The sequence below is a fragment of the Dryobates pubescens genome, chromosome 28, assembly GCF_014839835.1.
Source record: "Dryobates pubescens isolate bDryPub1 chromosome 28, bDryPub1.pri, whole genome shotgun sequence".
NCBI lineage: Eukaryota > Metazoa > Chordata > Aves > Piciformes > Picidae > Dryobates > Dryobates pubescens.
Genome location: NC_071639.1, coordinates 14712693 through 14856063, shown reverse-complemented (window position 1 = coordinate 14856063; position 143371 = coordinate 14712693). Strand labels below are relative to the sequence as shown.

General features: G+C 43.5%; 4 protein-coding genes across 7 annotated transcripts; 3 read left to right on the top strand and 1 right to left on the bottom strand.

Annotated features, from left to right (window-relative positions):
• The first annotated feature begins 7037 nt into the window (after positions 1 to 7037).
• FUT9 (fucosyltransferase 9) lies at positions 7038 to 39793 on the top strand. The gene is made up of 2 exons (XM_054174100.1): positions 7038 to 7191; positions 37335 to 39793. The coding sequence occupies exons 1-2, from the start codon at positions 7047 to 7049 to the stop codon at positions 38420 to 38422; spliced, it is 1233 nt and encodes a 410-aa protein (XP_054030075.1). The 5' UTR covers positions 7038 to 7046; the 3' UTR covers positions 38423 to 39793.
• A 24883-nt stretch (positions 39794 to 64676) lies between these two features.
• Positions 64677 to 81353, top strand: UFL1 (UFM1 specific ligase 1). 2 transcript variants are annotated; one of them, XM_009898115.2, is made up of 19 exons: positions 64677 to 64773; positions 65398 to 65543; positions 66500 to 66528; positions 67258 to 67355; positions 68344 to 68458; positions 69423 to 69553; positions 70260 to 70318; positions 71669 to 71815; positions 73296 to 73471; positions 74106 to 74285; positions 74631 to 74751; positions 75185 to 75307; positions 75634 to 75754; positions 76442 to 76605; positions 77601 to 77731; positions 77874 to 77954; positions 78833 to 78918; positions 79331 to 79511; positions 80147 to 81353. In XM_009898115.2, exons 1-19 carry the CDS (start codon positions 64697 to 64699, stop codon positions 80354 to 80356), a joined length of 2376 nt encoding a protein of 791 aa, XP_009896417.2. In that variant the 5' UTR covers positions 64677 to 64696; the 3' UTR covers positions 80357 to 81353. The 2 variants fall into 2 exon arrangements, with proteins under 2 accessions (XP_009896417.2, XP_054030066.1); XM_054174091.1 differs by lacking the exons at positions 64677 to 64773; positions 66500 to 66528 and having other exon boundaries at positions 65486 to 65543.
• Positions 81354 to 83533: 2180 nt separating this feature from the next.
• FHL5 (four and a half LIM domains 5) lies at positions 83534 to 97369 on the top strand. 2 transcript variants are annotated; one of them, XM_009898126.2, is made up of 6 exons: positions 83534 to 83866; positions 92402 to 92583; positions 93835 to 94009; positions 94663 to 94832; positions 95585 to 95771; positions 96913 to 97369. In XM_009898126.2, the coding sequence occupies exons 2-6, from the start codon at positions 92407 to 92409 to the stop codon at positions 97062 to 97064; spliced, it is 861 nt and encodes a 286-aa protein (XP_009896428.2). In that variant the 5' UTR covers positions 83534 to 83866; positions 92402 to 92406; the 3' UTR covers positions 97065 to 97369. The 2 variants fall into 2 exon arrangements, with proteins under 2 accessions (XP_009896428.2, XP_054030065.1); XM_054174090.1 differs by having other exon boundaries at positions 83534 to 84294.
• Positions 97370 to 116392: 19023 nt separating this feature from the next.
• Positions 116393 to 132841, bottom strand: GPR63 (G protein-coupled receptor 63). 2 transcript variants are annotated; one of them, XM_054174057.1, is made up of 4 exons: positions 132628 to 132841; positions 124851 to 124936; positions 122007 to 122084; positions 116393 to 121038 (listed from the first exon to the last, which is right to left on the bottom strand). In XM_054174057.1, exon 4 carries the CDS (start codon positions 120892 to 120894, stop codon positions 119647 to 119649), a length of 1248 nt encoding a protein of 415 aa, XP_054030032.1. In that variant the 5' UTR covers positions 120895 to 121038; positions 122007 to 122084; positions 124851 to 124936; positions 132628 to 132841; the 3' UTR covers positions 116393 to 119646. The 2 variants fall into 2 exon arrangements, with proteins under 2 accessions (XP_054030032.1, XP_054030033.1); XM_054174058.1 differs by lacking the exon at positions 124851 to 124936.
• Between the last annotated feature and the right edge of the window lie 10530 nt (positions 132842 to 143371).

Sequence of the window (143371 nt, the reverse complement as noted above, 5' to 3'; positions counted from 1 at the left end):
TCTATCTAACTGGTACAGCAGGACTGCTGCTTGCGCATTCACGGGAGAATCTAAAAGCAGCCCAGCAGAGAAATTATGAATTTGGGAGGCTATGGAAAGTGCGCTGTGGATAATAACCATACATACTGTCAAACAATCATGTTTCAATCACAATATTAGTCAGTGAAAAACATCTTTTTTCAAGGTCCTTTGCGGGGGGGGGGAATAATTTAAAACCCCACACAGAATTAGCTTAATTGACAGAGGAGTCTAAAATGCAGCTGTTTGGGAAAAAAAAATAGTTAAGGTTTGGGAAAAAAAAATAGTTAAGGCTAGCTTCAAAGAGAATTAAAATAGTTGTGTACATATAGACATATTCTGACCAAAATTCTCTGCTAAAAACTATTAAAATTGCAAATCAGAGTTTCTCAAAAGCTAGAAAATTACAGAAATAAGGTTTCCTGTGGAAGCCTGTGTACATATTATTCAAAGAGTTTTCCTGAAAGACCCTGCCTCGTGATCCTCCTCATTGTAAGATCAGTCAGGGATTCGGATATGCAGTATGGTGCAGTCTAACACTTCAAAAAGAATTAGGCAGTCGCTGTGGAAAGTAGTTTTCCTCTTTATGTAAAGATGGACAGAGACATGCAGGTGGCAGCATGGCAGCAATTTCTTGCATGATGGAGGAAGAGCCAGCAGCAGGATCAAAGAACCGCTCAGCACTGAAGAAGAGCGGTTTGGAGCTATTCTCAATTGATTTTATCTTCTGCTTATCTTTATTTATCTCCTCTGTTTCTTCCTTTCCTGCTCCTTTTCTAAGCTACTCCTTTCCCTTCTTATTTTCTCCTGCCTCTTCCCCCTTCCTTGTGTCCAGTCAGTTTTCAGAAAGGATAACATCAGAAGGATAAAGACCGTTTCTTTTCACAATGTCCACTACCCTGTTGTTGCTTAAACTCTTACTTGATTGTAGAGTAACTCTTTTTATCTTGAACAGTTTTGTATGTGCTGTCCTTCTCTTTTAATATTCCTCACCGGGTTTAAGGTGCTGAACCTTTCTTTGGCTTCCTGGATTTTTCTCCTTCAGTGCCAGATTTTTCACTTTCATTTTGAGGTCTTGCAAAACCTCAGTCCTGTGTTGCTTTCACTATGTTATTGTTGCCATACTTTGCATGTGAAATTTAAATGTGAGGATCATTAACCCTTGCATTTAATAAAAAGGGATAGGGAAGATAATCACATTACTTTAAAATTTCTCTTTTTAGTGGCTTTCCATGACATTGAGATATCTCTGAATTGCATTTAGAAGATTTTGCAGGACTCTCTGCTCCCCAACTAATAGGACCTTTCCCTTCCAGCTTCCCTGTTGACTTAACAGTGTCTCCAGAACTTTATTTCAAAACAAATTCCAGCAGGCGTGCATTTATTGTCAACTTCCAGTAACATTAAAAGTAAATGCAAAAAGCTGTGTGGATTTTAGGCAGGAATTCCCATATACAAGGTTATACCTTCAATTGGTTCAGCAGCTGTTTAGGTCCTTTTCCTCCCATGTACAGGTCCTGCTCAAATTATCATCTACCCATACACCTCACCATCTAACCATATGTCTTACCATCTAACCGTGTCTTGTAACCATGCAGCGTAAGTTCTCTGAGGATACGCAGTCTTGTACATACTGCTGAGGGAGCCCTTGAGAGCTCTGTTAGGCACAAGAATTGGGATCTGGGTTTGTACTTCTCTTTCTTCTGATTCCCACTCCTCAGTTTCTTACTCGTGCAGTCTTCTGCTGTTTCGCATCAGATGTTCACAGAGAGATTTTAATTCCAAAGAACCTTGTGAAGTGCAACAAAGCGATACATGCAGATTCTCCTTAAGTAATCAAAATAACGCCAAGATGAGTCTAAAGTTTAGGAAGTGCTCCATTAGCATTTGTTCTATTAACATTAACAGGGTTTTTCCTTATCCTCAGCTAAGGCTTTAAAAAAATTCAGTACTTCTGCAGCAACACTGAACTTTTTACATTGCCATTATGAAAGGAGGTGTATGTTGTACTGCCGCAAGTATTCGCATATCCTTAACGCAGCCCTTGTTACGGATACAGGCGTTAAGGAAAGTGAATTAAGTAACAGATATTACAAAAATACTTAGATTGTTAAATATTTTTAATCTAAAAGATCATGCTATATTTTCCTAAAGAATGTAGTGTTTCAGCATCAGTATCAGCGGGAGTTTTTCCTATAAAGTTAGGATTAGGAGCAATTTCCATTCTCGTGCTGAGTAATGCTGTAATGAAAACCAGGGTTGTGCCCAACATGTTAGTAAAGCCATGCTTCTCTCTCTCCTGAATCTGTAGTTTGTTAATGCATCACTTTTCCTCTACGTAATGAATAAGCCATTCAAATAAGCCATGCAGCAGAGCTCTATTGCTAACCATAATGATCAATACATGAATTTCCCTCAGGAGGAAATTCAGTCTGTATAAAGTACTTAATTGCTTAATTTTTGGCCTCAGTGAACAGTTCCACGTCAATTTTGTGCCTACAACACAGGGGGACACTCGAGTACCATTACTCTTCCTTAGCCATGGGGTTTTGATCTAGAGAATATGCTTTAAACACATGACATAAACCCACAAGAGGAGATAGCCCTGAGCTCTTAAGAGTCAATGCTTGGCACTGACCTTGAACAAGGGACAGTATGCAAGAGTTAATAGAACATACATTTGAGCATTGGCTTGGAATAAGCATTTAAACTATTTATATAAATAAGAATGGCATAATCACTAGGGACGAGTATTAGTATGTCACATCACACCCTATAGCCTGATGGCAAATATGGGATGGCAAGTGGGGGACCGAAACTTTCACCTGCTCTTGTTAGTGGCTGAGTTCTTTACAAAAAGGTATTGGCTTAATTATGTAAATCCTGGGAAGAGTTGGTGAGTGCACAAAGCTGTGTCTGCTCAACTTGGATTTAAGCATCTCTCACAAAGAAGGGAACTTCAAGCCGAATTCTTCACTTCAGCAACTCCTCCTCATTGCCTTAGAAGTTCTGTATGCTGAGTTTTGTGAGTACTGTTCTGAGATACCTTCCTGGTCATTAGTGTAATTCTCTAATCATTCTGTGGAAAATGTACTTTCCCAGCTTGTGACAGGGGACACTGCCAAGTAGAACTGGAGGGGTAGTTTGGCTGACTGCTGCACTCAGCCAAAATAGCCAGTGTGATTCCAGGCTTCTGATATGGGCATTCAAAACATTGTGAATCCATTTAAGCTATACTAAAGCCCACAAGCTACATTTCTGTATAGGTGATATTTTAAGAAGTTATTTTATTTTTTCTAAATTAAAGGCATTAGCGGATGCTATAAATGTGCTTAAGAATGGGGACTTAAACCACTTAGATATCAGTTAAATGTGCGTCCAAACTACTGTAAAGTAAAATTGGAGAACAACTCTTTTTTTCTCAGATTCAAATATTAGTAATATTTTGTGTTATTTCTAATTTTAATCACATCCAAAGCCTCAGCCTGAGTTCAGCTCTCACCCTACAGCACAGTTCCTGCCCAGATCTAGGATCCTTCTCCTCATCCCACAACCCTGTAAAGCACAATGGGCCACTGTGCCCATCAAGGTCATTAAGGCTGATTGCACAGCACCAGGTACTGGCATTAGTCAGTCCAGCTCTGCAATCAGGGCCAAGTTTAAGGCAAGCCATAACTAATGAGTGTCAAGAACAGAAAGCCAAAGGATGATAGATTTTTAAATGAGGCACTTAACCCCAAGCCAACAGTCGATTACAAGTAGAAAAACAGATGTAGGACTCTCATGATGGGTTCTGGGTCCTCCAGAATGAATGCAGAAGAGAAGTCCTCTCCCTGCAGACATTGGTGAGGTTCACTTTATGGGAATACCATCAGTGGCACAGCATGCTTTGGTACTGCATGTAAGTTTTAGCAAGGGCCTAAATGTTCTTGCTTTAAAAAATGACCTCACATAAATGCTCAGATGTGTTAATGCAGTATGCAAAAAAATAAATCCTCATGTTTTTATACATTACTTTGATAAATACCTACTTCTGGGATTGGGGATCTGTTTGGGGAGGGTGTTGTTTCATTTTTTCTCAATTTTTGTAGTTTTGTTCTGTTCCTTTTGACCATTACAATACCCTGCTTTAAAATTGTCTCTCTCTACAATTTTTTCACTTTTAAAATGGCTATTGACATCCATGTTTTCCATTATGTGAATGAAATATTTTCTCACTGTGCTCTCAGGAAATATTTTGAAGCCTCCAGGAAACCACAGAAGTGTATTTCCAGTCTAAGGTGGCACGCTCAGCAGCCAGCTTTTGCAAAGGCAATTTGTGTAGCAATGGTGTAATCACAAAAGCCTTACATTTTCTCTCCAATAGGAGAGATGCAATCTGATACCTAAGAATAAACCAGTTCACTACAATGACCCAAAAATATAAGGGTTAATGTTTGTATTCTTCGTAATCAAAATACTGCTATCATTAAAAAAAATCCTTGTACATATTCATAAAAAGCATGCAAGAATCTGAAGTGAGCCCTGTCATTTCCTGAAGAACTGACACATTTATACCAAAAAAATGTTGGGGGGGGGGGGGGGGGGGGGGGGGGGCGGAAATAATTCTGTGGCATATATGTGCTGCTTTGATGCAGACTGTTTTTGTAGTCAAAGCCATTCACCAGGAATGGAAAAAAGGGGAAAGGAAGGGAAGAGAGGAAAGCAACTAAAAAACAAAATCTATACCTATTATATCTAATACCTGCATTAAATATACTAAACTCCTGTATTAACCATGTTTAAAAAAAAAAATCTAATCTCCGTGCCCCACTCATAGCTAACTTCTTGCTCAAACATACCTTTATTCACACAGACCCCAAATCTCCCCCACCACCCTGTTTCCCTTCTCCTGCCTCACTGCCTCCATCTCTCTTCATAGCCCAGAGCCCTTTTTGGAAAAGGCAGAAAAAGGACAGAGAGGACAATGAGGGCAAGAGAAATAGCAGAAATCTGAAAGTTAAAGAGATGCTTAGATCTGATCCCGGGAGTGTGACCAAAGAAGGAAAAAACACTGAAGGATTAATTTGTTGTGAACTTTCTTGCAAGCCGCAATGGCTCAAAATGAAATTTGAAAATTGAGTCATCCTCCTTCTGGTTCTGCAGGTACCCAAAACTGAACCTAATAATTTTACAATTTCCCTTCTCCCCTTGCCAAACCTATCTGGTTGTTTGGTCAAGCCTATGGAGACCAGGGGACATCCTTTAACCAGGGACTGTAACCTGCCTTCTAGGACATATTTTTGCCCATCGCTGCAGGGAAGCAGAAGCAGGACCCTGACCTTCTCTCAACAATTTTGTTAAGAAGATGCACATCTAAATTTATGTGGGTTTATTTATCCCCAGGGAGCTCTTCCTGGTTCTTACTAGCTCTTACAGGAATAGTGATGCTCAGAAATATCTTCACACCAACAGTGAGCTCATAGTCGTTTCTCACCTGGTTATACATGAATCCATGTATAACCATGGATTCTCACCATGGTTACACAAATATTTGTATTGTCTTTAGTGAACAGGCCTTTCTGCAGGAATAAATCTCTTAGAAGACTAGACCAGTTCTCTAGGTGACTGCATCCCTTATAGCAAACCACTGGTGTGAAATGTAGAGCTACAGGGAAATGTACCCAATCCTTCTCCTCCTTGGCTTCACAAGTGGGAGCTGTTGATAGCCTGCACAGCTCTTCTTGGTACAAGACAGAGCAGAAGAGCATACCATGTTAATAATCCACAAGCTATTCAGAAATACCTAAGACAGAGACACTGACTTCAGCGAATTTGATGTCTGCACTTAGTGTTTCTTACATTGTTTACTTGGAGGGCTGATGAGACAGGCACAAATGAAGCTCTAAAACATCCATTTGACAGGTAAGGCTACTAATGACTCTTAAGAATCCTGCTGTGCTCTCCTCTTGCTGAATCTTCTCCCCAAACACACTGGCAGCAGTTTATCAGCATTATGTAACGCAGGCGGTGTTCAGAACAAGGACGAAGAGTTGACAGCCAGCTTGTGGTGTGCCTGTTTATTTCACTTACGTGATTTACCGGTCTCCCGTTCACACAGTGCACTTTGAGATGTTTGTTAGGGGATTTGGTGGTGGTGATGGTGGTGGTGTTTATTTATTCATTTATAATGTTACAGTTTGAAGTCTTAGTGTTTCGTTTTAATGTTAAAATAATTACTCTCGATCCTCAATAGGCATCCAGGAAGTTCTTGAGGTTTCAGGAGCAGGCTTGAAAGACTCCTTTTATGAACTACTCCAGTGTACGGTGCGTTTCTCTCATTTTATGTGTAGTCAAGAATTATCGTGCTTTACGTGTTTTCCTCACGCTTACCGCTGCTTTTCCTCACCGCAGCACGGTTTTCTTTCCTACTGCGGGGTGGTAAAAAGGGAAAGCAAAAAGGCAGAGGAGGATGGGCGCGCACCAACAGCCTGGGGATCGAGTGAACGGGGCTGGGAATCTCCTGCCCTTCCCAGGGGCACGGCGCCCTCCCCGGGGTGCGCCGCGGGGACGCGCCGCCAGGCAGACGCGCTCCCGCGCCCACAGGCGAGCCCCAGGGACTCTGGGACCACCCTGCGGCGGAGGGCGGGGGAGGACCACGGAGGGACCGCGGCACCACGGCCGTGGGAGAGGAAGGAGGTGTGGAGGGAGGGAGGAAGGAATGAAGGGAAGGAGGGAGGGATGGATGGATAACGGACGGTGAGGGATAGCCAGGTAAAAAAATGGAGGGATAAAGGATGGAGAGATGGGAGGATGTGATATGGAGGGTGAAAGATGAAGGGAGAAGGGATGGAGAACTGAGTAAAGGAGGGATGAGGAAATGAGGACTGCAGGAACAAGAGCCTGCGCCCCCCAGCTGCTCCCCCTCAGCCGCATGCCTCCGCGCCCCCCCCCCCCCCCCCCCTCCCCGCCCCCCTCTGCTGCTGCGCGTGCCCGCGCCCAGGGCTGCCTCTCCCTCGCATCCTCCTCCGGCGGCGGCAGCGCCGGGGATGGGCAGCGAGAACGCGCCCAGGAGCAGCTCGGGCCCCGCCGGTCCTCCCCGCTCCCGCGCCCGCTGCTGCTCCTGCCCCGCCGCCCCCCGCGCTCCGGGGGCAGCGCCGCCGCCGCGCTCCCCGCAGCCCCCGCCTCGGACGGGTGAGTCACCGAGCCCGGCCTCACAAGCACCTGCCGCGCATCCCCCCCCCCCCTTTCCTTCCCCCGCGCCTCCCATCCCGGAGCGGCCCCAGGGACGAGCTCGGGGGGAGTCGGAGCCCTCGGGGGAAAAGCATCGCGCTCCCGCTTGCCCCTGGGAGAACGTAGGATCCTGGCCCGGTCTCAGGGGGCCTGCGGAAAAGGGGCTGCCGTTCGCTGCTCCTCCCAGGCACCGCTGCCCATTCCCTTGGGGGGCTCGCACACGGACACCCCGGCCGGGACCGGGAGCCCGCTGACCGCCCCCTGCCACCCGCAGCACGCCCCCTACCCCATCTGGGGAGGCGTGGGGGAGGGGGCAGCTCCCTAACTTTGCAAGAGACCCTTTAAAGGTGGCGTGGAGCCGGCTCTGGCCCCTTCTGGGCCGCCGGGCGCAGTGGAGCGCGGCCCTCCCGCGGGGGACCGGGGGCGGTGGGCAGGACTCGGGGCTCGGCGGGCCTTTCCTGATACCCCAGCTTCTGACCCTCAAAGAGGTGATGGTCGCGGTGGGGAGGTCTGTGAGCGCTTTGCTTGGCTGCCCAGAGCCGGGCTTGCAGACGCTGGGAAGCTCTGGCATGAGAGGCTCCCGGTCGTTGAGCCCTGGCGCACACGGGTGGCTTTAGGTGCTGTTGTGGCTATATCCCGAGAGCTCCCTGTCGAGGGGTTGTTATGGCAGCAGTACTCCCCACTGCTTTATTTAGCATCTCTGGCTCTGAGCAGTGTTGAAGACCTAGAAACTGTCTTTTGTTTAAAAAAGGAGAAAGTACCAATATAAAATTCACACTGATTTCCTGATTTCACTGATGTTTCCATCCCTTTTCCAGAGGCTGGTGCTATGATAACACTTAAGACTTGAAGGAGTGTGTGTGGGGGGGGAATGTCCTTTCTTACACGCACGCACGCACGCACGCACACACACATCCCCAATTCCTGCTTTTTGCTACATTTTGTTAGAGTTTTTTCTTGGGTTTGCATTGTGGGGTTTTTCACGTGTTGCACTTACACTTTTTCCTAGTACTGTTTCTCACAGAGGACTACATAGTCCTGCATGATGCTGAGCAGAGGGCTGCAAGCGGTTCTGCATACAAGTGATGCAACATTTGTGGAAAGGGAAATCTTGTAATTCTGTAATTTGGCTTTTCTGTATGACTTACAGGATGATTGATGGGCTCTCTTCTTGCAATACAGAGAGGAGTTTGTGTGAGACTCATCAGAAATGCTTCATCACATCTTAACTGCCATGTCTGCTGGCAGTCTGAAACAATAAGTTTTAAAGTTAATATGGAAATAAGTTTCTCTGTCACCTGTAGTGGTCAGTGTGTTCTCAGTCAAACCACAGGTAGTTCTAAGGGAAACACTTTGATTCTGATTTCAGTTTAGTCAGTTATGGGTTTTGGAAATGGGTGTTGACAATGTGAAGCCTTTGATGAGGATGGATGTTAAGAACACATGGAATTGGTAGAAGGCTTATACTATTTTGCAGTTTTTACTCTGCACTTGTACTGCTTGGTGTCTTCAACCGGAGGTTGCTTAAGTAGAGTTTGGGCAATCAATGGTAATGACGGAAGGACTTTGTCCTGGAAGCATTCAGATTTTTATTTCCAGCAGAATGCTCGGAGACTGACATTGATATTGCAGGATGAAGTGCTACTGAACTGTGTTATCTCATTTCCAGTTGTACCTTTTGAGGTTTGGCTTATCAGTAGGAGAATAACACAAGTGTGTAACTGTTCTGTCAAGAATGAAAAAAATGCTGCCCCAGGATGATTCATGTGTTGAACTAGACCAGATTCAGGTTAAACAGATGAGCTTAAATAGTGTAATGTAAGTGTTCCATAACTAATTTTCATTGTTTATAATCAAAAAAGGCACTCTTACCATCTTCAAATTGGAATAGAGAGATGAATAGCTGCAAAATAAATATTTTTTAAGACAAAAAATAACTCTTGAATTAAACCTCAGCTATTTCTGAGCAAATACTTGCACATTTCTTGATAGAACTGTGGTCATGATTCTGATCCCAGCTAAATCAGTATGAGATTCTCCTCAGGCACTGCTGTGAGCAGAATCAAAGACATCTCTGCTAATCATTTTTGAGGAAGCGGAACATGAAAAGACCATTTGGGTTTTCTTCCCGTTGCTGTAGCTGGAAGGATTTATTTCATGTATCATATGGAATGTAGTCCTTTACCCTTCTGATCTGTGCTCAAGCCTATGTAGTTCTTACCTGCCCAAAGAGCTCAGCTGAGACAATTCTTGTGAGAAAGAAAAATGTATGTATAGCTAGGGGCAGTTTTAATGGGACTAACTAGTTCAGTTATAGTCTTGTTTACTGGGAAAAGGGTTTGATATTGAATGGTATTTTTGCATCTGATACCACTAAAAAGTCATTTTAGGTGGTGGGAATAGCATGTTTCTTAAAATGACATTATTTGGCTTATGATTGTGGTATGAAAGGACTCGCTGAAGTTAAGCTGGAGAGCAGATGTTTCCATCTTTAGCGAGTTAAAAATATCTTTAGTAATTTAAAAATAACGTTAAGTTGTAATGAAGAAAAGACAAATTTGGTAACTCTGAGAAGGATTAGAGCTGAAGATATCTGATATAAACCAACCAACAGATTGTACTTATTTAACATTACAGAGGGCTGAAATGGAACACGAAGCTGGAAGAACCCAGTCACCCTAAGAAAATACACAATATAAACCCCAAGAGACTACAGCAAAGAGTTCTAACTTTAAGAGTCTGAGTCCCTTCTGGGAATTGAATGGGAAAAGCCTCATTGGCTTCAGTGAGCATTAATAATTGGAGTGTAATGTAAGAGAAGGAGTGGGTAAAGCTAATTTAATGAAGTATCACAAGCATTCTGACAGCTAGTTACTGAAAACAGGTTGGAAATGTACAGGTTTTCTTCCTGGCTTCTCTGAAACTGAATTGGAGTCTTGCCATCAATTTCACTGGGGCCAAATTGTCATCCTGAGAACTATGTTTTAACTGTCTTTCGAAATGAGTTGCATTGTTATATTTAATCTGGTTTTATTCTATTAAAATGAGGTTACCTTTACCAAGCTTGAGTTATTAATTAGTTCTTATCAATCATTTCCCCTTTCCTTTTGCTTTTTTTAAAAAACTTTTTCAGAAATGGCAAGAAATACATAATTTTTCTGTAAGAGTGCATTCATAAGATGAATAATTCAATGCCTATACTGTCATTGTGCAATCAGATTTTTAATATGATGCTGTCAAAGCCATAAAAAAAGAAAATCAAATGTGACATCATAGAAGACAATGTATATAGCTGGCATGACAGCCCAGCATTTTAACTTCCCCACTGTAGTAGTTAATGAAGACAGGCTTTTCTTTCCTCTGAGGAAGCCCTCTAATACGACATATTTGTTCAGGGAGGAAAAAAAAAAAAATAAGAAGATATATTTTCTCAAAAAAAAAAGATGTACCTATTGTGTAGAAAAGTCCCTAATGTAAAGGAAATGAAATCATAAAGGAGACAATTTAAAGCCGCCACTGAGAAGCATAGAACTGAGATAATTTGTGTCTGCTGAGAAAAGCTGATGTCAGGTAGCTTTTCTACAATATGAAGAAAAGGACAATTCATTAACCTCTGTGTAAAAACAGAGATCATGTGCTTTCACCCTCAAATACATGATCATATCTGCAGCGTGTCTATGGCTGTCTTCCCCCTAAATCAAGTATATTTAACGCTGATCAAAAGTACCAGACTGGCAGAAATGGAAAATGAAACTCCATTTTTGTGCAGTGTTTGTGGAGTGCAGAGAGCAGCGGTGCACATGGTGACCCCAGCTGAACTGCCCCTTCAGCCAGCCTTGGCTGTCTGCTCCACATGAAGAAAGCGTTTGCCCACCGAGATCTTCCAGGTGGCTAAGGACCTCCTTGCTCCAAGTGATCAGTGCCCTGAGGAAATATATATGGAATGAGATTCAATTTATTTCACTTGTTTGTGTCTTGGTGGGGGTCTGGCCAGATCCTGTGAGGAGCTCGGTGTTCTCAGCTCCGTGCTTTCCAAAGTGCTGAGTCTGTTTCAGGATCCTCTAAGAAATGCAGCGGACTAACCAGTTCATTTCACACAGGCCACCAGCCAGCCTTCTAGTTGCAATTGATTTCCCGTCACTGCTGCATGCTGGCTGTGTTTGAGGCAGTGAACTAGAGGTGAAAGCCTCCAAAAATGTGATTACGATCCCCAGAGACATTTAGTCCTTTAAGGATATCTTTGTGGAAATATGTGCCTGTATTTCAGACACTGGAGCAGAGAGAATTAATACAACACCATACTTTTGTTTTAAGAAAAGCTTTCACCCTTCAACAACAACAACAACAACAAAAGTGGAGGGGCTGCTAATTGTGTGTTGTAATTGTGTGTTTTGTTTTGGAGCAGCTATAATCCATGAGCTAACAGCCTCATGCTTGTTGCTATTTCATTACCACATAGTGCTGCATTTTTAAGATCTGTAACTGCAGGAAAGGCTATTTTCTCATTTCGGTGTTAGAGACAGAGATCTATCAGGTTTAAATATTGCAGGATACAATGATGTAAAATACCTCCTTCAAAATTATTTCTTTCATTTAGGGAAGGAGTGTTCTTAATAATTTGAATGTTTGTTGTTTTGGGGTTTCTTTCTAATTTTTTTACAATTTTGTATTTGTCTGGCACCTGTGTTGCTGTTTTATTTACTTCGTGAAGCAATCCCGGGAATTATTTTCTGGACTTCAATTATATAACCACTTCCATCCCAAAGCATCTAGCTAACATTAAAACATTAATCATATTTTTCCACATTAAAATGCACAAACCAAAAATCTGAACAAACGACAGATGCAGACTTCCTGGGCATTAGCAGGAAATGGTATAAATTTCTGTCTAATGCTTACATTTGACTGTTGACTAGTGTGCTTTATGGGTAAGAGTGGTGCTCAAATATGCTTTAAGAACATAACTAAAAAGCATAAATATAGTCCACAGTTAGATGGAGACATTTAATACATGGTATCTTTCTTACTGATCCGTACCACTGTTCAAACTGGAGATTTCAGCTGATTGAAGCTGCTGGTACTTACCACAGAGCAATCACTAAGCATTGTTTACCTTTTTGTCTGCATTTCCCCCCAGTTCCTTCTGAAGCTTTTTGCCCCCTGTTTTTCATTCTAGATGGAGATGCTGGGTAGAAGTTAAAAATGTTTTTAAATAGGTTCTAAATATTTAAGCAGCATGATCTCTCTGTATATTCAAAGACTTTCTCCAGATGAGTCAATACATCTTTGGAAGTGAGGTTTAGCTGAGTGGAGAAAGAAAGTGCAATCAGATCTAACAAATACCATTTTGGAGTGTAGCAAACTTGCTAATTCCAGAACTTGCAATCATTCTAAGTGAATGCCTGCCCTAAACAACATCCACCTCAATCACCTACACCAAGAGACAACTCATGTCCTACACAAATTACTTGCACAGGTACTAGAGTTACAAGAGAGGGGCTCAGGGAAGGAATCAAACTTCATATCCTGCACGGTGTCTGAACCTCCCCTACAACTGCTTACCAGTCACCATTGATGTACAGCTTGTGAGAGGAACAAAGGAATGAGCAGCGGGCTCCCCAACAAAGCTTCCTGGGTGACAGACAAACTTTCCCATCAATGACCCTCACAGAGCCTGGATGCCGTGTCCATGCCTCCCTGACCTGCTAGACCTCCAGCACTGGCCGGCCTGCCTGCCTGTGGCAAGCTGACAGTATTGGAGCTTCTAACCCAGGAATATTTAAGCAGAAAGCAATACAAAGATTTAAAAATAATCTTTAAAATATTTCAGCATTTAGAATGCACATAGCTAGGTAAAGTGTGTTTTCCTTAAGGTCCCACTGAGATGAAGAGCCTTCTTTCCACAGGAGTCCTAGGGCAGGCAAGTGCAGGCAGCTGAGAGCATCTAAGTTGTTAAAGCAATCCTAGCAAAAAAAACCATAAGCAACATTAGTTACATCTCGTTTTTAGATCTTTCCAGACAAGAGAAGCCTAAGCCTGGCCTGGCAAGTGGTACCAAAAGCCAATGGGAAGAAATTCTAAACTGACTGCAGACTGGAGCAAAAGAGAACAGCACTGCTGCAAAGCTCAGGCCTGGGAATTCCTACAAAGCTGATAACAACCAGCATGATCTTGAAAGTGATTAATATAAACAGGAAGATGCTTGGCACGTGTACTTATAAACGATAGCAGGAACGAGTCAACGCAAGGCAGTAAAAGGCAAGGAGCAGCTGACCAAAACCTGTGAACTACAGCAGCAGGTAACCCAAGAAGATACTAGCACTCACCTTTTTTTCCCACGTTTTTATGATGTGATAACAAAATGTGGAGACAAACGCCAGTCTTAAAAGCACAACTTGAAACTGGGAGGGCCCCTTTTATTAAAATAGTTTGCTTCATCCCATGTCATCTTGACGCTTTCAAATAAGCCTACATTTAATTATCTTTCAAATCACCACATTCCTCTTAATCATATTATGAGACAAAGCAGACTATCTGCAGAGACAACTCACTTTCTCAGATAATGATTTTGAGGTCATATTAGGCACAGTGTTCACTGCTGAGGAACAAATTCTGTTCTCCTTAACATCTTAGATAAACTGAGAAAAAAGTGTTAGGAGTCTGGTGGGAGGTTAGTAATGAAGCACTGAGCTGCATGAAAATATCATTTTATTTATGGGAAATTCACAGTTTCATCAGTTTTCTATTCTGAAAAGAAGAAAACCTATCTTAAATGTTTCCATCAGTAACTCAGCTTGTAGGGCAATCTAGTTGTAACTAAATGTAGAACATTGGTTATGATAAAACCAAAATTATTTTGTATAATGAAAAATATCACTGCAGAGGAAAGCTAGGTCAGAATACAGACTTGAAAAATAAAATATACCTTTCTCTCTTTTTCAAAGCACTTTTTCTTCAAAATTGCACAATTCAAGAGATGTTTTGATGTAAAAACCTCAAATTATGTTCCATTCTCCTCTGAAAAAATTTCATGCAGCTCTAGGTGTACAGGGAAGAATATGATACTACACTGTTACCAGGAAGCCCTGCAGCTTTCTGTGTTAAGGTGTATGATGATGACAGATGATTTTGATGATCATAATCACTGTTCTGAACCATATCATTTTTATATAGGAATGTACGTATATATACATATAGAGAGACAGACAGAAGTACATACTCTAATTTGTCCTGGTCCACAGTAGCAGCTGAGCTCCTCAGGCACCCTGCTTGCTTAAACCTTCCTCCCTGAAAGTCAGTTTCCTCCCCATCCCTCAATAAATAATAATGGTGATGATAATGATAATAATAATAGGGCATTTTCCTGTGGCAGATTTAATAATTCATCTCTTTGTTTAAACTTTGTTAGATTTGCTTCTTTTTGTTTGCATTACCGTGCAGGTAATATTTGTTCCTTTCACTGGCTTGTTACAGAAAAGTCATTTTGATGTTTGTGCCCCATTTATGTAAGTTCTTTATGCTGTGTAATAGTTATGGATTATCTATGGTTTTCAGGTAAGCAACAAAAATTACTCCAGAATTATGCCTCGTTGAAGGCCAGAGCTGCACAGCTAGATACGGAAGCAGAGGCACTGGGTTCCCAGTCTCGGCTCCTCCTACTGTACAAAATTATTTTACACGGATTGTACCCAAAACAGGGAGAACACTTTTAATGCCATGAACAGGAGGTAATGCGTAATACCACAGGCTGTTGGCAGCAATGAGATAGGACTGGTAGAGGCTTGAGAGAACAGTCACTGCTCAGTCTAGACACTAAACTATGCTATCCACTGACCTCTATTTTTTTAAGCTTTCTGCAAAGTATTGCTTAAAAATATATTCCCTTTTGCTTTATTGCCACCTTTTTGTTTTCCCGCTGTGTTCTCTCTACTCATTACTGATCTTTCTTTAACTTATGTGACGCTTTTTTCTTGCCTTTATTTCCTGAGATTTGTTTTATTTCAGTTCTTAATTTCCATCTTTTCCTTTGCATCATTTCCCCAATTGTCACCTCTTACTTACTGAAAAGTTATTCATTTGACCCAGGGAAAAATAGAAAGATTTTTTAAGTTTTCACTAACATTTACCTGTGATGATTGAAGGCAAAATCCACACAGAGTCTTACAGCTGAATATACTAAGGCTTTTAGGCATCAGAAATGTGACTTAGCTGTATTTGTCTGTATTAGCAAGTCATGCAGCAGAACAGGAACAGATCAAAGCAGCTGAGGTCTTTAAGGTATGTGGTCAATGTGTTTTACCATGGACTAAATTTAGTTTATGTCCTGGACCAAATGTCATTACCCTGCATGTAGTTGAGGCTGTTCAAAGGACTAATGGATATTCTTTTGTCCCTACTGAAGGTTATAGTACATTTGGTACAGACTGTAGCGGATCTGACAATTTACTTCCCTCCAAAACAAATCTAATCCATGCACACCAAGACTGTTTTGCAATCCAAATCAGTGTATGGCAGCTGGGATTCACTGCAAACCACACTACTTCTCATGGTCAGATGGCAGTCTCCTAGGCTCTGAACAGCAAACTCCACCACCACTTTGCCCTGGAACTGCAGCTTTTGGCCTTAAAATTTGTGTTTGTGTATTTCCCCAGAAGAAGCTTAAGTCTCTTGAAGATTCAACAGCTCAAGGACAGTGTAGATCTTCCATTGTGCCAGCCCACAGACTCAGCACTGCAATGAAGTACTCATTCCTTGTGCAGCACCGTCAGGGACTAAAGGGACCTGGGGGTGCTGGTTGATGGTAGGCTGAACATGAGCCTGCAGTGTGCCCAGGCAGCCAGGAGGGCCAATGGCATCCTGGCCTGCATCAGGAACAGTGTGGCCAGCAGGACCAGGGAGGTCATTCTGCCCCTGTACACTGCACTGGTTAGGTCGCACCTCGAGTACTGTGTCCAGGTCTGGGCCCCTCAGTTTAGGAAGGAGGTTGACTTGCTGGAGCATGTCCAGAAAAGGGCAACAAGGTTGGTGAGGGGCTTGGAGCACAAGCCCTATGAGGAGAGGCTGAGGGAGCTGGGGTTGCTTAGTCTGGAGAAGAGGAGACTCAGGGGTGACCTTATTGCTCTCTACAACTACCTGAAGGGGGGTTGTAGTGAGGCGGAGGTTGGTCTCTTCTCCCAGGCAACCGGTACCAGAACAAGAGGACACAGTCTCAGGCTGCGTCAGGGGAGGTTTAGGCTGGAGGTTAGGAGGAAGTTTTACACAGAGAGAGCGATTGCCCACTGGAATGGGCTGCCTGAGGAGGTGGTGGGGTCGCCGTCGCTGGGGGTGTTCAGGGCGAGGCTTGACAGGATGCTTGGTTGTATGGTTTAGTTGATTAGGTGGTGTTGGATGATAGGTTGGACACGATGATCTCGAAGGTCTCTTCCAACCTGGTTAATTCTATTCTATTCTATTCTATTCTACTAGGCTAAAGAGTCATTCACCTCTTCTGTGCGGGCAAATAAATATTTAATACCCCCATTCGGAACATGCAGAGACATGGCTCACACAGATGTGGCCAGTGTGTTATCCCAGAGCACTCTCTGGGTGCAGTAGGTTGCAGTGCCACAGCCAGAGCAGCAGATCAGTAGAATTGAACCCCGACTGCCAAGATACTGGACAGCAAATGTAATCACAGTGTTACTAAGGGAGCACCAGCACCTCTCTTTTATTTTTAAAAGAAAGCTTTATTAAAAATCTTTTTTTTTCCCCCCTTCCTTCCAGTTTCTAAAAAGAACAAGTGTACAAAATCTGAGGTTTGGACAAATAGATGCACAACCTTCAAATCCTGAGCAGGGTGCTTAACTTGACAGGGTGACATTTCAGAGTGTCTTTGTCTTCTACCCTGAGTTAGACTTCCCATGCAAGACACAGGAGATAGCTGAATAAAAGTGGGACACAGAGAAATCAGCAAGCAGAAGGAGGGATAGCTTCAACAAAAATGTGGCGGGACAGTAATACGCATACAACCAACACCTTAAAGGCATCTACTTTCAGCTCTGGGGAAGTGTCTACTGTCCCCTGAAAGTAAGCATACAAACATATAGCATATAAGCTAGCTCTGCCTTTTCTCCAAAATAATTACAATGCTGCTAATTGATGCTCAAATATCCAGTAATTAGAGCTCTTAACATTTAGGTGGATGACCTTTTAAAAACATTGCCCACACTTCTGAGTCTGAGAAAAAAATTCACTCTCGGGCACTTTCAGGTCAAAAAGTGCACTAACTGCTGACTGAATGGTTATTTTGGGATGAAGTTAGTGACTTTCTCCTCTTGAAACTTTGCCAATTTGGATAATGGATTAAATAGCTAATGAAGGAAGAACTTAAACCTGACCCCCTTTATTCACAGGAGAGTAGGCTAACATTGGTCTGTGGAGTCAACTGCTTGGGGTAAATATTTAAAAGCAAACTGAAGAGTTCACAGAGGGGAAAATGAAAAACTGGCCTTGCCAAAGAGCAAGTACTTTCCAGTTGAGCGGAACCTCCTGGGAGACAGTCTAAAATCTAATACTCTCTATAGATCAGATGAAGTGGGGATCTCTGTTTCTTAGGGGAGAATTTAATTCGCTGCAGGGTCAGAAAGTCTTGCTCCCTGCCTTTGAGGTTTGGGCTTCAGGGTTGCATGTGATGTCTGTCCCAGCAAGCATGTTCTCAGTTAAGGTGTTTGTGATAGACCAGGATGGTCATTGTTTCCTACTAGAGTCACATCCTCACCTGCTGATCAGTTGTGTGTTAAAAGGTCTGGGAAAGCCAACTTTAAATATTTGTATTTCGAAATCCCAAAGATAGTAAAGGCAGTGAGTGAAGACAGAGATGTGCCTCTGATTGTGACGTATTTAACTAATATATAAGACAACCTAACCTTCCTTATGCCACCGAAACCAAAGTCAGCCTTCAAGGCTTCCTCTGTAGTTAGGTGGGAGACATCTCCAGAGGGCAGTTCATTGTACTTTCTGAATCTTTCTCTTAGTGCCTCCCTCTGTATAGGATAGAGGCTCTATAGGAGACAGCAGGTAGCTGATACTGAGAGTTTTAATTCTTGTGTCCTGCTTGTGAGCACTAGGAAAGTTAGAATGGCTGAAAAAAGGGGGGGAGAGAAATCTCCAAAGGAAGGTATCGTGTTTGACCCCATGCGATTTTATCACGAAGCTGGCCAAATTAATGAATAATGGAAAAAAGTTCCACTAGTTCTATTTATAGCCAAATGTAGCAGGAGGAGAAGTGTTTTTAATCCAAAATGAGCAGCCAAAGTAGCTCAAGGCAAGGGCTGTGTTTGGATACCAAATTAGGCAAAACAGTAATTTGTAAGTCATGACTTACTAGCAAAGACACATGCATTTTTCACCCCAGTTTGAGTCTTGTTGACATTCATACCAGCAGGGGAGCAATCTGTTTAACGTCTCTTCTACAGTTAAGACATTTTCAGTCTTCCTTTTTCTGTACCTTTTAAAATGATCACAGCATTAGGATATATCTGGCCTGAACCACCTGCTTGTATTGTTCAATAGTCAGCTTCATTATTTCCTACCTTTAAAGGGTCAACGCTCAAGCCTGTAACTGATCAGTCTTGCTTTCAGCTTGGGAAATTTGAAGCTGTGTTACTGCATTCAGTTCTGTTCTGTTTTGCTGCCCTTAGCTGTCACTGTGCAAAGCTTTTCCCATTCCCGAGAAACTAAGTGCCTCCTGTGAATAGTTCCCACACACAAGCTTTCTTTGTCTGAGGTCTCCTCACTCAGCAGAATCAGCAATATAACAAACATGTCAGTGTAATTTTTAGTAGGAAATGCTTGACTTTTAAAACAAGACTTGAAGCAGACACGAAAGAAAAAACACTTTTCATGACAACAGGAATTAGTGGAAAGGGACAGTGAGGGAGACCGGCTTTGTTCCAAAACATGAAAAAGCTACGTTTAAGGACATAATGGAGTGATTCGGCATCACTTGGAAGAATTAACGTAGCCTAACCTTTTTAAATTAATGAAACCTAAGTGTATAATAATGCCCTGTGAAAAATATATCAATGAACATTTGAAGTATTAATGGATGAATGTACAAATATTTTCAATTGGGGAAACAAGCACTGACACAATCGCTGTCTCGGTTTAAAAGTATGAACTGCTGCACACAAGGCCAATTATCTGCAATGAAGAATCATTAGAAAAAGGAAATGAGAAAACTTGTAAAAATTAGCATCTCAGCACTGGCTTTGCTGCTTGCTTAACAGAAAAGGGTGTTATCAGTTGTATTTCCTCTGAGTACAGGAAATCAGCTATTACAGTGCAGAATCCCTTGTGCCTATGAGAACATAGGTTGAAAACTGTGTGGGAAAAGCAGGCCTAATCAAAGCTAGTTACCCTACAGAAGCATTTCAGTATTTTCATATCCCAGTTAATGGTACATTTTACACATTTTTCTGTTTACATAATGCTGCTAATAGTATTCTGTGTAAGCACCGAAAGGAGAGAAACTGAGTTATGGCTAGTTTGCAGAGAACTCGAATTTGCTGCTTAAGCAAAGATACTCAAACCCAATAAAAGGGGTATGCCTGTAAATGCTAATAGTGCCTAATTAACAAAGAATAGCTGAATCTGTGACATACCTGGAAGGTTAAGTATTGTTTTGTGTGCCTGGAAAAAGGCGTGGGAGGCAAAAACTAAGAGGTATTCATCACTGAGGCACAGTGGAAGCTGTCAATAACAACCTGGCAAAGGTCACCACTTCCATCGTTTTATAACCAATGGCTGTGTAGTGTGGGGTGATTCATGTCAATCCTGGCTCCTGGGAGTGGAGGTCTCTAGTTAGGATAAGTAAAGTGGCTATCAAGTGACTGGCGATATTTCTCTCATTCTAAGACATGATTTTCCCCTTACATAAGCAAGCCTGGCATGGCTGTGTGTTCCCAAATACTGAAAACTTGAGAAGGACAAGGTCAAAACACATTCAAAGAGGTGGTCAGCACCAAAATGGGAATTTGCTTCCAGAGAGACAGGGAGCAAGTGCTGTAGTTCCCATGCATATCAGTGGAGGAAAATCTCATTTTTAGAAGAACCCCAAGCCCATGTCTGGAGAAGATATCCATTCTTCAAAACCTGCAGAACCTGGTGTCTGAGCCTGAATGTCAAACACCTACCACTTCCCAACAACATTTTTCTCCTAAATCTTGTGAGATATTTTTTCTGACAGGTATGTCTGTACTGCTTGCCTAATAATAGCAATTTTCTGTGTAATTGGGAGCATAAAAAGAGGTGGTTAAGCCTTTGAGGAAAATCAGCTAAGCATGCAAACACTGCTTGTAATTGGTACATAAATTTAGGTAATCTGGCTGCATATGTATTTCCTGCTTCATGATGATGTTTAGAGGCTTGATGCTTACTCCCCACTTTCCAGGCTTTACGTAGTGATCCTTGGATGCATTTCTTTGCATAGCTTTCATAAGGCTCTACAATCAAAACAAAACATATTATTTCATCCATCTGCCTTTTTACACAACCAACCAAAGAGCAGGACAGTATGGAACAATAGTCTGTAGATGATTCACACTTTTCTGACATACTGTACCAAATTTAGGCTTGAGCTCCACACGTTGAGCTTTGTCTAGGCTGTCTTCTGCATAAAATGGTTTTGAAGATAGATTTCAGTAGGCCACGCCAAACAGATCACTTTTTTGCTTCAAAATTCAAGTTCAAGGTCACTTTCTCCCATAATTGTCCTTCACTCTCAATAGAAAGCAAGCTTAAATAGTTCATATGCTCTGATTCTAAGCTTTTTACAGATTCTCATTCCATCAGATCTATATATTTAATCAGTCCCTGCTGAGTTCATCAAAGACCTCTCCCAACTACAGCTCATTTTTATTCTTATGTTAACTTTACTTAGTTCTAACTTTCTGGAATTCTTCTCCTTCCGTTTCAGTTTTCCATTTAATTAATTAGCTCATTCATTATACTCTGCCCTTACCTGTGAGTTCTTCCACTCTGCTTCACATCAAGTAGCTTCCATGCTCTTTCATATTTTCTTCTCACCCCTCAGACTGATCATACTGACCTCCTGCTTCTGTTATTACTGTTTCCAGTTTATCCACCCAATTCTGTTAAAACCCCAAATAGAAATGATAGCGAGTCCTAATCCACCAATGACTTGTCACATCCTCGGAAGTCATAATGACGGTAACATGATGTCTGAGGCTGTGACTGCAGGTCTGACTCTTTCTGGGCCATAGAGGTAAAAAACTTCCCACTGTGAAGCACGTGCAAGGAACAGCAATGCTTTCCTGAAGCTGAACCCAAAAAAGAATTGGCAGGCTCTCAGCCAGCAATCAAAAAATGTCCACCCCTTATTACTGAAACTGCAGCACAAGCATAACACATGAGATCTGCAGAGCAAGTCTCTGCTTTTTATTGATTTATTTTTAATAGGTAGCAGCAGTTACAGATTTAGTCTCCATTTTAATAACTCTTGTCAGTAATTACCCCATTTAGTTTGTACACAAGTTTTGAACTGAGACATTAATTGATGAGTAAATGTTCCACTGATCTTGATTATATCCATTGTCACCACATGTAATTATGAATATAGTCATATGCACAAATAGTTGCAGTGCCATTAAAATGTGTGAATTTTGGATAACCTAGGAAAGTCACAGAATGCCTGTTGTTGTATTTTACTGCTTGTCTCCGCTACCGTCACTTTAGGAGTTTGCACTCTGCAAGGATTCTCAGGAGTCTGCAGTTTGTAGCATATCATGGCCATACCTTGCTGTACTGAATTAAAAAAATACCTTCCTGGTACTTTACTGTGGCACACATATTAATTTTCAGAGTCAATAATGTAGCCACAGCCTCTCTGAGCAAGAAACTCATTTCAGTGTTGAGAAATGTGGGGGAGAAAGGAGTAAGATGTATGTTCAGGGATGATACTGCGACTCTTTACTCATAAACACATTAACAAAATAAACCACGAAATATGATATAACTGGTAGTGTTTGATTGACCTTTTTTGCAGCAAGAGGTCGTGAGTTGAGTCCATAGGGATAGCCCAGTTCCCAGCTGAACTAAGCAGAAGCGTGGAACCTCAGTTGAAAGACAAGTAGTTTCCCTGCTTGAAGCAAGGATACGGTAAATACTTAGAGGAATTAAGTAATTATCTTTGATATGTTTATAAAAAGTAACCACAAGCCCTCTTGTTCTTAGCCTTATTATGCCTCTTAACTTTTCCTAAAGTTCCCTTCAGATCATCACAGTAAGGCTTTTCACATCCATTTCCTGATCAAACACATTTTACCTAAATAGGAGGAATTGAAATTTCAACCAGATATTAAAAAGTGAGGGTGTGTAACTTTACAGGGGAGAATTCTGAAATAGAAACAATGCCTGATATGAGCAGGGGGGAAATCATGAATTGGCTTTTAAGTTGGGGAAAATATAATGGCAAGTTTCTCCCTGGAAAGGCTCCAACCCCCAGATTATAAACATTTTTAACAGAAAAGGTTTAGATGGTCATCAGTTCTGTTTTTTCAAGTATCTAGAAATGGAAAATGAAGCGGTGTCAGATGTTATACAGAAGTTACAAAAGCTGCTTTTGAAGGTACATACTATGAAACAAGTCCAGTACAGATAGACTTTTTTTTTTTTTTTTTTTTCTGGGACCGATACTGCTACAACTGATATGAATCAGCTAAGAAACAGGAGAAAACTGAAATAAACTTTTCACTCATCCAGCTAAGAATGCAGCAAAGTATGAAGGAATACCAGACAAGAGGATAGTCAGGTAAGGACAAGAACAGCAGTAGGTTTCCAGTAGCTTGCTTTTTTGAAGGTAGAGTACACTGCAATTTTGACTTTTCCTCCTAGATTTTTTCCCAAATACTCATTTTTACATTTTGCTTTTTGACAGCAAATTCTGTACCACTGAAATGGCAGTAAACTCTTTTTGGCACTTCTGTTCAGTCCTGTGGCCCACAGCAGTGCTCTGTAATTAAGCCATGGGACCCATCTCTTCCGCTGTGGTAAACGATAAGTGCCTCACTGTCACCAGTGGGACCAAGGTCATATTTCTTGCTTATCTTGGATTTACTTATAACTAACTAGTGAGATCACAGAAACTGCAGTCTTAGAGAGATACATTTACAATTGTCAAATTTTATTTCAGGGTATGGGAGGATGCAAAATGAAACAATCTGCCAGTTTACATCCCTGTGATGTTAACATTTTTAAACACAGGACAGAAAAAGGGAACAGGTGTTTTTCTCTAGTAGTGTAGGGTAGGTAAAAGGGTAATTTTTATGTTCTTTCAGAAGAGTAGGGATTTCAAATGTAGTTTTGACAAACTACAATTAATCTCTATTAAAAGATAAAGGGAGAAAAGACAATTTAAAAAATGTTAGTCTCCTGGAGGAGTCATCACATTTTTCCTCTGGACAGTGCTTGTGAAACTACGTTTGATCCATTACTTTCTTTTGCATTTTAAAGGTGATTGTAAGTTGCAAAGAAAAAAAAACATGAGAAGCTGTTTGCCATATGAAAAGGAAGACAAATAAGTCTGAGTTGTATTAACAAAGAAATACTGTTCCACTCATTGCTGCAAGGGGCAGCCTTCCTTTCTGAACTGTCTAACATCTGCTCAACCCCTTTCTTTTCAGTTTCACCAATATTCTAATCCTGAGCCTCGTGGCCTTTCCAGATGTTCTGGGATGGGCACGTGGTCCTGATTGCTGCAAAGCAGATCTCAGGCAGATGTGCTGTGCCTTTGGGGGCCTTTCTTGCTATTGGGAAAGCCACTGCCATTGCTCTGAAAAGCTCTCTGTTGTCTGAAATACAGATTAGGCAGCAGTAACATAACTAAAGTATTAAAATATCATAACAGATGAAGTAAGAATTTTATGAGAAAATTCTACTATTTATGGAGTCAGCCTGGGACTCAGAAATCAACTTCACCAAGAGGCAAGGACCAGCACATGCATGAGTACCACCTTCTTTTCCAAGTGCAAATTGGATTTTCTTAACCTTTTCTTCGGTGATATAAATATTTAGACAAACAGTCAGACAAACAATACCCGTTGTAGAACAAAACATTGCACAGGAGACAGGTCTTCCCCTGAGGAGAGGAATGAAAGAATAAACATGTAACAAGCATTACTCAGATTGCTTAATGCACTGCTGAAAGACACTCGAAATAGTCACTGCAGGTATGCCCTAAAGAGAGGTATGAAGTATAAAACATGTACTATATAACACGTTAAATAATCTACCAGGTTCCAAAATCTTGTCATAGAGGCAATTTTGCATTTGTCTTACTAAACACAGGTACAAGAAACATTCCCGATCTTTTTAAAAAGAATTTCCTTAGCAGCACCAGCAACTGGCACATTGTCAAAGGCAATCCTGATTGACAAACAGTAGAGAAATCCTGAGGAAGAGAGGTCAGGATACTGTGCTCCTCCTCCTCATAATCTGGCTGTTTCCTAGCAACCTTTTAGTATCATCTCAGTTATGTTTCTATTCCTATAAGGACCGAGGCACAAGCAGTTATCAACTGCAGCTTGTAGAAACAATCCATCTAGGAATGGAGAACAGCTACTGGAAGCCAAACTGAAGGAAACCAGAAGTTACTTCTGTGCTCAGCAGAAAGCTCTTGGAAATACTTGCTGCCAAAGAGATGAAGTGTCCATGTCTGGCTGGAAGTTCTTATCTATAGCTGGTTACTTGCAGTCTGCAGTTTATGAGCACTGTGTTGCTAGAATAGACTGTTTCAGCTAGAAAGGACCTACATGATCATCTAGTCCAACAGTCTGACCAGTTCAGGCCTGACCAAGTTAAGGCCATGTTATTAAGGGCATTATCCAGCTGCCTCTGAAACTATGACAGACTTGGAGCATCCATCATCTCTTCCACAGTCTGACCACCCTCTTGCTAAAGAAATGTTTCCTAATGTCCAGCCCAAACCATTCCCACGCATCCTATCACTGGATCCCAAACAGACCAGCAACTCTCCCTCTACTGCCCCTCCTCAGGAAGCTGTAGTGGTCTCATTGAGAGCATGATTTTGTACAAACTTTGAACAAGTGTTGAAATATTTCCAACATTATTTAGAAAGTTCAAACATACGTCTCCTAAAATCCACTGGATTTTGGTTTAATAGCTTATTCTTAAGGGAGCTGAATTATTTATTGATTTGTTAAGAAGAACAAAGATCTAAATGCAAGCACTGGAGTGTATGTAATTGAGGTGCAATTGGGGGGACATTAACCTACTCGCTAAATTCCAGTGCAGACACTTAAATTTGCCACAAGATTAAAAGAAATTCTTTTTCAGTTGGGTTCTTTCACTGACAGAAAATACATGAAAGGAATGAAGAGGCGTAACTTTTTCACGTTTTAAAAAATATAGTCTTCTAAAGTTTATTTTTTGAGATTACCCAATACTTGCTTACTTAAGTAGTCTTCAATGAGCACTTCTGTAGCTAATACTATTCAGTAATGGGGCTTTCCCATCATATCACATTAGAGCAGAAGTTCTAGGAGAGTGAAGGAATAGTGAAGGAATTTCAAGAACTGGGAAAAAATTATGAATCGATATGCTTTTTAGTCTGAGTTTTGGGAGAGCTCAGCACATTTTGCTGAAATACAGAAAAAAAATTACTGTAAATGATATGCTGTTAACCTTTAAAAGTAACTTTCCTTCAGTGGGAGTGGTGATCTACCAGCATCTTCTTATACTATCAGTTCCTCTGAGCAATTGAGGGTATTAAACTACCTCTTGAATATTTTCTCTCACGGGTAATGTGAGCATCTCTAGTCCCCAGAAGAATAAACCATATTGAATTGCCTCAGCCTGGAAGCACTGCCTACTTCAGTACTGTGTGAAAAACTGTTTGAGCTTTCTAAAAGACAAGTGTTCGCATCTGTTTGACTTCTGTGGGATACAATTAACTGGCCTCCCAGTTGGGCAGTTTGAGCAGTTCCTTTTCTTCAGATGAAACACTGTCAGAGGGTTGATATCCCTCTAAATAGCTTGTGAGCCCTACAATGATTCTTGCTTTGATGGTGCTTCCAGTGCTACCAGAATCCATCCAGAGCAGTGCTATGCATGATTAGCAGGGCTTCACACGTTGTGCACGGTCATTTACCTGGAACTATATAACTTTGCACTGAAAGGAAGTCACACCGTGGAGACATGGTGTGGGCTTAGCTATGAGTTCCTAGGGTTCATTCTTCTCTGTATTTTCATCTGCAACTCCCTCTGTGCTCAAGATAGAATTTGTTGTACATGATGCCCTGTACATCTCTTGAATTGTGTAAATTGCAATAAAAATTATAAAATTTCCTTGCTACAATAGAATGATTCTTGTCTATGTGAGGTCATACTTTTGAGCAAAAAGAACAAATTCAAGCTCAGGGGACAGTCTTATTAAAAGCTTCCCTGTTTCTAACATGTATTCATTCTCCCTCTGTCTGCCTCCTTTCTCTTTCCGTTTCCAATTCTATAACTTACTTCCTTTGTGCCCTTTATGTGTCCTCATTTGGGGTTACTTATATTTCCATATGTTGATTGCTCTGTCCTTTGCCTTTACTGATTTTATTTGTCCTTCTCCAGGGTATTTTGTGCAAAAAATGTATTATAGCAGTATCATTTAGACCTAGCCAGCTAATTTTGCCATAAAGTTGCCAGAAATATGTGGAAATGTTCTCGTGTATGTTCACAGAAATGCTCAGAATTTGTTGTTGTGGTTCTGGCTGTTGTTTTAAAATATCATCTCCTGTTTGTTCAAGGCAAACAAAATGAGAGTTAATCAGAAGCTTGGGATTCTCACAGTCTAGACTCAAATTCAAAGCACTCTTGTTATGTGTGTTTGTGGTGGACTGGTTGCATGTTGTAGAGCCTCTTCTTGTCTTTAATAAAAGGTAAAGATATATATTCCAGAAGTTATAGCTTTGTTTGACCAGTCAAAAACTGCAAGTGCAAAAACTCCTGTGGTCTTACATCTGGTTATAGAACTTGCCTGATAAGATTTTTAGTTAAGGCTGAGACAGGCACTATCAGCAGCATCCTTTATAATTAATTGGATATGGCTTTTGGTTGATTTGATTTATGTTTGCTTTGAAACCCAAATGGAGATATCCAGGACAGTTACTTGTCAAGATCCTCAACAAGACTGAAAGAAAGGTGTGGAGAGAGAAGCAGCTTTAAGACAGACATCAGATTTTGTCGTTGGTGGGTGATCACCTCGTCTAAGCTGCTGTTTTAGAGGGTACTGTTCCCAACTGCAATTAATGCCCCTCTGGTATGTTGCCAAAGGTGTCAGCTAAATCCTTCTGCATCTGGGCTTTCTTTTACACAGGGCAGCCTACACAGAGCATGTTTTCACTTTGCTATAGGCTGCTGTACTTCCAGTGAAATAATATCCTGGGTTTGTGCCACTGACTGGCACACTGCACGTCCTATTTATGCCAGCAGATTTATGCATTACTGACAGTAAGCACAGAGCATAGCCTCATATTTCTCCTTTTCATTTTAGAGGAGAAAATGTGTCTGATTAAAATACCTTCACAGAGTGACAGGGACAGCAGCATCACTACAAGGGAGGTTCTCCTTGTGTTTGAAAATTACCTGAGAGGTTTCAGATGGTCTTTTAATTAATTTATTATAACTTCTGAATATAGATTACAACACAAAATCAATTTTTTTTAGGCAAAATGCATGCCATTTCAGTTTTATTCAGTAATTCAACAGGCCTGCTGAGTTGGGATTGCTTGAGCATAGGACAAGGATTCAGGAAATGTTCAGGACAGAGTAGATGTCTGAGACAGCACTGAGATGGAGACATTAATCTGTTGGAACATACGTAGTGCTACAGGCCTGATCTTAGAGAACGTGGGTTTGCCATCGTTCCATCATCATTACCTGTACCTTTCAAAGATGATACCAGAGTTACTTTTGTGAAGACATCCACAGGCAGATCTTTACACCTCTTTTGAAGGCTCTGAAGGTGCCTGAACAGTGCCACAAGTATAATTATACATGCAAAGGAAATAGCAAAACTTTACATGTGCAAATTTATTTTAAAATTAGATTTTTTTGCAAGTACAGGAAAATAGATTGAGAATATGTTAGACTACCTGAAAAAAATTACCACTGAATGTAATCAGTTATGTGGAATATGAAGAAGTCAACCCAAGGTCAGCTTGAAAAGGAAATTATTTAAACAGCCATTGCACATGTCCAGATGGCATGACTGCAAGGTTAAAACCAAGAAAGGACAGAGCTCTTCAAAGTTGTGTGAGTTTGTTAGTGCACGTATAGCAGTATCATTTACAAACTGAATTTACTAATTTCCTAATTGCTGAAGGGAAAGAGCGGAGGTAAGAGGCTTAAGACACACGTAACTTATTTTTCTATTCCTATGAACGAAACTCCATTCCCTCCCCCTCCCCCCCCCACCCCCCCAATTTCATCATTTTCACAGATATCTCCAGCTTGCCAGGCTTTCCCTAACTCATTTCAGAGTGTAAAGAATAAGCAGGCTGCATGTCTGCTCCTGCCACTTCCTGCTAGCCTCTTCACAGAGGTATTCCAGGCAATTTCATTCTTGTATCTATTTAGCCTACATTTTGACAGAGATAAGAAAATACTCTTCTAAGATAGTTGGACTTGAGGATCTTAGAGGTCTTTTCTAACCAAAATGAGTCACTGCTTCTGTAAGAATTGAACATGTACAATTTATCCCTTTCTACCAGGTTTTCCTTCAGACTCTCTGTTCCCCGTGTTGTGTCCATCCATCATCTCACATCTGTACTCCAGACAATAATTTCTTCAGCCAGTGCATTTATCTGAGCAGTTGCTAAACATATTTCAAGTTTAGACCTAATTTCTAGCCCTTAATAATACACACCACACCTCAAGATTTTAAAGTGTATACAAAATAAAGTAGTTGTATTTTTAATTTTTGGCAATATTACAGGTTGGACTTGATGATCTTTGAGGTCTCTTTCCAACCTTGGTGATTCTGTGATTCTGTGATAGATGCAGATGAAGGTAAGCTGGAGTCACAATGATGTTGCCAGGGTCAACGCAGTAGGTATTACAGTCCAGAAAATATGACATATTTTGGTACTTTCTAGCCTTTCTCTGCTGGGAATCTCTCTTACTGCAGCCTGTTGGACAGCTCATACTGGTAGGGAAACCTCTTTGGACTATATAACTTCAATATGCATTGGTTTTGTCATATTCATTAAGACAGACTGCTGGGTTGTTTGTGTACACACAGCTAAATACCAAGCAAGACTCAAAGGCTTATATTGTCTCTGTACATCGAAGATCTCTGGTTCACAGTTCCAAGGAGCAGGCTGAAAATCCAACCTTTAAGTTCCTCCAGTGAATGAATCATGGGGTTCCAACCCTCCCTCATTAGAAAATATTAGAGGAAGCAACCTACCTAAAAGGGGTAAACGTAAAGAGATTGCCCTGTAAGACAGTAATAAAATAGGAGCATGCAGTAGTGGAGGGCTAGTGGATGCCAAGTTATTTGTAACTACAACAGAAACCACTGCCTGTGGTTTACATACAGGCATGTTGGAAGTGGAAATAGGAGACATTTGTATCAGTGAGAGAAAATAACCATTGGGTCAATTTATGAAGGAAAGCAGTAGATTTTCTGTCCATCATGCAACATTTTAAAATCAATATTGGTTTATTTCTAAAACATGTGCTGTATTCCACCATAAGTTATTGGACTTCTTGTAGATGTTACTGAGTGAGGCCCTACTGCCTGTGTCACATCACAGGTCAGACAAAATGACTGTAGTGTTCTCTTCTGGGCTTAAAATCTAAAAAGTGATCAATGACTCTTAGAGGACAGAGCCATGGAAAAGAGTCATGATCACTTACGGTTGAAAGGGAGACACCACATCATCTGATAGGGCTACTCAGTCAATAACAGCCTATGGAGGCTTCCAGTACTCACAAGGCAAAAAACGACCATATCCACCCAGCACAGACAAGCTTTTAGATTCTAATTCAGTATTTTATCACTTTCAGTCTTCTGCATAAAATTGAATGGATTCAGCTAAGATGTCATTCCATGGAAACAGCCACAAGTACTGGCATATATATTCCTGTAGCTTGCAATCACTGCTCTATTTTACCAGTTTTCTGATTTGGCCCTTTTCCTCTTAATGCCCTTTCTTAGGTTTTTTCACCCCCTCGACATTCCAGCCTTTGGGCTAATGCATCATTAAAAGCTTTGCATTTATTTATGACTTAAGGAAAAGATGTCTGCAGAAATAGGAAAAAGAATACTTAAGACTGAATGACAGAACTTGGAGCCTCTCACAGGCATTATTTTGTTTTGAGGTCGGAACTAAAGCACCTTTGGGATTCATTATTCTTTGCTTTCATAAATCTTTTTTTGTGTCTTGGGATGCAGAGAAGGACTTTAAAAAAAAAAAAAAGTAAAAGGATAAAACTAAGAATTGGTGTGTTGTTCAGAATGAAAGACTTGAAAGAAAACCATCTGACCTTCTATATTTTGTGTTATCTCAATTAATTTAGCTGTAAATTAGCCTTCAGTATTTGCATGCAGTCTGTCTAAAAGGTCAGTGGAATACTAATGAATTATTTTGTCTTCTTTAGCTAGTTTACATACAGTAGGCTGTGTAGCGAGAAGAGGCTAAAATTCATTTGAAAAATGCACTCTAAACCAATCTTTCTCCACAGAGCTATGAATAACAGGGAGTTTGGGGACAGTGCATGTTTTAAAATTGTGAGCGAGTTCTGGGTGCTACTTGCGAGGAACCTTCATTTCTTAAAAGAGCTGACAATTCAGACATTATTTACTGACATGCAGGGAAAATGTTGCAATCTCATTCTGTGGCATTGTATCAGCAGTGTGTAGATTAAACAGTTCTTAATAGTATGCTTTGCTGTAGTACAGGGTGGCAGGTCTTCTTGGAAGGATTAGGGAATATTGGACCAACCTGTGCTGTTACTATCTACACAGAGTGACATGCCTTTAAACTGACAAAGTAAGACAGAACTCATCTGTCTCGTCCCACACCAAAAGAATGCATAGAACTCTGTGAAAAGTTGGACAGAATTGTTCTGCCTTCATTTAGTCTTAGAACCTGCAAAACAGAAAAGGGGCATGAAAAAGCTGTATTAAAATGTTGTCTTTGTCCTGACAGATTATGAACTCATGCAGTGCAAATTCTGAAGGACTGTGTTAAAAGGATAAGCACAAGTGCATGATCTAAAGAATTATCCAATTTCTCCCATAAGTTTTGTGGGTAATTGTGATTTTACTTAGCATCTGTCATAATGATTGGGGGAGGGGAGGAGAAGACAAAAATATATGTATTTCTAGCTGTTGCTACCTAGGGAGAAACCTGAACCTTGTGAAACCTGATAAATGTGTAAAAAAGGAAGAGACCATCATCACAGATAAGATTACTCAGCAGAGAGGAAGTACTGTCAAAGTTGTGCAATCTAAACATATGTGTGGTCAATAATTTGAATGTTATGATACTCACTTCCAGAAAGTAGGGTCTGATGTGGTCATACATCTAAAAGGAATACCTAAAATACTAATTAGAACACATTCTGTCACTGTAAGTGCAAGAAGCATCAGCTTAGTCAATACTGTGGTGCTTTCAGTCCCCAAGTTTGGTTACAAAGACACTGGTGCTCAAAGCAGAAGATAACATCTGCATCTTCATTCAATATGCAGTGCTGCAGGCTGGTCATCTGTGTCACAGTGCTATGCCAACCAATACCAGGAAGGGTTATGTCTGCAGCTCACCGCTGCATCATATGGAAGCTTCCAGATCTAACAAGCAAGCTGCAGCAGCATCAGTTTAGCCAAGTGCTCAAGTAACTGACACACTGTACGGTCTCAGCTGCCACTTAGGCTTTCCTCATCTGGAGACCCCTGCATCCAAGTTTTGTCAGTGAAGTGTTCACCATAAAGTCCAACTATTGTTCTGCTGTTTCTTTACCATCATTCCATGTTGTGGGGTTCCAGGAGTGAGGTGCACTGAAGCCCATATGTAATTGCTCCTCAGTTGCTGTCTAAGCCAGAGCAGCTCACAGTGATGTGTACTTCCTTGCCACGTTTAGCTGTTCAGATCTCTGCCGTACAGTGCAGTGGAGATGTCAAACAAGCTAGCATTATTTAGAAATCTTTTCTGCTGCTTGATTGCCATAATGCTGCTCCCCTCATCGGAGTAATTTTGATTGGAAATCTGCAGTATGAGTCACAAAGCCCAAAGTTGATGCAGTTATGGTGCTAAAATGACACAAAGTTAGTCAAGCTGTGGGAATGACATTCAAATACTGGGTTTCATACTCTGTGTTTACAATGGAAATACACCTTCAGACTTACAATGCAGGGTGGCAAACACCTGCACCATTACTGCAGAGAAAGTGGGGCAGAGAGTAACGACAGCTTTCACAGTTGCCAAGCAAGAGGCAAGCGCTGATGACTGAGCATCACAAAAGCCCAGATTTGTGAGATACAAACCTGTATCCTTTTGCTCTTAGTAGAAAGTGCCTTCGTTACTCCTCCTCAACCTTCCATTTGGAATGATTCTGCTTGGAATCCATTAAAGTCAAAAGACAGAGGGCTAAGAATTGCTTTCACTCTATCATTTAGTTACCAGTCCTCCCTTTCTTTGCTTGATCTCAGTGATTTTTCTCCTTGGCAGCTACAGCAGGAATTACTTTGGTGTGCTGTGTTCAGTTTGGTATTAGTTGCTCACCATACAATTGTGTGGCTTTGTTGATAATGCTGATTATGATGGCATCATAGCCTGGCCTGTTTGGAGCATAGACATCTTGATAGCTTAATGGTTATATTTATACTGTGGCAAATCATTAGGGAAACTTCAGGAACAGTGATTCCAAACTGGTAAGGGAAAGGTAAAAATGTAAGTGCTGCAACCTGCCAAGTTCAAGGTCCCCCTGGATGGTCCCTCAAAATGTAGTTTTGTGCCCAGTGCATCAGAATCCAAGGTCACTGGAGAGAGAAGAGGAAATAGAGGGCACTTACTTCACCTTGTCCCATGAAAACAAGAAAGTGATTTTCAGCATAGTTTATAGTTGCTGTTAAATAAATCTGAGTTTGCCCTCCACTAGCAGAGAACAGCACATTATGCACTGCAGGAATTTGTAAAAGACATAAACCCCCTTTCCTCTGCATTTCTACCAATAATCACAATGGAAACATTTATATTGTTCTTAGAGTTTTTAAATCAAGGTATTCCAAAGCTAAATTCTGAGCCTCATTTGCCCACACACTATCCCTTTCACATCATTTCTCTTATATGTGCAGTTAAATAAAAAGAAGATGTAAAATCCCAATGGAAAAATAAATCTAGCTAGAGCAATCACACTATGAACACATCAGCTCTGCAAAACTCTGTCTTGCTTCATTGCACAGAATGACAATTTGAAGTATCTTTCCAGAAGTCTCTGGGGAGGTTACCACATTTTATTCTCTATTCAGTAAAAAAAAAAAAAAAAAAAAAAAAAAAGGGAGACCTTTTTGAGAACCTATTAGAAGTCTCCTAGTGAAATACTTACAGTTAAATTCAGTATTATCCACCAGTTTCAGAGGGTGAAATGTAATTTATTTCATTTTACTTTCATCAGCAAGTAAAGGTCACCCATCCAAACCCTGCTTTTCCAGATGCACACATTCCATTTGTTATCATCTTAAATAACACACAAGTGCACTCATATTCCAATATCCATCAGCTGCACACAAGTTCTGTTAAGCAGTTCTCTACTTTCTGTTTAAATGCTTGCACCATAGACATCGAATGAATGCTTACCTGGCGTTCAAATAAACATCTTCAAGCAGGAAGCGTTCCTATAAACCACAAGGAATCTTCTAAATATTTCATGAGTACCAGAACAAGTATTCTTCATGTGTAGTGACACCTGTAAAAATCCAATCTAACTCAGATTTTGGAAGTACTCCTCCTCTGATCTCTAAGCAGAGTCTTTTTCCTTTGCTGTATGTGGCAGGTTGAAATTACCCCCCCGACTAATCTGAGAGAATTACACCCCCCCAAATAAAATTGCCAGACTAGCTCCGAAGGTTTTGGGAGCAAATGAAGCTGTATTTACAAGCAAACTAAAACCTAGAAATATGTAATGCAACAAGTATGCACAAAATCTACAATATATGTACAGTACATATATATATTTACAATTTATAAACAACACAGAAACTCCTCAGACCCCCATAGCAGATGCTGCTGGAATGCTGGAGGACAGAGAAATCAACTTCAAATCAGTTTTCCTTCTAACAGTAACGACTGTTTGCGTGTGATTTCCATCAGTGCCCACTGAGTTCACCTGTCCAGAATATCTACCTAGCTTGCTGTCCTAACTGGGCCTAGTTCTCACAGCTCTGCTTGCCTCCATGTCCTCTGCTTCTCAATCTTGTTAAGTTCTCTGCGCCAGAAACACCCAGTCTGATCTCAGGAGTGATCCTCAGAGACAGTCTTGAGGTTAAATATTTCTTCTTGACTTATCCTAAGAACAAGTAATGATGAAGAGTTATCCCTGAACTTAAAAATTCTAAGATGAGAACAGTAACAAGTGGTTTTTATTCATTATTCACTGCCCATGACTACAAAAATCTTTGCTTCAGCTTAATTTTAAAATACTGTCATTTTCCTTTGGAAAATCTCAGTGCTCAGCTAGTGATGAAAGTTAGCACTGGGAGTTGTGATAATTTTGGACTCACTCTGGAAAAAACTTGAGGGTATAGCCAGAGAAATTGGTGCAAAAATATACCAGGGAAACAGGTACTGACATCATTGACCAAAAAGGTCACATCTTTCTCCATCTTGCAATGTTGCATAACCAGGGAAAAAAGCATGCCTACCCCTTCTGGAATGGCTGAGAAGTGTTGTAGTGAAGCCATGGTAAAACAGTTTCCATAAAATTCCGATTTATTCCTGAGTGAACTTGGTAGATTCACAAAAGAGATATATTTTTGTAAGCCTGTCCTGGTGTTCTTGGGGTTAACATTGCCGCTAGCCTGTTACTATCTCCTTGTTTCTGTTGCTGCTAAATGGAGTTGCTTGCTAATGGTATGCCAAGTTTTGCACTTAAAAAGGAGCCTTGATAAGCTTTGCATGGGGAAAAGGAGTCTCGTACTGACAAAATACTCTACTTTAAACTTGGAATGAAAACACCTAGAAAATCCTTACCATGCCACGACCCTCCGAAATGGTCTTTATAACAAAATTATCAAAGTTGGCACATGTCTTGGTAAACACATTTCTTTGACAAAGTTTTTCTTTCCAGTCTGGCATGCCAGAGATGGATGGGGGAGGGGATCCATAAAAAGGAAATTTGTGATTCTGGTGTTGAAGTAAAGCCGTGAAAGGGGAAGGGTGAGCTGAGGTTACTTGGCTGGATGTCTTTTAACAAATGCCTCCTTAGTGACACCTTTATAGTGAGGATTACAGCAGAGGATCGATGGCTATCTTGGGCATGGAACAGAAGGAAATAAATAAACTCTCTGCATTTTGGAGAATACTGTGCAAAAAAACCCCAAACAACAACAACAACAACAAATCCCATGGATTCTAGTGGGCACACCCCCACCCCCCCCAACTTATGTCCTAGCAGTACAAACAATCTAGCGCTCAAGAAAATAGTATTTGTCAAAAGGTGCTTCCCACTGTACTACTGCCTGACTGTACAGGACTTGGCTCCAAAAGCCGTGAAGGTAGAATTTGCTGTTTTCTTCCATGGGCTCCTCTGTCAGCTCTGTGAAGTGCAGAAGTTACTGCACCTGTGGTTAGCACTTCATCCAGAAAAATTACTGCTATTCCCTGTGCACATCTTAATAGTTATTACTGGAGTTAACACAAAATGGGATAGAAAAAAATAATTCTGGGACAAAACCCTGTCCAGCTCCTTGGGATACAGGTAAGTGGCATTTTTAAGAGTCTGCTCAGGTCTTCCGCTTCCTCAAAGGCCTTTCATTCCAGGTTTTAATGGCTCTTGCTTCTATAACCCTTTCCTACCATCTCATTAGCAGTAGCTTCAAAGTGAAGCATGCCAATGATGCCTACATAGCTAATGGATGTGTGAGTCTGTATAATGCCTGACACCAAAAGATGGAAAACTCAAAAAAACTGTACTGACTGTAGACTGCTGGTTTTGTGAAGGACAAAATCTGACAACTACGGTCCCAGATCGGGAGAGAGCAGACAGGTTCACAGGGCGGGAAGGCACTGTGAGGAAGCAGATCTGGAAGGGATAGAACAGGTGAACTCCCTATTTAGTGCTGTGAAATGCTGGTAATTGTAGTCTGAGTACCACAAACAGCAAGTTGGTCCTACCAAACTTCCTACACAAATGCAACACCATGAACATTCTAGAAGTTCAAGCAGAGAACAGAGTATGCTATGGCACAGAAACATAACCAAATATTTGAATACCTCCTTTAAACTTACTTTTATGTGGGAACTATGTGAGGCTGCATATGGGAACAGAGCAGCTTAGAACCTATGTTGGTGCTTTCCTTTCCTCACTATTTTGGAGTTCATCCCTGTGTTGCCATCAGGCGTGAGCTAGTGTTCTAACAGTTGTACTGATTACAGAATTAAAGTGCCAGTCCCTTCCTTTTTCATTTCTCTAATTCTATATCCTCCATACACAAATACAAATGGACCAAAGTGCTGCGTGTTGTCCCTTACACAGACACAAGGACAGAATCAAAGGGTAATTCTGTCTCTCTTGTGTGTCTTAAACTCTTGGATTTTCAAGATATATATTGATTTGTATCAGGCATGACATGTTAGGATCCTGCTTTAATTTACGTCAATTAGCTTTTAATGTGAAGAGCAGAAATACTGTCTCATTTTCATTAATAGCATGCAAGCTATTACCCTGTCCACCTACAGGGAATTTCTGCTGTTACAGCTCGGTGATATCAAAGTTCTACCCATTTTAAAATCTGATCTCTGATTGCTTTAACAAGGCATATATACATGTATGTAACTTAATATATGATGTTATTTTCTCTTCCTCTCTTTTTTTCTCAGAACAAATTATGACATCGACGTCTAAAGGAATTTTCCGGCCATTTTTTATTGTCTTCATTGTCCTTGGTTGCTTCATGGCCTTTATATTAATTTATATCAAACCAACAAATAGCTGGATCTCTGGTCCTATAGAATCAGCCAGTTCAGTTTTGAAAATGAAGAGTTTCTTTTCTTCCAAAACTGATAATCTTAATGAAACCACTGTTTTGATCTGGGTTTGGCCATTTGGTCAGACTTTTGATCTATCATCCTGCCAAACAATGTTCAACATCCATGGGTGCCATCTGACTATTGACCGCTCACTATATAACAGATCCCATGCTGTTCTCATTCATCACAGGGACATCAGCTGGGATCTGACTAATTTACCTCAGCAAGCCAGGCCACCATTCCAGAAGTGGATCTGGATGAACTTGGAGTCTCCAACTCACACTCCACAAAAGAGTGGCATTGAACACCTCTTTAACCTGACCCTGACTTACCGGCGTGATTCAGATATTCAGGTGCCTTATGGCTTCATGATGGTGGGAACAAGTTCCTTGACATTTGAAGTGCCAAGTAAGGAAAACTTGGTCTGTTGGGTTGTAAGTAACTGGAACCCTGAGCACGCTCGAGTCAAGTATTACAATGAGCTTAGCAAATACATTGAAATCCACACCTATGGGCAAGCCTTTGGAGACTATGTCAATGACAAAAACTTGATCCCAACTATCTCCACTTGCAAATTCTACCTTTCCTTTGAAAATTCCATCCACAAGGATTACATCACTGAGAAACTTTACAATGCTCTTCTGGCCGGATCAGTACCAGTTGTACTGGGCCCCTCCAGAGAAAACTATGAGAATTACATTCCAGCAGACTCTTTCATACATGTGGAAGACTTTCTCTCCCCTAGAGAGCTGGCAGAGTATCTTCTCATGCTAGACAGAAATAACAAGATGTATCTTAGCTATTTCAACTGGAAGAAGGATTTCTCAGTGCATCTTCCTAGGTTCTGGGAATCACATGCATGTCTTGCTTGCGATCATGTGAAAAGACACCAGGAATACAAATCCATTGGAAATTTAGAGAAATGGTTTTGGGATTAATTTGTGTGCGTGTGTGTGCACTTTTTAAAAGAAGCCAGAGGAAACTTCAGACCAAGTGGAGAGAAAAGGAAAAGAGATGGAAAAGGAAGGAAAAGACAGACGTATGTCATGGGTTATCAGCTGTCCTCTCTTGGTTCTCCTATTTATATTTTGTAAGAGATTTTAAAGTGTCAGCAGCAGCAGTCATCAATACTCAGTTTTAAATTATAATGTACATACTAATTATGTGCACTGAAGAATATTTGATAGTTTACTATAATTTTTAAACAAGATTTCCCACTATTTCTGTGAATTATGTTCCAGCCTTAATGTAGTAATGGTTAACATTTCTTTTTTTAACATTACATTTGCTGTTTCACCTATCTGGAAAATGAGGACACAACTTCTAAATGCCAGAGAGAACTTTAAGAAAGTAATGTGGTGTTCCAGTCTGAAATGTGTGTAATGTTACAAAGGACAGTAGAGGTTTTTATGGTTCATCTTGCTTCTTAAGAACATGGTAAAATTCAATGCCTAACATTATTCCAGCAGGATCAGTTGCACCCTTTTTAAGGGTACTGAACCTAGAAATGTAGTTTTTAAAAGGTGTTGCAATAACAGACAGTCTTTGTTTCTCAAAATGTTTCCTAACATTCTTCCATTGAGTTGTTTTAGGATTACATCTGTTCTTACCCTCTCAAGAATAAAGAAATCAGATATAGAGAAGATGAACAATTTTAATGATTACAGCCCGGATTCATGCAGGTTTTGGGTGTACTTAAGTCTCACCGTGCCTCAGGTGTTGTTTGCAGGGGCCAGGGCTGTAAGTGGTGTTAGCTGCTACAAAGATGAAGAGATCTGAACAGAAGCCTTTGATTACATCGGCCTCTTGCACTGAACCCAGCTGGCAATAACAGATGTTTAGAGGCAGCTTGCTGAGAAGTTTTTGCAGTTTCTCTCATATAATTTTTTGAATAGTTGTAGCTGGACAACTTGCCATGACTCATGAATCTGGAGAAAAATAAGACCAAACAGTGGGTTTTTGAAAATACATAGGCTGAGATTTAGTAAATAAGTTGCCAGGCTGACAATTTCAACCATTCAACTGTTCAGACTAATGAATTTGAGGGGTTTTAATGTATTTTATGTGACAGGTATGAACATGCACCCTTAAAAATAGCAGTTGCTATCAAAATCTCAGTATATAAATAGGATCTCAAGTAACAAATTAGTAAGTATTAGAACATGATGATTGTTTGAAATGCCCACTTTTAACATGCATAATTTGATTTTATTACTTTTTTCTTTCAGCTAAGACTTAAATATCTGATTGCAGTATACATTTGTATATGCAAGGTTGTTTCAATGACATAAGCATATGGATACAGGTCGGTATCAATCAGCTTATTCTTTCAGGTCAAAATGTTACAAATCACACCTACTGAGAGTTAAAAAATGGAAAAGATTAACTGGAAAAACTTCCTCTGATGTGATGCAGAACAGCTTGATGAAGAAAAGTAGCTGATCAAGTACTTAAGATTAAACTCACAGAGCGCAGCATTGCTGGAGTAAGAGAATAAGGGATAAGCAATGATAAACATTTAGCAAAAGATAAGGGGAGATTAGTCAGATTTTTTTTTTTTACCCCAGGCTGGAACAGAAGCACAGAACACTGTAAGAGTGATGCAGTTTAATTTCTAAAGCAGCAAACTCCAGGGAAAGGTTACAGAAACATTTGTGCTCTCCCTGTAGCTTCAAAAGCTGTGTTCTGATCTAGATGTTTATTTATTCTATTTATTGCTGTCTTTAAAAGCTAGTGTGCAATAAACTGTGAACCTCCTGATGTCACCAGCATTCCAGTATGAAACACAATGAGCTCACCTCGCCAGTTAACGCAATATCACGAAACCCAGTCTTCTACAAACCAAGCGCTGAGGTGGGGATAGTGTGAGCGCCGTGCTCGGTGTTTTGAAGGCAAGTGGCTATGGCCTACGGTCCCGTGGGACACCATACTTCTTGTTTGCAGGAGGGTTGTGGAATTCTCACTCACTGAGCATGTCACTGCTCCAGCTGGATCATCTGGTTCCCTTGGTGTTGGGATCTGGAAGCTCTTTGTATGCATCTCAGTGGAAGTACACTCATCCCTTGGTGCACAGGCTCTTACTTCATCCTGAATTTCAGAAAGGGGTAGATGTGCTGTGTCTAGTAAGACCTGATGTCAAGTCCAACTGGTTTCTTGGTGCCAAGATTCAGCCAATAAATCCTTACACCAATAACAGGCACAATAACAACGTATGACTTGTTACTGCCAGTATCAGTCAGTGTGCACACAGGGAAGTGTTGAAACAACTGTAAGTGATGTCATTACCTCTGTAAGCACTGGATCCAGTCAGCATGGCCAATCTTGGGCTGAATTTTAAGAAATGTGAAATTCTTTCAGTGGACTTCTTCTGATGGGAGGGAGAGTTCTGCTGTTCACTGGGGTTGTATAATTTGCATTCCAGGGACACTGCTAAAATCCTGTCAGGGATTGATAAAATGGAAGAGAAATCTAATCCAGACTGAAATGTCCCAAGATTCATGACCAACTCCTAAACAAGAGACATGACCCTAAGGCCTCACCAACATTCTTGAAGAGTGTGAGCTGGAACATAACTGAGCCAGCCATTTTATGAAGACCTTAAGGTAATCTACAGGTATCATGCCTTAAGCAGCTCTGGGATACAAAGATCTTTGTTAACAGAAGATGAACCATGTCCAGCCTGAGTGGTAAATCATGTGAAGTGATGGATACAAAACATCTGGGCTCCATGCATGCATAAAGGCATCCTACCTAGCCCTACACACCTAGCTCACAGCAGATTGATTGCCATCTCTTTATAATACTGAGCATTGTGATGTTTGTGCTCCTTCAGTGAGCTATCCTACATAAACAGCTAGCAGAAATAGAGTCAAAGAGTAAATCATTTTGAAGAAGAATGAGCAGAACCAATAAATTATAGAAAGGTAAATTGCCTGGACGTAGTTAGAGAACAAGGTATTATTTATGACTTGGTACCACTGGCAAAAAAAAAAAAAAAAAAAAAAAAAAAGTTGTACAAGGAAAGAAATGCATGATGGGAAATCACACCAATTCACCACTTCTTAGCATTTTCTCACCAGTCTTTTTTCAGGCATTGAGATTATTTGCCAGCCCACTATAATCCTGCATGTGCACTTGTCATAAGCTGACTTGGCAGTGACTGAAGCCAGAGAGCAGTCACCACTCTCTCCTACAATAGCTTCTTTTGGATATTTTTGGGCTCTCTGTCATGCGCTAAGCTATGAACATTGCTGCTTTATCAGTGTGGAAGAAGAAGACCCAAACCAGACAAAGTACTAACTATACAGATGCACTGCTACCCCACTGAATGTGAACAGACATCAGACAAAACTGGAGCAGACTCTCGTGAAGCAGTTTTCATTTCATTTCACAGACATTTAATGACCACAGCAGTGCTCACTCAGTATGAGATCACCATTCCTTAGTGAATCCCGGTTCCCAGGTTTTTTTGACTACCTCTTGTCTTCCAAAATGGTTGTACTCACCATGGACGAGCAGCCTGAGCAAAGCCCACAGCATGTGTGAGACACAGCAATATAGTTGTCTTTTAAGAAACAGATCAAATAAGAATAAAAAAAAAAAAGTAGCCAGAGAGAACAAGAATGTTGCAGAGCTCATGCAGGCTGAGCATGATATGGGAAGTTGGTGCCACTGAGCACAGTAAACACTTGCTTATTGCTTCTAGCTACTCATGTTTGTTTCTCAAACTGAGCCTTTTTAAATGAAATAACCAATCAGAAATATTTTTCTCCCATTTCTGATCACACAGCTTCAGTTAAATAGCCAATAACTGTTGCAGATTATTCAAGAATGGGACTCCTGTTGTCCTTACATCATGTCTAATAGACATCATCATTTCTGTTAGAGAAAATAACATTCAGGGGAAGAGTGAAGTCAGTCAGTAAGCTAATGTCAATCTTCATGTCTGCGTGCAACTTTATTTTCTGGACTTGACTCAAGGAAGACCTTAAGCGCATGCATATCACCATGAGGTTCAAGCTGGCACTTAAATTTAAGAGCATCTTGCCTGTTTTAATGCTTTTGGGCAGTTTGCTTTCATTGGTTTTGGGAACTGTGCCAGAAAGCACAGTCTGTAGCCAGCAGAGGCCAAGGTGTGTGGCCTCTCATGCATCCCCTGTGTCCACCCTGTGATTAGACCATGCTGAAAACTGTTTGGAATAATCATGGCTTAGTGTCTGTCCAATATATCTTGGCCCTCCTTTCCTGCTTCCACATACTCTGTGCCACCATCACCTCATGCCACGCACTCAGTGTGGCCTGCACCTCACAGCTTGCCTGTGCTGCTCAGGGCAAGTGACCCTGCCTGTGGTACAAGATGAGAGGAGCTGAGCTGTGCTGAGCTAGTGTTTGGAGGGCTGCTCTAGAAAGAAAGCATAAAACCTGGTCATGTGTGCATCCTTTGAATCTTGACTGGGTGTGTCCTAGAGAGGGTCAGTCTTGGCCATGCCTGATTTTCCTTTGGGAGGAAAATAGTTGGATCAGTCTAAATGAGACTGAGTGATCATCTGTGTGCAACATGGGAACAAGAGGGGTGTCTGTGCATTCTGACAAGGAGGCTTCTGACCTCTAACACTCAAGTGTTCCCTTGATAAAACTAGTACCTGATTGAGAAGAGACTCTAGGGGAAGCATTTGCTTATCTACCAGTTGTGGGCTTTTTCATTAATACTGCCTGACAGTTCTGGTTTGTTTTCTTGGTTTTAGCATAAGTGATTTTTAAATGTTAGAAATCAATCAATGTGATTCATACGAGACAGTTATTTCAGCTTCACCTTTTGCTTCTTGCTCAGGCAAATCTTCCACCAGGGTGAGCAGCTGATTCAGGGGATCCCCATGCCAGTTATAAAGGGTTGAGCCAAGGGTAGAATGGCTGCAGTAAAAACCTTCCTATTCACGGGTGTTTCCCTTCTAATATTTCAATAACTAGTTCTAGAGCTACAGCAAATTCTACCTTCAGAGAACCAGTGTAAAATTCATGCTGATTAGATATGTTCATAAAAGGTACAGGAGAAATTGATTAATTAACCCATGCAGTAGGAATTCTCATTCATGGCACAAATGCCAGAGTGACAGAGATGATAAACCATAATTAGGCCTAGAGACATTGCCCTGCAGTTTTCACTGCAGAAGGGATAAAAAGAATAAAGGGATAAAAGTCTCTTCATTACACTATTGGAAAGGTAATTAATTTGAAATCTTTCATGTCCCCATACCCTGTATCAAATTAACCGAACCCAGCAGCATGCGTGGTGAACAGTTCCGAGATGCACTTCTGCAGCAGAAGGCCTCTTACCTCCACGTTAATAGCCTGAATCATGAGGTTGGTGCAGACCACTGTCACTAGTAGGTGACTCAGTCACGTCAGTTAGGTTTCTCATTCCTGCTTTCAGTCAAGGAGGCACAGAACCAACACGAAACTCATCTGACATCTGTGCATTTCTTGGCACACTCACGGGTGTGATGGGTTAGGACACTCTGACTCCTGCAGCCTGTCCCATGCCTGGGTAGGATTGCACAGAAGATTTTGCTGTTCCAAGTAATAAGAATATTGCCAATTTTTTGAGTTGTGATGCCAGTCTTTACAAATGAAGTATTCGCACATGGGAGCGTTCTTCATTAACATTCCTAACCAGATAATTAGGAGGAAAATAATTTATTCATTGCAAATTGGCAGCAAATGCTATTGTTTGTTATTCTTTACATGAATTAGTCCAGTGGAAAACAGGCTTTGATTGAACTTTATCTCCCTGGCTTGATAAAGCCTGTTTGGATCCAGATATGTGGGCATGCAGATAGCAATATTAGAGATATATGGTAAACAAGCACATATATAAAATGGGATCAATTTCCTGCAGAGCCTTGAAGCTGTGTCTGAACACTTCAGCAGTCACCAGATGAAAAGTGTTCCTGTCAGTCCCTTTCTTTAGAACATAAGAAAAGCCAGTCTGATATATGCTGTTAGGCAGATAAATGGTTCCTTTGCTGTGTTGGTTTTAACACACACGCTGTAAGAGATGAAATTCAAAAGTTTGGACAGTTAACTCCCTTGGTGCAATGTAATGCTTTGAATATTTGATGGATAAACTGAAGAGAAGGCGGCGGAAAACTTTTCCCTTCATACAAGATCTTAACGTGCCAAGCTGTTCCCAGTGAAGGAACAGAAGAGTTAAACAAAACTGACTTTTTCTTAGGGTTTGCAAAATCTTCTGTTGATGGACTGTAATTTTGCACTATTTTGTAAGAAAAGAAAAAAGGAAAAAGAAAAAAGAACTGAAAACAGAAAAAACAGATGCCAAATGTATGGTTTGTACAATGCTATTTTTCTTATATAAGGTGTCATCCCATTGTGACTCTGTGTTATTGTAAACTGTGAAAAACGTGATGTACTGTTGTGACACACCCTGCCAAGGGCCATTGCTAACACAGGTTAGTCACCTGGACTTCTTTGTATGGAACATTCATAAATCTGAGATCATTTTTATACTTATTTTTTTGTAGACTATTTTTCCACATTTACAACACAACTGTTATTTTATATCAAACATTAATTTTGCTTTCAAATATTATTTGACTAGGTGGGTGGGTGTCTTAAATGTGCCAGAGATCCAAATCTGTAACAAACATAATTCAGAAACTCTTCTCTGCCAAACCGTAATGCCCCTGAACTTGCAGGTGCTGTGCTGAGCAAGGAGGCACGCGGCCCGTAAGCCAGAGTTGATACTCCACGGTCGTGGAGATGCTGTTAACGCTTGATAGGATAAATGCCTGGTACTTCTAAGCTGTATTTTCCTCCTGTCTTTCTCTGTGTTGCAGAACTGAAACTGAGTGCCATAGCTGAACATCACAGATATTCAGCCACTCACATTATGTGCCAGGGATTTGACCTCTGAAATTAATTGGTGAGAGTAGGAGAAAAAAAACTTAAGCTGCTTGTCCTCATTCAGACCTACTTTCTGTGGTGGATCACATGGAAAATGGGGTAGTTGCCACATGCAGGACTTACATAGTCTCAGTAAAGATGGGATCTGGTAGGAATCCTTGCTTCATATTCCCATCTAATGATATTTCTTCTACTGACAACTTAAACTTGTGTGTTTTACAAATACATTTGTGCTAAAAATAGCAACCATGGAAAATTGAATTGTAATAAAACCAATGAAAACCATTCTCGCCTGCAGGCACATTTTTAAGATGCCATGTTAAAAGGAGATCTTGCACAAGGTTGTATTTTTCTTTAAGAATTATTTTATATTTTTCCCCATGATCTAGGCATTTTATAACAGAGATTCTACCAAACTTTCTTTGCTCCCTTTGAACAATGTCATCACCCTGAGATGCATCTAAAAAATGTAGAGGTTCAACCACTGATGTTTTTCAGTATTTATTTTTTTAATTCAATGTTGTTGTCCAACTTTCTTCTGATTACCTGTAGCTGTGTTCGGAGTTTCCAACACGGTCTGCCTGCAGTCAGCAAATACCTGCTTTATAAAAACTACAGGTAACCATTTCAAGGACTTTAATCAACTACGTGAAATTAACATTTCAGAATTCTGATTCCAAGGTGGTTAACAAGCAGCTCACTGACTCTTATTTATTGAGTACTGGAATTCTCCCCAAAAGGATAAACACTGAATTCTGTAAATAACAGAGCTCTATAGAAGCCTAACAAATTATTGTAATAGGTATAATAAAGAAAGAACACTCCAAATGTGCTGTAGTCTTTGATCATTATTTAATACGTCTAATGTAATTCTTTTTCTTTCTGCAATAGTTCTCACCAAGAGCCTGACCCAAAGATGGTGACCAGGCATCCCCATAGCTTCTGGCTGAGGTGCCACAATCAGAACTCCAGTTCTTTTCAAGCTGTTCCACATGCAATTCTTGTGTAAGTTCAGGGTCAGCCTGAATTTATACGGACTGTCAGACTACAGCAGGCAACACAGTAGAGCCAGTGTGGCGCAGCAGCTGAGGTTACTTTGCCTTGGTTTTAAGCAATATAATTATGTAGCATCCTTTCAACAGTCATGTGATTATTCCACATTTACAACATGCTTGTACAGGAAAATGGCCTTTAGTAGATCTATGGAATCTTACCAAAAATATTATCTTTACAAGTTCTCAGAGGAGTGAGAGTAGTAATTTTCATGCTCAGGTTTCATTGCTTTATCAAATAAGCTACATCTGCAGAGCTCAACTGTATCTCAAATAGCAAATGGTTAACAAAATGGTGTCAGGTTTAATTTTAAATATATATTCAGAAAATTGAAACAGATGCCACTGTGGGGCAGTATTGCCAGTAGAGCAGAGCACTTGGCCCCAGTGATCCCAAAGTTTATCCAAGACAGAATCCTATGGCTATTGTTTGTATGCTTTGTATGAGCAGAGACAACTTTGCTTTCCTCCTGAGCTGGTAAAACTTTTCTAATATGGACACAATCTTTAAAAGGTTGTTTATGGCATTTACTCAAACCAAAACTGCTATCATCTTGAACTCATCTTTGGCATGTACAGACAGATGAGTTTTTTTTAATAGTCCATGGGAATGAAGTCCCTGCCACCTTTCATTCATCACCCCTCTCATTTCTGCTTTAGCACATTAAAAGGTCAGTCTAGGGCAGAACGTACAGCCGTTTATCTTTAAAATGAGCTTTTTTACTCAAATTACCATTTCTTCTTCCAAAGATAGGCTGGCTATGCCAGCCTACTGGACACAAAGCCTCTTGTGTTTGGAAAGCCAAGTCTCTGCCCTTGAACGTCAGAGGCAGCCAACCTCATCTGCTTCTGAAAGTGAAACCACGAACCCCAAACGGTCCCATACCGAAGGTCTGAGGGTTTGTGACGCTGCCGGCAGCAGAGACAATTGCAGGCGCTGCAACCGCTTGAGGGTTATCAACCTTCCTCATGCCCTGGTTAAGCAGTAAGCCTCACGAGCTTGCTACAGGCTGCTCTTTCAGCGCGAAAGACTTCCCTGAAGCAAACGTGTAGCCCGTGAGAATCTGACAGCAGCGCCTCAGCAAGGCTTCGGAAGGTAAGCTATGCCACTGCTGGGTCCATCACTGCATCCTGCCTCACCACACCACAAAATTCCTTGTGTACATTTTCACACCCACTAAATCAGCGACGTCTTGTCAAGGAGTATATTGTCGCAATGTAGATTTTAATTCCAATACGGTCTTTGGAGAGGATAAGAAGCCTTTAGGCAAAAGATCTGGCTGTAGCTTAAAATATCTCCTAGCAGATGTCCAATGAAGATGTAGAGAGGTGCAATGAATTTTGACATTCCCACTACACGTAAAGGAGTCACAAGTTTAAAAAAGTAAATGGAGTCTGAGAGCAACTCTGCTCGCGAGCTCACCTTCATCTTTAATCCTGCCTAAGATCCCATTAAAAAATAACACATTAATTAGCAGTTCAACAAGAATTGTTATTGACATTTATTTTGATGTACCACAAATCAGAAAAATGAAGGCCAAAGGTGCTTTCTTTGAAAGGAAAAAAAGTTACCAGGTTTCATTTTTTTCCAAGGTTACTTGTTTGAGTCTTTACTGAAAGGTCAAAATCACTCTCCAATTTTTGCCTTCAATCAAAACCCTAAGATTTCAGTAATAGCTAAAATAATAGTAAGATTCGTTTGGGAACATCAATATCCATTTCAACACTTTTTATGGGGTGTTTCTTTTCACCAAGGAGTCTATTTTTCAATGACAGGATTTTTGAATGAGGAAAATGTCAGCAGCTGCATTTTTGTTCACATACTCAGTGGGATGTGGTTAATCAAAAAGAAATCCTTCTTGCAGAAGATTTCAGAATAATTCCTCTACAGTCACAGACTTGCTGCTGTACCACAATCTTCTTGTTCCTGCAATAGGGGCAATCACCTAACAGCTGATTGCCACCTGTCAGACTCTCTCAAGTGAAGTTCACTTTGGTTTTTCAGACGTTCAGTCTTACTATTAGCACCATTACACTGATTGCCATTTGCTGGCATTGGCTCCACCTTATGTCCACTTGGCTTCCTCTGCTGTATCACGATCTCTTCTTCTACATCAGCTCTGAATTCTCATGCTTTCCCAGCATTTTGACTTGAGAAAAGTTTTAAAAATCTATTTCCAGCTGGAATGATTCGAGCTTCTGTACCTTGAGCTAGTGAGCCCTACCTCTTTTGCCACTGTCCCTTCATTGTCACTAAATTAGATTTAATTCGATAAGTGCACTGAAATTAAATGTAATAGGATATGTGGGCAATGAGGTGCTTTTTACTTCATTCTGCTTGTCAGTCCAGTATATTGTAACACAATCAACCAGATGTGTTAATTCTGTCCAGAGCGGTGGCTTTACCCCTGAGACCTTTAGTTCTAATATCAGCCTGAGCTATTTTGCAGGGACAACCACACACAAGACCCAGGTCCTGAGCTTGAAGGCAGCAAGCGACCCTGAGGGGAAGAGACCAAAATAGTTCAGGATAGTTACTGAGACACTTGTTACCTGAGATTCCCTGGCAGCCTGGCTTCTGCTTCTGCGGAGCCCCATACAGATTTACAGAGCTTTCCAGCACCCTGCACAAGCTGCCCAGCAGCAAAATAGTGCAGATCCATCTCCAAGCATTCCTTGGAGCTGGATAGCACTGCCTGACAAGCAGGATTGAACCTGTAGGCCACCCACCAGCCACAGGAGATCTAGGTCAGCAAGAGAGTGTGTTCAAAAGTGCAGCTTTCTTTGTCTCCTTTTCCCTTCTTTCATGCTGGTTGTCTGAAAAATTATCTTTCATTTGTTTGATATGAAAACGCATCCTCTTTCCCACTAGCTCTGAAAGTAATGGCACTTAATATTATCATTCAAAACCTTTTGTAAAAGTTACAGAACCAAAACCTTAATCTTTGTAGTGATTTTACATGTCTCTGATGCATTACATTTCAGTTTACATCCAAGATGAATGCTTTTCACAGATAACACATTATATGGCAAGACAGAGCTCATTACCTCTTGTAAGACTCAAATATGTATTTACAAATGAAAATGGTTCATGAGCTCTATCTTATCAGCAAAAATATGCAAGAATGTGCACTCCAATGATAATAATTCTGTGTTTCCAACTCCAAAGACCAAAGGGTTAGCGAAATAGATCTGATCTTTGATACTGCAAATCATAGGCTGAAATGGGCTTGAGACTTGAGCAAAGCATCTGCACAAGTGTTAGCAGAATGAAGGCCTTTGTTTTCAGAGAAACTGATGCCTTGAATCAATCTCAGCTTTCATCTCCCTGTGAAAGAGCTGGTGCAGAATTTATGAATGACACACTCCTCTCAAGCTGGCTAAGCTGTCTGTGCAGCAGGTATGTGTAATACCATAGCCACCTGCCTGCACTGCCCCAGTCCCTAAGCCAGTGCACTTCTGCAAGGGATCTGCTAAACATTTCCACTCAGGAAGTCTCTAGAATCCTCCCTGAACGTCAGTCAGAAGCAGGCCTTAGGCAGTGTTCTAAATGCCTTAATCGTGTAATGCAACCTGTGACGGAGCAACCTGGGGGCATCTCCCTGTGCTGGATTTTAATGTGCACCCTTGCAAAGCAGCTGGCTCTGCACATCATGGGTTTGCCCTGCCCTCATATTCTCACTTGTCAAGAGGAACTTCTTCCTGAATCTGAGTGACTGATGCCTATACAGCATCTGAGATGCTTGGCAATAGCAGCTTCAGTATACTACTCTGAAATTATTGATCCCTTTTCTATCTTCCTCCCCAAAGAGACCTTCTTATAAGAGCAGAGATGTCTCTGGGCTTACAAAGATTTCTTACTGGTCTCCCAATAGCTGGTTACTTGTTTGGGGGCATTCCCCACCTACCTACCTTTAACTGTTTCTCAATTCCTTATTCCCCTCTACATGAGAATTCACTTCAGCACCCTAATGTTACCTAAAAGACTTACAAAACTTTTGTTTTCCTGACTTACCATATTAGCATAATGTAATTGAAATTTGTGAAGTCAGGAAACATTAATTTCAAGGCAGTGTTGGCTGTGGTGCTCTTATACTTGCAGTAGCATCTCCATTGTATGATACTGCACCCCTCATGACAGACAAATAAGCTTTGTCTCCTCTGAAGCTAATTAATTCTGTGGTCTTGGTTTCACAATGCATTCTTGTTTTTCAGAGTTTCTCAAAACGTCCCTCTCCACCATAATGTTTTACCTAGACAAGATGCTGTTCTTTCTCACTCTATTTACTAAACATAACAATGCTTCTCCACAGCCATCTTGCAGTAAAATTCATCCCATCCCCTTGGAAGACATTTAGCTCTTTTAAGAGACTCTAGCAGTGAAGCCTAGTTTTATGAATTCAGGTCTTGTAGTTTGATTCTCTAGCATATAATTAGGCGTGATGTCTGATTAAAGCTTTTGTCACAACCAGGATGCTTATAATAGCTCTCGCATGTGGATTGCCTGATGTCTCTGCAGGATTGCATTCCTCAGTCAGGTTTTCTTTCAGAAGGGAGACCATACAGCATGTTTGTACTGTCCGGTTGCCCATTTTGATGTACATTGTGAATATATCTTTGCAACTGCTAATGCTCTGTGAAATTGTCTCATATGATGACAAGTTCTGCAAGTTGGGGAATTAATTCATTGGGTAAAGATACTTCAGGAATGTCACAGCTTTAGACCATAGTCCTGAGAACTATAGATGACACCAGCTGTGTGGCAGTGTAGCATGCATTGTATTTTTTGTTTGCAATTTTAAGTAATAAACATGAGATGTAGTAGATCTAAGCATTACCTACACAAGAAAATGCAGTGCTGATGTCTTTATGACCCCACTACTATTTTCTCATGTTCTGATTTTCACGACATACACTCACAAAGACCATCCATCCAAACCTCCACCGGCACAAAGTTCTTCTGTAAAGTCTAAGCAGGTTGTGACATTATCATCAAACCTCAGTAAGAGAAATCTGCATGACAGCACAGCTTCCACAAAAAGATGAGAGCTGGTAGGAAGAACAATGGCTCAGGTTATACTGAGCTGAATTTCAGTGTCCAAAGCTGTCTGAATCAGCCTCATGTCAGCACGGCAGCGCAGTGTGAACGAAAGGTGTGTTGAGAGTCGTCTTTAAGCCACACCTTTCTTCCTGTCTGTTCTGGCAGAAGCTGCAGTGCCATGGCAAAGCCTGACTATTTGACAGCATTCAGCTGTGCCCATACTACCCAAACATCAACGTGGTGCTGAGTGTAGGGCTGTGTTCACTTTCTTCCTGAAGGGACCTTAACGTGACTGCAGCTGTATCACCCTGCAAGCAAGGCTACTGCAAAAATTAAACCACCAATTCTGATTTGGAGTCAAAGCAGCCTGGTACTTAATGGATTAGAAGCTCTGTCATTTCCTGTGTCTTCTGGGACATTTATGAAATGCCCATTTTCCTGCGTGAGACTCAGTTAAATATTTTACTTCTATTCTGCTTTAACTTTTGGTACTATTGGAACGTTTCCCCAAGGATTTTGATGGATTTCTGGTAGGCTGCCTGTGTAATGCTTCCTCCTTCATCCTTTAGCTCTACAGCACTAATATGGATAGGCTGCTTGCAGTGAATGAAATGTGGGCATGATCACCATAAAACTTAAGCTAGAATTCAGAACTCCTTACTGGATATAATTAAGTGTCTGTTGCTACTGAGTAATTACTCCAACGCAAGACATTAAGCCAAGCTTTCTAAGAGGTCTTATAGCAGCAGCTAAATGATTAATGTCAGATTGCTAGATTTCACAGGCAAATCTGATAAATAAAGGAACATTTATGTATATGTAATGCTTAAATTCCTCACCTTTTGTTTTAGGATAAACGTGCTACACTACATAGTTCCAGGAAGAGTGCAGCATTCTGTAAGAAAATACAGATGGTCTTCAGACAGCTAACAAGATTTCACACTCATTTAATTTCTCCCTGCTGTGAAACCTAGAGAGAAAATAACACTAACAATGAACTCACTGTGGCTGAACCTCAAGGCTTGCTTCTGCCAAAATATTATCAAAATTCCGAATTGATGCTAGCAGTCTAATTCCACCCAGACTGACAGAGACGTACGGCACTCTGGAATGTGTCCCTCTTCTCTCCAGCAGTGTTTTTCTCACTTTTTGAAAATCCAGCATTTTTTAAGGGCAAAGCAGTTGATTTATGATGAACTCTAAATAGCCAGAAGCATGTAGTTGTATTGCCTCAGGAACGCAGCAGTCTGAATCTTGAGACCCAGAGTATGAGAATTCAATCCTTGGTGGTTTCTTCACTGTGGAAGAAAACAACCAAATCAGCAGGTTAGTCACAGACTCTCCCTTCCCCTTCCATCAGATGCACTGCATTAGAGAGGAGAGAGGTGTGAGGAGATGAAGCCTTGGCCATCAGTCTAACTTCTGTGCAGTGAGACATTATCTTGCCAAAAATCTGCATTCAGCACATCAATATCCTACAGAATTTGTGGAAGAGAAGAGATAACAGGCATGTTGTGCTGGTGGGAGTCCACTCAGGGATAATTATCTCTGACAGTTTTGCTTAGCTAAAGCACAAAGATTCAGTATTTCTTCCCTCATGATTTCTGCCTGCTGTAAGAGAATATCTGATGAATGGTGCAGGTATGAACACTGGAAAACAAACAGTGGACTATTCATCGAAATTTACATCAGGAAGTTAACTTTACCTTCACCTGACACTTAGAAGCACTTTGCCTTCTGCCTCCAGTGTCTGTGCTAACCTCCCCTCTGTGACTCTAATACCTTCACTATTTTTCTCCTGAAACATCCACAAAAAATGACAAATACAGGTACAGAAAAACACAGGTACATGGATGCATTACACATGCACACAAAGACAGGTAGATATTGATTCCACTTTGCTACCCCCAAACCCTGCCATATTCAAACAACTAAAATATTGAAAAATCACTTCAAAATTGTTTAAGCCAAGGTCACCCTTTATGATGCTGTTTTCACACAGCACAGTGCAGCACTGGACCTACATATGAGCACCTCAGAGTTAGGTGAAGATACTGGCTTAAGATTACTGCTGCTCAGGCTGGTACCTGCTGTACCTCTGCTCTCCAGCCTGAGGAGTTAGCCATTGTTCAAGATCTCAGTGAAGAGCTTGCAATGTGTCTCATTTCAGGATCTGCCAGATCTTTTTCAAACAGCCTTGATCTGCTTGCATTCAGAACAGACTGGAAGCAATCAAGGTCTGCCTCCAGAAACCACAGGGCCTCACTGGGCAGCTCTCTGCTCTGGGCAAGGCTTCCTGTGTCACTGCATTGTGGTGCCTTCAGTTTGGAGCTGGCTCACAGCATACGTGGAACAAGCATCCGTAAAAGCATACAGAGATATTGACAGCCCAACCCTGTGAGCCTGAATGCCAGGCTGCAGACTTTCACTGAGATTTCAAACCCTAGCTGGATCTCAAGTCCAAGGCTACAGCTGTCATGTGGAGCCTTACGGCAAATGCTGAACTTGTATTGCAGACAAGTCCCCCACAGAAACCAAATTGATGTCTGCTTTGTGTATGTTCTGTCCAAGTGCAGTGGCTCCCTCTGCATTGCCAGGCTGATGGCCACGTTTGCATTCATCCATAATTCTTGCCTGCAGGAGCATTCTTGCAGTGGTTTGCAGGAGGCATCTCAGGAGGCAGGGTAATTTCCAAAATGTGGCGCAGATTTATTTAGCATCTGCATGGGCCTTGTGGCTCTGGACTCTTGACACAGGCCAATGAACTGGGAAGACCATTACTGATCTGGTCATCTGTGTCAGCCTCTGTTCCACTGTGAGTCCTGTCCTCTTAACATATATTTCTCTTTCACCATGATACATCCAGACTGAGACTCAAGGGCTGCAGGCTCTTATAGCTTGCTAGAAATTAATTGTGGTTCTTATGCAGCTTCTATAGATAAAAATTTCTGCCTTGAAAACAGTCTGCTGCAGTATTAAAGGGCTGGATGTTATCACCATGCAAGTGTCAGTGCCTGTTCTGTAGGGCAGGCATCTTTCCCGTAACACATTCCCGCAGCAATCACATTTCAGTGACTACTGAAAACAACAGAAAATAGTTTTTCCTCTCGACCCAAAAAAGCAACCTCTGCTTTCCAATGCCAAGACAGAGTACCAGGCCACCACCCAGTATCTCACATATAAAGCAACTACCCTGTGCTGACAAGAAGCAAAACTACCTCTCCAATGAAGCAAATGGAGCAGATCTGAGGCCCAGGCAAAGCAGGCAGGCACCTTAGGCAGGATGCTGCCAAGCAGGATGAGCTGGTTATGGATCACTGCTCATAACTATTTCAGAGCCTTGAAAAGTCATCTTGCTTCGCTATTGTCACCCAAGAGTGGCTGAAAGGTGAAGGCCACTGCTTGGTGTTCTCACCTGCATAAAAGCTTCAAACCCTTTGTTCTGCCATTGCCTTCACTCATCTCAACTAGCACAGCAAGCTGATTTCCCCAGGATTTGTCCCTTAGCTCTTCATCTATCTCTATCCTCTATCTTCTGTTCCGCTGTGAGGAGTCCCCCAGGGTCAATGAAAAGCTGAGCTGCCTTTTTAGAGCAGCATATAAGTTTTGCCACCACTTGAAAACGTCTGTGCTGCCCCTGAGGAAACACAAGCACAGAGCCACGACTCCTGTCACGGCAGCACTGAACCCTGCCCTGCCCTGAGAGCACATCCTAGAGCTGTCTTCAAGCAGATTAGCTGGGTTTGGACATATGCTTAATTGCTGTCTTGAAGCAGGCTGGATTAAACCTCTGGTTCTGTGAAAACAGAAGTGGTTTTATTTTAATAATTCAAAAGAGGAAAAGGCCATGAAATTCCATCATCAGGATTTTCCCTTGTGCATCCAGGAAGCTAACTGGGTCATTCAGCGTGCAGAGACTGTTTTTCTTACATGCTTTGCCACACACAGCCATTATTGTTCTCGATTTAGATCATTCGCTGGAGGTTTAGTAATTTAATATTTTTCAATTAAAGTGGCACTTGAAATTAAAGGGGCACAAATACTGTTTGAATATGGTAAATATAGATCATGTCATTACATGGTAATTAATTTTCATGTGATATCTGTGTGATTGTGAGATGAATATGTGACTTTTCTGTGTTCTAAAGAGCACTGCAGCTTACTAGTTAATTGCTTTTAGATCTTCTTAGTGTAATTACACCATAATCCACAAAAGTCTGTATACATTCTGTCATTTCTTTGTGTTTACTAATAACAGCAGCAAACTGCTTTAGGTCAGATCTTGTCCCTTCCTCTTCAGTATCCTAAAATCTTGGCACAGGCACCTCTCTCTCTCTCTCTCTCTCTCTCTCTCTCTCTTTCTCTCTTTCTCTCTTTCTCTCTTTCTCTCTTTCTCTCTTTCTTTCCAGAGGAAAAGTGAGAGAACTGGAGGCTTTCTGAGGGGCTCCACATCTCGTATTCCATACACAGCGGGCTCTGGTTCTGATAGGATTTCTTGCTCTGCACTGTAATGAGATTCCAAGCTCATTGTTGGAATCTGAATGTTCTAATTTTGGATGCAGGATGAAGAGAGGAGCAGAACACCATCCAAATGCAATTCTTTGTCTGAGTTGCTTATATTCAAGTAGAAAAATACTTATCATGCCCTGTATTCTCCCAGGCTTCATATACCACCACTTCATGAAACTATATCCCTGACTCACAGAAGCAGTTAAGACAAAGAATCCAAATCATCAGGCAACATCTCCATATGGAAGAGAAAGATCTTCCACCTGCAGCTGCACAAGGAGTGAGGGAAGGGCAAGAATGAGCATTTGGTTGCTCTCTGATCTTGCTGGCATTCGAAGTGAGCAAGCTGCTGTTGCGGTTTGAGGATGGCAATGATGGGTATTAACCCACGTGCTACAGATGGAGAAAAGACAACATACAGCTGTAGCTGCTGTACATAGCACTTGTGCCCTGGGGTTTGAATTGTGGCTTACAGCTCTGGCTGTGTGTATTGTTCTTATTGTGAAAATGCAACCTTTTCAGGCATGGCATTTACATTTCTATTTGGTTACTGCATCTTGTACTTCACACTTTCACCCAGACATGTAACTTAAACTCCTCTCAGTTATCTACATCTTATCTAGGTCATTGTGTCATGGTTTGGTAATGCTCCTTAAAGATGGGATGAAAAAAAAGGGCTAAAAGAAAGCATAACTTGGCTCCTTTGTGTCCAAACCAATGGGAGCCTTTTGTTGTGGGTGTGTTTTGGTGTTTGTTTTTGGGTTTGGGTTTGTTTTTTAATTTAAATCAAAAGGGTGGGATTTAGGAAGTTCCAGATCAAAATTTCAAGGGCCATGAGATATTCTTCCTGTGAAAGCAAATGCCAAGGGAAGTGACTTCCAACAAGCTATGTGAGAGAAGTGATTTCCTCTACAGTCATGATTCATAAATCATCTTCAAGGCAAATCATTGTGACTTGTCTGTGATGGCAGTTTCAGCATCATAAACCATACATCATCCTAACACAAATGGCAGCTTGCAATGTCCTTGTTAATGGCACATTAGTACTAGATTTTTTCCTTAGATGATGAATTTTCAACATATCCAGTCTTATGGCAGACTTCAGCAAATCTTTGTTATTACGTTCACTCGCTAAAGTCAACAGTGTTTTTTAAAGCCTTTTAAAATGTTAATTTATGCACTGGAAGTAAGATATGATTCACCATCTGCCACAGAAGGTCATTAGCTATATTTGGATCCATTAATAAATTCATAGGCTGCAAACAACTAGAGGTGAGCTACCTCCTGCAGTAGAAGCTGGCCCAAATCTTTGCCTTGCTCCTCGGCCAAACTCCTGCAGCTTGTTCTGACTCAGATAAATCACACAGGGATGGAAGAGGTGAGTGAGTCACTGCCTGCAAAACAACCCTCCTGGCTGGATCACTGGTGGAGGGCAGGGCTGACAGAGACATGTCAAGGAGCACAGTGACACTTGACATCCACCCATGAGGTTCAGCAGGAACTCCAGGAGACCCACAGAGTCTGAGGGCCATTGTGTGTCTCTTCACTTCATGTTTGACGTCTCAGCTATAAGGCTCAGAGGCAGCAGCAGTTCCAGCCTTCAGCAAGGAACATATTTCACATGTCCTTCCCTACCATCAGCCCTTGCATCCTTGTCAGGAATTTCTGCCCCCTCCTCGGGTTTCATTCACACTAAAGGGATTTGCTTTTCAGGCTAGTGTTGGTCTGGGCAGCCAACGATATCTCAAGACTCCATTAGTGTGATTTAAGCATCAGATTTCTGGGTGCTTTTCCATGGCATTTCTGAAGTGTGAATTACAGAGGTAATCTGGAGATAAGAGAAGCTATAGAATCTGCTCAAAGTCTTATCTGTTCTCCAGGAGGAAACTAATAGAGATGAAACTCTGGTGGGAGAAAGCTGAAGAGGGATTTTGGGTGCTCCCAATCTGAATGCTCAAATCTCCATGTGAAAATAAAGTTTCTTCTATGTGATGCCTGAAACTTCTCATTGAAGCCGTAACAGTAGCTTAATTTTAAAGGGTTTTTTTCCCCTTTCTTGACCCCAAACGTTAGAAATATTTAGACCTTTTAAGCCAGGTCTGACCCAGCAGTCAAACCTGCAAACTGCAGTCCAGTTGCAGGAGTGCAGACTGTGCAGAGCCTGAGCTCTTTAATCCTTGCAGTGTCACATCCCAGGTCCTGTTGCTGTTCATTAAAGAGGAGCTGTTAATGTTGTTAGTTGGCAGCAAGAGTCGGCACTATTTGACAGGCATTATCCTGCCACAAGGGTCTTCAGAGCTTTTGGGACCCTTTCTCTGTGATTATGCTGTGCTACGTTTTTCCAGTTTGCAGGAGCTCGTTTGTCATTTCCATTGGGGATTACACAGAAGCCCAGCTCAGAGTCACTAGCTAGGAAGCGAAAGGGAAGCAGTCATTTCAGTTATGTTTGGTGCTCTGTATCTTTCAAACAGGAGGAAAAATCAATGATGTTCTCCAGCCAGCCTGACAGATCCCCTTAGCAGCATTTCGAATGTCTCTCTGTTACTTTCCCTGGCAAAGCTTGTTTTGCAAAGGGAAGAAGGAAAAGAAAAAAGGCATGACTCCTGATGCCTGCAAACGTCATTACTGAGGAGCAGGAGGAAGACAATGAAAAAGAAAAAAGGTTTAGTGGGATGATGGGGGAGGGAGGAAGATGATTTAAGGGAGTCTGTGAGTCAGGGTGCCCTTTCAGTAGAATTTTGTAGCCCTTGGAGCATCACATTATACTGAAAAATAGTCTAAGCAAAAGTTTGAATTTCTAATCCTTTGGAAAAGCATCTTCCCATTCTAAATCAATGTCACAATATTGAGGCTTTTTCTCATCAAAAAGTTTGGAAAAACTCTGATTCAGAAATAGCTGAATACTGTGTTGTGAGTCAGTGTGACATTAAATTGGATTATCTGCCGTCCCACATGGTCTCACAGGAGCTGTAGCATCACCAGCTCATAATCTACTTCCTAAGCAGAGCTCAGTTCCAGAACTTCATCTTTCAGAATGCTCTGACACTCATGAATCTTCCTATCTGTGGTCACACTATCTCAGTCAAAAGGCATCATGAGAGCCGTAATCCACCAGGGGAATACAGATTATGGACTGCCTGCAGGCAAGAGTCTAAGCACCTAATCTTCAGATTTCTGTGACAGATTAATGCTGAACTGAAACTAGCACATAAAATTTGGCAAAAAAAAAAAAGGGGTGTTTACGTATTCCTAATGGCTTGGGCTTTTTGAAATCACAAACACAGAAAAGTGGTTTCATAGAAAAATTATGTTGCATAGAAGTTGGTCTCTTCTACCTAAAAGGGAAAAAAAAACTCACAAGTATTTTCTGTCCATCTCTTGGTGTGATACAAGTTGGTGACGTTAGACCAGCCAGGAGAATGAGAGAGAATTCTAAACAAAAGGCCTTGTTCCCTTCAGTCTGGCAGGAAATAATGGTGCAGCGTTGCCACTGAGGCACTGCCTCAGAACGACAGGGTGGGCATTAAGAGCTGGACTCTTAAGAAAAGTCAGACATTGTACTGAATGCAACAAGCAATGGATGTGCAGGGCACTGCTTCAGCACACCAGACCTCTCTAAGGCTGATGCCACCCATATGGCCGTGCAGCTGTCAGACAGCAATGCAGACCCTGGCACTGCTCACCAAGCTCTGAAACGGTAACGCAGCAAACCAGCTCCTCAGCTGGTAAGCCATTAATAGTGCTGCTCTGAGATCCTCGTTTCAAACTAGTGGCTGGAAGCCCTGAAACTCTCTCATGTCTGGAAGTTAAAAAATGTTGGGCTTCTTTTATACACCTTGACTTTACATGGTTCCATTTGAAGGTGAGCAGAGGGAGTGGCAAGACCTGGCCCTATCTCTTTGCTTTCTGTCCTTCTTCTCTTTGGACTTGCTCAGTAATTACTGGTTTTGCTCTGCCAGTTAAACCAGAACAATGACCTTTGTTCAACAAGGACTGCCAAGCTTATTCTCCATGGTGGCAGAAACAGAGTCTGAGATCTAGGTTTTAGACAACATTAAGATGTATTGTTTGTTCTCTTCACTCTGGTTTTCATCAGAAAATTGTCATGTCTTTCCTTTAAAATATTGCTTTTTGCCTCCAGCAACACACAAATCGTGAACAGGTGATCTTTCGGTCTTTTTTCCTCTCAGAAGTAAACTTCTCGTCTGCTCTTCTCTCTCCAGGAGAAACATTCTTTTAACTAGTATGTTCTGCACTTATCCTGAGATAGCCCTTACCCGGTAGGTCCCTTCCAACCCTAACAATTCTATGATACTATCATAACGTGCCTCTCCTGGGACTGATTTTCCACTTTGGTGACTTTTATGTCTTTTTTAGGACTTGTCAAAGCTTGCAGAAGGCATCACAACTTTGTCATGAGCACAGATTCTGGTGGTACATATGACATTAAAATCCTCCTGCCCAGCATTTTGTGTGCCCAGCTGGTAGAGCAAGAGTATCACAATGGAAAGTCCAAACAGATGATTACAGCTGGAAAAAAGCATCTGTGCCATTTTCAAGTCCTTGTCTGTTTGGCATTAATGAAGAGCAGAGACATATCCCAAGACAAATTAAAAATTTAAGATTAAATACGAATTTTGGCAGATGGTATATTTTGTATTTTATAGGTTACATAGATTAACTTTCTATTTACCTAGATGTGGAGGCAGGTGAGCAGGAGCACTAGCTGAGGGCAACCAAAGTTTAGAAGATTTTGCTCATATCTCATGCTCACTCCCTATCAGTTGCTGCAGAAAAGCTGTTTTAGGGCTGTGTCATTCATGCTCAGGCATCCAATTGTGGAGGCCCGAGGCAGTATCTGTACAAGTGCTCTAAAGAAGAAATTTAATCACCACACAGCATCACTGGAAACAGCCCAGAAGAGATTCACCCAGGTAGTGAAAGTGGTGGTGTGTATAGTGTAGCAGGGCACAGTCTTGTCCATCTATCCACACTATGGCAACAGGGCTACTATTAGAGCTGTAGCTGTTGGACTGAAAGTGATGCTTTTATACTCCAACTCTTGTTATGGGCAAAAGGGACTATACCATATAAATGAAGCTAAGAATGCATTTTTATTTCCATTAAAGTTTCAGTAGTCTAACAGCCTGAATGAAATTGTTAATTGTCATGGCCCTCGGTGCATCACCAGGCTTTAATTGCTTCAACTCCATCCATGCCCGCTGGTCTAGAAACTGCAGTTAATCTCCATGCCTGAATTATGCTGCAGGTATGTTTGTGCTCAGTTCTGTTCCTGGCTTATTTTGGCTCTTTTTTTTTTTTTGTCTCAGATCATCACTAGTCTGCAAATGCTCTTCTGTCACCATCCCTACACTTCCCAGGCTTATGCCTCTGTCAGAATGGATGCTGCTAGTGCTCTTCCTAGATTGTTTCACTAGTGAGGCAGCCCCACTCTTGTTATTTCCAGACTGTACTACATCAATCTTCCTCATAATAGACCTAAAAGCATTTAAGACAAAATACATGTCTGATATCTAACCATTTTCTCTGCTGCTATGCTCACCCTTTTGATATACCACATCCTGGGGGAGGGGAGTGAGTGTGTGACTGGATGAGTGCTGAGCTGCTGGCAGGAGTCAGCCCAGTGCCAGCAGCAAGGAAAGGTCTCTCACTGAAGCACAACACATTGCTGCTGTTCTGGTTTCACTGTGTGTCTTTGAAAATATTTCTGGCCTTGTTCATTAGCTGCTGATAACAGAGTACACTTTTCACGGTCAGACCTGGTTCCACAACAGATTAACCAGATACTTGTAAGAGCTAAAAGGAAATGGACAGTTTCTTCCCATCCAAGAAAAAGCTTTCCATGGAATGTGATCCCCGTTTCTGCAGTCTCAATCAGCGTAATCCTTCACACATTTCCTAAGGGTCTTTCTTGGAGGAGACCAATATCCACCTGTCCAATCTGACATCAGGACTGTGGGTTACATTGTGCAAAGATAGTCCACATACATTTTCTAACCCTCCTTCGTTTCCATCACACTTAAACAAGGGCAGCTAGAAAAGCCCCTGAGTAGTATAGTGTAAAAGGCTTGCAAAGATATGCCCCATGTCTTTTATAATCCTGAGAAGGCACCACAGCTGATGAGCCAAGGCTCAGAGATGAACCCCACCTTTTATGACAGCAGTAAAAATGTACTTTTTCTACACAAGCATCACCCATTCTGTTTCAGATGAGGATGACCGAGCACCCTGTGCTGTTCTCCCTCTTCTGTGCCTCAGGCTACTGTAAAGGTGTGTCTTCTGACCCGTGATGAGAGCTCTCTGAACACGGTGATGTGAACTCTTTCAGCGCTCGCATGTCAAGTATATTGCTAGACTCGATAGGATCGAAGCAAGGATGAAGAAGAGCAGAAAGGAAGTCTACAGTGGCCATGGGTTGAGGCATTTTGGAACTGAGCAGTTTAGCAAAAACATCCACTATCCACCCACAGGGGCTGCCACCTACAGCCCAGCGCTGTGGTGCTGACAGCAAGGGTGACAGCAGAATTACTTTGTGTGTGTGTGGCCATCCAAAGCAGAGCGAGGGGACGGTGTTTAGGGGAGTATGTGGCAGGAAAAGGTGAAAGGGCAGACAAGCAAGAAGCAGGCAATCTTAAACCTGGGCTTTGTGTTTTCCTTAGATCTGCAACAAACAAAATCATATCTTACACTGAAAGGTGGAACAGTGGAACTTAGCATGGGAAAGCAAGTCAGAGCTGCTGTTCTGTGCATTTATCAGAATATGTAAAAAACATTTATTTTCAGTTTGGTTTCCAGTTCTGCAAAATAATGGTCAGCAGACTGAGAGGTGTTCTGATTGAGCAGCCTTGCCTTCAATTTTGATGGAAAAACCTGCCAGTTTTCAAGAAAATCTTAAGGAAAGTTTATTTAAGCTTCTCTCTCTTCACCTGTAGAATACTGCAGAAGACAAAGCATCTCCATGTGGTAGCCTGACTGGAAATCCAAGGCAGCCTTGAAAATGAGCTATCCTGCTATGCTTTAGAAATTGCAAACAGCAGCAGCTCAGTTTCTCAGCTAACCTGAGGAAGCTGGCAGCATTTGCTACAAGATACCTAATTCAGTGCCTGTACTCTCAGACTGTGTGTAATTAGCTTAGAAATAGAATAGAATTGAATAAACCAGGTTGGAAGAGACCTTTGAAATCATCAAGTCCAACCTATAATCCAACACTCTCTAATCAACTAAATCATGGCACCAAGCACCCCATCAAGTCTCTTCCTAAACACCTCCAGTGATGGTGACTCCACCACCTCTCTGGTCAGCCCATTCCAATGGCTAATAACTCTATGACGAACTTCTTCCTAACATTCAGCCAAATGAGCTGGATGAATGAGCTATGAACTTGGATCTCAATTTGCATAACAGGATGTGGTTTGACTAAATGTGTCCAGATGCATTTGTAATGGGATTATAGATTTCAGTTAGGGGTAAGAGCCAGTGGTTACAAGGTAATACCTTGTTGTGAAGCTTTTAACAAGCTGAATTGGGACAAGCAATAGAATATGATGGAGACATTTCCTATTTCTTTTTCCCATCCCGACATTGTAATTGCTTCTCCACACTCAGCTGCTGTTGTTTTCCAACTTAACCTTACCATCCTTTCCTTTCCCCTTTTAGTTCCACTGAGCTCTGAACACGGCCATGCTCCCGGTAATAGGCTGGTCTGCAGCCCTTCTGCCTGCAGATGAATTGCAGTGAACAGCCTGCATCTATTTGCATTGCACACGCTGCCAGTAGCCTGGGCACAAGCAGCCTGGAAAGGACTCACGTTGTGGTTTTGCCAAACAGGGCAGTGGGTTGGCAATTTTGTTGCATCTGCCATAACATTCAGGCCAGCTTTCTCTTCTGCAAAGGAAATCAAAGAGTCTTCTAGATCATATGAATCTGAAAGGAAGTGCAACAAATTCTGCTCACCCATTCATAACTATTTTATTTATATCCTGTAGAGTAAGGGAAAATTTGGTCTCTTTTTGCCCCTGTGTTCTGGATACCTGTCACCAAAACTGGGCAGACTACTCTGATCAAACTTCTTTTCTACAACAGCATAACAATAGGCAGTCGCTTAATCTTAGACTAATTGCCTAGTCTCTTGTTAATCCTTTATTCCATGGACTTCCAGTCTGAGTGTGCATTTCATTGTTTGAAATGTGTAGAAAAGGGCGGGGGGGGGGGGGGGGGGGGGGGGGGGGGGGAGAAGGGGGGAGGCGGCGGGGGAGGGAGAGAAGTTGCAGTTTGAAAACAGATAAAGAAAGGAAAAGCCAAAGAAAGGCGAGAGGAAGTGAGGCTCACAGGTACCATTTCCAGAGCCTCAGAGCAGCATCGCATGAGGACGACTGTGGCAGAAGGAGACAACGGTATCCCAGAGATGTCTCTGATTACCTCAGCAAATGAGAGAATGGGGAAACTGCCTAGGGAAAGTGTTTCTCGCTCTTTATTTATCTATTTAACCAGACAATTAATTATTTATTTTGCCCTCCCGTTTGAGGACGGCTGTGTCGCGGCCGAGCAGCGCAAGTGCAGCTCCCGCTCGGCAGGTGGTGCTGCGGACCTCGGCCGCCGCGAGGAAGTTTGTCCTCGCTCGCTGCCGGTAGTCTGCCCCGCGAGGGCTGACGTGTCGCGGCGAGGCGGCGATGGCGGCTGCCTGGGACGAGATTCGGCGCCTGGCGGCCGATTTCCAGCGGGCGCAGTTTGCCGAGGTGGCCCACAGGTGAGCAGTGCGGCCTCGATACCCGCTGCTGCTTAGAGCCGCAGGGCCGTCTGCTGGCTCCCGCCTCCCCGCGTTGGGCCATGCGCCCCAGGCCTTCGGCTCCGGGGACGGTTGTGCGATGGCCTCGATCCCGGCACAGCCGTGTCCTGGCGGTTCGGCCAGCTCTGCGCCCCCGCAATCCCGCTTTGGCTGGCGCTGGACCGAGTGTTAGTGCTTGTGTATCGTGAAGGGGACCCCCAGAGTATATGGGGGTCCACGAAATCGCATCGGCGTTAAATTCAAGCTGGTAAACATCGTCTCAGCTTCAGTGCTGTTTCTTACGCGCTGTTGAGCAACCCACAAGCCAACCTAAAATAAAAGAGTACAGATTCTTTAAGTACCAGCAGCCCTAAATTCACCGGCAGGTGCATTCTAACCGCAGAAAGGGTGCTGAAAGTCTGTGCAGGCGAGGAGTAAAAATTGTTTCAGAGGGGTAATCCCCTAAGAGGATGATTTGAGCAGCAGTCGGTACACAGACCAGCAAGTAATATGCATTGTGCTTCATTGTTTAGTATTTTTGACAGATCAATTTAAAGATAATTTTAGCAAGTGCTTACTTAGAATAACTGATTACACTGTCCACAGGTTGTCGGAACGTAACTGCATAGAAATTGTCACTAAGCTGATTGCAGAAAAGCAGCTGGAGGTTGTGCACACTCTTGATGGCAAAGAGTATGTCACTCCAGCCCAGATCAGCAAGGAGATCCGAGATGAGCTGCACGTTTGTGGTGGTAAGTGTGGTGCCTGGTTTCTTCCACTGGATTTGGGAGTTGGTTTTGAAGACCACAGGAAGAATTTGAAAATTTCTGAAGTTCCCTTAATCTTGCAAAGAACGTGAGCGTGCTTCTGATTGCCTCATCTACACATTAACTCACCTACTGCTACTTTATTTTCACTTCAAATCTGTGGTAAGCTTTTAGGAAAGCATATCAAGATGCGTTAGCCCTTTGAAGGAAGTCTGGCATTTTGGAGTGGTTAACTGTCTGTCCCAGATGTTTGACCTTGACCCAGAATTGCCAAATCATCTCCCTTTCATGTGATTTTTTAAAATTGTCACTGGCAAGTCTTCTCTTTACCAGCATGAAGAACCATCTGTTCTGAAAGAACTGACTTGACTCTGTGAGGAAGCAAACCCACTTCAAACTGCCCTTTTCTGGGAGTTCAGTGAGAGGACAGTGTGCTATATTTAGAGATGCTTAAAAGTGGATTTCACAGCATGGTTGGAGAATTAACGTTCTTATTATGTTCATAGAGATCAGTCATGTTCTTGTGACTGCCACAGCCGTGGCCCAGCTTGTGTTCTGCTGTGGTGTATCACATGAGTGTGACAGCTTGGGTCAAATGCAGCGTTGCTGGGGTATGTTAGTAGCATCATGCAAAGGCTTGGCAGTCTCTGGTTCGTGACTTGTGGTCAAATCCGTATCAGCATCAAGGCAAAAAATTAATTGAGAGGGAATTTGCATGGTGATCTTTGCTTCAGGAATGTCTGTACTGGGTTGTCAGCATGGCCATGGGGTAGAACAGTACAGGATATCTTATGGCACGTCTAATTTCTGGGATTGGACACTGGGGTTTGAGTTGGTCTACAAAAAGGAATGCAGAAACTGTTTTGTACACAATGGACTATGCTGTATTCTAACTCTGTTCAAACTCTGTACTAAAATTGTATTTGTACTTTTCTTTGAAGGTCGAATAAACATTGTTGACTTACAACAGGTAACGTTTTAGTCATAAAAAGCTATATAAGTCTTTCTTTTCTTCACCGTGTTTATTGTAAATGTGAAGTTCATCAGTTATACTCCAGGAAAAATATTTTTTCAAGAGAACAAACTTTTTGTAGAGTTGGTAGTTCATGTCAGAGTGCTGCAGATTACTTTATCCATCCATTTACTGCTAATGATGATCTACAACCTCTGAAAGCACCACTGAAATACACAGAACTTCTTCCTGAACTCTTCCTTTGCAAACTAAGTGGAGGCAAACAAAAGAAATATGTTTCCCATTTAAATTAAAAGCTGCAGGAGCATGCATAATTAACTTTGCATGCCTCTGGATCTTCCCTCTTCCTTCATTAATCTCATGTCTCCAGTAATCTTTGTCCTCCAGTAGTTTTCCTCTGTGACTAATTTTCCCTTCTGGCTTGAGTAAAGTTACTTGGAATCTGAAAACCTTTCTGGAAGTTCATTTAGTCTGTTCTGTTGGTAACTTTCTGGAATTTTTTATTACAGAAGTTTCTTTTAACCTTCTCACAGTTGCAAAAGAGACCTTTTTCCCCATAAAGCTTTGCTGCCCTACTCTAAACCACAAACTAACTGCATGTGTGCGCAAGAGTGTAAAAGAATAAAAGCAGCTTTCCTCAAGACATAGGAATGTGTAAGGATAATATCTCAATGTTTGAGAATTCAATTTAAAGTTCTGATAGGAGGTTTTGTTGGTTTTTTTTAGGTCATAAATGTGGACCTTCTGCACATTGAGAACAAAGCTAATGACATCGTTAAATCTGAAAAAACTGTTCAGCTTGTTCTGGGGCAGCTGATAAATGAGTGAGTACTCCAGGAGCACTGTAAGTCAGTCACATCCTTCCTGTAAGACGCAGGCTGGAAGTGATGGCCAGCCTTTGCTCCTTCTGAAGGGAAATACATTTCTCGTGGCTTGCTGCTTGGTGGTGATTGGTGCCTCTTCTCCACATGGCAAGTGAAGTCCCTCTCAGAACCAGTAAGTCCTTGGAGCAAAGGCCTTACTGAATGTCTCTGCCCAGCATCTTATGCTTAAGAGGCTCTGTTTCTTACCCAGTGTCTGTCCAGCAGCCAGATCTCATTTCCTCTGTGCCTTTGCTCTTTGCCTTAGCTAGTGACAGAGTTGCTCGTAGACTCATAGAATTGTTTGGGTTGGTGAAGACCTCTGAGATCATTGAGTCCAAGCATCAACCCAACACCACCGTGGCTGTCAAATGGTGTCCCCAGGTGCCATGGCCACAGGTTTCTTGAACACCTCCTATCACTGGAGGTGTTTAGGAAGAGCCTGGATGAGGCACTCAGAGCCATGGTTTAGTTGATTAGATGCTCGTTTCTCCTACCTCTTGCTTCATCTCACAAGACTGAGATGTGTGAGTTAAGTTACTTCATAGCATTTGGCGTGCTAACGTTACACTGCAGGATTTATTCTTTATTCTTGGCAAAGAATGTGAAGTTCCTGGCTCACTTGAAGTAATTAAGACCTATCTTGCTCACTAAAGCCCATTTCTAGGTCTCACTGTCATGTTTTCTTGCCTCTACTTGGTGGCAGTTTCCTACAAGCTGATACATGGCCAGTTTCAGCACTAGCTGCCTGTCTGGCAGCCTGTTGCAAAGCCCCACATTTTTGCAGCCATTATTCTCCTGTGTGCATCTAAAATAGCTTCTGGGGCTTTTTGTAAAGATGAAACAGGAAGGGGTGTAATGCCAGGTCAGTTGATAATCCAGTATATGGCTAACAGGTTGACCTTGAATTCTACACTTAATGTGGTGGGTTTTTTTCTTGTCTTTAACAAAGGAGTTACCTGGATCAATTAGCAGAAGAAATAAATGATAAGCTACAGGAAACTGGGCAGGTGACAGTGTCGGATCTGTGCAAGGCATACGACCTGCCGGGAGACTTCCTCATACAGGTGATGCAAGCCATCAGCCTAGCCAATGTGGAATTGATTGAGCTCCCCTTCTGTTCCCTGTGCAACACCCATGGCTTTCATTGTGATCAGCTGCTTGCCGAACAGCCAAAAAGTGTTAACTGCATAAAGGCTGCAGGGTAACTGTGGTTAATGTTTGCCATTTCACTACTGAGTGAAAGTTCTTCAGAGCCTTTGTAACTGTTAGGAACAGATCAGGGTTAATCATGTTAGAGATGGAGTAGATTGATGTTTGACATATTAAAGACAGGAATAATTTTAGCAGTCTCATTAGCTGCACAGGAAGCAAAAATACAGGGGCAGAAACTTTCCAGTTTATTCAGCAAAGATGACACAAATGTTTGTTTCTAAGTGCTGAAAACAGACATTCAGAGTGGAACCAAAACCTGTGTACCTTTGTTAGTGACTGGTGTAGTGTTCAAAAGGATTGGAGGGAATTCTCATGGCATTGTTGATTTCATTGGTTGGATTTTCTTTTTTTCCAACTGTAATCCTGTGGCATATGTTAGGTGAATGGTCATACTGGGTACCAGCCCAGCGTGTCGGTCTGCCATACAGACAGCCTGGCTGACTCCATTTCTGAGCAGACTGCCCCCCCTGTTAGTTGCATGATCAGCTGCTACAAAAGCATTGCTAGCACACAGCAATTACTGCATGCTTCCTCTCTGTTTTGTGGGCAATATTTTGTGGATTTAGTTCACTTAGCAAGGATGCATCTCTTTGTCTTGTGTTTATTGTTGTTAAATACTGCTTTGTACAACATGAATGCAAGGGTTAAATCTGTTTTCATGGTGCGTCTCCAGACCATAGTCCTTTCTGGGGCAGAGGTTTCTTTCAACATCTATGCCCTAGCTGATTTGCCGACCTGTTAGTAAAGACTTTTTGTTTAATTCTTGTTTAGCATCATTAATGCAGTTCGAGCAGTCATGCCAGCTTCTGTTTCCAGGCATTATCCAGACGTTTGGGGAGAATTATCCATGGACAACTGGACCAGGAGAACCGTGGGGTGATTTTCACAGAGGCCTTCGTGTCCCGGCACCGTGCGCGTATCCGCGGGCTCTTCACGGCCATTACTCGGTGAGTTGTGCCAGTGCAGCCACACAGTCAGAGTTTTACCTCAGCTCTTTATGGACCACAGTCACTTGTAATTGAAGAGAAAATAAAAACCTCTGGATAGGTTTCTTCAAGTGTAGTTCAGTTGCTGGGGTGAAATACTTAGTTCTGTTAGACTCCCTTTTTGAAATAGGAACCTACTTTTGAAAGGCGAACAAGTACAGTGATCTACCGTAAACACTGTGTGGCTGAAGAAAATGTTCATCAGTAGTTACTTCATTTGTCAGGAGACTATCCTCATTGTCATTCCACCACTCTCCAGTCCATTACATATTGATTTCTACCCCCCACATGTGATTATAGATAATTGTTTCTTATTCACTTGGCAACCTGTGTCGGTTTGTGTGAAGAGGAGAACTTGGGACAGCTGAGGTTTCTGTACTGTAATGACCGTAGCTGTGTTACAAGGCATAATTTCGTAGTAATTCAGAGTTAAAACCTTGTCAGCTGTGTTAAACACCTCTGTAGTACCCTGGAGTTAAGATATTAACCCTGCCCATGGTGGGGAGGTTGGCATCCATGATCTCTGAGGTCCCTTCCAACCTGAGCCATTCTGTGGTTCTATGATTCTACGCAGTTTTGCCCGTCTGGAGTAACCTCTTATTTCTAGGTTTTCTGCCTTAGATTCAGGTCATTAACTTACATTGCTTTATTGTTCTTTTTTTCCAAGGCCCACACCTGTAAGTAACTTGATCACTCGTTACGGATTTCAAGAACATTTACTTTACTGTGAGTTTCATTCAGACTGGTTTGTATTTTTGTTAGTTAGTTCATAGGCTCTTCATTATTAGAGGTGTGCTTTCAAAGAAGCAGTCTAGTGCATGGCCTTAGTTCTGGAGTAAAGAACATGCTGCTGTTGAAAGTGTTACCCCTTTTGTGCTATCCATAGCTGAAATTATGTTGTCTGTATCTAGAGCAGTGAAAGCACACCCTCCTGAAGTCCCTCTGGGGCAGAGTGATGCAAGTACAGTACTCATTTTGTCATCTGCTTTGTTTTTTGCCCCTAGCTACTAGCAGTTTTATCAGTGTAGCACATAAAAGGGGACAGATTTTATGTAGCCAAATGGCATTAACTGCTCTGGATTTTATTTACTGATTTTTCTGTCTGACAGCAGAGGCAGAGCTTTTGTTATGCTCTTAGTTAAATGTTTTTCTATGCTGAGAGATAAACCATGTCCTTAAACTGTTTGCTTTTGTTTTCCACAGTTCTTTCCACAGAAATGCAGAAAGATTTCTGTCCAGCCTCTGTACTCAATCATTTCTCACGTCAGCTTTTCTTTGCCTACCTGCTCCTGTTTGTCCAAAATGTTGTTCAGGCATCATTAGTCTTGTATGGTGGCTGGCCAGGTGCTGCTGGTCTTCAGAATGCTTTTCTATCTCTTCTCATGAAAGTTAATATTTCTTTCCTTTCCAATTGGGTCATTTTGCGTTCAGATCATTGCACACTTCAGCTCTGCTGTACTATCTCTCTGCTTAATGCCTTGTTCTTTCTGACAAGCTTATCCACTGAGAATTAAAATCTTAGCATTTGCATAAAATCATATAAACACTCCACTTTTACATTTGAGTTTGCTCCTGGTCATGGAACATGCAGTGCAGTTGTAATAGATTAAAAGGAAGACTTTCCAAATGGCATTGTAGGAACACTGCAGTTTGGGTAGCAGCTTTTCAGGTCATTTTCAGATGTTCAGATCTCTCTTTTTTCTATTTGGTTAATACGCAAGGGGTGGCTTCCAGGAAGTCATGATTACAAAAATCTCATATATTTTATTGCCTGGTCTGAGAAAGAGTCTTCTATGACATTTGCCAAGTGAAAAGCTCAGGCTGTCCAGAGATATGTCTAATAAAGTGCTGTGGCCCTGCCATTGTGACCCCCTGTTCTGAAATATGATTTCCAGAGCTTTTATCGAGACATTTTTGGAAGTCTTGAAAGTAATTGATAGAACTCAGATATGTTTCAGTGCAACTAGCACAAACAACTGATGGCTGGGAAAAAAGAATAAACCAAACAGTTGCTGTGTTTTGATTAATAGATACATTGAAGTAGAAAATGTCGCTTCACTTCCTCTGTTCCTGTAGCTGTGCTGGAAGAGCTCGTTAACGCCGGTCGTCTCAAAGGCACTGTGATTGGTGGGAGACAGGATAAGGCTGTGTTTGTTCCAGACATCTATGCCAGGACACAGAGCAACTGGGTGGATTCCTTTTTCAAGCAGAATGGCTACTTAGGTAATTAGGCTGTGTTCTCCTAGATAAAATCTTGTTCCAAAGCTAGTTTAGGTAGTTGATCTTACCCTAGTATAGCTTCTGTCTGGAGTGAAGCCTGACCAGAGCAAGTTCACAGCAATGCAGTAGCTGATACTCCTTTGCTCCAAGGCTGTCCTGCCTGTAATGATGTGTTGCTGTCACCAACTGCCATGTTTGGCAGAAAGAACCATACTGATCAACAGTAACTTTCTCATGGGGTTCCAAATGCTACTTTTTGTACTGTGCTGAAGATGTTTCTTAGACTGCTCATTGTACACTCTTGAGATGATCACATTTGATCCACATGGTTGGGGTGTCAGTCCAGGAGTCCAGGTGTCCAGATGTCCAGATTGCAGCCAGACTCTTCCCACTAGCAGCCCAGATAGCCAAGCATGCAGTGCAGGGGGAGAAGCTTCTCCAAACGAGATTTACAGAACTGGAGTAGGCAGCACTGATGTCCTGATTTGAATCCAAACAAGTCTAACTCATGAGCAATGCTGGACGATGGTGTTTTAGGACAGCAGCTATGGGAAAATGTGGACCTGAATAAACAGAGGAATGTACCCTTATGGTCCCAAAGGGCCAGTCCCTAAATAACAGTCTTGCAGCTTGGAAAGGTTCAGTGTGGTTTATTCCAGTAGTTTTAAATGTTTCTGTAAGATTGCTTGGCTGAGTGTGTCAAAGTCTGAATGTTTTCAGAACCTCTAAGTATAAACTGCCAAACAGTTGCAAATGCTTTGCTGTGAGGCACTGCATGGTTCTACAACTACCTTTTGAAAACCAAGCAGTTTGGCATTGCAGGTATTGTAAATATTGTTCATGTGCTATTTTAGTGCTTTGAAAACCTCTAATTGCAAAGATAAAGGAATGGTATCAGAATCTGAAAAAAAAACAAAAAAAAACATTTTCCCCCAAACTCAGACCAAGGTCATGTCCATGACTTGATCTTCACATTTCTGCTAACTATAGTATGATAGAATCACTTAGGTTGAGAAAGACCTCTGAGATCATCGAGTCAGCCCTTAACCCAGCGCTGTTAGGTTACCACTAAACCACGTCCCTCAGCACCACATCTCCACAGCTTTCAAATGCCTGCAGTGATGGGGACTCCAGGCAGGCTGCTCTACTGCCTCACAATCCTTTTGGTGAAGAAATTTTTCCTAACATCCAACCTATACCTCCCCTGGTGCAACTTGAGGCCATTTCCTCTTGTCCTATCACTTGCTACTTGGGAGAAGAAAGCAACACACACCTCCATACAACCCCCTTTCAGGCTACATCCGTGTTTAGGTGTAGCTTGTACTGAACTAAGTTCTAGGTCAGCATCAGTTGAGGCTGCTTCTACCTGTATAAAATTGGTGTGCGATGCTTTGTTTGCTGCTCTCCCAACCATTGCCCACAGCAGACGCTGTATGGATGTGGAGGTATACCTAAATGTGACAGACATCTGCCTGTTCCCTAGAGTTCGATGCGTTGTACAGACTCGGCATCCCAGACCCAGCAGCCTACATTAAAAAAAGATACAAATCCACACAACTCCTATTTCTGAGAGCAGCTTGTGTTGGCCAAGAAATTGTGGATCAAGTTGAAGCCTCTGTAGAGGAAGCCATCAGCTCCGGAAGCTGGATAGATGTAGCAGTAAGAATCCTTTTGGTTGTTCTTGCTGGATTTACTTACTTCGTTTTGTCTTTGTGTCAAATGATGCTTTATTGAAACTGCACATATGTATAATGAAAATTTCATGTTGTCAAATAAGAATATTTAACTAAAAGGAAAGTAAAAAGGCCTTTAACTTGGCGTGAACAAAAGGAGGGAAGGACATAGCATCCTGCTGATGAGCAATGGATTCCTAAGGAGTTTTTTGAAGAGAAGTTTAAGCTGAACTCTTGTGACAGTTTCAGAAAGCAGAGGAATTTTGGCAGTTTTGTCCTGGCTCAATCCCAGTTTTGGGCCTTACAGCACTAAACTGTAGTGTGTGAGGAGGTCTGGTGTTGTTTTTGTTGGTGTCACTGTCTCTGTTGGGCTTTATTTTGAAGAAGTTGCCACGTGCTTTCCCAGAAGTAAGGCATATTCTAGAGCAGTGTTGATTGGGAATGATAGGAGAATTAAAACAGCATTTACTCATGAATTGCTTGTTTCATTTTAAAAGTACGATAAATTCTGATAGTTAACAGGTGCCAAGTGGGCTTCCTGTGGATTACCCCCACAGAAGTGCCTGTCCATTCTTGAATAGATTTTGTTATGTAAATGGTTGTGATTTTCTCTACCCTAGACTCTTCTGCCCAGCTCATTGTCAGTAGAAGATGTTGGGATTTTGCTTCAGCAAGTGATGAGATCTTTAATCAAGAATTCTTCAAGTTTAGTCTTCAGTGACACCATCGTGGTCAGTGAGAGATTTGTGAGCAGCTGTGCTGAGCTCTTCTCTGACAGGATGCAGCAGAAAGCTGAGAAGGTACAGATCCTTTTACTGGCCAAGGGGCAGTCTGTGGTGGCTGTTGGAGGATAGTTGCCTGTGACTGTTTGCTGTTACCTTCTCCTTACATCTCAGCAGAAACATCTTGAGAAGAAAGGTTAAAATGGAGACAAAGTCTCTATCTGTAACCAGTGCGGTTAAGGTGTATTCAGTTTTGCTCACACGAGAGAGGATCAGAGGCTGAATTTTGAAGAGAAAAATAAATGTGTCTCCACATGTTGCACTTGGAAAGCAGTGTTACATTGGTGTAGTTAAGACTGACCAAATGGCTTAAATGATTCTGTATTGATCTTTTTGCTGCCAAGTGCATGTTCTTCATTTCAGGAAATGAAAAACAGCCCTGTTAATTTAATCACTGAAGAAGATTTAAAACAGGCTTCTGGTTTAGAGAATTCATGTGCTGGTAAAAAAGACAAAAAGGATGAAAGACGAAAGAAAGCAACAGGTAAGACAGGTGTTGAGCTTAAGCAAAAGAAAACAAGAAACCCTCAAAACCAGAAAAAAACAAAGAAACCGAAAGGGCTTGTTTAGCCTTGGAAATACTCAAACAAAAAGTTGCTATATTTTGTAGTCCATTAGTTGCCTTCAGTCCAATTCTAAGAAAAAATCCTTTCATTTCTTAACATCCTGCTGTAGGTGTGGGTGTGATTGGTATTTCTGTTTCTTCAGGACATCAGTATCAGCACAGCTTTGACTTATCTGTAAATGAAACTCATGGGCTAAGACTCTGGGGTATATGTGAGAGGGCTTCTTTAGAGTCAGGTTGTGGTGCCTTTTTGACTTCAGCATGATCACAGTCACAGATGAATCACCAAAATGCTGCAAACCTTTCAAGTGCTTGGACTTCCCTGTGTACTAAGCAAATGGCTTCCCACCAGAGGGCAGTGGCAGTGTGAGAGCAGGAGGAGGTGGCAATGCCAGAGAGATCAAGATAAAGAAAACCAAGAAGAAGGGCAGAAAGGATGCTGACAGCGATGAAGAGTCACAAGCAACGAGCACAGGTTTGTCACTCTGCTGTGGGCGCTCTGTTCATGCTGACATCTTTGTAGCACTTGCCTTTCCACATGCCCAAAATGCACATCCCACTATAGTGCTTAAGTAGTCCGCTACAGAAAATAACTCAAAAGTCATCAGGAGAGAAAGTCTGTCAAGTTCTCACTTGTGAAATCTGACTGTCCTGTGTAGCTGTCCCTTTGTCTTGCATTGCTGATGATGCATTCCTTCTGTGGAGGTTTGGACAGGGAGACATTTCAGCGTCTCATGCCACAGAGCAGCTGCAGCAAAACCAAATCAAATGTTTTCTCTTTGAATGTGGAATGTCCTGCAGGTAGGAATAAGCAACCAGAGTTCCCTTTCCTGTCGCAAGAGGAAATTGAGGATGTTCTGAGGTCCCATAAGCAGGATTGCCCTGAAGAGCTAATTACAAACCTTGCTGAACATCTCATAAGGTAATTCCTGTAATTCAGAAGCTGAGAAAGTTTGTGATCCACTTCAGTCCGTTTGCTTGCTTAGAAAGAAGTTTGGGCTGCTGGAAGAGACCCACAGCACTCTTCTTCCATACAGCTCTCTGTTACATCCTTGCCTGTGTATTAGAGAGCCATGCTCACAGTAATGAGGAGTTTGAGATGACTAACTTGTAACACTCTAGAGAGAGGGTGTGAATATGTGTGTCCAGGGCAAAAAGGGCATGGCAGTACTGTAACAGCCCAAGCCAAACTTGGGAGTGCAGCTTCATCTTTAGAAGGCCCTGTGCTGGTTTAGTGCAGCTTAAGTCTTCCCTCTTACAGCTGTCATTGGTCTGACCCCTGACAGTTCGTGTACTGTTGCTTCTGGAAATCTCTGTCTTCCTTCTTGTTCCTGTTTAGGGTTTGTCATGAGTGAAAGCCTTGGCAAGCGTTTGCATACCATAAATTCTGCAACCAACAGTAGTTCTGCAGTCACAAAAGTGCATTTTCCTTTCCTAGTACTTGGAATTCTTTGCTTTTTATGTATTACACTGTTCTGTGGCATTTGCCTTCTCTTTACTTATTGTGCAGTGAAGCAGCTTGCTCTGCTGCTGGAATACTTGAGAAAACCTTTTACAGTTTCAGATTTTGGTTTATGTTCCTTTTTTCTCCTTTCTTCCCTCTCCTAAGACCTTTAACAAAAACTTACCAGGAGGTTGTGCGTTCTGTCTTGACATCCTCAACATCCTCCTCTGGGGCTAACAGGAGGCAGACACTGAAGGACTTGCAGGAAGAGTTCTCAAACCTGTACAGCACCATCCGGCTGTTTGAAAAGGGAGCAAAGCATTTCACAGGTACATAAACCCATACTGAAAACTACTCATATACTGCTTCAGGGATGGGGAAGCTATCCAGAATCTACATCCAAGGTCAAAGAAGAGCAGCAGTTTAAAAAGGACAAAGAGCAGTGTCTGCAGTGCTTAGAGCTGAGCTAATGCTGGCGTGCACTGCTCAGGACACTGAGTGAAACACTGAAACATGTCCTTTAGTTCATGTCCACAGGCTGCTATGTCTTCTGTTGAGACAATGGTGGGTTCTTGTCCTTCCTTCCAAGGTGTTTGCATCCTTTCCCAGTTTTAAGTGTCAGGGGGAAAAAAAACCTGAAAAAAACCCAACCATATATTGTAAAGCTTTCTTCATTCTGTCACCTGTGACAAAACCAAATGCTGCTTGCTTCCAAGGAGCTACCCTGAAAACCTCTTCTAGGTTTGGTACAGAAAAGAGGTGCTCCTTGAGGACAGCTTTTCAAAATGTGCAGATTAGTTTTGCAGTGGAATACTTTGTGAGATACATTCTTCAGCTACCCATATTTGCCAGTAAAATAGCATTAGGAAGACACTGTACCCATTTCTGGGATTCTCTGCTGTTTCTTGTAATGTATTCTCTGGGCTCTTTTTCCAGAAATTCTACTGTTTAAGGCTTAGTCCTGTTCCTGCCTCTCTGTTTCACTGCTTGACCTGCAGATGTCCTTAGCACATTTCTCACTTGCCGATGTGTAACCGTGGCTGTTTGTCAGTGGTTCAGGAGGCCTGTGCAGAGACCAACTTGCTGCTTCCTCAGATACTCCTTGGAGCTGCTCACAGTGCACTGCAGTGCTGGTACACAGCTGTGTCACAAAGGAGTGTTCCATGAGCATCTGCAAAGGAGGGATGTTAGCTTCAAGCATCTGGACAGCTTTCTCATACTACTTCAGATTGATGGAGTCCACATGTCAGGAAGTGCTGTGATAACTGCATAGGAAACAGATAACTGTAATAAGTTACTTCTAATTACTTGTTTCTTTAAACAGATGAGACTCAGACTAACCTTGCCAAACACCTGCTGAAGACTGTCTGTACAGACATTACAAATCTGATTTTCAACTTCCTAGCCTCTGATTCAATGATGACAACAGAAAATTACTCTACAATCACGAGTGAGGTATGAGGATAATAGTTCCTTTTTAGCAGACCCAAGTAACTTAGTGATGTTTATTTAATATTTCATTATCTTCTGTTGAAATATGCCTGCAGCTAACATGGAAATGAACCTTACAGATTGTTTCCATTCGTGTCTTGTGCAGGTCCGGTCCAGGATTTTAGGTAAATTGCCAGAAGACACCAAGGGTCCTTTATCTAAACTGCACACATCTCTGAATGGCAAGGTACAGTGATCCAGAGTCAGAGTTCAGGTGTTCTGTTCTGCTGAGACAGTCCTAAGAAACAGCTGGTATCTGTAGTGAAGCACAGAACTGCAGCTGCTGTGAGGGATGAGGGCAGAATAGTCTTTTGAATGTGTGTAAGTGGGTGTGAATGCACTTCAGATCTGTGACTTGTAAAAGGTGGAAAGCTGACCTGACATGGTGCCACTGATGGTCGCTAGGTGTTTGCTTCTAGATAGAATCCAGCAATCTTCTGTGTGCAGGGGAGAGAAGTAAAATCAGAGAGAATCTGCAGTTACATAGAATACAGAATACATAGAATAAACCAGGTTGTAAGAGACCTTCAAGATCATTGCATCCAACCCATCAACCAATCCAACACCACCTAAACAACTAACCCATGGCACCAAGCACCCCATCAAGTCTTCTCCTGAAAACCTCCAATAACAGCGACAAGTGGTTGATGTCTCTTGTGTTTTGTTCCTGAAGTTTCTGATTGTTCTTCCAGGTACTTCTGCACTAGAAAAACCCTGGCTATTTGAAAAAAACTTCAGATAATGGCAGTCTAAGTACAAAGGACATGGATACATAATTCTTTTATGCAAAAGGCCATAGTGATGTTTCCTAAGAGAAACCACACCTGTGGACAGCTGCAGCAGCTGTGTTCCCTTTGTAGTTCTGTTCTTGGGGCTAAGGGACCATCGATTTTTCAGTATTTAAGGATATGAACTACTGGACTGCTAAACCCTTTTTGCTCGCCCCTTCCTTCTATGGCTTGCTCCAGATATGTTCACAGCCAGCTGTTAGTGTGATTGAGAACAGTGGTTTAACTTTTTTATAACCAACTAACACAGATGAAATATTTCTATCATTTGTAACAGAGTGTAGAAGATTTTCTGTCATGCCTTGATTCTGCAGTGGATATTTGTGATCTGATGGTGAAAAAAGGAGACAAAAAGAAGGAAAGGTACCTTAATTTCCTGTATTCTGTGCACACAGTCTGTGGAAGGTAGCCCTGTTGCTGGACAGATGTTAGGTGTCAGGTTGGTGGCAGTCACACCATGTGTAAGTGAGGGGGCAGCCTTTCACTGAACAGTGCAGTGTCAGGCAGGTCTGGTCCCCTGGCAGAGGGAGGAGGGTGGAGCTCATCCTTAGATAATCAGCTGGGCTCACTGCTCACTGCAGCACAGCCTTGCAAAAGCTGAGCTGCACCACTGCCAGCTCTTTGGTGTTCCTCCAGGTGGAGTTTCACAGAAGGAAATGGTCAGTCAGAGGAGAAAAGCAGAATTAATCAAAATTAGGTATGGTTTAGAGTCTGTGACCAGCTGCTGTAAGACAGAATGAGAAATGTTTTCATATCCTGTGCTTCTCTTCCGTAGGCAAGTCCTGTTTCAGCACAGACAGGCTCTGACGGAACAGCTAAAGGTCACAGAAGATCCAGCTCTTGTTCTGCACCTGACATCAGTGCTCTTATTTCAGTTTTCAACCCACTGCATGCTTCATGCACCAGGAAGATCAGTTCCACAGATCATAAATTTCCTAAGTGGCAAGATCCCAGAGGTATCTTTCCAGGCTCTTCATGGGGAGCCAGCCTTCTTTCTGTGACAGAACATCACAGTTGTGCCTTACACTGCTTGTGCTGCATGAGGCTGGCACCTGTGTGCTCCATCTCTGGCCAGTGCTTTAATGTACAGACTGCACAGTTTCCCTGTGCTATGTTCCAGCGATCACTCTGCTGTTAGTGCTGTAGCTTCTGCCTTTGTCCACAGAGACAGCTCTGTGTTGGGAGATGTTATAGTTCTCGTAACTGAGAATCTTTACACTCTCCTTTCCTACCAGCTAGAGCATGGTTGTGTTTTAAACTTTTCTCATTAAGTCTTAAAGAGAGAGCCACCTCTTTGGAAGGAAGAATATTCTGTATTCTGAGCTGCCCAAATTGCTGATGTTTAATAACTGCATTGCTCTCCTGCTTCAGGGCTTAACTGTCCTGTTCTTCCTGCACTTCAATTTTTCTGCCACTTTTAATCTCTCTCAGAATTTAAGTTGCTAAACAGCTTGATGGAAATGTGTTTGTTTATCACCAACCCTCTTCAGGCAAGAGTGGAAGAATACTTTTAAAAAATGTTAACTAAAGGTCTGTCTGCCTTCTGGGGAATAATGACATTTCTTTGTTTTGTTCTCTTCTTACCCCTCAGGATCAGCATTCTCTGTTAGTCAAATACCAGGGATTAGTAGTGAAACAATTGATCAGCCAGACTAAGAAAGCTGAACATGGAGATGATGACACAGCAAATAACCTGAAAGAGCAGGAGGAAGATGCTGTTCGGAAAGAGCTCCAGGAAATCACCACCTCTATCAAAGATCTTGTCCTCAGACCTAGGAAGTCTTCTGTGACAGAAGAATAGAAGTGTTATTCAGTGCATCCACACCTGTGCTACAGCCAGATGTTATTCTTGTAACCCTGGAGGGAAGGACAGCAGAAGATGCTTGACAGACTTCAGTATTTGGCTTTTAACAATTGCAGATCACCTCCAGAGAGCACAGCTGTGCTGGAGGCAGAAGCAGTTTTGTTGTATACTGCTGCAGTGTGGAGCACCATTAAAGGTGGATGTGACACAGCACAGTTGTAGGCACTTGGGATATTACATTATTGGGGTTTAGTTGTCTTCCTCATGTGAGGCCTTGAGTAATGGTTCTTGTTCAGGGAACTCTGTTCTGTTCCACACACAAACAAGCTTACAGCTTGTTTTCTCTGTTTGGGGGTTGCAGTGGTCTGAGGATTGCATAGGTGTAAGCCTGTGCAGTTTCATTTCAGATGCTGCTTTTGAAATGTAGGATACCTGATAGCGTGCCAGGGAAAGGCCATCCTTGCTTTTGGTCATCATGAGCGAATGTTTTCAGCTTCTGCTCTCCAGGCCAGAGCAGTGACAGCACTGGGTGCTGGTGCAAGTTGCTCAGCGTGAGGTGACCTGGTGCTGCTGTGGGCTGCTGAGAGTGCTGATGGACTTCAGCACACTCTGCTCTGCACCTGTCCACATCCGTGGCTACTGCTCACTGAAAACTTGCCATGCAGGCAGGTGACACCCCTTGGGGAGTGGATGGGTCCTGCTGCCCCTGCCGTGTGTCACTTGTCCATGTGCTCACCCAGGACACTCACTGCCTGCTGAGCTGAGCTCCCACAGCAGTTGGAAGTACTTGTGTTCTGCCCGCTCCCTGAGAGAGCCCCTGCTGGTGTTTACCCTCAGTGTCTTGCAAAGAATTTAGTTGGTGATCTTTCTAGATACACTTCACAGACCAAAGTACTGGCTACAGTGGTTCCCTCTAGTTTTTTACCAGCCTTATTTTCACAAGAGCTATACTTCATGTCTTCAGGGAAGTGGAAGAATGTGTAAAACAGAGTTTTGGCTCATAATGACAGAATTAGTGTATGCCAGATACACTTCTGGCTTGATTTTAAGAGAAGATCATTTTCAAACTGGAAATAATACAGTTCCCTTACTTCAGTAACACCCAGTGGTTTCTTGTGTGTCATTTCATTCTTTTCATAAAAGCAGGTTTCACTTCTTTTCACTAAAAATACGATTTACACATTCTTGCAAAAATTCTTTAATGCTGGATGAAAGCAAATTCTTTGCAAGCACTACTCTGTGCAAGCACTGCTGTGTGCAAGCACTGCTCTCTGTGCAAGTGCTGCTGCGTGCAGGTAGTTCTGTTTTCCAGCAGTTGCCATGTTCTAGAAGCTTAATCATAAATTTACCCAAGACTGAAACTGCAACAAATTGAAGTTGAAGAGGCCAAGTATGGAAGCTCAGTTACAGATGAACAAAGGTTAAGTTACTTTTGGAAAGGAAACAGTAGAATTCTATCCATCTCTAAAGGGTAGCAATGCCTGACAGTGTTCACAGAATGCTGCTCTCAGCTGTAGGAGCAGTTGTGCAGTTACAAAGCAGAAGCAAAGAGGCTGTTTCTTCTTCCTCAGCTGGAGGGTCTCAGGGCAGACAGTAAAGGACAGTGAGGAATGACAGCGGAAAACTACTCAGGCTGTTTGACTTTGTTGAATGGTTTGCATCCAGGGAATAGGTTAGGGAATGGGTTTGCTTTCTTGTTATTTAGCTGAAGTTCCTGTACTGAGGGTAAACACTTTTCTATGAGCTGTTTGTAAATAAGATGCCATATGACATTCTGTATGCAAATATGAAATCATTTCAAGAACATAAATGATGAGATACTTAAAATGCAGTCTGTTAACTGAGCCAAGGTTTGATCATCATGCGACCTGTAGCGTGCAAGCAGCAGTTGGTGGTGTGCAGCGCTGGGGTTCACCTGCATCCCAAGTGGCCCAGCAGGTCTGTCTGATTCTGTTCCAGGCTGTGATCCCATGGAACTTCAGATAAAATTTACTAGGCCAGAAAAAAGATTTCTAAAACACTGGATCTGTTTGGGGTTTTTTTGTTTTTAATAGGAAGTTTAGTGTTCTTGCAGATGAACCAGTGTGCATTGATCAGACTGAGGGTCTGGTATCATCTCCAGCACAGGCCAAAAGTGCGTGCCTGGAGAGGAACACAAGAACAAGGCATGTGGTGATTTTTCCCTTGAGTGCTTCTTGAGCCCTCCAAGTATGTGCTGCTCAAAGACTTTGAGCCACGATTGTACTTTAAACAGAAAATTGTAATTATCCTAAGCTTTTGGATAAACAACATACTTAGGAGAGCAGAATTCCTTTCTCTGCTAATCCAAATAACATAGTCAGTAAATGCCAAAGATATTTTCTCAGGAAAACAACAAATTAGTTACTTCCCCCCACCCCAAGAATTGTTAAGGAGAGATACCTGAGGGTTTTTAATTAAAAAGTCTGAAGTGGGAAGAGCAACTTGAGAAGCTGGAAGAGAGACACCATTTGGTTGATGAATTTCTCGGCTCCTCAATGTGAAGGGGAGGCTAGGTCAAGACAGGTCATGTCTGGGGGGCGGATGAAATAGGCTGCTGTTTGAGGAAATTCAGGAAGAGATGTGGGAGCTGAATGTGAGACATATCTAACTGGTGCTCCAACAAAGCAGCAGAGCTTCTGGTCTCCTCAGTGGTGCTCAGCTTGCAGCAGTTGGAAGAAGCTGACTGTTGTAAGTGCTTCTCAGGGCATGTCTGCTGAGGTAGCTATGAGCTCTACCTCCAGCTAGACAAATCCAAGGGTAGTCTTTGGAGTGTAATGAAAGTGGTGTGCTAGAGGTGTCTCCCTGAGAAATACTGAGAGACAACCTGGAGGAGGCCACTGCTGTCCATCTGATGGTGCTGCCATATGAACAGCAAATTGTCCCAGCCCAGAAATGGTTTTGTAGTGTCAGAGCAGTTCTGCTTAGTGCCCAGAAGTCCTCTCTGACACTGGAAAAGTGTTTCCTCCAGCCCCCCATTTCCTGCATACAACAGTTGGGCTTCAGCAATCAGGACTTTCCTCATTCTTTTCTGGTCTACAAGGGCACTGTTTGGTTCATTTTGTGTGGACCAAATGTGTCTGGGAATGAATAATCACCCAGCTCTTCTTCCTTCCTTTCTTTTTTCTTTGTCTGGCGCTTTTGGGGGGGGTTGGATTCTTAGGGGTTTTTAATAGAAACGCCTTTTCCCTTTTGATAACTGTCTGTTCCCTTCTGCATGGCCTGTGTTTGCCATTTGTAAACACAGTATGTCAAACACTGATTTGATTCAGTGGTGAGGCAGCCAGCTATTTGCATGTCATGAGGTCTAAGGGAAACAAACTGACCCTCAGCCTTCATCCAGCCAGTTTCTGACGGGACCCTCAAATAGCTCTGGCAGCGTCTTGTTTCTTTTGGACTTGATGAATGCTTGTTTCTGTGAAGACATGTAATTATTTCTTCCTTTATTTTACTGCACAAGTTACCATGAGAAGCAGCTCCAGACCAAATGTGAGTATTGAGGCTCTTTTTCATTATGCCTTTATCTGATAATGTTTAAATATAGCACTAAACAAGCTCCCGAATTCAACATTTTGAGCAAGTAAGCAGGAACATTTTTATTCAGACACAAAACTGCTTTTGAATTAGATGCAGAATTCTACACGTATATCAAAAGGACTTTATTTTGTGTGCCAGTCTCACATATTAGTAGGATGCAATCGTTTTTCTTAGTTGGCTCACTCATTGATTTATGGGGAGATAATCTGGGGCTTCCTTTGCGATGAGGAGAGGATTGATTTTGCTTGCTCCAAAACACAACCCAGCAATAGAAGCATCTGCTGTTTCCTGTGACATTTCAATCACCGCCTTTATCTCCTAGGCAGCTTTTCTAGGTCCTTGCTATTGCGAGAAAGCTTTCTGGTGTCTCTGCTGCTAAGGTAAGGCACTTCCTACCACAGCCGGTTCGAATGCCTGGCACGGGTTGCTCTTGCTCTTCAAAGTACAGCCTGCTACAGCCGGTATTCAGAGCAATTGTTTGACTTGTCATGAAAATTATTCGGATGACTTTTTTGTTTGTGGTTAATATTTTCACCCATATTTGTCTTCTGTATGTGTGATGAGTCAACATGTCTAGAGTGTTTTGCCAGAAAAGGCTGCAATGGACTGGGGATGTTACCATGATGGGAGACTGCTGATGGGCTGCCCGGGTAACTTCATTGTGGTGTCACAGAAGTCACTGTGATTTGAGGGTGTGTAGATGGTAGAAACTGAAGATGGCACAGTAATTTTCCTGTAGGATTAGAGCAAAGTGAAATCAAAAGGTGCTTGGATGAGATGCTGTTCAGCTGTGAGTTGTGGTGCCTGCGGGTCACTTGCAGGCAGTGTATTTTTGGTTGACTCAGTAAGACAGATGCTCTGTGGGCTCCAAACTAAGCCCAGCTTGCCTCAGTTTTTTTTTTTCCATATCTGAGTTTTATTTCACAAAACAAAAAAACCCAAACAACCACAAACAAACCCAACCAACCAAAAAAACAGTAAAAAAAGGTACAACTTTTAGTATTGCCTGACCATAGGCAGACTGAAAGAAATATGAAAATATTAACCAGTGTGCTTCCAAATGTGAAGCCAAAAATCAGAGGATGAAATTCTGAGCCTGCTGAAATGAGCAGCCCTCCTGTCAGCCGAAGCAGCTCTTTTCCTGAGGAATAAACCTGGCCTGAGTTGTTCTGCATACTTCCCTGCCAGATAGGGATGAGATGATGTCTTGTGTCTAGTTCTAGGATGATTTCCAGTTGAGGTGCTCTGCTAAAACCTTGAGAGCCCCAGGTTTGGAAGCTAGCATGGTGAGATGCTGCTGCTGGTCCATTCAGGCTTGTGCAGCCAGAACTCATTCTTCTGGGAGCAGAGCATGCTACCCTGGTGAGAAAGGATGCTGTGAACTCCTTGTTTCATACATTTGTGTTTTCCTGTGCAATGTAAGAGGGATGAAATGGGGATAGTTGTGTAGAAATACACAAACTTTACTGCAGCCCCCCTGAGCTGACATGTAAAAATGAGTTAATAGACCCCCATGACATCAGTTCTGTAGCAGAGACAGTGAGGGACAAGGTTGCCTAATCTCCTGTGTTTGCCTTTATAATGAAGGTTAAATTAGGGTTCTGCTCTGAGCCACCCTGGAAAGAGATGCAGCTCTCTCTAACCATGCCAGGTGCCTGGTTCACCAGCCTCACTAGGCTCACATTGGCTTTTTAATACCCCCTCTGCTCTTCTACTGCACAGCACACTCCAGCCACCCTTCCTGGCTGCCTTGCTCCGACTAAGAGTTTTCTTTGATTCTACTTCCCTCATGCCAGCCTGCTGCCTTTGTTCTCAGGCATGGTTGCCTCACATTTAAGGGCTTTATAACTCAGAAGAATATTCACCTTCCTGAATCATGTCCTGGGTCATGGACAGGAATTGGCAGGCATGGGCACAATGTCTGGCTTCTTTTCTTCCCACTCCTCCAGGTTTGCCCTCTGACCTGCAGCAAGTCAATTACTTTGCTTTGACAAATATCAAACCTTTCTGTAGACAAGTGTGTCACAGCTGTGGTTCAGCATTACTCTGTTATTAGTGGCAGAAAAGCATTCTGAAGCCTTTGAAAGGAAGGTTGCAAAATACCTGGGAGTATTTGGTTACAATTCTATTGATCAGAAGCCCAGAACAGTACGAGGCTATAAATCTATGTATTAGGAGGCCAGTCTTCCTCCAGTAAGCTCTTCAAGTTGCAAACTCAGCCACAGCATGGTTCATTTATATATTAGAACATGCAAAATTGTGCCACAATTAGAGTTCTGTGAGTCTGGGATTCTATTTGCATGAAAAGAAAAAGATTAGAGGAAGAACTGGTTCATGCTGATTTTCTAATTGTCAATTTCTGTTTAGTTTGGTGCTTAAAAATTGAAGAGCATGGAGAAATTTCATAATAAAAGCTCAAAACATTTTTTTTTTCTTTTAAATACCATGGCAGAATTGTTTGTTTGATTGCTTGCTTAGAGTTTTTTTGGCAAACATTTGCCAAAGTTATCATAAATTAGTGGAAAACACTTGAATTGTATTTGTTCCTTAACGAGGCTTCTGCTGGTGCTTACCACTCCCTTCTCTCCAGCCTGACCTTGTGCACCACAGCTGGGCAGAGCTGTGGCCTCCGAGCATGGTCCTGCAGTGAAACTGGGCTAGAATGGTCAGGACTCCAAAGCACAGAACTCTTTGAGGACTTCACTTCCTAAGCAGGCAGAACAGGCAGCACCAGAGGCATGCAGATCTCAAGTGCATGGTGAAGGTCTCTGGCAAGGCTGAGTCTCTCTAAGACTGGTTGATGTTGCTGCTCATGGCGACAAAACTGGTCATTCCCTGGACAAATGGAGGTACCTGGAACTCCAGAGAGCTGGGCAATCAAAGCAGGGACCTTGCATGCCAACCTTCCTTACTACAGCTTTGCCTTTCCTAAGCTGCAACGACACCAAGCTTGTGGTAGTCTTCTGAGAGGGTTGAGATCAGAAACCTTTAGATTTGGTTCACTTTGATCAGGTGTCATATTTTTATCACAAAAGTGCTGCAGCTCTGTTTATTTTTTTTCATCAGAAAACTGGGTCAGGTTGGCACAGTGCTGCTGGGAGAGAAGAGGCAAAGGCTGAGCTGCTGCAGCACAGGCTTTATTACCACCTTGGGGGGGCTGTGTGTCATTTTGGAGAAGGAGTTCTTTTCCTTTAAAATAGGGTAATGAAAATCCAATTTTAGCTTGCTGCTAACATTGCTGCTGTTGCTGCTCATCTTTTTCTTATTGCTCATTTATTTCTCAAAGCAATTCTTAAGTAGGTCACAGGCTTTTGAAGACCCCGGCTAGAAAATGTTGTGCTGCAGTCAGTTCTCTAAAGGATTTTAATTGGTGTGATGTTCTGGTTCTCACAAGACGCGGGGCTCCTATTCTGCCTTTCAGTCCCTGAAAGAGGATGTAAGAGAGAGGGGACTCTGGTCTCTGCAGCCAATGTATGTATACAGACAAGAAGTGGCCTATTTTCATGAAGACTGCAGTCAGCACCAGCACTGCCTGTGAGGCTGTTTGCTCCTTCAGCTGGACTCTAACCCTGATTCCTGTCTTTCTTCCTAGAATAAAACACTTAGCTGTGGAATCACTTCTTCAGATGAATTTTATAACTTTATCTAAAAAGTGAAATTTAAGTTTGTACTAGAAACTTTTCTGCTGAGACCAAAATTTTGCAGCAAAATTTCACTTTTTAAATCCTACTTTTGCAAAACAAACATTTTCCAAGAAGGGGTTGGGTTTTGTTTTAATTCACAAGTATTTTGTGTAACACACACACATTTTTAAAGTAAGTGTTAGAGCATTTGGGATTGAGCTGAGTGCAAACCTCCTTCTCCTCCAAACACCCCAATGCAGTAACTTCTTTTAATTTATATTAGTTTTGGAAGCTTATAAATGCCCAAGGTTTAGAGCATGAACTTAATCCTCCAAACGGGATTGGGAAGCTTTCCTCATGAGCAGGTTATTGCCCAGTCATCTCTCGTAGCGTTTCTTGCACCTTCCTTAGGAGAGTTTTCTTGCTGAATTGAAAGCAAAAGCTGTGTACAGCTCTAGCTGTTTCCCTCCACACACTCCCTGGGTTGTGCAGTGCAGTGAGGCTACCAGAGCAGCCTCTGAATGAGCTGCACTGCTATAGGTGAGCCGCCACCACCCTGTCCCTTGTGGACCTTGGGGGCGGTACAGATTGTCACAGCACTCTGCTGACTGGCATCCATCCTGACTGCTTTACGTGGAATAAATAAATAAATAAAATAACAGATTTCTGGGGAGTCAGACATCCAGAGAAATCAAGAAACTGTGATTTCTGCAGTGAGGAAAAGTTTCCTTGCAGAACTCTGTTAGAAACCTTTATTTGTAAGGTAACAATGTTAGGCACTTTTCCCTATAATGCTGCTGTTAGCTTTCAGCTCCAATCATAACCTTGAGTCACTAAGGTGTTTCAGAAATGCTTGTGAGGAATTGTTCAACAGCTCTCACCAAAAAAAAACCCTAAACTGTGGAAAATGAAGTCAGCATCTTCATGCAAATAAGCAAAGCTATGTTCTAAGCCATAAACCTGAAAGCAAACGAGGACCTGGGACAGCCTGCAGGGGAGTCCCCTTCGTAACAGAGCAGTTTGGTTTTCTTATTCCTCAGTGATTTATTCTGCAATCACTTTTCTGTATTTGTACCTCTCTGAGACCCTTATTCCAGCCATTGTCTGTCCTCCAAGAACAAGCAGCAGGCTTACTGACACTGCGAAACAGTCCCTCGGAACTGCCCTGAAGCAAAAGGTGTCAGATTTGAATGCAGAGTTCTGTACCCATCCAAGTAGCATCAGTGTATCTGGGCTTTTCACACTGGTGTAAGACAAGGAGAGAGGAGCATACATTTCTAGAGGATACCACCTGAGTTAGTACATGATACAGTAGCACTGTGGCTGTGCTTTTTAGCTGTCCTTGCCTCATGGTGCAGCATTTAGAAGGTTTCACAACTGCACAACTAGAAGACTTCACACTGGAAGTCTTCCAGTGCTCTGCATGTTATAGGAAACCGTTCAAGGCTACAGAAAGTCCTTCTCCTAATTTATTGCAGCTAAATTCTATCTCAGTCTGCTGGAGCAGCTGGCAGACCAGCCAGCTCTGTTGTTCTATTTTCCTCTGCTTTATAATTCATACCATGGGACTTCTGCATTCCCAGATCTGACCCCAAGGACTCCAGCTGCCATATCCTCGGCAACATCTCTCTGCACCCCCTTGGAATAGTCTAACACTACAAATACTATCATGTATCCATGCCTACTAGATACATAAAAATCAACATCATTTAGCTTTGTTCCAATTTAAATAGCAAAATCCCCCTTTCCCAAGGAACAACGACATCACAGCTTTTCCCTGTGTCTAGGACACAAGTTAGCAGCTGGAATGCTGGAGTCAGTGTTTCATTCCATGAGAGTGAATAGCATCGGACCTCCAGAGATTTCTTAACTGACCTTTAGAACACAAAGTCTAGCTTCCAGCAAACCTAAAGCAAACATATTTCTCTAGAGATTAGGATCAAAGCACAAGAAAAACATTCTGCTGAGCTGTGTGGGGCTCATACCACTGCTTCTTTATTGGAGCAAGGGTGAGTGGTGCTGGGGGAGATGAGAGTCACTTTTTGGGGCATCATCCAGTGATAAAAGCAGTTCACAAAGGTTACTCAGATCACTGCCAAGAGATTAGCAAAAAAAACCATGATTATTCTTCATATCATCACTACTCCATTTCCAAATATGATCTTGTATCATCATGGTCAGACCGTGAACAACTTCTCCAAAGCAAAGCCTTGGGTACCTTGAGCATTTTATTGGAAGAGCAGCTCAAGGACATCCCCAGGCTTTGACTCTTGGGGGTACTCTTCCAACGTTCTCAAGCAACTACTGCCATCTGTAAAACATGAGTGGCAGCACTTTGCTCCCCTATCCAGGCAGGGTTTGGGGAGGATAATTACATTACAGATTCAGAAGTTCTGAGCTACTAGTCACAGGTTTTGTGTGTGCACATAACCTGGAGCAAACAACAAAAGTTACAGATATCTATAAATTATGTATATAAATAATACTGGGGAAGAACAAAAAATACTCATCAAGAGAACCACATTTTAAAGAAATGCGTTGACCGTGCTGACTTTGTGCTGAACTTGTCACCGTTCATCAGAATGCAACACCGCAGAGGTATCTGCAGAGCTCCGAAGCTCTTTGCTGGTGAGATTTGTGCAACAAGAAGCACTGAAAGTCGCGCAAGTTTCTCATGGGTGCCCTGTCAGGCAGCAAAGAAAGTCCATGAGGAGGCTGGGTACTGATTCAGCATGAAGAGATCAGAGAGGTGGTTTACTCAGGGTTATCCTCAGAGGCAATTCCTAACACCAGCTCCCCACCACCAAAAACAAACAAACAAACAAACAAACAAACAAACAAACAAACAAACAAAAGAAATGAGCATTCCTTTGAAATCCAGTTTCAGGCCTGCCCTATGACTTTGGATATGGAGCCCAGTTAACCACAAACACTCCCTGATTGTCTCTCCAGCCACCCATTTATGCTGCTTCTCCAGCTCAGGAGGAAGTGAGCAGAAGTTGGGTGGTGCTGTGCAGTGACTCTGCTCTGCCTGCACTGCTCTGTCTGGAGGTCTTCTGCAAATGCACAAGCTGGTGGATGTCATTCTTTCACATGTGGGCTCATCCATTTCACATTCAAATCTCTGTTTCATCTAAAGGGAAAGGAAGTCCAGATCCAAGCCCTGTTGTTATTCCAAGGATATTGCATGGAACACATCTGTAGTATTTTTAAGCAAGCTTGTTCCCACTGCCCTGAGTTACAGATTATCTGGTTTCCTTACTGCACTGGGTCCTGACTAGCACAGAGGCTTAGGGCAGACAGAAATGGAGTAAATCAGTTCAGCTCAAAGGATTTTCAATTTACAGGAACAGGTTTTCCATAGCTTGTGCCAAACAACCAAGTAATTACTTTTGGTCTGAAATTAGCATTACGGCCTCTCTCCCTGCTCCCTTTCCACTGCCTTACTACTGTTCCTGAAGGAATAGATTAATAAATGCCTGACCTTATGCATCGGCACCAGTGGAGACCTGCGGTAATTGCTCCTTCTCACAGTTCAAACAATCATTTTGGATCACATCTTACAAAGCAGAAACTCAGGGAAAGCTGAAATGCCTTTTCAAAGCTGAGCTGTGGGTGTAGGACAGGCAGAAGTGTACAAAACCGAGTTTGAGGCAGTGGCTCCAAGCAGAGACCCTGTGAGCGCTGGGGTGGTTAAGCACTCCCTTGAATCTCTTCTTCATACACTTCTCTTCCTCAGGCTTTGCACCAGGTTAAAAGAAACTAATTTGCATTGTTACTCAAGGTGCAAAGGCTTCAGCTGCCCAAAGTCACTGATACGTAAATATGTCAGGAGACATTTCCTGGTTATTTCTCTAAAATTCAAGATTGCTGGTGCTGGCTGCAGCTATGCACAAAGAGTTTGATGAAGAGTGCAGTCCAGTGAATCTAGCAGATGTATCCAGGTTTGCCTCTCTGAGAACTTTCTGGATTCTTCTTCCTTCATTCTCAGGAATTAAGACCTAATTTTAGCAATTGCTGGTGATCCAGCCAGCAACAAGAAAACCAAAATACATCTTCATCTCTACAACCCTTAACATGTTCAGCATCACAGGTCTATAAGCAGCTGGATGAATGAACCTCTGCAGCCTGGAAATCTTGATACAATTGTGGTATTTCCTGGACTTATCTGGCACAGATATGCCACCTAGCTCACACTGTTTTCGTGCTGCCAGCATGGAACATGGCAAAGAAATATGCAAGAAAAGATAATCTTATCCAATAACAACAAGGGAGACTTGCTTTTGAGTTACGCTTTAGTTTATTTCTATCTATATTTTCCTTATTTGCTATCCTGGGGTATTTGTGACACTTTACATTGCCACTAAATGATAGCAGCGCAGCTGGGATGAGTCAAAACCCAGCCATACAGCCTGGAATTCCTCCCCTTCCTTCTGTTTGGTCAGGTAGATGTGGGGTATTTTGAAAAGGAAGGAAAGAGGAAGAAGCCAGGTTGTATCTTTGAACACTGGCTGATTCCTGAGTAAATGTGCCTCACAGGCCAGTCCCAACTGCTCACAGTGCCAGAAGGTGTGCATGGAGACTGTGAAGATGGCTTCATTTTCTGGAGCTGACCTATCCATGTAAGTGCCATTAGATCGGACTGAAGCAATCTTCTTGCTCCCCATCATGCAGGCAGCACAGCACACAGTGTGTGCTGGTAAGGACTAGCACTCTGGTACGGAGCAGCCCAGCATTAGGCCTCCCGGGCACAGCAAATGCCCCAGAAGTGCCTGTCCTAACTCTCACAGGCAAAGCAGCATAGCTTATCATTTGAGCAAGCAGAAGTCCCTCACTGAAGGGCCTGAGTTTTCCCTCTTTGCAGATGCCATGGAGAGCCCCAGCAGAATGAGCAGCAGTCACGCTGCCTGCCATTGCTGCCTGCAGTCCCTGTGTGGGAGGAGGTTTGTCTTAAGAGAAGAAAATGCTTACTGTGTGACCTGCTATGACAGCCTGTTTGCCAGCTCCTGCGAGGAGTGCAAGCAACCCATCGAGTGTGATTCCAAGGTAAAGACTCCTGCTGGTTTGCTGGACTGCACACAGACCCCATTCCTTTCATGGCAGATTCAATACCCAGCCCCCTGCCTTCCTGTGGCGTAGTCATGGTGCATCCATGTGCAGCAGGAATGGTGCTGTTCTCCCAGCATGGGACAGCTCCAGGGACACACACACATAGCTCAGACACAAGTCAGGGCTGGAGGGCTGTAGCACAGCTAGACTCCATTCTTCATCTCCAGCCACTCTCTGACTGCAGACTCGCAGTGCCTGAGGGGCAGTGGGGTGTTGGTGTAATCCACTGGATCACGGTGAACAAAGCTTTGGAATTCCTGAGAGATGTCCACTGAAAAACACATCTGGGGTGCTGGGTCAGTTCCTTTTACCATAGGTGTTGAGATGCAGATGCCAAGCTGAAGCAAAGCCATGTCTATAATCTATATATAATCATCTATCTTTTGGACACTAAGGGTGTTGTAATTGTAACTCAGTTCTGTGCTTACCTTGCTCATCTCACAGATGATGTGGTAGTGGTGGTGTTTCTGAGCTTGGTTTTTTGAAGCTGCATTTTTCCCTTGTTTTTTCAACCTTGGGAAAATGAGATGTGCTGTTCGCTCATGTTTGAGTTCTTGGTTGAGGTCTCATACACAGACTCATGGGCTTTTCATCCTCTAAGCCTGCTGAGCTGTAAACAAACATTTTTCTGCCAAGTGTTTAGCAGGAGTTATATTAGGGGTAAACAAAAGCTACAGTTTTTTAATAATCTTCCTGAGAATCACTTTGCTCTCAACAAGATTTTAATTGCCTGCTTTCTGCAATAGTATGATCTTTCTGTAGGGTTCTGTAGTGTCAGCTGGAGGAAAAAGTTGTGATGTTAAAAATCCATGAGGCTGATTTCAAAGTGGGTACAGAAGGCACTTTGTGCCAGGTGGCCTGTGCACAGTATTTGTGTTGATGACCTGTTTACAGCTGAAGGCCAACTGTGAAATACAAAATTATTCTTCCAATAAAAACATCTCTGATATAACATAAGGAAGGACAACTGCCTGTGCCAAAGCAGCTCCTAATCCCCTCTGGAGGAGACCTACAAAATAGAGTGACCCTGAGTACCTGTGTCACTGCTAAGCACACCTGCCTCTGGACATGTGGCATCTCTTCCAGACACTATTCCAATGCTCTCCAAGTTTCACTTCATTTCTGGGTGGAGGGGGGGCTAAAACACTAAAGAAATGTCCTCATTCACATGGAATTGCTTTCTCCAAGGATCTGTCCTACAAAGGCCTCCACTGGCATGAGAGATGCTTCAAGTGTGCCAAATGCAGTCAGTCACTGGTGGAGAAACCCTTTGCTGCCAAGGACGAGGTCTTGCTGTGTACTGAGTGCTACTCTGATGAGTATTCATCCAGGTGCTTCCACTGCCAGAAGACCATCATGCCTGGTAAGACAGCAAGGACACTTCAGTGGGAAAGGGAACTGCCTTTCTAGTTGTAACCACAGCCTTGAATAACCAAGCTGCAAGTTCCTTGCCTTTCAGAACAGTGTTCAGGGGACTACTTCTCTTCCGTGCTGCTCCCAAACAGAAATGTGAGCTGCAAGACAAGGCAGGGCCCTGCACTTTGTCACAGGACAATGCTGACTTCTTAAAACTTGCCAGCTTCAGATGAATAAGAGAAATAATGCATCTGGAAGTGAAGGAAATGGTTCAAGGCAGACAAAAGACAGGACAGTGATAGATGTATTAAATATGCAACAAGTCTTAACTTCTGGAAGTGCTATGTACCTGACCATTGTCCCCAGGCTGGGTGGCCTGAGAAGAGCACAGAGAAGTAGCCCTAGAGCAGTCATACAGGGGCAGACTCCAAAGCTCACAGCTCAGGCAATTCAGAACATTGCTTTGCAGGTGATTGTGGGGCACTGAAGCTGCTCTTGACATCTCAAGTGCACACTTAGAGACTCCACTACACTGGGATAAGTGCTTCCTTGGGTAATCCAGTGCTGAGGCAGGAGATTAAAAACAAGAGCACTGCCAAGGTTTGAAGCCTGTGTTACAAGACTGTGTCTGGGAGCATTGTTTGCTTTGGGTTTTTGCAGGGTCCCGCAAAATGGACTTTCAGGGAAGCTCCTGGCATGAATCCTGCTTCATTTGTCAGCATTGCCGGCAGCCGCTGGGGACAAAGCCTCTGATCACCAAAGACAAGGAGAATTACTGCCTGCCCTGCTTTGAGAAGCAATTTGCTCACCATTGCTACTCTTGCAAAAAGGTAATTAAACATCCAAAGGAAGAATTGCCCTGAGGAGGCAATACTGCTGCTGGGGAAGGAGATAGGATCACATAAAATCTCTGGTGAACTAACAGCAGTCCTGCTTTTGGCATGGGTCACCAAAAGCCAGTTCAACTGTGTCTGCTGGCCCTGATAGTTAACATTAATTTAAACATGATTATATTCAAAATGAACTTACTGACCAAGACAAATGCTTTGGGGTTCTTTTACTGTTGCTGGTGGGTTTAGCAAAGCTGACATTTTCACTGATGTTTACATAAATCCCCTGGCTCCTAGTAATCCCCAATTTTGTCTGATAAAAGTGCCTCCCTTTCCAACTTTTCCCAGTATATTTTATATACACACTAGATATTAAAAAGAAATTATTGGCAGTGAGGGTGATGAGACACTGGAACAAGTTGCCCAGGGAGGTTGTGGATGCTTCCTCCCTGGGCCAGAATGGATGAGGCCTTCAGCAACCTGGTCTAGCAGAAGCTGTCCCTGCCCATGGCAGAGGGTTGGGATTGGATGAACTTTAAGGTCCCTTTCAACCCAACCCATTCTATGAATGTATGAGAATACTCACATGTGATATGTTCATCTTAACTGCAGCCAGCCAATATTCCAGATGAAAAACAGTTGATGTGACCACACTCTCTTGTGCATATTGGAAGAGAGAAAACAAGTGGAAGGACAAGATGATCCTTCACACCTTTGTTCCTTTGCTCTGTCCTTGTTTGTCAATGCATTAGGTCATAACTTCTGGGGGAGTGACCTACCATGACCAGCCTTGGCATAAAGAATGCTTTGTGTGTGCTGGGTGCCAAACCCAGCTGTGTGTACAAAGGTTTATTTCCAAGGATGACTTTCCATACTGTGTGGACTGCTTCAGCAAATTGTATGCCAAGAAGTGTGCTGCTTGCAAGAAACCTATTACAGGTGAGTCTCACCTTCTAAAGGGGCTAGGCAGTACTAAACCATCCCTCTCCTCTCAAAGCAGACCTTTACTTCAGAAAGCAGCAGCAAAAGTGGTTCCATCCGAATGGAAGTCTGAAGGAGTTACTTATGAGAGAGACACTCTGTACATTACACATCTTGCTAGGACATAGTGATCATGAGTCTGTTGATGCTGAGGAGGTGGCTTCTGTGCTGGAAGGAGTTCCACCATTGTTTAACTTACTGCTTTCTGCACTGAAGTTCATCCTTCGGAATGTAAGAGAAGGCACCTTTTGGCTCGTCACAGGACAGCACACAGAAGTCCCTCATGTCTGACTTTTTTCAGCTTCATTTTCAAATGCACCAATTAGCTGCTGCTGACAGGTACACCAGCCGAGCTAGAGAGCCTGCCAAGTGCAACAAAGCTCTGCTGCATGCGTCCTCAGTACTCATGTGATTTGTACTTAGACATGGATGCCCCTGGTCCATGAAAGCTGAAGCTTTCTGACAGCATTTGCTGCTGTCATTCGGCTGTGTGTGGGCTCAGCTGCAGAAAAGTGCTGCCTGATTGTTAAAGGTGCATGTGCCAGGGGACAAAGTATTTATGACCAATCAAGTTGCCATGATTTAAAAACAAACAAAGAAACCTAAACAACTTGAAAACCTCCAGCTCCACCCTCCCCCCCCCAAAAAAAAAAAAAATCCTGATATTTTATTTCATGCTGGGAACTCCAGGATCTGCTGATTTCCAATAGAATTAATCTCGAAGAAACTTAGATAGAAAGAACTAAATCTCACTGTGTGTTGTATTGAAGTTATATGTGCCAACACATTGCAATGGATTTAATGAGACTTTGCAAGGAAGATCAGCAAACCTGCACAGACATTCTGCTCAGAGTCCCTCATGGCATGCGAGAACAAGCCAGTGACTCGTGCCTTTGCTTAAAATCTTCCCTACTGTATTTAATTCTGATTATTTTTTCAATTCAGACAAAAAAGGATCTTTCTGACTATGGTGTTTTGCTCATTTGGTTGTTTGCTGTATGAATGACAACTTGATCCCACCCCAGACACAATCTGCTGCATCTCTGAACCAGATTCAATAATGCTGGGTTCACATCTTCTTTCTCATCATCTCTTCCAGCTCTTGGAGGTCCCACATTCATCTCCTTTGAAGAGTGGCAGTGGCACAGGGAGTGCTTCCGTTGCAGGAAATGCTCAGCCCCGCTGGTAGGGCAGGGGTTCCTCAGCCGGCAGGAGGATGTCCTCTGCCACAAGTGTGGCTCTGCTCCATAGCTCTGTGCACAGGCACATTGTTCCTGCTCCACAGCAATGTGCCTCCTTGCTCTGAAGTGAGACAAGCATGGAAAAGGTGCAAGAGTTTAGTCATTCCAGCAGCAGGTTCATTCTATCACAGTTCTCAGCTGCTTACACAGAACACTTCAACAGCCTCATGGCTAAGAAAATCACACAGAAAAGTATTGCAGCTATTTCCAAGCCCACCCAAGCATGTTTCTCCTTGTAAGACACTGCACTCTGCTGTTAGAAGCTTAAACATGGATGCTTCATCTCCCAAGACCGGCTGTATGAAGCCTCTACGGCACGTGAGGCATTAGCAGTGCTTCACAGACAGACTGTGGCATCAGAAGCTGGGCACCCACATTTCTCTGTTGCATCCTAACACTGATGGGAACAACTTTTAAATATCATCTTCCTCCATGCCTCAGGAAAAGCAGCTGCTGACAAAGCAGGCAGAGACTGGGGGGAGGGAATACTGTTACATAGAGGGCTTCTGAATCAGGCCCATTCCAGAGCCAGATAAAGGGGGGGGGGGGGATGGAATTTCCTCTCCTTACTGAGACTGCTTCTCAGAAACATAGTCTGCAGTCAGCCCAAAACTGAATGGCAAGTCTATGCCCCAAACTGGTCAAACTGGTCTTAAATTTCCAGGCATAACTGATTTAGAACATAACTAAACCCATCTTTGGAGCTACTGGGAGAGGTAAGGATTGCCCAAGATTGGACAGTGCCAACATCTCCACTGTCTTCACTAGACCTTGTCATAGACACATAAATATCTATTTTTGTTAGGAGACATAAGAGCCAACTCATGCTGACACTTTTCCTCCCCTCAAAACCCACATGCCAGCAGTCAAAGCACTGTTAATGGCCTTATCCTCTCCACTCTGCTAGGTTTTAACTCCCTGCCTACCCCTTTTCTTGTAAATGCCCCATTGTCTGTAGCAGCCTGTAAGCTCTTCAGACCCAATACCAGATTCATTGGTCTGTGCTACATGCCCACCACGTGTCAAGAGCTGGCAATGTCATTGCAGGCTATGCAGCCCTGGCCTCAAAGCTTGCTGAGCTTTGGAGCTTCAGTGTCCATCACTAAAGGCCATCTGGAGCTGAGTTACAAGCATTTCTCTTCTTCCTTCTTCCATGCTGTATGCTGCAGTGGCCTGATTCACATTCCTGGGTGAGATGCTGTGGAAAATGGCATGTTCTGCTTGGTTCTCATCTTACCTCTTTAAGCTGTACATTTGCCTTTGGAGTCTGGCCTTAAGTGCATGAAGCTATTCAGCTGACTTGAGTGAGCTTTATCCATACTGAAGACAGAATCATCACAGAATGACAGAAGTGGTGAATTACCACACACAGCCATTCCTTTAGCTAGAAAAGTGAGAAAAAGGCAAAAATGTGTGAGCACAGCTAAGGCAGAGCTGAGCTGCAGTGGCATCAGATCAATATGGGTAACGGCTGTCCAATGAGCACAGAGTGGCCAGTTCCCAGTCAATAAATCATTGATCTGCTCTGTGTGGTGCTGGGGTTTGGTTGTCAGTTTCTTCTTTCATGTAGTCCTTGCAGCAGTCTGGAGTTGGATGAGTTCATGTCTTTTCACTTTATCCCAGCTGCTTCCTTTTCTGTTTTCTCATTTTATGTGGCTGACACAGGCTCTTGGTGAGACTTGGATTCCCATAAATAGAAATATGCTTCCTTGCCTTCAATGCAGCAGTGCCTCCCTGCTATGTATGAGGCTCTAACAATATGCACTGAGTTACCAGGACCCAGGCCAGTGGTAAATGTTCGTTGCCTTACATTTTGGATCACCAGTAGCTGACCTGAGAAGTAACATTCAGCAAAATGCAGGGATGTGGGCTGGGCCCTTTATTTGCCTTGCCTGAACAATCTGCTGGCTTAATTGCAAACTGACACACTGATCATGATAATCCCAATCTGCCAGCCTTAACATTGGGAAAATTAAATTCTTCTCTGACTCATCAACTCATATTTTTAGAAAGAACAACTGAATTATTTATTTCTCCTGCTCTAAATACACTGCAATCAAACATGAAACTGAACATTTTTATTTGGGAATAAAAGTAAGAAATAAAAGTGACTCTAAAAACAGTTTGAATAAAAGCTGTTAGGGACCAGATTAGTATTTCCTGGTCTCTATTCCAGCTACCAAAGCCCAGTCACACTTTCATGTGGATTGATGCTGGCTGGATGCAAAGGGCCCACCCAAGGCACTCTATCACTCCCCTCCTCAGCCTGACAGGAGAGATAAAATATAACCAAAGGTTCATAGGGCAAGACAAGGAGAGATCACTCAACAATTGCCTTCAGGGTACAGAGTCCAGTGCAATTCAATCTGCTTTAAGAAACTTCAGCGACTGGAAGCTGAAGATATTTCTTTTCAAGTAATTTCTCATGTCACGTGCTTTTCTTTAACATTGTACTGCCTCATATTAACATGTGTCTAGTTCCTGCCTGTGTGCTGCTGCCCAGCTCCACAGTAACCACCCTGCTTTTATTAGGGCCAGGCTCAGTCAGCCTAAGGTGCAGCAATGTGTCTAATACCCTGATCATACCTTAGCTGTACTCTGTTATCCTGGGGCTCGGAAGGGAGGCTTCCATCTGGGACCATCTTCCGAAGAGTGAAGTAGATGTCCTATTACCTCAGTCAGTGCTTAAGGCTAATGTTCAAGTTTTTCCACCTCTGCCCACCTGCCAGAGAAGTTCTGGAGATGGCAAACCCTGCAGCACTCTTGCCAGGTGGCCCTGCTCTACCCATACCTCTGAATGTCACAGTGTACCCCGCTGATCTGATCTGCAGTTTCAGCACCCAGTCACTGCATTTCCTAGGATGGGTGTAGAGCAGGGCATTGTGTATGGGGACAAGTTAAACCCAGTTTCATCTGGAGCCTGTGCTGTGTGAGGGGAGAAGGGCATGGCAGAGACAGATCTAATTCCAGTGCAGCCTCACTCAGCTCAGAGACAAGCTCTGAAAAGTCCAACCCAATTAGCCAGGACCAGTCATGGGTATTTTCATTTTTCATGTCTGGCAGCCGCCCAAGGCCCTCAAGGCTTTTCAGAGGCAGGCCTTAGCAGGACTGAGTTTCTGTGCTGGGCAGAGACCACAGCCCTGTCTCGGCAGTACTGTGTGCACAGCATGGAGCTGCTGCTGCTGCTGCAAGGCTAACTGGGACAAGGCTTCTGCATCCATCCTGACACTCTCTGATCACAAACACTTCCTTCATATCATTGATAAAGCTGAAGCCATGCCTCGTGCCATTGATGTCAGCACCACTTATTGAAGTTTTCTGTGATGCACAAGGGCCACAGGGGGAAGCTGACCCCGGGTGGGACCTCGCTGTCCCTCAGTGCAGCCAGAGTCACCTTCCCGACAGCAATTCAGCAAGGCAGTGGAACTTTAGGCATTCGTTTGATCTGCATCTTTGAAGCAAACAGTTAAGCTGCCTGTCTCAGAAAGAAAATAAAGCACTTGAACTCTTGCCTTGGTCCCAATTTAGAGTTCTGTTTGCATGTTTGTTTTAAGCATCTTCTGGGAACATTCTGTCTCCTCAAGAGCTATTCCACCAACACAGAAACACAATTTGATTGAGGGTTTTTTCACAGGCTTTGTCAACTTAAATTTCTCTTAAATATGCAGAGTGCAAGGATATAAACTATGCTTGACATTCTGAATGCCATAAATAGACAATCTCAGCCACTGTTGTGCTGCACTCTGTCTGAACAAGTATTGGGTGCTAAACGTCAGCTGGGGACTTCTCAGAAATGCTGAAATAAGCCCAGTTTCCACCTCCATAATTCTCCTCTCCTAAACACCTGGATACCCATGGGACACAATAACTAAGCTCAAGATCACATTTTTATCACCCACCTGGATACATTCCTGTGCAACATGATCCAGGTGATCCTACTTTAGCAGGGAGGTTGAACCAGATGGTCTACAGAAGTCCCTTCCAGTTCCCACCAGTCTGGGAATCTGAGCTTCTGCAATGCAAATTCTGAGGTAATAATAGCATTTCTTTTAAAAATAAAACTGCCAGTAAGTATTTTCCCAGCTTACTAACTGTATCCCAGTCCTGGAGTGGGATAATATCAGTTCCTGCACTTGCCCACCCTATCCAAGCTCTATTATTTTGGGCAACAAAATGAAGCCTTTTCCTTCACTGCTTTTCCAGAGAAAGGCCTAGGCAGAACATGAAATCTCTTCTGTCAAACAACCCACGCTGTACCTTATTCAGCCCTCCTGAACAAACGCACACCCTTCCAGATTCTGTGGGCTGCCTTAAATGTTCAGACAAATCCAAGAATAATACAGCTCAGTTACACCAAAGCAGCAGACTGTAGTAAATATTTTCAACCAAATGTGTTCAGTTTAAAGCTTTGACAGCTCTGGTCATCCATAACAGTCCTCTGTTGCTCCCAGCTGCTCTTAACCTTCCTAGAACTTCCCATAACTGCCCACTCCTCCTTTTTCCTGCAGTTTCTTGCCATGCTCTCCAGGCAATTTACAGCCCTGCTGCTGAGCAGGTGGCATCGAACCTCAGAGCTGTCTGACTTCACACCTGTGAAGCACTCAGTTCCCAAATGGCTTCTTTTTCAAGCAGAAGTCCCACCTCAGGAGATGGCTTGTAATAGGTGTGTTGGTGTTAGAGCTCAGCGTCGTGACAGAGCGCATGCCTAGTAGCTCGTGTCTGATTATGGAGTTCTACTGTGCCACATTTCAGTGATTTATTTGGGTTTGGGAATAAAGCTGCATTAGAACAGATCTAAAATATATGGCAATTTACACCAACTAAATCACCAGGATTATTTGAATGTCTGACTCTGTTGTACTGCCAGCACAAGGGAGGCAGGAAATCTTTGCCAATGAAATCAGTAAGCTATTAACCAAAGCATTCTCTGAGCAGCACTGGTTACAGACTCAGCATTTATTGCACAGTCTCTGGAGAGTAAATGAGGTTTCATCATGAGCAATCATTCTCCCTTGGGACAGGTCTCACTGTTGATTGCCAGGCAAGGGCAGGCTTTGGGCACGGGCTGCATGGGTGGCAGGCATGCAGATGAAAGATAAAAAGAAATCCAAGACAGACTGCACAGTGCCACTCCAGAAGCCAGGTGCTTGGTCAGGGGAGAGTGTGGAACATCGAGGGGAGAGGTGCAGATGACTCCACACCCAGGGGGTAACCACCCTTAAGAAGCAGTGGGTGCCCTCTCTGAAATCTCTGCTCCTAAAACCTTTGGTCAGGCCCTTCATGGAGAAACCCAAATCAATCAAAGCTTTCCCAAACTTGTGACTTTGCTACACACCGAGCACGTGCTTCTCAAGAACAAAACAGACCTATTTGCTAATTGTCATTTGTGAATTCACAGAGCCTCACCTTTTCAGGTGTGCAGTGCTAATTAATTCAGAGATTATCAGTACAGCATTCTCAAGAGGTTTATTAGAACTCCAGTCAGCTCTGTGGACACATGAAAATACTAACAGGCAGTGAAAGCTTTTGGGAGAAGAAGTCAACTGCAGTCACCTCTGAAAGCAGAGGTTTCAAAATCCCTTTCCCCTCACCGATCTTCCCATTAGCTTGCCAAGGAACTTTACAAAATACAAATTTAGAAAGTATGGCCAATGACACAGAGTCAAAACTTGTTAAGATCTTAGTCATGAGGTGAAAAAAAAAAAAAAAAGTTAAAAACACCTGCAGGAATGGAAAGATCTTTTTCATACTACTGAAACTTTGTTAGCATTCTGCTTTCAAAGTCTCCAACAGTTTGATTCAAGCTGAGGGGATGCTTCTCAGCAGCACAAAGAAACTGAAACGTGCCTTACCTTTTGCAAAGTACCTGATAACCTCACTGCATCAGCCGAAGCCTTGGGCACTGAAAAACCTCTGCACCACAGGCCAGGCAGAGGAAAGCAGAATGGCAGCAGTCCTGCCCCTTCCTTCTCACCCCTCCCAGAGCAGCAGAGACATGCTGATGATGAAAAGAGAAAAGGGAATAGCCAACACTTGCACGGAGCTGTGCCTGTTCAAGTCATCTTGGAGATGCACTTCTCAGAGTAAAAATAGTCCAAAGACTTAACTTGGGAGCAAAGAGCAACCTTTAAGGACTTACATTTCTTCGCAGTCCTGTGAGTATCAATGTGACTCCCCCAAAAGTCATAGAAGCTTCTGAGCTGGTTTAGTCTGGGCTTAAGTACAAATAGTTATGATTAGAATGGCAGCTCCAGGAGGGTCATCCCTCCACCAGCCTTACAACTGGCTGTCTTTGGAGGGCTGAAGAGTAATCCAACATCCGTGTTGAGTGGCCTCACTAGAAGCATTCTATATTCTTCTTCACGATTGTGTGCCAATAACTCACATCTGTGCTAGGCATTGTGTCTAATCCTCAAAGCTAATGAGGTCTGTCTCCAGATCTGAGCAGGGTCCTTGCTCTCAGTCTTCCTGAATTGCCAGATCATTCAGGGGCATAGCATGGAGAGCTTGCTGGAGTAAGTCAGAGCAGTGTCACACATTGCTATAGCAACTGAGGCACGGCACACAGCCCAGCCGCATTTCCCACTCCTGCTATCGCTCACGCTCTGTTACACAGCACACGGCGGTCCTGTGGCACCAGAAGCCTTTATCTCCACTACAAGAATGTAAAATGATGTTGCTCATCTAATTGCCTTTTTCCTTCCCTGGGGATTTGCTGACAGGCTCACTGCCTTTCTGTGTCGACAGGGAAAATGAAACCCTTCTGATCTAAAGTGAACAGAAGACTGGGAAGCAGCCTGACAGAAATGAATAATGAAAATATTCTTGGGATGTAAATCACACAGCTTCTGCCTTTTTTTTTTTTTTTTTAATGACATGTTCATATTCTTTTACTGTAACTCTCACAGCATTCCAAGAGGGATGAGGGAGACCTGAGTGCAGAATGCTTTCCCATCTCCCTGGTGGGTGTTTGAAGGAGCACAGGATATGAAGTGCTACTTGACTGCATCAGAATTTTTATAGTATACATTTCCCATATTTTATACTTCTTTCTTTTATATATCTAAAGGTACCATGTTGGATAAAGAGAAAGCAGTCATAGAGTGTGCTATGGGGTGCTCCAATACCTAGGATTCCAAAACTGCCTGGCACTAGGGACTAAATGCCAGCTTTCCCCTTTATGGAGCAGAGAGCACACCAAACACTTGCACCCTCTGAGGGATGTTCTCCATTATTACCAGGTGGGTTTCAGCATTGGATCCCATTTGCTGCTCTGGTAAATCCCTCTGGCCCCATAATGAACTGCACCATGAAAAGCAGAGATAAAGTCCAACTGCTGTCCAACAACAAGAGCTGGGTGCTTGGGTTCTTGTGCCAGGCTTCAGATCTCAGCAGATGTAAGTTCCTGTACAACGACTCCTCTCAAGGTTATTATTCTGTAGAGAATGTTTTGTGGAGGTGTCTTTGTCTCAAGTGCCCTTACATTCAATCATTCCCCTTTGTTGTCATACCTTTTATCTGAGTTTTGGGATAGTTCAAACAATTTCCAGGCAGCTCAGGCTGGGAATATCTCCTAAAGGGAATTTGAAGATTACCTTTCAGGTGAACAATGCTGTAATCTCTTGTTTGGGGGCACAGCATTTGCTCCCTGATACTTTTTTTTTAATTCAGTTTGAACATGGTTCTTTCTCTATTAGCCCTAATAATGTGCTGTCCCCCTTAACAGTTCTCATGTCCGAGCAAGTGATTTGTTAAGCAAAGACAAAACCAAAGGCATTCATTTCCATAAATTGGCTTCTTTTATAGTTGATAAGAGGCAAGGTGATGAGTTTAATAAATACAATGTTGTAAGTTGTATTTGCTGGCTAAAACATGCCTCTGGGTTTATATTCTCTGTCTTGGAAACAGTTCTCAGGGAATTCTGACCTGACATCAGAGAGAGGTGTTTAAAGAGGACAGAGGGAACAAAACTTTCTGGGAAGTGAAAGGCAAAGCCACAGAAAGGCTTGAGGAGGTTAACCTGTCCTAAATTGTACACCTGGAAAGCATCTCTCAAGAGAGGTCTTTGCTTCTGATACCAGGACTAGTGAGTGTTACATGCGCTGGGACTGCAGGATGATGACTGGAAGAAAGGAAAGCAAAACAAATGGCAATCCTCACTCTCCCTAATGAAAACAGATTAGATACAGCAGCTTACTGGCAGGATTAACAATGCATCAGCCAAGCAGACGTGACTGAGAAATTCATTCAGTGCAACTGGATTTCATGAAGTCTTCACTGCATCTTAATCTTTACAACCTCATGGCATTTTTGCACATTCCCTTTACTCAATGTTTTCTTACCAGAGGACATTACAGGCTTGAGCAGATTCAAATATGCATTCCTTTATCTGTTGAGAACATGGATGCACTGCAAAGCTTTGCTAGATGGCTGTGGCAGTCATCTCAACTTCACCAGCAACAGGAGGAATCAGAAAAACTACAGCTTTCACAGCCCTGGCCCTCCATCTAGTGAGAAGAACAGTGCATGTTTCTGGGGCACAGGACCAGACAGCTCCATGTGAAAAACATTTTCGTAAGAGAAGTTGTGCTTAGTTGCCAGAAGAGATCTGCATATATTAGCATAAAATACAAAGGAAAAGGTTATTTTATACTGTGAAAAACTTGCCAAAATTGATAGTCTGTTTACCTGTCAGTGATTGCTCACAAATCTCAGTAAAGGAACCAGGCCTGGAGAAACCCTGCTGTGGTGGGACACCTGTAAGAGCTGGCACTGTACTGCCGCATCACTGTGCCTGGGTACCTGCTGCAGACAGGAAGATAGGAGGTGTGGGAGGATTCTGAGTGTGCTATTACTTTGCTCCCAGCACATGCAGCCAGTTCTTGCTGGGGGTGTCAAATTACTAGGGGTCCTTTGGCAAGTTCAACCAAGCCAGTCTTACCTACAGTGAGCTCAGGTGTGGATTCCTCACAACTGTTCTTAGGTTGTGCTCACATGAAGATTTATGCTGCTCACTGTGCCTCTGCACTGACAGCACTGGAAGGCTGTATGACTAAGCTGCTAATTTAAGCAGCTCAGGGCGGTTTTAGGCACAGGCTGTTCTCTGAGCCCTGCCTACACCACCTAGGATCCTTAAGAAAAGCACCTTCCTTCTTACCAAAAATTCCTCACCTCCACTGCCCGGTCTAAAGGGGTCAAATAGTTTTGTCCTTGCCAGGGGACAACAAAATTTGCATTCACTGCCCATCACGAGGAGACCTTGGCCAATTACAGCTGCCTGTAATTCTTCAGGTCCCACATCAGCATCCCCACCCTCAGCCAACAAGACTCTACTTCTGTGGAGAGAGCCTCACAGGGAAGCCCCCACAGAGCACGAGGCTTCCCTGCAGGTGTTACAAGCCAAGGGGATGTTACTGCCTGCACTGCCCACAGCTCTTCCCTATTCTCCACTTCTTTTATCCCAGAGCTTAACGCAAGAGCCACCCACCCTTCTCTTGCAGTTTATTCATTCCAACTGTGAAGTTTGTCATGGATTTTCATCCCATACTTCTTAGATGACTGTAAAATATTGCAGAACTTGAGAATTCCCAGATGGAGAATTTTTAATCATTTTGTATCTCAAACATGAAAATAAAATCATTTCTGACTCCTTGCTTCTTATCATTGATTCCTTTCACAGGACACCACCGTTTATTTCAAAACACATCCATTTTCACTTTCTGAGGAAAAGCCTGAAATAGTTAGTTTATTTTTCACATTTTAAGTAAAAATGAGGCTAATGTTTGCTCCTGTTCTGATTTCAGTTCTGAAGAGTATGAATCCAGGAGATGAGGTGTCCTCTGGAGAGGAAGGCTGTCTTTAACAGGCGTGAGGGGGTTGTGCTGTAGCTATGACAGAGAAAGCTGGAAGTCACATCAGCCTGGTTTACTTCAACTTGGTATTAGAGGTCCTCAGGAGAAATAAATATGTGGATTTCTCTGACACAAAGGACAGTTGCAAGCTGTAAAAAATAACAAACAAAATGCCCCAGGTGGTGCATCTGGCTGAATCACATACAACAGTACACGGACAGCACATCTGTAACCATTACAGGCATTCTTCTCAATACAGCCCCTTGCTGACTGCTTTAAACACCCTCATGATTTCTTCCACTCCAAGCTACCAAATCCAGCACGGACTGATAGCTGCTGCTTCATTCTCCTCCCCTGCTGCAGCTTAAAGTTATCTAAATTTGGATAGCCTTTAAATTTACACTGTGAGGTTAGAGCATGCTTTGAAAACTAAGGCATTAGGAGGAAACAAATGGTTGTGAAGGCTGAAATAGCCTTGAAATAATAAAGCCAGCTCCTGCTGGAAGATGAGGTTCATCCCAAGCTGGTTTGGGCTGCTATTGTCTCCCCTCAGTCCTCTCTCCTCTAGGCTGAAGTCAAAGGATGTGGTTTTATGGATGGAAAAGAGGCTGGAGGGAGCTCAGGGCATGGTCCTTCACATAAAGAGCTGTGACAAACCACAGAGCCAGGGCTACGGATAGTGTTGCAGTTGTGATGCTGCTGTAAGCTTAAGCATAGTGGTGTTGACTCTGCAGTAAAGCAGTTTTCTAGTCTCTTTTTTTTTAAACTAGGCATGAGCTGGGTATTGCTGTGGTTACTGCACAAGATACAAACGTGAGGGAGCCAGCTCCAGACCGCCCCTCAGAGAGGCGGCAGCACCAGGAATGGCCCTGGGACCCATCTCCCCCCTGCCTAAACAGCTCCTGCTCCATTACTGCAGCCATCCCAGAGCCAGGGGCAAGACCCTCAAGCAGCCAAGATACCACACAGAGGAGCTCAGCCCCAGCCAGCACCCGTGGAGGGGATTGGGGGAGTCATCAATACTAGCCCTAACAACCGGGGGGCCACCAGGCCCCCCGGCCTTTGTAGTCACCACCACCATCACCCAGTGTGCACTGTGGGCACTCACCTGAGATCAGAGGAGGATCCTCAGCCCCGAGGGGCTCAGCTTAGGGCTGCTGCCCTTCCTGGTGGGGATTAAATAGGGGAGTGGGTGGGGAGGGCAAAGTGTCCACACCTGGAGTGGGAGGAGACTGCAGCAGAGCCCAGGTGCTGTGGGTTTGAGGGGGAAGAGGGGGAAAAGGGGGAAATTGGGGTGGGTGGGGTGGAAAAGAGGCAGACTGTGAAACCAGTGTTAATATTCAAATATGAATTATTGACTTTTAGTGATGGCTAGGTGCTTAACATGGCTTCTTTCAGATGTTCCACTTCTCTTGGGCAGTAGATGATTTATTGGCAAACCCAAACATGACTTTGATGGGCCAATATTAAGTTCAATAAACAAAAACACCCCACACACCTTCTGCTAAGGTAATTGTATAGCTATTATCTCAGTAAACTCTTCATCTCAACCTGGAGGGTTTTTTTGGGCTTGTTTTCCTGCCCATCCTGGGGGGGGAGGGCAGGCTGTGTGAAGCCAGGACACTGCTGGGCTTAAGAGGAGCCAGTGGGTTTAGGTAGCAGAGTTGAACTCTCCTACAACTGAACAGGAACAGTCCATGCCACAAGGAACCCTGTGGCCTCTCCTGTGTGAGTGTGGAGACAATCTGAGTATGAGATGGAAACCCTTTGTTCTCCAGGCACAAGTACATGAGTTACAAAGAACAGTAAAGAGAAGAGAGAGTTCTTCCAGCAGGAGAGCTGCACTGCTCTACCATGAGTGGTTCTCTGGTCCTAGTACATGGGCATCAGATCCAAATTTGAGTAGGGGAAGATCTCAAGAGCCGACTGTATTGGAGGCTGAAGTAAGCATAACTGGGAATGAGTGGGAAAAGCAGCCCTGTAGAATCACAGCATCATTAAGGCTGGAAAAGACCTTCTATACCATTGAGTTGGGTGGCCCTGTACATCAGGGAGGCACTAGACACCATGGAACTAGAGATTAAGGACAATCAGGTTGAGTGCTTGCGGGTGAAGATTAGAGGGAAGGCCAACAAGGCTGACATCCTGGTTGGAGTCTGTTATAGACCACCCAACCAGGATGGCTGGAAGCTGCCAATGTCATGCCTATCCACAGGAAGGGATGGAAGGAGGAACCAGGGAATTCCAGGCCTGTCAGCCTTACCTCAGTGACAGGCAAGACTGTAGAGCAGATCATCCTGGGGGCAATCACTGTGCACCTGAAGGATGGCCAGCATGGGTTTAGGAAGGGCAGATCCTGCCTGACCAACCTGATCTCCTTCTATGCCCAGGTGACTGCCTGGTGGATGTGGGGCAGGCTGTGGATGTAGTCTGCCTGGACTGCAGCAAGGCCTTCAACACCGTACCCCACAGCAAATTCCTGGCCAAGCTGTCAGCCCATGGCTTGGACAGCAGCACTCTGAGATGGGTTAGGAACTGGTTGGAGGGCTGAGCCCAGAGAGTGGTGATGAATGGTGCCACATCCAGCTGGAGGCCAGGCACTAGTGGTGTCCCCCAGGGATCAGTGCTGGGGCATAGAAGGAGATCAGGTTGGTGGCATCCTGGCCTGGATCAGGAATAGTGTGGCCAGCAGGAGCAGGGAGGTCATTCTCCCCTGTGCTCAGTACTGGTTAGGCCACACCTTGAGTCCTGTGTCCAGTTCTGGGCTCCTCAGTTTAGGAAAGATGTTGAGCTGCTGGAAGGTGTCAAGAGAAGGGCAAAAAAGCTGGGGAGAGGCCTTGAGCACAGCCCTGGGAGGAGAGGCTGAGGGAGCTGGGGTTGCTTAGCCTGGAGAAGAGGAGGCTCAGAGGAGACCTCATTGCTCTCTGCAACTCCCTGAAGGGAGGCTGTAGCCAGGTGGGGGTTGGCCTCTCCCAGGCAACCAGCACCGGAACAAGAGGACACAGTCTCAAGCTGTGCAGGGGGAAGTTTAGGCTTGATCTTAGAAGTTCTTCACAGAAAGAGAGATTGCCCTTTGGAATGGGCTGCCCACAGAGGTGGTGGGGTCAATGTCCCCAGAGGTGTTTAAGAAAAGCCTGGAAGAGGCACTTAGTGCCATGGTCTGGTTGATTAATTAGGGTTGGGTGATCAGTTGGACTTGATGATCTTGGAGGTCTCTTCCAACCTGGTTGATTCCGTGGTTCTGTAAAGTGAATCAAATAACCAGTGTGGATTGCCAGCAGAGCAGGATCCCCAGCCATTGCCTTTTCAGCTTCTCAGTGGAGACCAGCAGATGGAAGAAAGCTGAGGAGAGCAGGCTGCTCTCCCTTGCCCACTGAATGATTTCCCTCCGATGCCTTTTTGTCTATCTGTAGCTCATCATTCTACAAACCCAAAGCAATTAGAGATTTCTGTGAAACAGAAGCTTGGAGGCACAACTGAAGGTCATATGTATTCTTGCTGGTACAACCACTTCTTGTCCTGCCACATACTCCCTGACTTGCTCAATCTTCCTCCCTAAGACCAGCAATGCCAAATGGGACCTATATTTCTCCTTTTCACTGTAACTGTACCAAGTTAAAATGGTATAAGCTGTCTGCCCAATTTTGTAGCCTCTCTGTAGTGCTATCTTGAACAAAATCCTTCATGATCTTACCTCCTGCCACCTGCTCAACCACACAAGAGATGTGATGCTGGTGTGGACTTCCAGACATCAGAAATTAATTTGGGCCAAGTGCACAGCCAGGAAGGCAGGAGAGAGGAAGGGAGTCAGGTTAGTTGCAACTGCTAAAGGCACTTCACTGAAGTCCCTGGTTTATTTTCTGCAGCAACCTGGCTCTGCGAGAGATTAATTTTCTCTACAGGACTTTTGGCACTGTTGTTAAAGCCTCCAGAGCCACTCCAGACTGCCAAAAGTCACACTCACAGGGATCTCCACCATGCTGACCTTTCTGGGTCAAGCTGGTTCTTAAATAAGATGTCCACAGAAAGTGCCACAGGGCATTTCCAAAAAGGAATCACCCAGGGATTTTTAGAGGATCTTGTCTGCAAAACACTGTCCAAGAAAGATGTCCCTCTGACTACAGCTCTGCTCTACCTCCCGAAATGAGATGTAAATGATTTGCTGATTGGATGGGGACGAAGCAGCCACCAGTAGACATAACAGGAAGTGATTCACATGTTACCTCTGGACTCACTGCACAGCACTGGCAATTTCACCTGCTCTCATTTTGCAGGAAGGTGAGGAACAGAAGGAAGTAGAAAAGACTGGGTTGGAGACTGGGTGAAGGAGCCCATGGGCATATGCCTCTGACTCTCAGCACAGCCCAGAGGAAATTCAGATAAGCACCTGGGTGGCTTCTTGCCACAAGGCACTGTCTCCTGCTTCTCAGGGAGGGTGGTCAAACAGCCAGCAAGAGTAGGCAGAGTTATATGCAAGAGGTGTTGGAGAGGTGATGCATACAACCCATGGGAGAAGTGTGGGCAGGGAAACCAGTGCTGGTGACAGGAAGAGCCAGATGGAATTCACCTGTGCCAGGCTTTACACTGAAATGAAGCAAGCTGGAGGTGAACGGCTGTGTTTAAAGCCAGTGGAGACCAGAGGGAAAGCCAAGAAACCCTTGGTGGCCCTTTCAAGGAAAGAAGGCTTTTAAGGCTTATGTCTAATCCCACTGCCAGAATAGCAAAGCAATCGAGCTTCCCAGCAAGTGAAAGGAAATTGAAGAATTTGGGCTGCAGTGTAATGAAATGCATTTTCCACCCACTTAGATCTCAGACTGTGATTCAGCACTGCCTTTATGCACTTGCTGGAATGGAAGGGCACTGTGGTGCACCTAAACCAGATTTCTGAGCCACTGGATACAGATGGACCTCAAGAGAAAAACTAGTTAGGCAGCTAAAATAAGCAGATCCTTTTCACCACCTCTGTGTCAGTGATGCTGTCACCCCATCACTGCCAGGTCTAACAAGGCAGGTAACCTCTTGAGAGCATGACACGGGGAAGGTCAAAATATCAAGAGCAGAGGTTAGCTAATCTTGTAACCTCGGAGTTTGTGCACAATTTGCATCGCATCATCTGTCTGACACTTTGACACAAAGTGTGCGCAGAGACTGTGCTGGCAAGCCAGGAAACCAAGCAGTAAATGCTACCTCCAGGATGTTAGCATAAAAGATTGCAGTCACAGAGATCATTAAAACCTGATGGCAGCCACACTGGGTTACTTTCAAGGAAAGTTACAGTTTTAAGGAAAATCGATACCAGGCTGAGAATTTGTATAGTTTTATCTTGTTAGTAATTTGTATTATTATAAGACAGCTCCCTAATAAAGAAGCAAGGCAGTGGAAATCTCTTGCCTGTAATGATCTGAAGAGAGAAAAGTGTCATCCACTTGAACAGCTGCTCAGCCCTCCTGCAAGTTGCACTTACTATTTCCCTATGACAGCAGCATTTCTTTTCTCACGCCTGCCTTGGAAAGTTCTGCACTCTCACTTGCTAGTAAAATACCAAAACCAACACAAACCCCACCAATTTTTAGGAGAGCACAACTGCTTCCTATTTGATTGGTGTGCTGGTACCAGTCTGGCTTTCACCTGGGGGATGCAGTCTAACCTGAGAGAGACAAATCACTCCAGCTAAATACCAGACATTGCCCACGGCCTCAAGCAGTATTAGTCCTTTAAAAGTACTAAAACCAACTAAATTTAGAGTTGCATGTAAAGCAGAATAGTTCAGCCATCAAGAGGCAAACCAAACCAGCTTACAAGTTAGAGAGCACTGATCTAGCATCTTTGGTTTCTGAGCCTTCCAGATACAGGACCTGCTGTAGTCAAACCAGTCACCAGGGTGTCATTCTGAGCTCAAGATGAAACAGGCAAAAAGCAGCCATCTGCTCATCTCCAGCACCCACCCAGACAGAAGCCATGGTGCCAGTTTCTGCTCAGAAGTGCAACCCAGTGACAGCTGCTTGGACCAGAATGTGCTCACTTTGGGTTTGACACCCAACAAAATCTGTTTCCTGGGTGCAGTTCTCAGAGAGCAGAGAACTTTCCTGGGGCCCTACCCAGTACTTCTGATGAGAGCAGTGCTCCTGATCTCCCTGTGCTTGGGTCCCTGCTGGGCAGATCTGCGTAAAGACTCTCTCCACTCTTCAGCCGCTGGGCAAACTGCTTTAAGGTATCGCAGTTCAGAAGAGCATTGCACAGTGCCACAACCTGCTGGATACAGAGACACACACGAAAAAGGGAGTTTCTTTCATATCTGGTTCTCCGATTAGGTCACAAACCACCTCCTTATGCACAAGTGGTTTGCAAACAAATGAGCCCTTGGCAGCTCCAGCACTTTTCAAACACGCTTACCAGTTCTTGCAAAGGCTAGGAAAGGTTAGCCCCTGAGCACCTTCATCCAGGGGGAAGCTCCTGCCTGCTCAGTGACCCCACATTTCCACCTCTACTCAACAAAGAACAACCCCGGACATCCCTTGCAGACAACCCTTCTGGTGAGCCTGGGACAGAAACACCAATCAGCATTGTTAGAGCTTGGAAAGAGCTCTTAGAAACTCATCTTGCCTTGCCCACAGACCTGATGGAAATAACAACACATGACATTTGACAGCCCTCCTTCTGTCTATTAACACAGCACTGGGTTAGAGTAACCCAGACTGCTCTGCAGTCCCACAGACCATCACTGTGACCGCTGCAGCAGTCACGCTCTGCGCCTCGTCACAGCCTCTGTTGTTACTATATTTAGGTCCCAGACTGTGAGGATGACTCTCTGTAGGTGGAACTGAAAGGCTGTCTTGCTGAAGGTATTAAAAATATACTTGCAGAGAATGAAAGAAAGAAAATGGCTAGAAGAGATGATTCACCACCTGGAGGTACCCAGGGGGCACAGAGGGGTAGCTGAAGTTAGATGCCTAACTCATTGATGCTGAAAGTTAGGTCAAACGTTTTCCCTTGGTTAAGCTGTGGTGCATTTCTGCATCTGAGCAGAGGCTGAACCCTGCTTTATGTTCACAGTGATATGATGGTGACAAGGTATGTGCTGATCTCTTGCTCCCACATTGGTCAAACAGCAGATTTCAAGAAAGGAGGCTGCAAACCAGGCCCTGTACATGGTACCCTGTCTTTCACTTGTGGAGGGACTGTGGTGTCAGCCCCTTGAGACACTCCACAGAACCTGTTGCTTGGTAATAGTAACCTTCACGGAAATTAGCTTGAGCTTCGAAAGAACAAAACATCTTTCATTAGTCACGGGTCTTAAGCTAATGAATTCCTTCGAGGGAGCTGGTTAGCAGAGCCAGCCTTCCGGAGCCACGCAGCACTAGTGCTGGCCTAAGGTGCATTACAACGGCTCTCAAAAGGGCCATTTCTTCACACTCCTTAAATTAGGTTGAGAGTTTCTCTCTACCAATACCCAGGCTCACCTTGACAATGGCACCAATAAAGTGAGGTCTTATCAAAGTGGCATTAACCTCTCCTACAGAACAAAGCTGGGAAGAATTACTGCAGTCATATAGCCTGGTCTTCTGTCTCATATAACTCACCTGGACTAATTACTGTCCCAACAAAAGCACAAATTAAAAAAAAATCTCAAATATAAAATGGTTTTTTAATTATTTTCTTTCCTTGAAGATCTACTTTAGTTAAAAGAACTCCTGCAACATGCTAAGGGAGAGGGGGTAAGGACCAGACAGGTACCAGAAGAGCTGCAGAGAACGTGTGAGATTCTGGTGCCCAGAAACAAACCCAGCTGGAGCCTCAGCTCCCACCTGCACTCAGGGACTTGCTGCTGCCTTTCACATCAGGTAACCCCCAGACACAAACTGAAATCAGCCTGGCACTTAGAGGACTTCTTTCAGGCCTCCCACTTGCTCAAATTAGTAAGCTGCAGTCAGGCTGCCTCAAGTGAGTCTCTAGGCTTCATTCTTACTTCACATTTAGTCTCTTAAAAATCACAGGAACTGGCTGGGTAGTTTCAGAAGTGACTTGATCAAGCCTGCTCTACACTGAAACATGAGAAATCAGAGACCAAGTAATTGAAAGTGCAAAGGTAACGTATTCTAGATGAACAAGGCTAAGTCTTGGTGTAGATGCTCTGACATGAAAGGAGACTGGTCCAGTTCCTTCTGATGAATTAGACTTGAGCAGGAGAAAATCCACACCATGGTTGTACCTGCAGGTATTTTCTGCCTCTCGTCTAAAAGAGGCACCAGAGGAAGGAAATCCAGTTCTAAACTGCACAATTCTTTTTGCAGGGCAGTTATCAGAAATCACGAAGACTGTAGGCAGATTCAGACTTCAGAAAGTGTCTCTGTATCATTTAAAAACATTACTCCCAGAGAATTTCTGCCAAATCATTAGCAAGCTGAAAAATGCCTCTGAAAGAGCCAAGATGCTGACCATTTTTCATTCTACTAACATGAGGAACAACCCCTTGCACACAAGCATGCAGCATTTGAATCACGAAGGTCAGTGTCTGGCACTGAAATGAATCACACCATGCAGCTCCACTGCTGTTTTGTTTATTGCACACGATCATGTGAATTGCTCAGGCCCAGCTAAAACATAGCACAGGCAGTAGTTGTAGGAAAGCTATTTCCTTTTTAGGCTCTCTCTCTCTTTTGTTGGGTATTACTGCATTTGTTTCAGGTACACTGACACCTCAGAAAGGAGCATTCTGTAAATTCTTTGCATGAGAAACATTTTGACTTAAGAGAAACCATTCCAAATCAGGCAAATAACCTTTGTAATTTAATATACAGGTAAAGTGTTGGAAACTATGAAGTTGGGCACTAAACCCAAGAAACTGTGAATGCACAAAGAAATCCTGCAGACCTGCTGCACTTCTGGAGAATGCTCATGTTTATTTGTTGTTCTTTTCAGGTATTTTCACAGGTGCAACATGTACAGGAAAGACAATGCCATTCTACTTAACAGCTTGTTTCAAAACAGGAATTCAACATTTCTTGACACCAGGAAGTGACTGCTCCTCAAAAAGAACATCAAACCAGTTCATCATGGCAAAGTAGTGGCTCCTGGAAAACTGGGCTCAAATTCTCCATCTTTCCAACCACAACAAAGTTGTGCTCTGGATTTTTATTTTTCACACAAAAATAAACCAAAATCTCTTTCAAGGAGGGCACTGTTAAAGGAAGTGAGAGTTAAAAACCTTCAACAGCTGCAGAAAGACCACTGAAATCTTGCAGTTGTTTATGCAAATGCCCAAGAAAATAGGAAAGCATTAAGCACACAAGTGAAAAACATGGTAACAGAATGCAAGAAGCAGCAAAACAATTTTCTTCTCTATATACATAAATATTTTTGCATGAGCAATAAGAAATGTCAAAAATACACAACTTTGAGTACAAAATAATAGTCTTAGCAATAGATTTGTACAAATGAGACTTATGTAAGCGGCATGCTTGGACAGAACAAATTAAACTGCAACTCAAAATACATTCCTTTCAGATCCTCCATACCAAATATTTCTGACAATGTGATATGAGGGAAGAGAGCTGAGTAATGAGTAGCATTTCTTGAGAAGGAGCAAATTGTAACTCCCCATCAGAACAGAGAAGGATCAACATTGGTGTTCAGAGTCCTTGGTCTTGGCCAAGCCCACTAAAATGCCTCAGTAGCCCGAATCCTGCCGCCATGTGTGTTTCAGCACTCCAAATGCCAGCAAGGTTATGCTGAATCTTTGCAGGATCACCCAAAGACTGAGCAGTTTAGTGGCCTTCAACGTGGTCCTGGGCTTTCAGCTGTAATGGTCAAGGCACTGCTCTAAAGACAGTATGTCAGATACAATGGCCCTGTAAACACATCCCCCCACCCCAGGACACTTCTGTGCTACCTTGCTTCTCTTCTGAACACCTTTTTGTTCACTGCATGCTCTGATGACCTCTATAACCTGGTCAATGTCAATGCTGTAGCACTAGGTAGATGACTTCTGAATCTGGGTTTCTCTTCTCCAAGTATCAGCAGGAGCAGTGGAAACCCTGTTACAGTCAGGGTAAACAAACAGTCAGTTATCAAGACAAATTAACTTTCCTTAATGTCTGGAATCTCTACTTCACCCAGCACTTACTGGAGATTATGAAATCCCCACAAAATACTTCCCTCCCCCCGCAGAGGTAGCTCCACTCACTCTCTATTACTCATCTCCTTTCCTTCCTGAATTACTGTGTTTTACAGCATTCATCTACACTTCTGACTTGATAGCTCTGGAAGACAGCAAAAACACCTGTTCCTGTCAGCTCAGACAGTGCATGCTTCACTCTGCTACATTAGCTCTAAGCACAGTTTTGCTGCTCCCAGAGATCAACAGGCATGACAGCTCTGAAACAGAAAATCTATGCTAACCAGGTCCTAACCTTCCACTGTCAATTCAAATGTGATTGAGAAATAAAAGCTGTTCTGAAAAGACACCAAAACACTCTGCTCTGCAACAGAACTCCTTTACTGCCTCTCATTCTGATCAGAATAATCTAGATCACAGTCACTGGAGTTGAGAAGGACATCAATAGCATCACTGCTGCCTGGGTGCCTGTACAAGCAACCCACAAAGCCAGCTAGCAGCTTTTAAAAACATTAAATCTATTCAAAGTGGTTTCTCTATTACTCCTAAGTATTGCCAACACTTTTACTGATAACTGTCGATGAGAAGAACAGAGGTCTTCACTGAAGACCTAAATAAAATCCAGAGTGTGGCTGTTTGGCTGGCCTCAGGAAGCAAGCAGTCCCTGGACATCCACACAGAACAGGGCACTTCCCTCACAAAAGAAAAGCTCTGTACAGTGTGGACAGCAAAAAATAGGTCCCCATGCTTTGGGGTAATGAAAGAGATAGAAGCAAAAGAAGCTCAAACCTTAGCCCTGGATGTCAAGTTTGTTGTATGCCAATTTTCCTTGGCTTGGTCACAGACAGCCCCAAGGAGCAAGGACACACAAATTCTGCAGGTGCTCCTCCCCAGCCTCAGGGTAACTGGGGATCTCATTTCAAAGCCCAAACCCAAGTCTTAATTTTACTTACCTCACAGTTAAATATTTAGCTGAATAAAAGAAATAAAATACCTTGAGTCTGGACTGCTATACTCAGTACAGGGTTTTCTGCTTTCCAGGCAGACATTGAGACAGCCTGGCAATCAGAGAGGTGGTTTGGCATTTCAAGGAGAGCAGCTGATACCTAACAGAGGAGAACAGCAGAGTAAGCCCTGGAGTCTGTGGGCACTACAGAGGAAAAAGGGCAATGAAAAATCAATGTAAAGTAGAATTGGAGGAAAAGGAGGATTCAGCTTACATCTCAGACAAGCTCTGATGGCTACCTCTTACTTGTTATTATCAGCTTACAGTTTCCTCTAATACTTACACTGGAAAACAAGCAAGGTGGGGATTTTTTCCCCAGTCATTACTATGCAGACCAAGTCCCAGCCTCAGCTATGACTCATGTGCTATTTGTTTGCCGATTTATCCTGCTCCTCATGCCACCCCAGAGAAGGGCTGACAGCATGGCTTGAGCAGCTTGGAGAACTCAGCCTCACTCAGCTCCCAGCACAAACAGCCTCACAGCAACATGCTGCAGGCCCACAGTTAAACTTTAGGCAGGTTTTCAGGCATCTCCTCAGTATGGACAGCTTGCAACAGCTGAAAGGGTCAGCCACAGCCATCCCTTCCCACATGATGATGTTCACCTATTTTTCTAAATCTTGTGTCAGCCTAAACTTTGAGATGTCTTTTCCTTGCTTGATCTCCCTCTCATCCCTCCATCTTTGCCTTCCAACTCCCCTGGTAACCAAGTAGTCAATGCTAACTTTTGATCAGTTGCTAGAAACCCAGCAGATCTCTGACTGTATGTGCAGCTAGACCAACCTACACTACCCTCCTAGATCTTACGTGGGGCTTCCACTGAACAGGCTGCCCAGAGAGGCTGTGGAATCTCCTTCTCTGGAGACTTTCAAGACCCATCTGGATGCATACCTGTGTGACCTGTGCTGGATTCTATGGTCCTGCTCTGGCAGGGGGGTTGGACTTGATGATCTCCTGAGGTCCCTTCCAACCCCTCACATCCTGTGAAATCCACCAACGTAACAAATAGTGATAACAATAATAATACCCCTTCATTTCAGAACCAAATATTCCCATAAACACATTTCATAGCAAATTTTGTAAAGTGCACAAAATATTACTGGAAATTAAGGGGGGGGGCGGGAATAGTTTTCTAGTGTCACCATGAGAACCTCTGAAATACTGTTAAAATTAAATAGAAGTAATCTAATGAGACTTTTTGGCTCCAATATATTGGCAGACAGCAGCAACATTTCCAGAAAAATGACACCAACTCAATATCCTGTATCTTAGCAGCATAAAAAGTCCCTACAATTAGATGCAATTGCAGGCCTAGTAAGCATAAACCTGGCAGAATGTTATATGTGTAGTTTTCCTTTAAAAGAATGGATTTCCGTGGAATCCTAGAGGTAACATTTGTTGTTTTGTTTACATTATCTTCTGGCAGTAAACCCAGCTAGAACCAGCCGCTTGCCCTCCCTCTATCTTCCCTCCCAGCATTGCACAGAGTACTGGAAAACGTAATCAAGTTGTAAGATACGGCCACAGGGAAGAAGCCATATTAAATAAACCCAAAGTTAACCTAAAGACTAAACCCAAACAACCCCGGAATAGCAACAGCCCCTGTGCGGCAAGGGCAGCCTCACACCACCGACCGGTGCTCCCCACACACGTAGATGGCGCTGGGCCGGATGCGCCGCCTCGTGTGGCCAGGGAGCTGCGGCAGGAACTTGAAGTATTTGGGCATCAGGTCCAAGCATGCATCGTGGAACTTCTTAATCCTCCAGTAGTAAATCAGTGGGTTCAGTGCAGACTTGAGGTAGCAGAGCCAAAGGAGCCAAGTGCTTATCTCAAAAAAGTTGTGCTTGTAGTAGAAGTGGCTGTTGAATGTGGCAATAAGGCTGTAAGTGGTGAAGGGTGCCCAGCAGACTATGAAGACAAGGAACAAAATCAGGATGGTTGTGAAGGCACGAGTTTTAAAGCTCATATCAATATTCATCTGAAAAGGTCTCTGTAAGCTCATAAGACCAAGTTTGCTGGCCTGGCTGAGGCATATGCTGTCGGGGTGGCTATGGATACGAACCGCATTGTGGCGGACAGTGTTAAGTATGCCCATGAAAGAGTAGAGCATCACCAGGAAAGGGATGAAAAAAGAAATCAGCAAGATAACTATCACATAGGCTCGGTACCCTGGGCTTGGGGAGTAGCCAAAAACACACTGAGGTGCTCTGGAGGGGATCTGCAGGTTCGGATTCCCTACTGACAAAGGAAAAGCAACGACGAAAGACGCCGCCCAGGAAATCACGATGAGGACCTTTGCACGGCAAGGGTTCAGCTTATCTTGCCTCTGAACTATGATAAGGAATCGGTCGATACTAATAATAAGCAGAATGGCTACCCCCTCTATGACAAAAAGCCAGAAGAACATGGCAGAGACTCTGCAGAATATATCCCCAAAAATCCACCGAGTGGTAATGATTGTTACCAGAGCAAAAGGCATGTTCAGCACTGCCAGCAGCATGTCTGCAAAAGCCAGGCTTGCCAAGAGGATGTTAATTGCAGATCGCATCGCTGCCTTCTGGTAGACCATGAGGCAGACAACAAAGTTACCGAGGAAGGAAACCAACAGGATAAATATCATAGCAGCAGAAAGAATGATCTGGAGGGGCAAACTCAAGCTCCTGAAAACCTCTTGCGATGGCAGGACAGCTGTGGTGTTCACCAGCAAAGCACCTCCCTCAGTGGTGAGCACGTATCTCAGTGGCGGTGTTGTGCCACTACGAAGCAGGGACTGGGGAGTGGTAAAATTCGTATAGGCATTTTCATAAACAATAAAAGTAACATTGGAGGTCCCAGAGTGGGCCAGCGTCAACACCGGGGAGAAAACCATTGCTTCAGGAGAAAGGAAAGCAGAACCAAAGGTCTTCAAGGCATTTCATCTTGTTCAGGCAGTATGCTATTCCTGGTTATTTAACAAATCAAAATTCAACCTCTGACAGCATCAAAGTTCTTAAATTCACGTCAGCGTTTCCATCTGAAAAAGAAGAAAAACTTTAACGAAACAAAGCTTCTCTGAACCCAATGGGAACCAAATCAGTGCCACGCTTTCCGTAATGGAAAAAGGGTTCTTGACACATAGTTACACTTCAGGTCAACTCAAACTACTTCAGCACCAGTTACACAAGTCTCATACTTTTGGTGGGGCTGTTTCATGTGGATCCTGCCTCTGTAGCCTTGCCAATACTGGACAACATTCTCACTCTCCAGGCTGTTTCCTACTATAACTGGGACCAGAAAACTTTTTTGTTTGAAAACAAACTTTATTGATTAAGAGTGAATAAATCAAACCAGTAGAAGACCATAGAGTTATCTGGGTTGGAAGGGACCTTAAAGATCATCTAGTTCTGTGGGCAGGGACAGTATCCATACTGAAGACTCGTAACTGCTAAACATATGTCATGATTTTGCTCTGAAATTGCCTGGAAACTTCAGTAGCATTTGCAAATAGCTGCTGTAGAGTCAGTATCACCTCTCTGCTGTTTGGTAAGCACTGCAAAGCCTACCAGTCTGAGCTAGCCTCCACAACCTGGGTTCCATGTCAGGCATCAGCAGGGGATGCCTCAGGAGATATAGGCAAAACATCCTAACCTGTCATTAACTGCTACAGAATTTGTCCCCAGGATCAAAGCATCTCTCCATTTGGTTCATTCAGTGACTGACTCATATCAAGGTGCAGGATACCAACTCTTCTTCAGCCACTACACCCCTTCTCCCTGCAGCACAGGAGAGCGAGCTTCTCTTTAATGCCTTTATTTGGATGAGAGGACTGAGTGCACCCTCAGCAGCTAAAACTCATCTTTCTTTGGTCACTATAAACCTTTCCTTTACTAATCTTCTTTAACATATCTGTTAGAATGAAATCCATAGCCAACAGCAGAAAGGTTAACACAGGTTTCCAGGACAAACAGGCAAGGATTTTAGTAATGAACTGCAAAATCTCACCCAAAGTTCCACTGAGGTTTATGACTCCACAAGGCTGGAACGCTGAAGAGGGAAGGAAGGTGTAGTGTTCTGCAGGGACTGCAAAAGAGCAGAAATTCAAGATTAGATCCCCAGTGCAGTATCTTTTTGAGCTCTGTAAGCACTAAGCTTAAGGTAACTTTTGCATTTCTGATTGTTTCTGACAAGATTCTTCCACCAAGGTTCTAAAGGGAACTAATCTGTCATTAGGTAAATGCAAAGCCCCCTCCCAGACAATAATCATGTTAGCCAAGTGTTCAGAGCTCTTAGCTCTCACCATCCCAGCTGTCTACGCTAACAGCTACCTCCTGTCTTCTGCTTTCTCCCCTCAGTATAAAGTTTGTGTGCTTTTCTGGGGAGTGTTAAGAGGAGGTGAATGATCCCATGTGGGCTGCTGTCTGCACCTAGCCAAGTGCTTCAAGTTCTGCCACAAGCATTAGCCATTTGGCTGTGCATAAGGCATCAGCCACACCATTTGAGGAAGGACAAAGGGCTCAGTGCCTCACCTAATAAGGGGACTGCAGGCTGTGGATCTTGGGTAGAAAGAAATTCCTGAGTGCTGCTTCTCTGCTTGTTGCTTCCTGATGGTTTCCAGGCAGTGCTCCTCTCAGTACTCTGTTTATCACCCTGAGGTATGAAATCTCTCCCTACACCACATGCTGCATCTGCATGCTCAAGTGTGTTTTGGGGTCAAACTTCTGTAACTTGCAGGCAACTCAGGTATATCCTTTGCTGGCTATCCTCCCTCCTCAGAGTGATTGGCAGCTCAGTCAATCAATTCAAAAGCATCTCTTCTGCAACAGTCACATGGCATTCTCCTTTGTCTTTTTCCTAGTTAAAGAGCTTCTACCATGAGCATTCACATGATTATTAAACATGCACCTCCATCCTACTTCCTACCCTTCCCACTTCCCCAAAATTACGTGAGGATAGAAATATAAGCTGAAAGGGAGGGACCAAGGAGGTAACTTCACAGCAATTTCATTCAGTCTTCACTGTTCTTTTAAGACAGATCCTATAATTTCAAAGGCAGTGCTGAATGGCAATCACACAGCCTGTGAAAGACAGCCATGCTTTGATGGCTTAAATAGGCAAGCTCAGTGGTGGTTCAGGAGCTGGGCCGAAAGGCAGAGCTCTTTGTCACAGCATTCTCGCTTCTGGAACACAAACTCTCACCAGGTCTTTTCAAATGCAAAAAAACTTCACACAATCACTTTGTGTTTTGTTTTGTTTTGTTTGTTTTTTTCCATTTAAGTGCTGAGAATTTCTGGATATGCACATTTTCTCTCAAGCAAGGTTCTCACTCATATGCAACTTTCTATTTATGGAACATAATAGACACAATTATTTCAATGAAGTACACACTTAAAGCTAAATACCACACAGATTTCATTCATCAAATATAATTATTGCTAGAACTGTGTCTTCTGTTTTTAACAGCTTTTGAAGCTAAAAGGGTTGTTTGAAATCTGGATAGCATGCTCAACCAGAAGGAAAAGATTCTGTCTCCCATGCCAGCCCAACACCAGTCAGAACCAGTGTCTGCAGCAGAGGCAGCAGGGCACACAGCAGTGCCACACCACCAGCTCTGTGTAAGAGCAAAACACACTGAATGCTGCCAAGGTGCAGAAACCCAGACCTGGGCATGCCTCGTGCATGGGTTCTGCTTCTTGGAGATGATTTAAGCAGTCACAAATGAGAAGCTTCTGCACACTTTACAGCTGCTATCAATGGGTTTATTGTGGAGGAAAACTTCATCAAAAACAGTTTTTGCATTAAACCCCCTAAACATTAAAAGGTAAAATACTGGGGGCGGGGAGGGATGGGAATTGCCAACAAACAAGAAGGCCATAGGCTCATTTACAAAAAACATGTGTGTTGAGAGCAAACACTGAGAGTGTGCTTCCTGACATCCCAGGGCTCAACAAAGCAGCCCAGGACACCCTCCCTTCTTGGCACGGGCCAGTGGGCAAGCACTGTTTGCTGCGCCATGGAGCAGAGGCAAGGAGTGTGCTGCAATGGAATCCTCTCTGCTACAACCAGTGCAGAGTGAGTCAGAGCACAAACCAGCAGGGACAATGTTCTGGCTCCCCTAATTGTTCCCCCTGAAATGAACTAGCAGTGTTCAGTTTTAATATCTATTTACATACCCTAAATTGAAACTAATCAAGTACACTGCATGAGCAGATGACCCATAAAACTAGTCACATGAGGCATTAGTTTAATTTAGGAAAATTTCCCTTTTTTGCTACTCTATAAACACCACTGTGGCCATTTTCATATGAAAGTATTGTGGGAAACAGCCACCTCTACTTTGGATCACCAAGCAGAACTAATTGCCCTCCTGAGGACATTTCTTTCTGTTCTTAATTTAGAAAGCCATTAACTGTCACGAAATGTCAGCCATGGGAATCATTATTACTATTCTAAACCACAAATATGCAAAATGTAAAGAATAATTCTATTTTCTCAGCTCTTGGGAACAAATATATTTTCAATTTGTTGATCATGTGAAAGAACTTAGGCAGTTCTAGGTTCATTTCTAGTACTGTCATAGTGTTCTCCTTGACTTCTAACTTTCCCACTAGTTCAGTGGTCCTCTTAACCATATCCAGGCTGAAAAGCTAACTGAATGCTGTAGTACTGAGGAGTAAACTTTGAAAGTATTGCTGAAAACATACTCTCTACATGCCTAGTCGCTGCCTACTTATTAACATCACGAGCAAGCAGCTTCCTAAATGCTTGGTTTCCTCAATTTTAAGTGGCCTTGGGATTATGCATCAATATATGACAGTTTGACAAATAAAACAACCCAAACAAACATACCAGTGCAGACAGGCTCCCACAAAGAGCAGGAATCGGAAGTTATCTTGTGCTGTTGTGTTCAACAAAGCATTCCCTTCCCAAGTAGCCTATCCAAAGAATAAACAAGCAGTTAGTCACATATTCACACTCAAGGCAGGCCAGGATCAGAAATACTCAAGTTTTTTCATTTAATAAAACTATTTTTAATGGAAGAGGCAGAAGATGCTGTTTCTTCTCAGAAGGCAGCTCACATGCCCCTTCCTTGCAGAAGGGATAGGCCTTACACAGGACTAAAACATCTAGGTTTCATCAAGCCAAAAGGATCCTCACCTATTCCATTTGTGGAGCATAAGAATCTCACCATTTAATACCAACGCTTGCTAGCACCGAAATAGCAGAACTACAATCTTAAACAACATTAAACTTTAAAATGTTTCCCAGGCTGGAGGCTTCAAAAATACTCTGCAATGTTCTGGGTACACCATTGCTTTGCATATGAGTGATGATGGCAGCCCTGACCCATGTGCAGACTGACAGTGTTCAGAGCAATGCAATAAATCCAGCTGAGTGACAAACCTGGAGGAAACATGAAACAGGCTTGCTCCTTCACCTCTTGCCCTGCAGACCTAGGCAAATGACAGCAGAGGATTCACATCTTATCCATAAGCATCTAAATGTCTGAGGGATGCAGATTTCAGGCTGCTCAGACCTCTTCCTGCCTTCTCCTTGCTCAGTCAGTCCAGCTTACCAACAGCACTGGTTGCTGTCTGTCCTCTGGGCTGAACTTAGAACTAAGTCTTTATCCTTGCAGCTGCATGGTTAGCAAGGATGGCTCAGCTATGCTTGCCCTTCTCTGTGGGATTAAAAAAAAAAAAAAGGAAAAACCCTGCTGTATCTGTCAATAACTTTGGCTTGGCAACCTGACACATTTTCAGCAGTAGCACTAGGAAAAAAAAGCCAAGGTCCTGGGCAGAGCAACTATCAAAACCATGACTGCCTTACTTTGAGTAACTTCACAACTCCCACTGGTATAGCAGATGCTAACCACCTTATCTGTGAAGTTCAGAACCTGCAACTTCCCCAGATCTCTAGTGGCTCTCTTCTTTCCCATGTACTTAGAAGAATCTCAACTTACTTCCTTCTGACAGTTTTCCAGCAGGACCATCCTACTGCCAGATCTTTGTTGCACCATTATCTGTGCACTGAGCAGCAGTTTTAATGATTATTTTTGGATCTGTTTTACAGTACAGCTTTGTCCATTTTCTAATTTTAACAGTAAGGTTTTGTTCAGTGACCCACACATCAGGTGGTCTGAGTGGGAAGTTAAGGTACCTTTTACAAACAGGGACAAAACAATGAACATTAACCAACCATAAAATGCAGGAAATCAACTTCTCATGGCATCATCAATTTATCTGCCCACCTAAATGAGTTTAAAATACCAGCTTCAAGCAGCCTGATGTTCTAGGGACACTCAGCTGCCACTTCATTTATAGTCTGTTTCCTTAGCAACACTATAATCCATCTGGCTGCAGAAAGCTAAATTCCCAAATCATATCCTCCAGTACACCGGAAATAGGCTCAGGAACAGTTATATTTTAAACTGCACACAGTTGTCAGGATCAGGGAGCTAAAGATGAATCTGGGAAGACAATAATGTTCGCACACTCCTTGCTGCAGCCTGAACAAGCGATTCAAGTGCTGAGACTTTCAGCTCCTGGGCGTTACAAGAACATCTCTCTCTGACAGGAAGCAGAGTGGCTGAAGACCCGGGTCCTGGCTCCCAGACACAGATATCTCCTATTTCATCTTCAGCAAGAGTTTCAGAAATGAAAACGTTCATCTTTGTTCCACCATGCCCAGCTGAAGGAGCCTTCAGAATTGCACAAGGTCAATCTGTTCTCTTAAGACTTTTCCGAGAGAAGTAACCTGACGGAGCTGGAATGCAAAGCCACTGACGGCAGCCAAAGCAGAACGATGGAAGGTGATCGCGTTACAAAGCGGAGTCACTTTCTACTCACTCTTTGGGGGTTTGCACCGAGCACTACAAATACCATCTGCACAAAGTAAAATGCAAATCTAGTCCCCACAGCAACACTGCTAAGAGCATAAATTGCACCAATTCAAAATACTCAGGAAAGTCAATTCAGAGTCTGAAAACCAAGCAGCAATCCCCCAGTACTGCAGCCAAGAGAAGATAAAGCTGGGTAACATCAGGCCTCTGCCACCACTGACAATGGCAGAATGTCCATGAACCACAGCCCTCTGGACCCATTTCTGTCCTGCCTGAACCACTGATGCAGGTACCACCACTGTCTAGGGCTGACAACAGCCTGCTGCAGGAGTCAGGATGCTGGGATCTTCAGTGTGCTCTGGAGCTTGCCAGAAGCCCACAGACACTGTAAGTGAATCAAGATCTTTCACCTCCCTCGTCATTTTCAAGTTTGAAATCTTGAAGACCACCAAAAAGGTGGTCTGTCCCTCAATCAAAGCCTAATTTGTACTCATTTCTACTGGCACCAGGAAATGAAGAATCCAGTAAATCATCCAGATAAATGCACACCCAGGAACAGAGACAGACTTTGAAAGCCGAGGGGAAACGAGAGAACCCACCGGGACTGCTCCACCTGCAGCTCCTCGGCTTGCAGTGTACCACAGAGATGCTTTGTGAAGCCCATCATCTGTGGGGACCTTGAAGCATGAATTCATCCCAGTTCATTTGGGTTTAGCAACTTAACAGAAGTGCTATCACCTGAGATTTCATGCTTTGATTTGTTATCTCCAGCTTTTGGAACCTGCCTTCTTATCTTATAAAAATGAAGGGAGTGGGGAGAGAAAGACTCTTAACTTTAGCCAGCAAATGCACTGAGCCCCATCCCTATCCTCATAACAAAGGCAATGGAAATTTCTCATGGCAGATGCTGTGATGCCAGTAAGGAATAATACAGCCTCTCCCTGTTAAAAATACCCCATCATGCCTTTGTGAGTCAGTATTAAATATTGCCAACTTTCTTTCAAATGTCACCTCCTTATCGTGACACACTTGGAGCCTGAGCAGATGTGCTGAAGGAAATCAGGAGGGTGAAGGATGGAATCATTTCTACGAGTTCATGGACCCCTCAAATCAGAAATACAGCAAGATGAGGGACACCCTCCTGCTCCCCTGGAGAGCAGGCAGCTCCTCTCCAAGCTAAACACAAATTTCTCCAAAGCACTCAAGAGAAGCACACAAAGCTCTGGGGCAGCAGCCTGCAGGTGTATGTGTTTCAGAGAACAGAACTGCACACAGGACACACACTTCCCTTCAGTGTTTCATGACAGGTCTTGGGCTAGATGGGGGAAGTTGGGATTTCGATGACAAGATTTTTTTACTTTATTTCTTTAAATCATTTTGGTAGTAAGATTAAGGACAGGAAATCTGGATAGAAACACAATTTGAAATCATTATCTACACTTTGGAGTTCATGTATGGAAGAGCACGTATACGCAGAGCCAGTGGCACGCGAATCAACACACCACACACACCTTATGCTCCTGCATTTATAAACACATCCACAAAGATCAGGCAAGGCTGCAGAACAAGTCTAGAGACAACTCAGAAGCAACAACTGACAGTCGAAATCAAAACAATCAAGTAACACATGGCTTGGTGGAGCATTACCTACTGAAGAACTGAACTAACTCACATCCCACCTGCTTTCAGATCACTTTGGCAAGAGAGCGCAACCTCTGTTTTTCACAAGGCACCACGCTCCCTGTTCTATCTTTATACCAAATGAACTTTGTACAGCCCTCTGAAAGGGACAAATTTGTGAACTACACTACTGATGGAGAAAACCTGTAGCAATGACCACTTTGAGTAGTACCAGGTTTTGAAGTTCTAAGGAAGCATAAGAAACGCAGGGTTATTATTTTGCAATTTGCATTAAAATGATAGGTTTTCTCCCGCTTTGTTGCAGTCTGCCTTTTGTGCTCAAAGAACCCAAACTGAACCTCTTGGGTGTTAATTTCTATCACTTTTTTCCCCTTTTTCCTGTTTTTAAAATGAGAAGACAGCTTGCACAAGATAGTGAGACAAGGAAGATAATTTACTGTTTCTGAAGAAGGAAGGCATTGTGAAGATGAACACTACCACAGAAACACGCTGAAGTCAATTACCAAGCACTCAGAACGTGCTGTGCATAAGGAACATGGTCATACACTGAATAATGACAAGAAAAGAAAGGACTGCAAAAGGTGCTTGGCAAGGATTAACCTTGCCTGAATGGAGCTGTCCTAGAAGCTGACAGCCACAGACTCTCACAACACAAAGCAGAGAGACACTGAGCCATAGGTGGGGTAAATGGCTTTCTGGACAGGTTTATTTTTCTGTGTTGTCTATGTCAATGCCTGGAAGTCAGCTTTAAGGATATCAACAAAAGGGGGGGGTGGGAAACCAACAAGGGAAAAGGACATACCCTAAAAATAAATGCTATTAAGATTTGAAAGTCAAACTCTGAAGACTTGAGAACTATCAATTATAGAACTTTAATTAAACACTGATACAGACTTTAGCTACGAGACTAAATACTCCTTATCCATGCAGAATCCAGCTCCTTTTAGAAGGCCCATTGCTCACCAAGGCGAGCAACTACTCAAAAGCTTGCTTTTCTCCACCATTATTGCATGTCACCATATTTAATCAACAATTCATACCTTGCTTTGGTAAGTCCAAGGAGGAGAAAATCCAAGAAGAGATGCAAAACTCATAACCATGCATTAATTGTGGTTGTCCAATCTGAGATCCTAAGTGTTCTAAAGAAAAATCAGATCCTGGATAGCATAAAGCAGAGCTGCCAAAGCCTGGATCATCACCACTTCATAGCTTTACATTCCCAAACATTTCTGTGCTCATGTGGTCTTAACAACATGCTTTTAATTATAGATCTAGACCGAGGTAAATCATGTCACAGTTATGCAAGAGATTCTTCCAAGTGCCATTCAAACCAGAGGGACTCCTCAGACACTTCAACATGTGCAAAAGCATTAACATGTCACTGCATCAGTGCTTTCACATCAGAGGCAGGAGGAGAGGAAAGCTCCCCCTTCTCCCCCTTTCAGCACATGCTGAAATCTCTCATGAAATACAAATCTTAATATTGAGGCTTCCTTCAGCTGAAATCTGCTGGAAGTTGCCTGAGACAAGCCACCTGTTCAGTGCAGTACTCTAAAAGCACTTACTAACTCCCATCACATCTGGAGGGCTTAGGCAAGCATCTAAGCATTATTCTCAGCTAAAAATGAGGCAGATAAACACTTTCCCTATTTCAGTTCAAACTACAATAGTAGCCAGTTTAGTAAACTGATGGCTGACAGCATACGTGGAGGAAAAAAAGGCTACATTAATGTATTTGACAGGTCTATGAGTGGCAGTGCACCTGGCAGATCAGTTTCCCACATGAGATTCTAGTTCTGAATTCTAGATTAGAATTCTTTAGACAGCCACACATCCCCTTGCCTCACTTCCCTCACTTGTAACAATCAAGTCTAATATCCTTTAGAATGGCTCTGAAGTCCATTTAAGAGATTACTGAGCTGAACTACTGACACTGACAGCCAAGGAGCAAGCAGAGTGTACAAGGCAGGTGCAGCACTGCATCTCTGAGCCCAAGTGAGACACAGACCCACAGCACAGAAACGGCATCAGATGGCTTCAGTGACCATCTCACTGACCAGACAGGCATCCAACATGGCCAGAGCCCACAGTGATCGATTTTAGATGTCTAGCCTAGGAATTTTAACAAGCTAATAACCTCTCCAGATATCCAGAATAATCTTCAGCACATAAAAAAACCCAAAAACAAACCCACAAATTTCCTCTGACCAACCTGCTACCTACAGACAAGTAACCGGAAAAGCAGCATTAGAATGTAGGCCACGGGTATGCACACCCACCACAGGGGCTGCCCATGGACATGCTCTGCTCCAGGGGTGCATTCCCAAACAAGCAAAACAAGCCATGGGAGCCTTTCCCTGATCCTGCTCACCCTTCCCCTATGGCAGGTGGGGAAGTCACCAAGCCTCCACCCACCAGCACAAGTGGAAAAGGGAACAGCCTTGACAGTTCAAAGCACTTGACTGTGAAAAGCAGCATTTTATAGTGACAGGGATCTGGTGCAGGGAAATCAGATCTATGGCTGAGCAGAGTTCAGAGAGGCTACCGACTACTGCTAAGAGACTGTGTCCACACCAGTAAATCAAGCAATGCCAGGAACTGTTCCCTGGAGGGGGAACTCCAGACTGCTGAACGCTCTCCAGGCTTCACCTGCTATGACTTAGAGGAAGACTTTCAAAGTGGCACATGTAAGGAAGCACAGGAGCACAGCCTGCTTCAAGTCATCTACACCCTGCAGCAGACAGAAAAATTAGAAATGAGCAGAGCTCCTCCTCCAGCTTCCTCTGAGCAGACAGACTTTGTATCTGATCTAATATGCACAGTCTCATTTATTTTCTCAGTTTTAAAAAAAAGCAATAATAACTTTTTATCTGTTTAAAATATGCTCCTGCAATAAAGACATTCTTTAATAACCGAGTCATGCAAAATACCATAAAGAGATGGGTTTCTGCAGGCTGAGCATTTGGCAGCAAATATTTCACATGAAAGTTATTGACAAATTATTGTTATTATAGTTACTAGTCACTACCAAATTTGCTTCTGTAGACTAAAAATATAATTACTAGTGAATCTACTATGTTATCCTGAAACACAGCTCTAGCACTGTTTGCAAATACACTTCCACAACAGGTAACTGCAAAAGCAACAGTGCACATGCATCTGACACCCGACAGCACACAGCTGCTCTGTGTGATCAGCGCTTTTTGCAGCCTCTTGACAATTTCAGGTATCTAGCAATAGCCTATTGAAAAATGCCGGTGAGTGACCAGTGCCTTTGCTGCCTCTGCTCTCATGTTCCAGTGCAGATGTCCCATGGAAAATGTGCTGTGCAAACCCTCTGCCAATGCTCAGCATTCACGTTTTCAGCAAGAATAAACAGTTTTGCCTACCAGCAATCCTGGGCCCGGCTCTCACTTGTCTGCTAACACCCCGCCCTGACCGTTTCAGACAGGCATGTCAGCTGTATGCAAATCCACCGCTTGCTTGGGAAAGTCTTTACTGATGTCCAAGGAAAACTTCATGACATGCTCTGTCATTACATACACGTCAGGCTACACCGTGCTGCCTGACGTTTAGAAATCAAGCGTGCAGAGAACCATGTGGAACACCCCAACAAAAGCCACGGACTGCAGCAGATGAACAGCGATGAGGATTCTTCAGGCGAGACCCCCACGTTTTCTCCAGGGACGACTCCCCACATCAGGAGCACTCGGTGCAGGGGGCAGCGCAGCCAGCCTCCCGGGGCGTCCCTCTCAGCCCCCACGGCTGCGTTACGCGGGGAGCTGCAGGGAGCGCGGCCGCCGCCGCCCCGCCGGAGGAGCCCCGCAACGCCCCGCGGGCTACTGCCCGCCAACGGCGCCCGCAGCGGGAGCGCCCGGGCCCACGCAGCCTCCTCTGCCCCCGAACCGGCCTGGCCCACGGACACAGCTGTACTGCCGGGGGCCGCGGCAGGACCCCTGCGGGACCCTCCGGGGCTAGAGCGTCCTCCTGGCCGTGGGACCACGGTTGCAGGAACCGGCACAGCCGTGCGGGGCTCTCGGCGGCCGCTGCTGCAACTCTGTCCCCTCCTGCCACCCCCTGGGACCACGGGTAGCCGCAGCCTGGCCCCTCGGACCCGGTGCCAGTCGCAGAGCCTCGCCTCACCTCACGGCGTGGCCGGTGCCCCGCGGAGCTCGGCGCAGAACGAGCCCGGCCTGAGCCCGTCCCTCTGGTAAGTTTCCTGCCATCGCGGTGGCCGGGAAAAACAAAAGCTTCGAAGCCGGGAGCAGGAAGAGGAGGAGGAAGGGCAGCACCAGCAGAGGAGGCATCGCTCGGCCGCTGCCACCGACCCACGGCGGGCAGCCCACTCAGAGCCGCTTGTCCGCTCGCTTCGGCGGCTGCTCTGCCGCACGGGCAGCGCCGCGGAGCCGCGGGGCACACCGCGGGCAGGCGACCCAGTACCGCCCCGCCGTTCGCCGTCCCGCCCGCCGCAGCCACAGCGAGCCCCGCCTGCGGCCCCTCCTCCCGGGGGTGTGCGCAGGCTCTGGCCCGGTGTCTGCGGCGGCTGTAAGGGCTGGCCGCGGCGGCCCCGCGTCTGCGGGCAGGGGCTTTCTCTGAGCCGGGGACGGGCGGCCGAGGGAGCTTTGCTCGCTCTCAGCGTGCAGCAGGCTGCTCTTGTAAGGCAGAAGACGCTGCTGCGAGAATGCGGCTATCAGCTGCAGCCGAGAGCCGGGAGGACAAGTGCGGGGGCTCTCAGCCTCCTGGCAGGCAGGGACACGAGTGGGCGCTCGGCGGTGGTGCAGTGCTCGCCTAGAGGAAGGGAGGCGGGGTTGGGTGATCTCCGAGGTCCCTTCCAGCCTCTGCCATGCTGTGATTCTGTGAAATCAACATAAAGTGGCTCTAAGAGCTGCTGTCTGCGTGTATAGAGTTATATGGGTGATTTTGAAGGACCAAGCAAGCATTCGTGTTCCGGCACAGGTCAGCTGGCCAGGAGGAAGGTGGGCCAGGCTTTGGGGACTTGGTCTAGCACGGCAGTGACATGATGTATTGATTCAATCTGAAACCCTCAGGTATTATCACTGCACTCCATCTTGTGGAAGAGGCAACAACACGTTTTTAAATAATCCTATAGTGGGGGTTTTTTGAGTGATTAACCCTAACAATGCCTGCTTCTTACTGCCAGAGCAAGGAGCTGCAAATAGCAGTCATACAAGGAGTTGTTTAATTCTGAATCTACCTAATTGCACCCAGTGGATTTGTGTAAATGTCCCTCAGGTTTAGCTTTGAGCCTCACATCTTTGTTTTGGGTAGGAGCTCTAAGGAATCATTGGAAGAGTGTAATTTGTAAAGACAAACTGAAGCAGAAGGGAACTTGCTTTCTAGGTGAGGTTGCCAAGTGGCACCTCAGATTTGGGAGAGCTCTGGGTGGAGCAGGGATGATGACTTGTGGGGACATGTGGCTGGGTCAAAGGCTCAGCCACATAGGATTGTTCTGTGGGGAGCTGACAGACTTGGGTTTGTTGGTTCTTTAATTGTTACCCCTGCAATAAGCTGTGTCTGGGACGCTGTTGAGGATCCTGATCTCACTCACCAAAACTTCCCAAACAGAGAGGTTCTCTCTGCCCTTCTGCAACTGCCTTTTGTGGCTTGTGACCTTTTCCCCCTGAAGTTCAGTGCTGCTTTGGGAAATCAGAATAGGCAAAGGCATATTCATACGTGTTTGTGTCTGGCAGATGCAAACAAAATGGAACAGATGATCTGGATTCACAGCTATAGACAGGTTAACCTCGTAATAGTTGCCCTAGGACAAGCTCGAAAAGAAAGACGTTCAATGAATAACTTAAAATACAAAGGGCTGGTTATTCCAGCTGATCGTTGGGCAGAAGTAAAAAGGTTATCTTGAGGAAAGACTGCAGAAAAGCTTAGTCATTCAGACACACCCCCCCCACCCCCCCAAAAAAAAAAAAAAGGCAGGGGAAAACAGGCCTTGTGCAAGCAGAAATTAGGAGAAAATTCTACGTACAAATGGTGATTCTCTGCATTCTCTCAGCCCAAAAGCAGGTTCCTCAAGGAGGCGGAATCTGATTAGCAGATGTTTTCCAGAGTTCCCCTCTTTGCAGCCGTGCAGGTGCCCCTGCCGTGGTGCAGCATGGAGCAGGGGTGCAGCACAGGGCAGCAGTGCAGCATGGAACAGTGGTGCTGGGTGAAGCCTCTCCAGGGAGGGCCTTGCACAGCATAGGGCGCAGTGGGCTCCGACTCCTGGCTCTGCCCAGGCCACTGTGGTGGAGTTGGTCAGAGTAATGACTTGCTGCAAACAGGGCCTTGGAGCTGGTATCTCCTTGCCTATCAGCAGAGCAGTGCAGACAGGCTTCCATTGCTGAGGTAACACTAAAAGCAGGGAGTCTTGGTTGCCTACATTGCTTGGTAGCTTTTTTAGGCTCCTTGGTCATTCTCCTAGAGCAGTGACTCATTCCTTCAGCACCATGCTGATTGCAGTAAACCCTTGTTGTTATTACAGTGCAAGTAACATAATGCTGATGCTAATCCACTTGGTGTGCAACTGTCAGAACTCTTGAAACAGTCATCAGATGAAAGCATTTCACTGTTATTTAGACTCTTCCTGATTATTCTTTTCATATTTATGACACTGAACTCTGTTCAGCGGTGATTTTCAGTATGGTATGTGAAAACTCAGAGCAAATGGTCAGGCTTTTTAATGGAACCTGTAGTATTGTTTGAAGGGAGACCAGCACACAACGTGACTGCTCTTCAGCTTTACTAAAATTCAGCCTCACAGGTTTCTATTTTTTTTCTTACAGAACAGGCCAGAGTAATGTTGGAGTGAGGGTAGTAGGGAAATCTTCCCCCAAAGGAAAAGTCTGCTTTTTCAGAATGTTGAACATAAATGATAAAATGATGCAATTAGTTTTGTGTGTGTATGGGTTTTTTTCCTCTAGTAGTAGCAAGAGACCATGCAGATAAACAGACTAAAAATTAGATTTTGAGAGATTTCATGTTTGCACTTATGTTGTTAAGCACTAAGTTCTTTACTACCCCAAGAGAGTCCTGAGGGTTTCAAAAGGAAGACTTCAAAATATAGGTTCTGTTACATCCAACAAAAAATAAAGACCTAAACTCATCATCCTTTTTGCCTGCTTTCTCCTTGTAATAGAATTAATTTGAAGACATGAAAAAATACAACACGGTGTGAGAGCAAAGGGACAGTACGAAGGGCTGGCCTTGGTGGAGTTTGCGTGCTTAAAGTTTCTGTTTTGTTCTGCCCACATGTGAAACACAAGCAAGCTCATCACAGTCACTGCAGTGAGTGAAGAAACACTGGGTGGGTAAGGTGAAAATCAGACTGCTAATTTGAAATGGAATGCATGATACTTGTCTGGGAATTGATGCAGAAGGCTTGTGACCTGGAGCTGCATTTGAAATGTGGCAGGAAAATGCTTTTGTACCTTTCCTGAGGTCCTCTAGAGCTGATTTTGTAGTGGAGCAAATGTCAAGTAGTCACTTCCTCAGCTTCAGTAATTTTTTTTTTTCTATCCTGCTTTTATTCTGAGAGGAAGAGAGGGAAAAAGAAAGCATGTGAGCAAGATTTTTCATTGCTAAGTAAACTTGAGATCATTTGCGATGTGATTTCAGGCATTGCCATGCATTTTGTGTCTCTTGTCTTCCCTTGTGGCCATCCGACTGCTACTGAAGTAGTTCCTCTTTTGTTCCTCATAGCAAAAATGAAAGGATGTTCAAGCAGCCCCATAAACTGACCTTCCTCTGAAAGGTCATTTGCTGCTTCAGCTGCTGCTGTTTGCCTTTGAAGCAAGGTAAACCAAAGCTCTGCTGCATCTGTGCACCATCCCCATGATAAAAAATGTCAGGAGAAAATGCACTATTCAGCTTCTAGTCTGTAAGACCCTCAAGTGCTGGGCTGTAACTTAAATCCTTCAGCAGCTACTATCATCGTTTCAGAAGCTTCTGGAAGTGGAGGGCATGCTATGGAACAGTCTCCAAAGTGGTATTTTTGCCCCTGAAACTCAGCTCTGAGAATTATGGATCTTCATCCCATGTCCCAGTTTCAAAGATGGAACGAGGCTTCATTTAGGCTGCCCCGTAAGGGAACCAACCACCCTGCCCTGGCAGTTAGTCTGCTGGACACTTTCTGGTGTGTCCCAGCAAGTAAAAGGAGGTCCTCCCTGTTGGGCTTTTAGGGGAAGGTTAAGATTAAGTGTCAATTTAAAACAAATAATTTGACACTATTCTATTCCTCAGAACGCTGATTTCTGGGGAGACGTCTGTTACTGTGCAAGCCTTCCATCCTTTTAGAGCATCTCTGTGTTAGTAAAAGTAAACATGTTTGAAGAGGGAGCCTTTTGCTGATGATCTGCACATTCCTCTTCCTTTTTATCTTCAAACAGACCAGCTGATTGGCTTTTTCTTTTGTGCAGGAATGAGGTGAATACAGCAAAGATGTATTTTAACCCATAACCCTGGAAAAATAAACCCATCCTTTTTTTCAATTTCAGATCATGTTTACTGAAGCATATTTCTCCTGATTGCTCCATGTGAAGTCCTTTCTAATATTGTGATTGATGCCTATAAATACACAGGCAGATAGATGGCAATCACCAAAGAGGGAGAAGAGCTATGAATAAATTTAGACTTGAAATTTGGAACATTTCTAATCAGCAGAAGAATCAGCAGAAGTGGAATGAACTCTTTCCAGGGTAAAGGTGACATCTGTGATGTCCATCTCTGCCAGTATAATCAGAAGGCTGTAAGACAGCCTGGAGTCTTTTTCCCTTGTGCAGAACAACCGAAAAACACCCAACTCCACAACCCTACAAAAAACAACCAAACAAAAAAAGCCCACCCAATCCTGAATTCTACAGCCTAAGCATCCTACTGTCTGTGTAGGGACATAGCTACAGCTCTGCCTTGGGGATCAAAAGGAGAAACCCTGTTTTTTGCACTGCTGCACCTGGCCTGTGCAGGGAGAGAGCTCTTGCTGAGCTGTGGAGCTGTGTTAAATAACTTATGTCAAAGCGTCTGTGGAGGCTTTAGACATGGCTGCTTTTCTGCTGGAGGGCACTGTCACCAGAGCTGAGCTGGCAAAAGGGCTCCACAACTGCTTCTTACTTGCTTCAGCAAACAGGCAGCCAGATTCAACTCAAGATGAAGCAGCTGGTGAAACAATGCCAGCTGCCTTTGTGTGGAAGGAGGCTAGGAGCCCACAGAGGCTGTTCCACAAGCTCAACTCCAGCAGCCCAGGAGCTTTGATGCCACCAGTTCCTCGGGCTGCAGTCTCTGTGCAGTGAGGCCCCCTGAAATGCTAAGCTTGCAACATTTCTGGGCCCCTAGGGTGAAACCCCTTCGTTTCCAAAGGTTTGCATTCTCAGAGAATTTCCTGGGGCACTCTGGGCCGTGCCTGATGAAGGGCACAGAACCCAGCACTGGCAAAATTTGGTGCAGGGTAGCTGCATCACAGAACTCAGCCCTACCACTCCAGATCTCAACACCCACCTTAGCTTTTGATGCAACTTCTAATTCTCTAAGTGACTGATTTGTGTACGTTTCTACCTGAAGCTGGCCTTACATACTGCACATGCATGGAAACCCCCTCCCAGGCACCTGTGAACTGGAGCACAGGCTGACGCCAGCAGTTCCACAGCTGTTCATTAACTGTGGGCAACAAATGGGTGCCCAGCAACCCACTTTTGGAGGTCTGTTCAAAGCTGCCCTGCTCCATCCACACCGCTCAGAACTGCTTTATTCTACTTTGTGGGGTTTTTTTGGATACTCAACACTAATTTTCAGTGTAACTTTGTGGTGTTTGTGCACTGCAGAAGGTTTTTGTTTCTAAGTACATGTTCTGCTACAGTAATTATCCTCCTGCACTCTAATTTAAGTCTGAAAGTTGATTTATTCTCCATGTGTTCTTTGTAGCATTAAATGTGTCGCTGTTGTAACTGACTTATTTCTGACAAACCTGATCTAAACAGTTGCAGAGATGTCTCATTGCCTTTGCAGTTATGAGCCCAATTAACTTGTCAACATTTTCCAGCAGTTATTTACTACAGATTTACCACAGCTCTAATCAGGTGGGGGAAAGGACAATGAGGGTAGGGAGTGACTTTCCCTGCAGTTTCTGAGTGAACTGGAGCCTTGTTTCACAGGTATTTTAGACTCTGTAGGAAGTCAGAAATGGCAGTGGGTTTATTTCTAAGCCTCTCTGGGGGCACAGGAGATGCTCTCAGGCCCAGGACAGTCAGTACCTGTTCAAGAACCAAACCAGGATGCTCTGTCCATAGATCACCCAAGTTGTAGTTCTAGTTTTAAGGAATATGTGTAATGAATCTAAACCTAAATTTGTTTCTTTTCTGAGAGGGCACTGTGGCTGAATGGAAACCATGGTAACTAGGATGGCATATGCTGGTACCTTGTTCCTGAGTGATAAAAATGCACAGAGTAGGCTTTGTGCTTAGCAACAAAACCTAATCAAGCAAGTTTTTCAGCTAGCCCTCCCTCCAGCCCTCCACTGCAGCTGCCATCCTTGTCCAATGCAGTCTGCCTGCCCAATCTTTGTACTTCACATTCACTAATCCCCCCTTCAGCCATGCAACAAACAGCACAGAATGCATTTCACACAAAAGGAATAATTTATTCTTGTTGGCCATTGCTTTAGAAGAAAACCCAACTGAGGTCTCCTTCCCTATAGAGCTGTTGTGAAGCATGACTCATCCTTGGCCAACATGTTGGATGATCACTTTAATTAGAATATGTACACCTAAATATTGTTGTAAACCCTTGCTGTTAATATCAAATTACTCCCTGGTATACAATGGGAAGTAGAAGAAATTTTAATACATTTAATACATTAAGCTGTACATTTTAAGTCATGTTAGGGCAGTGCACTGACAAAAATTAATTAGGGAAATTTGCTAATTAGCATACATTGGCTGCCATACAAATCATATTGGCATGGAAAATGGGAACAATGCAAATTGTACTGCACAGTGATGATTAAATATTTTCTAAACACTAAAAATTGTAATACAAATCTTTGTTATCTACCCTGTATGGCAAATCAGGATGCACAGTGTCAGAGAGATAAGTTAGCACGATGCTGTATCACTGTGTTGGAAGGAAGTCTCTAGGGTGTTAAACTAATTGACTTTATAAAGATCATCCACACTGTAAGCGTATTCCCACATGGTCAGATCAATAGGTACTTTATTAGAGCACTTTCACTGCTCAGAAATCTTCACAGGGTGCCACTTTCACACTTTCACAGAAGAGAATATTTCAATGCTTCTCATCCCTTGGGCAAAAAAGTGAACAACAGAATCTTAACTGAAGGAGCCTTCTATCTGAGAAAGTGACTGATGCCTCAGAGCTGATGTCAGGAACTAATTGTGCACAGTTTTGATCACAGGCATCTTTCTCTTGGTGGAGCCCTGAACATTTTCATCTGTCTAAGATGCAGGATCAGAGTTGAGCATCTGTTCCATCCCATTCTCTTGACAAGGACAGTGGTGGCCCTGCCTTGGCACAGGGTGAAGTTTGCCAGTTCTTCCGCAGTCCTCATGGGCAGGTCAGAGTTTTTCAGCTTTCATCACTGCCTTGAACCTCAGATGAACACCTATGAGAAAGACAGACCTGTGTGTTCCACGAGCCACCAGAGAGGCTTCCTGGCACAATGTAAGAGACATAATTGGCATATGCTGCTAAGGCAACGGTCAGAAAACCAGGTATGTTAGTCAGTGCACCCAAATTTCTTCCTATGTCTGATGCATCAAAAACCTGCAGCTTTCTGTGTGGTATCTTTGTGACAAAGTGGGAGACTTGAAAGTGAAAGGTCAACTCTCTCATGCCTGTGTATCAGCACCAGAGATGCTGCTAATGATCTGCAATGTTCTCTGTCACACAGAAATATTGTTGCATGGCAGCAAAAGTGATAACCAGCTTCTCATACCCACGTGTTTTTCACTCCTGCTGTGTTGCTAGCAGACCTCAGGACTAGACTAGACTAGACTAGACTAGACTAGAATAGACCAGGTTGGAAGAGACCTTCGAGATCATCGCGTCCAACCTATCATCCAACACAAGCTAATCAACTAAACCATGGCACCAAGCACCCTATCAAGTCTCCTCCTGAACACCTCCAGTGATGGTGACTCCACCACCTCCCTGGGCAGCACATTCCAATGGGCACTCTCTCTGTGTAGAACTTCTCCCTAACATCCAGCCTAAACCTTCCCTGGTGCAGCCTGAGACTGTGTCCTCTTGTTGTAGTGCTGGTTGCCTGGGGGAAGAGACCAACCTCTGCCTGCCTACAACCTCCCTTCACGGAGTTGTAGAGAGCAATAAGGTCACCCCTGAGTCTCCTCCTCTCCAGGCTAAGCAACCCCAGCTCCCTCAGCCTCTCCTCACAGGGCTGTGTTCCAAACCCCTCACCAACTTTGTTGCCCTTCTCTGGACTCGTTCCAGCAACTCAACATCCTTCCTAAACTGAGGGGCCCAGAACTGGACACAGTACTCAAGGTGCGGCCTAACCAGTGCAGTGTACAGGGGCAGAATGACCTCCCTGCTCCTGCTGGCCACACTGTTCCTGATGCAGGCCAGGATGCCATTGGCCCTCTTGGCCACCTGGGCACACTGCAGGCTCATGTTCAGCCTACCATCGACAAGTACCCCCAGGTCCCTCTCTGCCTGGCTGCTCTCAGCCACTCTCACCCCAGCCTGTAGCTCTGCATGGGGTTGCTGTGGCCAATGTGCAGCACCCAGCACTTGGATGTGTTCAGTCTCCTGCCCTTGGACTCTGCCCATCTGCCCAGCCTGTCGAGGTCCCTCTGCAGAGCCTCTCTACCCTCCAGCAGATCAACTCCTGCCCCCAGCTTGGTGTCGTCAGCACTGATGACGGACTCAATCCCCTCATCCAGATCATCAATGAAGGTGTTAAAGAGGACGGGGCCCAGCACTGGTCCCTGGGGGACACCACTGGTGACTGGCCACCATTCACCACCACTCTCTGGGCTCGGCCCTCCAGCCAGTTCCTAACCCAATGCAGTGCACTCCCATCCAAGCCATGGGCTGACAGCTTGGCCAGGAGTTTGCTGTGGGGGACGGTGTCAAAGGCCTCTGGTTCAACCAGACAATCCTGCTCCTAGTGGCAAAGCAGAGGAAAGCATAACAGGACATGGAGGAATGCTTTGTGTAAGGACTTCTCCAAGTCCTGAACTGAAATGTCCTTGCAGAACATGGCCAAGCAGTGTTCCTGCTTTCATAGTTTACGTTTAGGTGCATACTGATAAGTCACCTGCCCAGATGATGCAATCAGATCCCCTGGGCTGCCCTGCATAAATCTCCTGATATTCTTGTGTATCTCCGGGAGCAGTTAAAAGCTTTGCTACATAACAACATTAAGCAAAACAATAAACTAAAGAGGCCACCTGCAGCATGTGTGGACTTGGCAGGGCTTATGGGAGAACTTTTCCCAGGGGAGAGGGTCTGAGGGGTTATCTGCAAAGATTCAGCAGCAAATCCACCTGCCTGTAGCTGCTCCACAGCCTGGAACTCCATCTTCGGGTGCTCTGTCTAGGAAAGGATGCAGCAGATCAGGTTTTCCTATCCTTAAGCCACTTTTTTTTTCAGCTGTATCTTTAGACACTGCTCTGCAACCATGGAAACAGTTTGACCAATTGGAATGCACACTGGATTTCTACCTCTCAGGTAATCAGTTTTCCTTAGCATGGAAATAACTTGGAACCAGCAGCAAAGGGAGTTACTTCAGATTCAAGCTGTCATCCACTTGAAGCAAAGCTTTGATGCGAACAGCACAAGTGCAAGGTGCTGTGCCTGGTGGGAAGTACAGAGCATTTGAGAATCCTTGGTTGAAGGATCAGCACTAAACCGTGTCCCCAAGTCCTGCATAAACAGTGACTCCAGCACTGTCCTGGGCTGACCATTCCCATATTTGAGAACCCTTTCAGTGAAGTAATTCCCAATATCCAGCCCAAATGTCTCCTGGTGCAGCTTAGAACCATTTCCTCTGGTCCTGTCACCTGTCATCAAGGAGAAGAGCCTGGCCCCTCCTTGCTCCAAAAATGGTAAATTTCTCTCAAAGGGATTAAGAAACTGTGATTAAACGTGATCTCACTGAGTCACAAGAGAAATAGCTGTGTTTCACAAATTGCTGCATTAATGAGAGCTTTGCAGCACAGCAAAGTGTAACACTGGAGTATTGCATGTGCAGAGCTAAGCTGCTGGAAGTCATTGGTTGCATGGTTTAACTGATTAGGTGGGTTGGATTAGTTGGTAGGTTGGACGTGAGGATCTTGAAGGTCTCTTCCAACCTGGTCTATTCTATTCTATTCTGTTCTATTCTATTCTATCTCTGAGTGATGACAGCTGTGGATTCATCGCCACACAGAAATCCTGAACCAACAACAGCTGACTGCGAGGGACAGAGCACAGGCTGGAATTTATTCTCCCTTTCTCAGTGGAGAAGCTAAGCCCACAGAGTGGCATTATTTCTTCCTAATGACATCTTCAGCAGCCTGCTTGGCTTTGATTCATTGCGTTTGGTGCACTTACTTTGTGTTTATTCCAGGTTCACTGTAGCCTTAGGCAGGCAGTAAATCAGCCTTACTCACTGCACACAGTTAATGGCTCATCTGTGGAGCAGGACGAGAAACCTGGCAGATGATGCTCATCAGCAAAGTAGTGGGGAAGTGGTAAGGCTGAGAGTGGTAGTAACTAGGACAGGGCAGTTTTGTTTAATGAGTCTTTGCATTTATTTCTGAGATTGACAAATGGGGGAAAAGCAATTTAAAAATCCTCATCTGGCAAAGCAAGAGAGATCTTCGGTGGCTGAACAAAGTACTTTGTATTCAGCTTGAGTTGT

Coding starts and splice junctions, on each gene's coding strand:
- GPR63 (XM_054174057.1), bottom strand. CDS start 120,894: ATGGTTTTCTCCCCGGTGTTGACGCTGGCCCACTCTGGGACCTCCAAT.
- FHL5 (XM_009898126.2), top strand. CDS start 92,407: ATGGAGAGCCCCAGCAGAATGAGCAGCAGTCACGCTGCCTGCCATTGC. Junction 94,833..95,584: donor ATTGCTACTCTTGCAAAAAG/GTAATTAAACAT, acceptor TCAATGCATTAG/GTCATAACTTCTGGGGGAGT. Junction 95,772..96,912: donor TTGCAAGAAACCTATTACAG/GTGAGTCTCACC, acceptor CATCTCTTCCAG/CTCTTGGAGGTCCCACATTC.
- UFL1 (XM_009898115.2), top strand. CDS start 64,697: ATGGCGGCTGCCTGGGACGAGATTCGGCGCCTGGCGGCCGATTTCCAG. Junction 77,732..77,873: donor ACTCTACAATCACGAGTGAG/GTATGAGGATAA, acceptor TGTCTTGTGCAG/GTCCGGTCCAGGATTTTAGG. Junction 78,919..79,330: donor GGAGACAAAAAGAAGGAAAG/GTACCTTAATTT, acceptor TCTCTTCCGTAG/GCAAGTCCTGTTTCAGCACA.
- FUT9 (XM_054174100.1), top strand. CDS start 7,047: ATGGGCAGCGAGAACGCGCCCAGGAGCAGCTCGGGCCCCGCCGGTCCT. Junction 7,192..37,334: donor GCAGCCCCCGCCTCGGACGG/GTGAGTCACCGA, acceptor TTTTTTTCTCAG/AACAAATTATGACATCGACG.